This window comes from Bufo bufo, chromosome 11 (assembly GCF_905171765.1).
Source record: "Bufo bufo chromosome 11, aBufBuf1.1, whole genome shotgun sequence".
NCBI classification, from domain to species: Eukaryota; Metazoa; Chordata; class Amphibia; order Anura; family Bufonidae; genus Bufo; species Bufo bufo.
The window spans coordinates 12,568,409-12,674,673 of NC_053399.1; the positions used below are offsets into that span (position 1 = coordinate 12,568,409).

Consider the following 106,265-nt stretch of genomic DNA (forward strand, 5'->3'; position numbering starts at 1 on the left):
TGTTTGTGTACAAACCTTCTTTCCTCCAGACGCAGAGGATGTCCCCTCGTCGCAGTCCTGGGGATAAATAGATGATGGGAGTGATCTCTGTACTGACCCCTGATATATTTATACATAGTAATTAGATCTCCCCTCAGTCGTCTTTTTTCTAAAGTGAATAACCCTAATGTTGATAATCTTTCAGGGTACTGTAGTCCCCCCATTCCAGTTATTACTTTAGTTGCCCTCCTCTGGACCCTCTCCAGCTCTGCTATGTCTGCCTTGTTCACAGGAGCCCAGAACTGTACACAGTCCTCCATGTGTGGTCTGACTAGTGATGTGTAAAGTGGTAGGACTATGTTCTCTATGCCCCTTCTGATGCAACCCATTATCTTTATTGGCCTTGGCAGCAGCTGCCTGACACTGGTTTTTACAGCTTAGTTTGATGTGGAAGATCTTATTAACTGCTTAAAGGCTAAGGACACCTTTTGGGGCAAATTTTTTGTGATTTGCATTTTACTTATTTTGGGCTAAAATTCTTTTTTTTTTTTTAAGTTGGTCTTCATTAAAACTTCAAAATCTGTTTATTTGCAGACTGTCGCTCTTTAGTTCTGACAGCTCACGTGAAGCCTTATCTCTGATCTCCTGACCTCACAAACACTCATGTAAGCTATATTCTTATCAGTGTGAGTGCTTATGATTTCAGTAGATCAGAGATGAGGCTTCACATGAACAGTCAGCTATTGGGACTCAGGAGCGACAGTCTGCAAATGTACAGATTTTTAACCCCATAAAAACTGCTGAAAATTTTTAATGAAGATCAAATAAAATGTAAAATTTTTTTTTTTAGCTCTAATCCAATCATAAAATATTGCCCCTATGTCCATAGCCTTTAAAGGGATTGTCTGGGATTTGTGATACTGATAGCCATCAGTCACAGATCAGGCGGGGGTCCGACACCCAGCGCCCCACCTCTTGCCTTGCAGCCCCAGCTCCGAAACTGTGTAGTGGACAGAGCTGGTGACTGCATGTTTTGCTTGGTAATATCTGTTTCCGGGAAAGCTGGGAGACTTCTGCTGTCTCTGTAGGAGCGCAGTTATAATGTCTATACATGGGCAGTCGTTCCCCATGTGAAACCTGGGGGTAAAGGTAGTTATTGAATCTGGCAGTCACTGCTTTAGGGTGCTCATCCTCCTCAGACGATGATGATGATGTTGCTGCTGACTTCCATTAATTGTAGGTCCACCATATGGACGAAATTAGAAGCACATGTGGACACCACAGCCGTGCGCATTCCTCACATGACAGGCAGTTATGGTGTCCAAACCCTATTAATGTGCTGAGCTACTGGATGCCACTAAAGTCCAAAATCCCAAAGGAAAACAAACCTCCGCAATGGATTTACAGTGTGAATTGGAGACCATAGATTACTATAGGCTGAGCTATCGCCATGCATGTCGGCAGAGAGATTAGCAAAATCGCTGAATGAGAGGTCATGTACAGAATATTACAAATGACGTGTGACCAAAAGCAAAACCCAGTGCAAAGGGATGATCATAGCATGTTGGGTGCTGAAAAATAATTCAGTGATTTATCATTAGCTGCATACACATGGAATTACCTTTTTTTTTTTTTTTTTAAAGGGGTTGTCCAACCCTTTCCTCAGCATAGGCCATCCCTATCTGATCTGTAGGGGTCTGACACCCGGGACCCCTGCGGGTCTACAGTGGCTCCGGTACAAGAACAACACGGCTCCATCTGTTGTGCAGTGGACAGAGCTGGGTACTACAACGCTGCTCCCATTCACTATGGGTCAAAAGTGGGCAACTAAAGTGTTAAATGGAGTGAGCGGACTACACTAACCAGAAAGGTTCCCAAAATTAGGGTTATTTCGTTTAGAAAAGACAATTGAGGGGAGATATAGAGGGGTTGTTTCATCTGGGACATAGATGGACTATCACAAAGATGTCAGCATTGTCAGATGGGTACGGGTTTCCACCTCTGGGATCCTCTCGTATCTCTGGAACAGATCCTTCGATCCTCTGTTCACCGCTGTAGGAGTTCCGAAAATAGCGGCGTGGCGGCTCAGCCATTTCCGACACTCTCACAGTGGTCAATAGAATGATGGTGGCACTTACGCGGTGCACTCACCATTCACCACTATGGGACTTTGGAAAACTGCTAAGAACGCTTGGCTCACCTATTTTCGGAACTCCCATAGCAACAATGAGGATGCCACGTTTGCTCCTTCACTTCAGGGGCTCCTGTCCTGGTGACTGGACGGGGACCCACAGATTGGCCAACCCCTTTAATAATTATGTATAAGCTATCGGTGGTCGGTACAGAAATCTCCCCCATCCTCCATTTATACCCAAGGCATTAACGATAATTAGGGGGTGTCTGCTCCCAACATAGATGGAACCATGCTACGACCTCCCTAAATGACCTGCCACCCAGTAATATCATCAGACCTCACCGGCTTATGTAATAGGTCATAGGCTGCATAACTAGTTATCACCAGAGCATTGAAGGCTGCTTGATGATGTCATCAGACTGCATCCACCAGGTGGCTTCTATCCCCAATGGAATGAGAAGAGATGAAGAGCAATAAGTAAAGCAAAGTATTTACAGACTTACTCAACTTCATAAGCAGATGTAACCCGTAAAATGTCCAGGAGCAGCAATGCTGTATACACGTAATGGTCAGTAATGCACCCTCAAACCTGCTATACCTGCAGAGAGTCTCCATACAAGCTCCGCTGCGGTGTTTACACATTGTACTATTAGTGGGAGACTTCGCTGGCAGCTTTTTCACCACGTTATAAACCTTTTAGCAGGTTTCTGCCCCCCCCGCCCTTCTCCACCACTCACACGCATACTGGTGAAAGTCTACCCTTCCACCCTATAGTGAAAGCTTTACTGTACCCACATGCATACCAGTAGTAAAGAATGCTTCTGCCGTTTACACAGCTGGTTTATATCTGCGCTACGAGTGCTGGAAACATGTCATCCATAGATCTGTGTGTCAAGTGCTGAAATAGCAGAAATATTTCTCTATTGTAGCCTTGATATTTCATGCTGCATAATATGGAGCCGTTCTGGCAGAGAAGTCAGTTATGACCTTGACCCCCCCCCCCCCCCCCCCCCCCCCCAGCAGAGAATTGGGTAACATTTTAGGTGTACAGAAAAGGGCGATTCCAGTCTGATAAAATACACCACCATATTCTTATACATAGGAGCAGTATTATAGTAGTTATATTCTTGTACATAGGAGGCAGTATTATAGTAGTTATATTCTTATACATAGGAGCAGTATTATAGTAGTTATATTCTTGTACATAGGAGGCAGTATTATAGTAGTTATATTCCTGTACATAGGAGCAGTATTATAGTAGTTATATTCTTGTACATAGGAGGCAGTATTATAGTAGTTATATTCTTGTATATAGGAGGCAGTATTATAGTAGTTATATTCTTGTACATAGGAGCAGTATTATAGTAGTTATATTCCTGTACATAGGAGGCAGTATTATAGTAGTTATATTCTTGTACATAGGAGCAGTATTATAGTAGTTATATTCCTGTACATAGGAGAAGTATTATAGTAGTTATATTCTTGTACATAGGAGCAGTATTATAGTAGTTATATTCTTGTACATAGGAGCAGTATTATAGTAGTTATATTCTTGTACATAGGAGCAGTATTATAGTAGTTATATTCCTGTACATAGGAGCAGTATTATAGTAGTTATATTCTTGTACATAGGAGGCAGTATTATAGTAGTTATATTCTTGTACATAGGAGCAGTATTATAGTAGTTATATTCTTGTACATAGGGGCAGTATTATAGTAGTTATATTCTTGTACATAGGAGGCAGTATTATAGTAGTTATATTCTTATACATAGGAGCAGTATTATAGTAGTTATATTCTTGTACATAGGAGGCAGTATTATAGTAGTTATATTCCTGTACATAGGAGCAGTATTATAGTAGTTATATTCTTGTACATAGGGGCAGTATTATAGTAGTTATATTCTTGTACATAGGAGGCAGTATTATAGTAGTTATATTCTTGTACATAGGAGCAGTATTATAGTAGTTATATCCTTGTACATAGAAGCAGTATTATAGTAGTTATATTCTTGTACATAGGAGCAGTATTATAGTAGTTATATTCTTGTACATAGGAGGCAGTATTATAGTAGTTATATTCTTGTACATAGGAGGCAGTATTATAGTAGTTATATTCTTGTACATAGGAGGCAGTATTATAGTAGTTATATTCTTGTATATAGGAGGCAGTATTATAGTAGTTATATTCTTGTACATAGGAGCAGTATTATAGTAGTTATATTCCTGTACATAGGAGGCAGTATTATAGTAGTTATATTCTTGTACATAGGAGCAGTATTATAGTAGGTATATTCTTGTACATAGGAGGCAGTATTAAAGTAGTTATATTCTTGTACATAGGAGGCAGTATTATAGTAGTTATATACTTGTACATAGAAATTAGTATTATAGTAGTTATATTCTTGTACATAGGAGCAGTATTATAGTAGTTATATTCCTGTACATAGGAGCAGTATTATAGTAGTTATATTCTTGTACATAGGAGCAGTATTATAGTAGTTATATTCTTGTACATAGGAGCAGTATTATAGTAGTTATATTCTTGTACATAGAAGACAGTATTATAGTAGTTATATCCCTGTATACAGGAGGCAGTATTATAGTAGTTATATTCTTGTACATAGGAGCAGTATTATAGTAGTTATATTCTTGTACATAGGAGGCAGTATTATAGTAGTTATATTCTTGTACATAGGAGCAGTATTATAGTAGTTATATTCTTGTACATAGGAGCAGTATTAAAGTAGATATATTCTTAATCAAATTTCTTTTTATTGAAGAAAACGCAAATAGTCATGTGACAAATCAATCACTTAAATACCAGGCGCAGCTGGACAAATGCTTATTCACTAAGCGCATCAATTCAAGTGTAGTGGCGACATGACTCAATAACACATTAACATGTGCATAAAAGTAATTAATACGGAAAAGTAAAGACAAGACATGGGAAGAGGGGAGGGGGAAAAGGAGGTAAGGGGGGGGGGGTAATAGATGTCTATCATATGCTTCGTGTGAATCTAGAAGTTACGATAAAGCTTCCAAGGGGACCATGTTTTGATAAACTTTGCTCTAGAGTGAGTCTCCCAGTGTGCAAGCTCCTCAAACCGGTAAAGCTGATCCACCTTCTCGGTCCACATCAAGAGGGATGGAGGAGAATCATTTCTCCATAACAATGGAATCAATAGGCGAGCTGCTGTTATAAGCATAGTCGGTAGATTTGACCTTGAGGGGGTCAGCGTGTCATTAGGACACCATAACATTAGGAGTTTTGCGTCTATTCTAACCTGGTTTTTACAGGTCTTATTTATAGTAGTTTCGATCTCTATCCAGAAAGGCCGGATCTTTTCACAATTCCACCATATATGAGAAAGAGAACCAACATCTCCTCCGCACCTCCAGCAACGGTCAGGGATATCAGGATTGATCTTATGTAGATATTCTGGTGTTTTATACCATCTCGTGAGCAATTTGTAGGAGTTAGCTTGTATCTTAATGCAACGGTTGAATCCGTGCGAGTGTGTGAGGATAAAAGCTTTCTCAGGTTCTGACAAAGTTATGGATAACTCCTTCTCCCAAGCTGAGAGAAACCATAGATCTGGAGGGGCGGAGGAAAGCAGCTCCTTGTATAGTGTGGAGAGAGGCTTCCGCGGGCGTTGGCCTACTGAAATCTTCCCCTCCATCCATGAGGGATCATTTGTGGGTCGTGGGACCTTTTCAATAAGCTTTAGGTCCTTTTTAAAGGCCATAACTGCCAAAAAGGAAGCCTTTTGGACCTTTGGAAGAGCGAAAACATCACTCCAATTTAAAGCACCAGACTCAGATATAATATCCTGAAGCTTGAGGCTAGATAGTAGGGCCCAAATTCCTGATGGTGCAGTGGTGGCGGGATGAATATGGGCCTGAAGCAGGTGCAGGGGGATATTCATACTAGGGAACTTAAGAACTGATGCCCGATATAGTTTGGACCACTCTAGCAGTAAGCCCTTCCACAAAGGCGAGGCATAAATGTTATTAGCAGTACTTTTCCGCAAACCCCATAAGACCAGTTTATCTTTATAGGTGAGCATATCACACTCCAATTGGGAGACAAGGTTAAGAGGGCGCCAGGAGAGGAGGCTTAGAGCTCTGCTTAGCATTGCCGCTTTATAGTAAAGGTATACATCTGGCAGGCCGAAACCTCCCAATCTTTTCTCCCGAGTGAGGGTGGTGTATGCTATTCTGGGGGACTTACCCGACCATACAAATGCTGAGAAGATTCTGCGGACCTCCACAAAGAAGGAATGGGGTAGCCAAATAGGTAGTGTTTGAATGAAGTAAAGTAGTCTAGGGACAATGAAGGCTTTAATATAATTCTTCCTTCCAATCCACGAAATGAACGGGAGTTTTAGGGATTGCAGGTGTGCTCTAATGGATCTAAGTAAAGGGGCTTGATTAAGCTCGTAAAGGTCCTCTGGATTCGCTGATATATGGGTGCCCAAAGACGGGATTGATAGTAGTTATATTCTTGTACATAGGGGCAGTATTATAGTAGTTATATTCTTGTACATAGGAGGCAGTATTATAGTAGTTATATTCTTGTACATAGGGGCAGTATTATAGTAGTTATATTCTTGTACATAGGAGGCAGTATTATAGTAGTTATATTCTTGTACATAGGAGGCAGTATTATAGTAGTTATATTCCTGTACATAGGAGACAGTATTATAGTAGATATATTCTTGTACATAGGAGCAGTATTATAGTAGTTATATTCTTGTATATAAGAGGCAGTATATTAGTGGTTAGATTCTGGTACAGGAGATGTTGGGGAGAGAGATGCATCTGGCGTGCATTTTAACGCCCGATCCTTTTGTTCTCCCAGGAGATAACCTACCGCCAGGAGTGTGTGGCAGCAACCTTCTCCTCTCTCCCCATTGAAAACTCATATATGCTTCTCTGAGCATGTATGTGAATAGGGAAGTTGAGAGACAGAAGTGCCATGGAGACGCATAGGAGCTGCAGACAGAAAATGGTAGATTTTGAATAAAAAAAAAACAGAAAACAAATTCTGAAACAAATAAATTACCATGTGACTACAGATACCACAAAGATAACATAGTTTTCTAACTGTGCAAGAAGTCAAAGACTGATGAAAGATAGGGAAGGATAGCATGACAGGACTGTATACTGGTTATCTACACTGATGTTATGTTCTCCATAGTTACAGCTGAGACCTCCGCCTCTTGTAAGCCATGATTAATCTTTCCTATGTGGTCAAGACAAGAAAGTGTTGCTGCGTAACATGACCAGTCATATGAATTTCTCCCGATCCTGATGTGCTGCGCAGTAATGCTGTGGGTGGCAGCCCTGATGCGAAAATAGACTGGGTTATGAGTCAGCTCCGTCTGAAGATTTAGGAACATTTATATACTGAAACTTTACGCTAGAAGTTTAACAAATTTGCATCGTTTTGATCTGTACGTTTCCAAGAAAGCTAAGCGGCAAAAAAATATGGACGTTAGTGGTACTCAGGAGTTTTCACAGAACTTTCCTAGAGTCCCGAATGGCAAATTTGTCTATTTAAATAATAATAATCTTTATTTCTATAGCGCCAACTTATTCCGCAGCGCTTTACAATTCAGGGGTTCATGTACAAACAGTGATAAATAGCATGGCAACAGACATGTCAATAATTACAACAAGAGCTTACAATCTATGACGAGATAGGGGTGACACAAAAGGTAAAAGTGCTTGTTTTGTACTAGACTCTAGTAGATATAAAGCTGCATGAGCATGTACATAGGAGCAGTATTATAGTAGTTATATAGCTGTACATAGGAGCAGTATTATAGTAGTTATATTCTTGTACATAGGAGCCGTTCTATAGTAGTTATATTCTTGTACATAGGAGCAGTATTATAGTAGTTATATTCTTGTACATAGGAGCAGTATTATAGTAGTTATATTCTTGTACATAGGAGCAGTATTATAGTAGTTATATTCTTGTACATAGGAGCAGTATTATAGTAGTTATATTCTTGTACATAGGAGGCAGTATTATAGTAGTTATATTCTTGTACATAGGAGCAGTATTATAGTAGTTATATTCTTGTACATAGGAGGCAGTATTATAGTAGTTATATTCTTGTACATAGGGGCAGTATTATAGTAGTTATATTCTTGTTCATAGGAAGCAGTATTATAGTAGTTATATTCTTGTACATAGGAGCAGCATTATAGTAGTTATATTCTTGTACATAGGGGCAGTATTATAGTAGTTATATTCTTGTACATAGGAGCAGTATTATAGTAGTTATATTCTTGTACATAGGAGCAGCATTATAGTAGTTATATACTTGTACATAGAAAGCAGTATTATAGTAGTTATATTCTTGTACATAGGAGCAGTATTATAGTAGTTATATTCTTGTACATAGGAGCAGTATTATAGTAGTTATATTTTTGTACATAGGAGCAGTATTATAGTAGTTATATTGTTGTACATAGGAGGCAGTATTATAGTAGTTATATTCTTATACATAAGAGGCAGTATTATAGTAGTTATAGTCTTGTACATAGGAGGCAGTATTATAGTAGTTATATTCTTGTACATAGGAGCAGTATTATAGTAGTTATATTCTTGTACATAGGAGGCAGTATTATAGTAGTTATATTCTTGTACATAGGAGCAGTATTATAGTAGTTATATTCTTGTACATAGGAGCAGTAATATAGTAGTTATATTCTTGTACATAGGAGCAGTATTATAGTAGTTATATTCTTGTACATAGGAGGCAGTATTAAAGTAGTTATATTCTTGTACATAGGAGGCAGTATTATAGTAGTTATATACTTGTACATAGAAAGCAGTATTATAGTAGTTATATTCTTGTACATAGGGGCAGTATTATAGTAGTTATATTCTTCATAGGAAGCAGTATTATAGTAGTTATATTCTTTGTCAAATTTCTTTTTATTTGAGAAAAAATACACAGTCATGTAGAGAGACAAACATCTTGTGTCCAGACGCAGCTGGATAAGTGCATAGTCGGCAAACACAATGCATTCAAGGTGATTGCATACACGACTTCAAATAATAAAGTGACACATGTAAACAAATATCTGACGAGGGGGGGGCTAACAAGACAAAGGAAGGTGGGTTGGGAGAGAGAGGGAAGGGGGAAAGTTGGATGTCAATCAAAATCTTAAGTCAAGACATATCTAAGCCTAGAATTTGCGGTATAGCTTCCAAGGAGACCATAGTTTAACAAAAACTGCTCTAGAGTGATTTTCCCAGTGGGCTAATTCTTCAAACCGATATAGTTGATCAACTTTTTCCGTCCACATCAAGAACGAGGGAGCTGATTCGTTTTTCCATAATAGAGGGATCAGCAGTCGAGCTGCTGTAATAAGCATGGTTTGTAGATTATGCTTTGAGGGGGTTAGCGTGCCATTTGGACACCAGAGCAGCAGGAGTTTTGCATCTAAGGTAATCTGACTATTGCATATCCTGTTAATAGCTGCTTCTACTTCAACCCAAAACGGTTTTATTTTCTCGCAGCTCCACCAAATATGAGATAGAGAACCAATGTCTCCTCCACACCTCCAGCAACTGTTTGGGATAGCGGGATTGAGCTTGTGAAGGAATTCCGGTGTCTTGTACCATCTTGTAAGTAATTTATAAGAGTTTGCCTGTATTCTAATACAACGGTTGAAACCATGTGAGTGTGTGAGGATGAAGGCTTTTTCAGGTTCTGACAGGGACAGGGACAGCTCCTTCTCCCAGGCTGCAAGGAACCACAGATCTGGAGGTGCGGAGGAGAGTAGCTCCTTGTAGAATGTGGAGAGAGGTTTCTTGGGGCGAAGGGCGTTAGAGATTTTCCCCTCCAACCAAGAGGGATCTACCGTAGGCCTGGGAAAAGATTCCAAAAGCGCCACATCCTTCTTAAAAGCCATAAGCGCTAGGAAGGAGGCTCCCTGAACCCTCGGGATTTCATATATTTTACTCCAATTTAAGGCACCTGATACAGTCATGATGTCTTTCAGTTTAAAGTTGGCTAGTATAGCCCAAATTCCTGTTGCATTAGAGGTGGTAGGGTGAACATATGCCTGCAGCAGATCTAAGGGGAGACTCAAACTTGGAAACCTAAGGGTCGAGGACCCATATAGTTTAGTCCATTCCAGTAACAGACCCTTCCATAAGGGCGAGGTAAACTTATTATTAGCAGTACATTTGCGTAAGCCCCATAGAACTAACTTGTCCCTATACGAAAGCAAATCACACTCTAGTCGGGAGACAAGGCCGAGAGGGCGCCAGGAGATGAGGCTCAAAGCTCTGTTCAGCATTGATGCTTTGTAATAAAGGTAGATGTCGGGTAGGCCGAAGCCTCCCAACCTCCTCTCCCGAGTGAGAGTGGCATAAGCCAACCTGGGGGACTTACCAGACCAGACAAAGGTTGAGATGACCCTGCGGACCCCCACAAAGAAGGAATAGGGTAGCCAGATAGGGAGTGTTTGGATGAGGTACAGCAGTCTGGGGACAATAAAAGCTTTAATGAAGTTTTTCCGCCCAATCCAAGAGATAAACGGAAGTTTTAGAGAGTGTAAGTGTGATCTAATGGATTTCAGTAAAGGGACATAATTTAACTCAAAAAGATCCTCTGGTTTTGCTGAGATATGGGTACCTAGAAAAGGGATTGACTTATTGGCCCACGAAAAAGCAGCGGAACCTTTAAGCGTGTCTACAGTAGCGGATGGGCAAGAAATATTCAGGGCCTGTGACTTAGTATAGTTGATCTTAAAATTTGAAACCGCTCCATATTCTTCAAAAAGGGCTTGAAGTCTGGGGAAAGAGGCTAGAGGGTTGGACGTTATGACCAAAAGGTCGTCTGCAAAAGCGGCCGTTAGGTGGGTATGCGACCCCAAGGTGATCCCCTTAATGTCCGGATCTTGCCTGATCCTGGCCAGCAGGGTCTCCATGACAATAACAAAGAGGGCAGGTGAGAGTGGGCACCCCTGCCTCGTCCCATTAGTAATGGGAAAAGCTGGAGAGAGTGTCCCATTAATCCGTATTCTGGCAGAGGGGAGCGAATAAAGTGAGAAAACGGATTGGATGAACTGGTCCGGAAGGCCAAACTTCGACAGTGCCCGAGACATGAATTGCCAGCTGATCCTGTCAAAGGCCTTCTCTGCATCTGTACTGAGAAGAGCTAAAGGTATTGAGTGCTGACGAGCATGCGTGATCAATTGTATGACACGGACCGTATTTTCACTCCCCTGCCTGCCAGAGACGAACCCCACCTGCTCCTCGTTGATAATGCCAGGGAGAACCGACTGAATCCGTTGAGCCAAAATTTTTGCCCACCACTTCACATCAGTATTTAGAAGCGAGATAGGGCGGTAACTCCCGCAATTTAGGGGGTCCTTATTTTCCTTGTGGATTACCGTGATATGGGCTGAAAGCGATTGGGGAGGGAGGGAGCCCCCTTGGAGTAAGTGGTTACATAAGGTATTAAAATGGGGAATTAGGGTCTGCTTAAAGGTTTTATAGTAAGAGATGGTAAAACCATCGGGGCCTGGACTTTTCCCTGAGGGTATAGAGGAGAGAACCTTACCAATTTCATCCTCTGTGATAGGAGATAAGAGCATGGCTGACTGAGCTGGGGTAATAGTAGGTAACTGGAGGGAGGAGAGAAACTTCTCAGATGCCTCACCTAATTGAGCTGGCGACATATTATCTGGTGTTTTAAGGTTGTATAGGTCCCTATAGAAAGCACAAAAGGTCTTTGCTATGTCTGGAGTTCCTTTATGAAGGACGCCTTTGTCGTCTTTAACTGCAGCAATAAAGGAGTCCGTTTTTTGTTTCTTCACTAAAGCGGACATTAGCCTATTCCCTTTGTCCCCGTGAGCATATGAGCGGAATTTGGCTCTAAGTAAAAGCTTAGCTGACGTGACATTTAGCAGGTTCTTAAGCTTAGTACGGGCTTCCGAGAGCTCCAAGGCACAGTTAAGGGCCTGGGAGGCTTTGTGCGTTAGCTCTAGGGCCTGGATCTGGGAGAGAAGTGTCGCCACAGCCTGATTCCGCTGTTTCTTAATATGTGCACCTAAGGCTATTAGTTCCCCTCTCAGGACCGCTTTATGGGTTTCCCAAATAATGGAAGGAGAGGGAGCGTCAGGGCCTGAAGTATTAGTTGTGAAGAAGTTAGTTATGATAGAGGATAATTTAGCAGCATGGGAGGGGTCTGAGATAATGGTCTCATTTATGCGCCAATTCCATTCCCTCTTTGGGAGGTCCAGCAGGGACACACTCAAAAATACCGGAGCGTGGTCAGACAAGGTGATGTTCCCTATGTGGGAATTGATAACTCTGTTAGTACAGGATTTGGATAAAAATAGATAGTCTAATCTATGGTAAGATAGTTTAGCAGCCGAATAAAAGGAAAAGTCCCTACCAGTGGGATTCGTGGTGCGCCAGACATCTAAAACCCCCAACCTCTGTAGGGCCAGTTTAAGGCGCCGCAAACGGGCATGTGTAATGGCAGACTTCCCACTTGAGGAATCTAGTGTAGGATCAAGGGTAGCATTAAAATCACCTCCTAAAATAACCATTCCCTCCTTAAAGGAGGATAGAAGGCCTAGGGTCTGAACGAGCCAAGCAACCTGCCCTCTGTTGGGAGCATATACAGTTGCCAGGGTAACAGGAGTGTCAGCGATAGTGCCCTTAACAAACAGGTAACGACCCTCAGGGTCTGCAGATACGGCAGAATGCTTAAAGGGGAGCTGCTTGTGGATCGCTATGCTGACACCCCTGCTAGCCGAACTATAGGTGCTGTGGAACCATTGGGAAAACCTTTTGGGGGGCAATTTGGGGATCTTACCCTCTCTGAAGTGGGTTTCCTGGAAGAATGCTATAGACACTTTATCCCTCTGTAAAAGGGCCAGGATTTGGGATCGTTTGCAAGGCTCGTTCATTCCCCGGGCGTTAAAGGAAGAAATCACAATAGACGACATTCTGAAATAGAAAGCATACAGTCAGCATCTGAAAATACAATATATGACATCTGATGGTGGGGGAGGGGGGGGGGAGACACAAGAGGGAAGGAGGGGAGACACACAGGTAAGACATTAAACAATAGTGCAAATACATTCTGCATAGAAAGCTCTACTGAGCACCTGACCATACGACCCTTTCTCTTCACGGCTACCAGCCGGGGTCTGTCAGGCGGGGGGTCCCGCAGAGCTATAGAGGGCCTTTTACTGGCCATCTCTCAAAGAAAAGGGGGTGACCCGAAGGTAAAACCGGGTTAACCCCTGCATATCAAGAAACGAGCAGGGAACAGGCAAGGTCCAGAACTGTAAATGGATCAGACCATAACTGCAGTCCAATACATTATTTCCGCAACAGGCGGACATGACTGGCCTGGGATCAGGCCTGAAGCCCTCAGGGAACAGAAAGGCTCCAGCTCACTGCACCTCCAGGCAATCAGTCCCAGGGACAGCACTTGGAACAGGAACAGAAAGGAAAACTCCTCAGGCATCTTCTATGCTCAGGTAGGAGGGTGATCAAACTTTTCAGCCCTAGCCCTGGGCGACCTTTTATTATAGACAGGGCGCCATTCAGCAGCATGAGGTGGCGGGAGAGGTGGATCCTCCATGTCGGCCGGCATCCATGATGGAATTTCGATTGGGCTTAACCCCAGCTGAGCCCAGCTGGCATGCAGGTCTTTCGGCGACCGAATGGAGATCTGGCGTCCGTTTCTGAGGACCGCAATCCCGAACGGGTATAGCCACCGGAACGGGGTAGCTGCAGCTCTAAGGGCATCTAGAAGCGGCTTGAGGATGCGCCGTTTAGCAAGCGTGGACGGGGCCAGATCCTGAAAAAACATGATCTGCGTACCTCCATACTGCAGCTGCTCCTTCTCTCTGCCGGCTCTCATGATCGCTGCGGTGTCGATGAAGCTGAGGAGGCCGCAGATGACATCCCGTGGGGGTTCTGTATTCTTTGGCTTAGGCCTCAGCGCCCGGTGAATCCTCTCAATAATTATTCTCTCCGCTCTCTCAGGGCCCAGCAGGTCGGCGAATATCTCCTGCGCCACTTTCTCCAGCGCTTCGCTGGCGAAGAATTCTGGGAGCCCGCGAATCCTGAGATTCCTCCTGCGGCTCCGATTCTCCTGGTCCTCGACCCTCAGGAGCGCTTCGTTGAGCAGGTCAGTGTGGGAGCTGATCGCTCTGTAAGATTTTTCTTCTCTCTGAAGAGCCGCCTCCTGCGCGCCCTCCAGGTCTGACACCCGGTGACCCATGCTCCGGAGATCTTCTTTAATCTCTGATAAATCACTCTTGATCGGAGCTAAGGCCGAGTTAAGCACCTCCAGGAGTGCCGCTTTTGTGAATAAGCCCCTCTGCCTCCTCGATTTACAAGTGGAAGCATCTGAGACACTCCCGCCATCTGTGTCTTCCTCCATGTCAGATGCCTGGGCTGGAGCGGGCGCCATCTTGGGGGTCTGAGCCGACCGAAGCTTTGCATGTCTTTGCAGGAATTGATCCATGTCGGGCTGTCTAGATTTCACAGGAATAGGATCCGCTTGATCCCTGGAACGATCTTTGCCCGTTTTGCCCATCAGAGCTGTGCTGTTAGCTTAATATAGGGGTTAATTCGCCGGTAAGGATGAGGAGCTCAGCAATCTGCAGCCATCCAGCTACACATCCAGGCTCCGCCCCCCTAGTAGTTATATTCTTGTACATAGGAGGGGTATTATAGTAGTTATATTCTTGTACATAGGAGGGGTATTATAGTAGTTATATTCTTGTACATAGGAGCAGTATTATAGTAGTTATATTCTTGTACATAGGAGCAGTATTATAGTAGTTATATTCTTGTACATAGGAGGCAGTATTATAGTAGTTATATTCTTGTACATAGGAGCAGTATTATAGTAGTTATATTCTTGTACATAGGGGCAGTATTATAGTAGTTATATTCTTGTACATAGGAGGCAGTATTAAAGTAGTTATATTCTTGTACACAGGAGGCAGTATTATAGTAGTTATATTCCTGTACATAGGAAGGCAGTATTATAGTAGTTATATTCTTGTACATAGGAGGCAGTATTATAGTAGTTATATACTTGTACATAGAAATTAGTATTATAGTAGTTATATTCTTGTACATAGGAGGCAGTATTATAGTAGTTATATTCTTGTACATAGGAGGCAGTATTATAGTAGTTATATTCTTGTACATAGGGGGCAGTATTATAGTAGTTATATTCTTGTACATAGGAAGCAGTATTATAGTAGTTATATTCTTGTACATAGGAGCAGTATTATAGTAGATATATTCTTGTACATAGGAGGCAGTATTATAGTAGTTATATTCTTGTACATAGGAGGCAGTATTATAGTAGTTATATTATTGTACATAGGAGGCAGTATTATAGTAGTTATATTCTTGTACATAGGAGGCAGTATTATAGTAGTTATATTCTTGTACATAGGAGCAGTATTATAGTAGTTATATACTTGTACATAGGAGCAGTATTATAGTAGGTATATTCTTGTACATAGGAGGCAGTATTAAAGTAGTTATATTCTTGTACATAGGAGGCAGTATTATAGTAGTTATATACTTGTACATAGAAATTAGTATTATAGTAGTTATATTCTTGTACATAGGGGCAGTATTATAGTAGTTATATTCTTGTACATAGGAAGCAGTATTAGAGTAGTTATATTCTTGTACATAGGAGCAGTATTATAGTAGTTATATTCTTGTACATAGGAGCAGTATTATAGTAGTTGTATTCTTGTACATAGGAGGCAGTATTATAGTAGTTATATTCTTGTACATAGGAGGCAGTATTATAGTAGTTATATTCTTGTACATAGGAGCAGTATTATAGTAGTTATATTCTTGTACATATGGGGCAGTATTATAGTAAAAAGGTAAAAGTGTTTGTTTTGTACAATGGTCCAGTAGATATAAAGCTGCATGATTCAGTCACCAGCTAATATCTGTAGTGCTTCTGGGTGCGGTGGAGGATCAGGTTCAGAAAATTATGACAACTGTGCTATATATGGAGAGGGGTTACATTAGGGGATGTGATAGGCCACCCAAAAAATGTGTTTTTAGGGAGCGCGTAAAACTCTGTATATTGTGATTTAACCTAATTTCCTGGGGTATAGCATTCTCAGAGAAATGGTGCAGCTCAGGCAAAGTCTTGATGCTGGTAGTGAGAAGTTCAGATTATGGTGGACGTCGGTCGTAAATAGTTTGCAGAGCGTAGGGCACGGGTAAGGTGGTAGACAGAGATGAGGGAAGAGATGCAGCACTGTGGAGAGCTTTGTGGATGAGAACGAGCGGTTTAAATTGGATTCTATGGTTCTAGATTATGCCACAAAAAGATCCCCTATCTAATGTATAAGTGATAAAAGTATCACTGCTGTGAGCCCCACCAAAACAAGGGTGCTGAGCCCCCCCATCCCACCTCACTGCATATTTTTCATGGCTGCATTTCTTCCTGAAACAGCTCCACTCATGGGCTGTGTTTGGTATTGCAGCACAGCCCCATGCAAAAGTCATTAAATGTAGCAAAAACTTTCAGGGGCTATGGCATAGGAGTAGGATGTTGTCACTGTGAGCTAGAGGGTCCAGGAAACCCTGCAAATCCAGTGAACGGAATAGGGGTCGACAGTTACAACTCTGCTTCCTGTGAAAAACATTTGGCTCCGATTGTAATTGTGGCAAGTGAGACCTTTTCAGGGGGTGAGAGATCAAGGTTAATGCTGCCAAAGGCTGACGTTTCGGATTTCATTTTGAGATGCTGTTTCATTTTCATTATCTAGAACCTCCAGAATCCCATTTTTTCATCAGTCCAAGTGTAGACAAAACCTGATGATGATTTTCCAAAATTATAATTTTTCATTATTATTGCTCTAATGGAAACCAGCTCAGCATATGCTTATAGACAATCTGAACAGGCAGAGCTGCAGTGTAAAGCATGGAGCACAGCGCTGGAGAAATTTCATACCACCTCAGTCTCCAGCAGACATTGTATTTAAAGGCCATCTGTCAGCAGATTTGTACTTATGACTCCGGCTGACCTGTTACATGTGCACTTGGCAGCTGAAGGAATCCGTGTTGGTCCCATGTTCATATGTGTCCGCATTGCTGAGAAAAATGAAGTTTTAATATATGCAAATTATGACAGCTTAAAAAAGAACAGGCAACACTGATGCCAATGAATAACAGACCAGCATGATACCTAAGGATTGTGGTATGGGCGTCCACTTCAGTGGGTACTGTAATGCTGCCTAATTTTTAGCCCAGTTTAAAAAATAAATAAAAATACCCCAAAATTTGAAGGGAACCTGTCACATTAAACATGGTGTTGGAGTTACAGGCGGCATATTATAGAGCAGTAAGAGCTGAGCGGATTGATATATAGTTTTATGGAAAAAGATTTTGTATCATTTGTAATTTATCCATTTAAATTCCTGCTCATTCTGGGCTTTGAAGTCCAGGAGGCGGTCCTATCAGTGATTGACAGCCTGCCTGCCCCCATGACTGTGTATACAGAGACAGCTGTCAATCACTGATAGGACCGCCTCCTGGACTTTAAAGCCCAGAATGAGCAGGAATTTAAATGGCTAAATTACAAATGATACAAAATCTTTTTCCTATAAAACTATATATCAGTCTGCTCAGCTCCTCCTGCTCTATAACATGCCGCCTGTGGATTACACTGCATTTACACGGTGACAGGCTCCCTTTAAGATAACGCATTTGTGCCCTGAAGGCTGTATACACCTCCCCGCTATGATGGGACAGGAAGGCTGCACGCTGCTAAACTGTAACCAGAAAGAAGACGTGGGGCTCTTTCCGTGTCTCAGGATTGCAGATTTATTGGACAATACAAGATGGAATCCGGGATTTCCAGGGACGGGATGTAATTATTTGAAGGCGGCGGGTCTTGCATCATACTCCGCAGCTGGAACTGTGCTCGGCTCCCAGTGTTTGCAGCTTATAACAGCCTGGGCCTTCTCCATCTGTGATATCCAAATAAGGACCCAAAGCTCAGGGGTTTGGATTCACGCGAAACATCACCTAGAGCAGAGGCATCATTAATTTCAGCGCAGAGGCTGATGTCAGGCGCACTCCCACTGACTGCCGGCTCTCGCCCGTCAGACTTTATATAGTATACTCAGCTAATTCCTGAGCTAAACGCCCAGAGGACAGAGCTATACTGGTAATACTGGCGGCAAATGAAACGTCTCTTTAGGGCGGCTCTACGGTATAGCTACACGTACCCCTACAGATTGTCACACGGCCTTCCAATGCATTCTTCCTGATCCCTGGCATGAACCAGGAAGGCCAGGATGAACAGGGTATGTTGAATCACTGGATGACGCAGGTGGAAATGTGATTGTGTATGATTAAAATATACCAGCGTAATAATCCACTGTGAGCTAAATGCAGGGACACACATCTCCTCCCGGAGGAAAGCTCTACCTATACTGACGTATTGCAGCAGACCTTCAGCTGTGCGAATGGCTTTAACGCAGTCTTTTAGCCTGTGAATGCAAACAAGAATATTTCCATTTCTTTACAGCAAGCAGAGCCCTTGAAAACAATGAGAAATTAAACCAGGGAAACTTATCTAAACTGGTGTAAAGTAAAACTGGCTTAGTTGCCGCTAGCGATCAGATTCCACCTTTTATTTTTCTGAGTTCCTTTGGAAAAATGAAAGGATCAATCTGATCGGTTGCAAAGGGGAAATGAAGGCAGTTTTCCTTTACACCAGTTTTGATAAGTCTCCCCCAAAGGTTTAAGTATGAGAAGGTTGTGGAGTGGTTCCTTATACCATGAAAGACTGGAGGAGCCTGTGGAGTACAACGTACACAGTGACTCCACCAGCAGAATAGTGAGTGCAGCTCTGGAGTACAATACAGGATGTAACTCAGGATCAGTACAGGATAAGTAATGTAATGTATGTACACAGTGACTGCACCAGCAGAATAGTGAGTGCAGCTCTGGAGTATAATACAGGATGTAACTCAGGATCAGTAATGTATGTACACAGGGACTCCACCAGCAGAATAGTGAGTGCAGCTCTGGAGTATAATACAGGATGTAACTCAGGATCAGTACAGGATAAGTAATGTATGTACACAGTGACTGCACCAGCAGAATAGTGAGTGCAGCTCTGGAGTATAATACAGGATGTAACTCAGGATCATTACAGGATAAGTAATGTATGTACACAGTGACTGCACCAGCAGAATAGTGAGTGCAGCTCTGGAGTATAATACAGGATGTAACCCAGGATCAGTACAGGATAAGTAATGTATGTATATAGTGACTCCACCAGCAGAATAGTGAGTGCAGCTCTGGAGTATAATACAATATGTAACTCAGGATCAGTACAGGATAAGTAATGTACAGTCGTGGCCAAAAGTTTTGAGAATGACACAAATATTAGTTTTCACAAAGTTTGCTGCTAAACTGCTTTTAGATCTTTGTTTCAGTTGTTTCTGTGATGTAGTGAAATATAAGTATACTGCTCCCCCGCTCCCCACTACACTTTACCATGGCTGCCAGGACTTTAGCGTCCCGGCAGCCATGGTAACCATTCAGAAAAAGCTAAACGTCGGATCCGGCAATGCGCCGAAACGACGTTTAGCTTAAGGCCGGATCCGGATCAATGCCTTTCAATGGGCATTAATTCCGGATCCGGCCTTGCGGCAAGTGTTCAGGATTTTTGGCCGGAGCAAAAAGCGCAGCATGCTGCGGTATTTTCTCCGGCCAAAAAACGTTCCGTTCCGGAACTGAAGACATCCTGATGCATCCTGTACGGATTTCTCTCCATTCAGAATGCATTAGGATAAAACTGATCAGGATTCTTCCGGCATAGAGCCCCGACGACGGAACTCTATGCCGGAAGAAAAGAACGCAGGTGTGAAAGAGCCCTAAGTTATCACTTTTGCCTTATGGCACGGTGCTCCATCGTGCTGGAGAATGCATTGTTCTTCACCAAACTGATGTTGGATTGTTGGAAGAAGTTGCTGTTGGAGGGTGTTTTGGTGCCATTCTTTATTCATGGCTGTGTTTTTGGGCAAAATTGTGAGTGAGCCCACTCCCTTGTATGAGAAGCAACCCCACACATGAATGGTCTCAGGATGCTTTACTGTTGGCATGACACAGGACTGATGGTAGCGCTCACCTTTTCTTCTCCGGACAAGCCTTTTTCCAGATGCCCCAAACAATCGGAAAGAGGCTTCATCGGAGAATATGACTTTGCCCCAGTCCTCAGCAGTCCATTCACCATACTTTCTGCAGAAGATCAATCTGTCCCTGATGTTTTTTTGGAGAGAAGTGGCTTCTTTGCTGCCCTTCTTGACACCAGGCCATCTTCCAAAAGTCTTGGCCTCACTGTGCGTGCAGATGCGCTCACACCTGCCTGCTGCCATTCCTGAGCAAGCTCTGCACTGGTGGCACTCCGATCCCGCAGCTGAATCCTCTTTAGGAGACGACCGTGGCGCTTGCTGGACTTTCTTGGACGCCCTGAAGCCTTCTTAACAAGAATTGAACCTCTTTCCTTGAAGTTCTTGATGATCCTATAAATTGTTGATTGAGGTGCAATCTTAGTAGCCACAATATCCTTGCCTGTGAAGCCATTTTTATGCAACGCAATGATGGCTGCACGCGTTTCTTTGCAGGTCACCATGGTTAACAATGGAAGAACAATGATTTCAAGCATCACCCTCATTTTAACATGTCAAGTCTGCCATTTTAACCCAATCAGCCTGACCTAATGATCTCCAGCCTTGTGCTCGTCAACATTCTCACCTGAGATAACAAGACGATTACTGAAATGATCTCAGCAGGTCCTTTAATGACAGCAATGAAATGCAGTGGAAAGGTTTTTTTGGGATTAAGTTAATTTTCATGGCAAAGAAGGACTATGCAATTCATCTGATCACTCTTCATAACATTCTGGAGTATATGCAAATTGCTATTATAAAAACTTAAGCAGCAACTTTTCCAATATTTATGTAATTCTCAAAACTTTTGTCCACGACTGTACACAGTGACTCCTCCAGCAGAATAGTGAGTGCAGCTCTGTAGTATAATACAGGATGTAACTCAGGATCAGTACAGGATAAGTAATGTATGTACACAGGGACTCCACCAGCAGAATAGTGAGTGCAGCTCTGGAGTATAATACAGGATGTAACTCAGGATCAGTACAGGATAAGTAATGTATGTACACAGTGACTCCTCCAGCAGAATAGTGAGTGCAGCTCTGGAGTATAATGCAGGATCTAACTCAGGATCAGTACAGGATAAGTAATGTATGTACACAGTGACTCCTCCAGCAGAATAGTGAGTGCAGCTCTGGAGTATAATGCAGGATCTAACTCAGGATCAGTACAGGATAAGTAATGTATTTACAAAGGGACTCAATATATAACTTAATTAAATAAATCAGACTAGTTAAAAATTTGTGGACATAACATTTAAGAATTTTGGAGGATGCTTTTTTAATCTGCCCGTGTTAAAGGGAGTCTGTTATCAACATTTCACCTTTGTAACCCTTCCCATAGGTTTCTAGCATCCTTACAGTTAATAAAAACGTTACCTTTAGGTTCAATCCTGGACTTATAAAACCGGCAAAAAACATCTTTGTAGCATATGCAAATGAGGGCTCGCAAGTGCCCAGGGGCGGCGTTACCCTCGTAGGTGCCCTGCTAGCTCAGCCTTTTCTTCGCTTCCCCCCGCCCGCCCATCCTTTCCCTCTGACCGCCTATCTACTAACTTGTTGTTTCGCCGAGATCCCGCGCCTGCGCACTCAGTCCGTCGGCCGGCGCATGCGCACTGCGATGCCCATTCCTTGTACGGCATCACAGTAACTATTGCGCATGCGCCGGCGCGAAAACACCACACAGGAGGCTGTCCATCGGCGCATGCGCATTAATTACTGTGATGCCGTACAAGGAATGGGCATCGCAGTGCGCATGCGCCGGCCGACGGACTGAGTGCGCAGGCGCGGGATCTCGGCGAAACAACAAGTTAGTAGATCAGAGGTCAGAGGGAAAGGATGGGCGGGCGGAGGGAAGGAAGGGGCGGGGGGAAGCGAAGAAAAGGCTGAGCTAGCAGGGCACCTACGAGGGTAACACCGCCCCTGGGCACTTGCGAGCCCTCATTTGCATATGCTACAAAGATGTTTTTTGCCGGTTTTATAAGTCCAGGATTGATGCTAAAGGTAAAGTTTTTATTAACTGTAAGGATGCTAGAAACCTATGGGAAGGGTTACAAAGGTGAAATGTTGATGACAGACTCCCTTTAAGGGCTTAGAAGGATAAGCATGCCTCTATGTCCTCCTGTTCCTAGACTAGTTTTGTCATTTATGACCCTGCACCCCTGTATAGTTTCCTACGGTTTGCAAAAAGTTGATTATTTTCTAGAACTGCCAATCATTTACCCGGCTCACTCCGTATGCAAATAATTACCTAGTGCTGATGTCCTAATGCAGGTCCAAGAATGAGATGGGAATCCAAGTGCTGATCTACTTTAGGATTTTCGGGTAATTTCATATTTTGCAGTATAAATACATTTAAGACTTTTCCAGTGATTGCTTTTACATTTCTTACAAGTCGCCACAAGGAAGCCTGAACGTGTTTCAAAATGTCCTTCTATGTATCCTTTTTTTAAAGGGGCAACTTGTAATTTACTCACCAAATTCTCTCCAGACATACCAAGTAAGGAGCCCTAAGTGCCCCATACCATTATGGAGCTGGCCAGGCTGCTTCTTCTAATGCTCCAAATGAAAGGATCACTGTCCATGTTAGAGATTTTTAGACAACAACAAGAACTTTTTAGGTTGTCCGTTGACTCTTGGGGTTTGCTCTGTTCAGGGCAGGAACGTACTGGGAACTTAAAGTGGCCCTGGAAAAAAAAATAGATAATAAAGTGTCCCCATGTTGGAGGGGGGTCCAAATTAACAGAAGGTGGGGCAACACAAGTAGGCGGGGTCAGCAATACCATAGAGCAAAACACCGTCCCAGCAGGACCATACACCACAGTGCAGCACAATATATTGCCCCCAAAGGGGGGCTTAGGAAGTGAGATGTGGGCCGCAGCAGTTGAATTCAGGCGGCATGTGCAGTTGCTGGCCAGGTACATGAGTCACTGAGTGCTCATCATGTACCCAGCCAGTGGCAGAGATAGGGGCTTGGGCATCGGCCCACCGGGAAATTTCCCTATAGGGTCTAAGGACAATCCGCCCTTTGTTCAGGGTCTAGCTTAGAATGGTTTCCATTATAAACAGGAGCAGGCTTTACCACCATGCAAATGCTTAGACACCAGAGATCAGGAGCCCCACTGCTGACCACCAAAGGGTGAACATATTGCCTGTTCAGATCCATAGGGGTCTGGGGTTGAGGGGCCCTTCCCAGCTGTAGAGCAGTAGCAGAAGCCCTCAGGTGGCCCTGCTAAGGTGAGCGTAGGCTTAGTTGGCCGATGGGGGCAGAGCTTAGTGGGCAGATGGGGTGAGCTTTAGCATTATGTGACAGGGGCCTCCAGACATAACTTTACTTGGATCCCCAGAAATGTCAAATCTGCCCATGGGAGTAAGTCAGGGAAAAGAGCAGATCAGCTGCAGGGAAATCATTTTCCATGGCCAAGATCACCGTGTAGCCCCAGCCTTAACCCAAGGATCCTGAAAAGAGATTATGGGCAAACAAGCATCAAGTCCTCCTGCCTCAGGTTGTTTAGGGGTGCGGTGGTGTTAAAGGGAACCTGTCACTAGCTTTGGGGTGACTGAACCACCAGCATGCTGGAACAGGGGGGACTTGGTGCTTGTTCGCCCATAATCTCTTTTTTTTAGGATCCTTGGGTTAAGGCTGGGGCTACACGGTGATCTTGGCCATGGCCAAAGATTGCTGCTGTGCAGTACTGTAGCTAGAGAACTAAAAAGGGTTGCATTGCAACTGGCAAGTTACATTGACCCCAAAATCACAAAAAATCCAACAGTGCTATACAGCGATCTTTGGTCGCATGATAGGTGTCGCAGACTAATTTCCCCAATTCCTTGTTTGTTAGGCCTCTTTCACATGAGCAAGTTTTCTATCCAGATGCGATGCATTTTGCAAATAGACAGCGTCCAGACTGAATCCTGACCCATTCATTTCAATGGGTCTGTGCACACGAGCATTGGTTATCACTCATCATTTCTGCGTTCAGGAAAAATCAAAGCATGTTCTATATTGTGCGCTCTTCATGCAGCCCTGGCCCTATAGAAATGAATGGGGCTTGTGTGAAAAAACGGAAGACATCTGGATGCAATGAGTTTTTCACTGATGGTTGCTAAAAGATGCTGAGTGTTAGGGTTTATTCACACGACCATGCAAAACACGGTTGCCGCCCGTGTGCCTTCTCCAATTTGCGGAATGCAACAGGAGGCCCATTATAGAAATGCCTATTCTTGTCCGCAAAACAGACAAGAATAGGACTTGCCTCATCATTTTTGCGGCACCACGGTACGGAGCAACGGATGCGGACAGCACACGGAGTGCTGTCTGCATCTTTTGCGGCCCCATTGAAGCGAATGGGTCCGCACCCGAGCCGCAAGAAATGCGGCTCGGATGCGGACCAAAACTGCTGTGGCAGCATTGTACAGTACCAGCAAAGTGGATGTGAATGTTTGAATTCTCATCCACACGCTGTATACAAAAAATGCAGCGGAAAAGGTGCGGCATTGTGGATTTGAAATCTGCGGCATTTTAATTTGTACAGTGGATTTCTCCTTCAGATTTCACCCTTTGCAATGGAGAGGGTGAAATCTGCTGAATTTTCCATGGGAAAAACGGCATGTAAGGCTACTTTCACACTAGCGTTGTTATTTTCCGTTATTGAGATCCATCATAGGATCTCAATACCGGAGAAAAGTGCTTCCGTTTTGTCCCCATTCATTGTCAAGGGGGAGAAAACATAACTGAACAGAACAGAGCGCTCCAAAATGCATTCTGTTCCATTTGGTTGCATTCCCATACCGGAGAGTAAGCTGCCGTTTTCTTTCCGTCCCGAGATGCGGAGCAAAACCGATCCGTCATGACCCACCACAATGCAAGTCAATGGGGACATTCTCTCTGACACTATAGAAAACGGATCCGTTATGACTATGTTAAAGATGATACAACCGGATCCGTTCATAACGGATGCAGATGGCTGTATTATCAGTGACGGAAGCGTTTTTGCTGATCCCTGCAGTGGATTTTTCTGCTGGATTTTCACTCACTTGTGAATTTCGGCCCTCTCTCCGGGGGGGCCCCATAGCATCTATGAGTACTTTTGGCACTGAAAACTGTGTAACGGATGAAACCTATTTCCAGAGATGGGGCATAAACAGACCCGTACGGCATGTACTGGTCCTTTAAGCCTGTGCAATTTGATTCTTGGCAGTCTGAATGTGCGCAGCCCATGACCGTGCTGAATACCGCCAATAGGGGTCTGCAATGTACAGGCACCGGGCCGCCATTTCTGGATGCGGACCCATTAACGTGAAGATTTAGTCCACACCGCAAAAAAAAAAAAAAATATATATAGAACATGTTCTATTTTTTTTGCGGTGCAGAGGCACTGACCGAAATCCAACTGAAGCGCTCCGTAGTGTTCCGTGCCTCTGCCCCGCTCCGTACCTTGCTGATTGCGGACCGCAGCACGGGCCGCGCATGAGCCCTTATTACTGTGTGTTAAAGTATCACCAAAGTTGTTATGTAAACCTTGGCCTCCCTTTAAATAAATAAATAAAATAATTAAAAAAATTAAAACTTTTCTATTATATTGGTGTCTCTGAGTATTTTTTATATATATATATATACTTATATTGTGATAAACCAATTAATATTACACAAGTCCAGTAAACTTTGAATGTGCATATTCATCATCTTTAGTACTGAGGAGCTCCATCCCAGGTGACTGACTCTTCTATAAGCAAAGAGGTCCTGCAGCAGCCTGTGATTTCCACATCCTCCAGCTGCTGGCAGTGGGGGGAGGGAGGTTCTTTAACATCTGGAGGCCAATGTTCTGCAGCTCCAGAGCTGTATAACGGGACAGCATCCCCTCCAGCCTTCTCTCCCACCCCCCCCTTCCACCCTGATTCCCGGATGTTGGATCCAATCCTGGAGTTTTATTCACTTCCATAAAAGGGCAGCAGCAGCAGCAGCAGCCTCCTCAAGACTTGCACTGAGTGTGCAGGATCCAAGCATCTGAACTCCTAAAAACTTTTCTCCCTGGCTGCTTCTGCTCCCCTCCTCCAGCTCTTCCTCCTCCTTCACTCAGTTGTGAGTCTGAGCAAAGAAAAAGGGGAATAGAGAGGGGAGTGACTGCAGCAGATTGAGCAGCAGTGACGTGAGCCCAGAGCCTTGCAGCCTGGGGGACTCCATTAGCAGAGCTCACACTGCCCTGCACAAGGGAAGCTGCCCTCCTGCTCCCTGTGGATCTTCCTGAGGAATCCCTGCCACATTGTCCAAGCCCAGGAGACCAGACTAGAGGTAAGTGTGCACTCCATGGATGCATCTTCTCTCTCTATCCCATCCCCTTCCCCCCCAGCCATGCTCCTGCCTAGTCCCCCCCTCCCCATGGAAAGTTAATATTCCTCCCAGGCTGGAAGCAGACAGACCGGTTGGATAAGTTGGAAAGGAACAGGTGAACAACGGTTTGCATAGAGCATAATGTGTGCAGACAGCTACATGGAGGATCTGCATGGCTACAAAGTAGCAGAGAGGAGCTAGTGAGGGATCCTGGATGGTAGGGGAGGAAGCCCTGAACTAGGAGGGGCTGCAGCTGCTGCTGGGGAAGCTGAGGCTCCACTTTGAAGACACACACACTGATTTTACTCTTAGGCCATATGGTATTTAGTAGGGGGGGATAGGACCATGAATGATAGCAGGGAATACTTGGACTTGTGGTCCAACAACAGCTGGGGTAGCCACTGGACCTCTGTTATATTGTCAGCTCTGATATTGAGGTGTAAATGCTGTCAGGGTGTGCTTGGACTTGCAGTACCACAGCGAATGGAGCCCTTCTGGCTACTTAAAGTGTAAGCTCTGGGGATCAGAGTTTTGTAGTATTTGTAGGAAAGGCATGCTTTGACTTTCAGTGGCTCATGCACACGAACGTAGTGTTTTATTTTTTTTTTTGTCCGTCCCCCTTTTTTTTTTTTTTTGGGCCTGTATGCGGAACCATTCATTTCAATGGGGCCACCAAAAAAACGGAAATGACACCGTGTGCATTCTGTGTCTGTATGTCCGCATGTCTCTTCCGCAAAAAAAAAATAGAAATGTCCGCTTTGCGGACAGGCATTGTTACTATGGATCCTCAAAAAAAAAAAACAGATGCAACACGGATGTCATCTGTTTTTTGTTTTTTTTTGCAGACTGCAAAATGCATAGTTATGTGCATGAACCCTAAGACTCATGCAAAGGACCGTATTTCCCATCTGTCTGCTATCCGCATTTTTGGGGGATTGCGTGTGAACCCATTCATTCCTATACTTCAGCAAAAAAATTTAAAAAAATTAAAAGGACAGCGTCCGCAAATTAAAGAGCAAGTTCTGTTCTTGTCCATATCTCAGGTGAGACTAGTCATTTCTACTGACAGGAGTGAGAAAAATGTGGACGGTATTTGTAGTTTGCGGATCTGGACTGTAATACGGACACGTGCACGAGGCCTTATGAGGGGCAACTGTTGTCGTTGCTGGCTGGGTGTGCTTGGACTTGGGTCATATGGTTTTTAGTGGGGAATAAGACCATGAATGACTGCATGGAATGCTTGGACTTGTGGTCCCACAACAGCTGGGATAGCCAACGTCCGTCCGTCTATTGTATTGAGGCGTGAATGTTGTCAGGGTGTTCTTGGACTTGCGGTGCCATAGCAAATAGAGCTCTTATGGCTGTTTAGAGCATAAGCTCTGGGGGGGAATCGGAGTCTATTATAAGTCTGTTTTGTAGTATTTGTAGGAAGGGCATGCTTTGATTTGTAGTTGATCAGCCGGTGAACCACTGAATAGATTGTATTCTTGTCCCTCTTGTGGTCCTGTTTGTTTTGGATTCTGTAATCAATATGTATCTTCTAATGTTTGTTGTTTTTGTATATTGATATTTAGTGTTTTATAAATAATAGGCTACTGTTAGAATTGTGCACCAGGCCATGTGCTTTATGTGTAATGTGGTGTTTATGGCAGCAGATTATGACTTACAGTAAATCTTTGTTCCCTTTTTCTTTATACATAACATCTTGTGGTTTTAATGCTCATCTTGAATAATTTCCTTTATATCGCTGGCTTCGGTGAGCTGTTGCTGCTTGTGTTAAAGCTCTGCAGTCCTGGGTGGGGATAGTGAAATAAAAAAATACTAATAATCTGCTGGGATTTCCCTGTCCTTTTTCATTGTGTCTTTTGCTGTTAAAGTTTCAGTATTGGATGTTATCAGATGCTTTGAGGGATGATCAGTATGTGTCCTGTGGTGGAGGATATGACTACTGTACAGTGCATGTATATATATGGCTCCTGGCTGATGGGATTGTCATTTCCTCTCCTCGCAGGAAGAGAACGATGGCTCTGGACGGTATACGGATGCCAGATGGCTGCTACGCTGATGGAACCTGGGAGCTGAATATCCATGTGACAGATCTGAACCGGGATGTTACTCTCAGAGTCACTGGAGATGTACATATTGGAGGGGTGATGCTTAAACTGGTGGAAAAACTTGGTAAGTTGCACATGGGGTAGGTGTGGCTGGCTCGCTGTACTCGGGTTGGATCGTTCCCATCCCCCTAAGCCAAAGCTTAGGAATAATGAATTCATTTTGCTGTTTTCACCCTTTTTCTGAATAACTTTTTTGTTCTGTATCCACCTTGTGCTTTGTGTTCGCCCTGCTTTCCAGGTCCCTAGTAATCGCTTGTAAAATCTTGTTACATTGTTGCCACGTGATATATTTTAAAAAAAAAGGGGGATAAATGAGGCGACAGTGTATCTATGCTTGGGTGTTGGGGAACTGCATACATAGCAATTCCCTGATATACAAAGATTTGAACGTATTCCCTATTCATGGCATATAGGGGATGTGTTTAATTGCTAGGGGTTCGTTCGCTGGGACCCACTGATCACGACAGGTATTGTGGAGTAGCTGTCGAGCAAGTGCAACGCCTCTCCGTTCATCTCTATGGGACTGCTGGAGATAGCTGGGTGCTGTACTCGGTTTTCTTTGAAGCCAAAGCCATGACTGTGTGTAATTTTAAAAAGAGAAGACTCAGCCTTCCCCGTATAAGAGTCCTTCTGAGAAGTAGCTATATACATCAGCAGTTGCGACACAAACCCAATTTGTTCCACTATATCAGTCCAGGCTTCTTGGCTCACAGAGAATTGCTCTGACTGGATACAACTGTAGCAAACTTTCAGATGTGAAAAAGTATTTGGGGGGGGGGGGGTCATTTATTAAGACCAGTGTCTTAGATGCCGGTCTTAAGCTTCCAGTGGATCCGCCGAAGTTATGAAGAGGCGCCGGCCTCTACAGAACTTCAACGTATCCAGTGCTTACTTGCTGGCTTACATTTTAGACAATTTTTTACGCCTAAAACAGATGAATAATTCCCCACCCATGCCATGGAGTGAGCGGGGTTAAAGTCGTAGAGTGTGAAGCAAATAACCTTTGCGCTGCAATGTGTGCCAGAAATATAGGCGTATTTCAGAATAGTAAATGACCCCCTTGGTGTTTCTATGTTTTGAACCCTGGACATAGGCAAACATGTTCCCATTCACTGATTGCAAGAACATGAGATTTTGAAAATGGGGATGAATTGAAACATAGTGTTGTTATTAGTGAAATATTATTATTATTATTATTATTATTATTGTGTTACGTCAGCAAATGGCATTTATAATGTAGAGGAAGTTAAAGGGTTTGCCTCATCATAGACAATGGGGGCATATCGCTAGGATATGCCCCCATTGTCTTATAGGTACGGGTCCCACCGCTGGGACCCATACCTATATAGAGAACGGAGCCCCGCAAGGTGGTGGCTGGAGGACTCCGGTCCGGCCACAACCAAGCCGGCTTCCCATAGAAGTGAATGGGAGCTTACCGCGCATGCACGGCCCCCGCTCCCATTCATTTCTATGGGGCCGACGGCCGGTCCCATGGAAAATGAATAACTGAATGGAGAGTGGCTGCGCATGCGCAGTGCGCCCTCCTTCACTTGCGAGGCTTTGCTCTCAATATAGGTGCGGGACCCGCACCTATAAGACAATGGGGGCATATCCTAGCGAAATACCCCCATTGTCCATGACGAAACAACCCCTTTAATACAAGGCACTTACTAATGTGTAGGGAGTGTCCATATTGCCTCCTTTGCTGGCTTGATGAATTTTTCCATCACATTATACACGCCTCGTTTTTCCTTGGTTACGACCACCCTGTAATCCAGCAGCGGTGGTCGTGCTTGCATACTATAGGAAAAAAAGCGATGGCTAGGACCATAGGAGCACACGTGGGCACGCATGCGCAGTAGCTCCCACCCCATCCACTTCGTATCTGTGCGGCAGCAGTGGTAATAACCCCTGTATAATGTGATTGAAAAAATGAATCCAGCCAGCAAAGGAAGCAATATGGAAAATCACAATACATTAGTAAGTTCCTTATATTAACTTCCTCTACATGATAAATGTCGTTTGCTGAAGGGGGACAGCCCCTTTAATGAAATTTTTGCTTTCCGAGAAGGATTTCTCCTCTACTCTGTGGCTGCAAAGGAGAAGCGTGTGTGTATGTATTCACTTCTCCTCCCCATAGATAAGTGTATGTAAATAATCCCAACATGTAGACGTGTCCTTTTTCCATTGCTGGGTGGTGCTGACCCAGTTTGTGGGGTCCCTATAGTTCTTTTTGAGATGACCCCTTTATATTGTCTGTGGCATCTGTGGCTTTGGTTATTGGATCTTATGGAAATCCTTTCACCTTTTTGATCCTTCAGCAGATGTGAGTCTCCCAGGGTTGTTGTGACCATTATGTGTAATGTGACCTTGTTCAATATGTATTAGCCGAGAGCCCATTAGCTGTTCTCTCATGTGACTGCGCTGTGTCCCTCGCCGCCATTTGTATAACGTTCTTGACAGTATGGAGCATGTTCTTTCTGGGAGACTCGCTCGGTTGTACGAGTGGCTGGATACATGATCTGTACTCTGCTAAAGTAAACATGTCAGATAACAGGCTGTCTGCTGTATGTACACACCGGCCAGCGCACACAATGGGGCGGCATGTGGAAATCCGCATCCTATCTACTGCGGCTTGATTGATGTGTACCGCAGACTTTTTCTGACTGATAGGTTTGCTGATATGACGGTGAGTCACCCAGTCTCGGCGAAATAGTTTCCAGTTAACGGTTTATTTTGCTGTTGCGTTTAGACTAGGTTTTATAGAAAGAAAGGCGTTATTCGGAACCATCAGAATTCAATAATTGTCCAGATTATTGTTCCCTATCATCTGGCCCCCTAAATGTGCCGCCGATCACCCAACGCTCAATCATCTGGGATCCTGTCGCTGGCGCAGTCGCTTCTGGGCAGCAGATTGTGTGGTCTAAACGGCGATCTGCTGCTCGGAAGCCATGATTCTGTACGAGGATGAGAGATCGCTACACCCCGTCCTCCATACTGTGGTGGAGATCGCTGCATGTAAATGCACAGAACGAGCAGCTGACTGTCGGGATGGAACGATTCCTCCGCGATAATCGCCGCTCGGTCGGCCCGTCTAAATCCACCTTAACACTGGCACACTGCTATGTTTTAGTTATTCTAGAAGTTTGTAACACTGGCACACTGCTATGTTTTAGTTATTCTAGAAGTTTGTAATTATTCTCAATCAGAAATGGCGTCACCAATAGCACTTTTTTTTTTGGCACGTTTTTAGCACTTTTGTCAGTTTTCTTAGTGTTCTGTGTTTTACACTAGCGTTATGCGTTTCCGGCAGGTTGTTCTGGCAAAGATTTTCGCTCCGTGCCTCCGCACTTAAAAAAAAAATAGAACATGTTCTATGTTTTTGCGATGCGAACTGACTCTTGTGGATTGTGGACTGCTATTTAGCCCGTATTTTGCTGACATATTCTATCTTTTTGCGGAACAGACATATAGATGTGGAAAGCACACGGATGATCCATGTCCTTTCTGCATCCGTATGTCTGTTCCCCAAAAAGACCGAAACATGTCTTATACTTGGACTCGGAAGTGGACCACGGACTCATTGAAGTCAATAGGTCTTCAAAAAATGCAGATGCAACACGGATGGTATCCGTTTTGTGCAGATCCCCGATTTTACAAACCGCAAAACAGGCCTTTTACCGCATTACTGTTGGCTAATGTGATCGGAGTGTGATCGGCTGTGCATGCATGTCTTCTTAGTGGAGAGAGGAGAATAAGCTAGGGTCAGACTCCTTCCGTGACGAACAGAATTGGTCATGCTGAATGGCCTGCTCTTCTTCATCTAACATCCCCCATTAAGGGCGAGTCATGGCACACAGAATATAGTCGGTGAGTCCTGCTGAAAATGCCAGGTTTGCCAACTTTTCTCGAATGTGTGACATAAAAACAGTATTACAGGAGAAGAGCTTTGGACGTAATCTGGTCAGGAAATAAAAGCTTTTAAGAACACAAGATGTTGGAAAAGCTTCAAACCTGGCTTGTTTGCTGTTCCGGCTGACGTGAGGTAGGATTTTTTTATCTTAAGATCAGTCTAGGTTAGGGCTCGTTCACACGACTGTTGAACCTCCGGACTGCAAATTGCGGTTCGCAATGTACGGGCACCAACCTTGGGCCAGCCGCATGCGGATTGCGGACCCATTCACTTGAATGGGTCTGCGATCCGTCCGTTCCGCAAAAAAGATAGAGCAAGTTCTATCTTTTTGCGATGCGGAGGCACGGAACAGAACCCCAGGAATCGCTCCGTAGTGCTTCCGTGGGGTTCCGTTCCACACCACATCTCTGAATTTGCGGACCCATTTCAAGTGAATGAGTCCGCATCCGTGATGCGGAATGCACACGGCAGGTGCCCTGTGTACTGTGGACCCGCTTTATGCTGGCCGCAATACGGCAACGGCCACGGCCACGTGAATAAGCCCTTTATAGGTAGATTTATCCAGACTTAAAGGGGTTGTCTGGGATTTTGATATTGACAGCCATTAGTATCGGATTGGCAGGGGTCCAACACCCTGAACCCCCACAAATCAGCTGTTACCTTGTAGCTCCTTTTATTGGGTAGTGGAAGGAGCTAGTTACCATTCACTTTACTGGGATTGGGGTCTCAGTTACCAACTTCATCCACTATACAATGGACAGTCCGAATCGGCTTGAAGTAGCTGGTGGGCCGGACTCCCCACCCCCGCCAATCAGATTTAGGTAATCCGTATCCAAGACCTGGACAACCCCTTTAAGGCTCTTATTGACAGTAGGAACGAAGCGGTCAAACTGAAGGCTCGCCAGTTTTAGGAGCGTCACTCCCAAGAACATAACCTATGTCCTCAGGAATGTGCTGAGAAGAAATGCTCCTAGGAGAACATCCACACAAAGGTTGATTTCCTCCCTATTATCAGCGGGCTGTTCCCTGTGAAAAGTGTAAAACCTCATGTCGCCAATGGTCTCTAGTCATTGCCGGAGCTCACCGTAGCAGCGGACGAGGGGCTATCCAACTTCTGTCACCTTTACAAAACAAGTTGGTCATTGGGCGCTCAAAAATACGGCTGGCGTTTCTGTAATATCCCTTGTATTAGAGCCGGAGCCTTCTAGGAGATGACTGGCACATTCAGCTATTCTTCCTGCCCTCCCAATACACACGCACACTTGGTTTGGCTGAGAGTGCATGTGTGTATCGGTTCGATCAAGCAGCTGGCACGTGTCTTATCTTTCATGTGACAGAGGATTGGGTATGTTAAAATTTGTATCCAACTCAATATCTGCCATTGGCAAAATATCTGCAGGTGGTTAGCCAGTCCTGCCAGAATCTGCAGGTTAGCTGACGTTGGTCTTAGGCCCCACGTACATGATCATATCCATTTTGCGGTCCGGCTGTGTGCATGCCGCCATTTAGTGTTTTTTTTATTATTATTTTACCCCGTGTATAAATGTCTTATCCTTGTCCGCACACAGTGTGTCGTCCGCATCTTTTGCTGCCCAATGAAATGAATGGATCTGCACCCAGTCCACAAAAAAACGTGGACCGACATTATGCCATGGGGCCTAATGTGCATGCCCAACTTATGCAGATGGCAGAGCCCTGTGCAAGGGGCTCTTATGGCTGCGTAGCGTCCTTGTGCCTCCATGCGCTGCCTGCCGTACAGAGAGATTCTCCCCTAGAAGCAATGCTTCCTTATACCTCCATGCGTATAGCATCTGATGACGCGTGCCACCATATGGCTCCCTGTGAAACCAGTAGAGGCAGTATGGCGGCCCCTCTTATAGTTTGAGGGGTGTATATTACATGTACGACAAGGTTTCCAGTGTGAGATATTGGTGGACGCAGTTGTTCCCTTGCAAGCGTGGGGCCACAGGATTTTCTGCTGGTTGTAAAGTCATCAAGTGGGCCCCATGCAGTGCATTTCTGTTTTGCGGTCCTTTTTATTTTTATGGAAACGACATAAGTATGCGGAAAGCACACACATGATCCGTATGTCCATTCTGCCAAAATATAGAACATGTTTCATACTTGTCCGCAGAATGGATATGGTCATATCCATAGGGCCTATGTACTATCCTACATGTGACAATATTCCTGTTCTTACATTTTGTAAATCTTTTCCATCCAATTGATTTCTTTAGTTTATGATCCATTTAGTGCATTGTTTTTTTTTTGGTTCTGATTATAAACTGATTAAGGTCGGGACTGTGCACAGAGGTTGCTGTTAATGGGCTCCATGGTTTCTGCAGCTTATAGGAAGCCGTCACATCCAGGACGTCAGCACTTGGCACCATAGTGACAATGAAATTTGCTCTCTTGCTCAGAGATAAAGATTTAGCCATTCTCTGCATCTGAGCTGCAGTGTCGTTACATTACCTCGCACGTTACCCTGTATATTCCCTTATCTGTTATCTTATTCATTGGAAAGCCATAAGCAGGACCTGAAAGGATAACCCGCTAGCCGTCGGCCCTCTGCATCAGTCGGCGCTAGCCGTCGGCCCTCTGCATCAGTCGGCGCTAGCCGTCGGCCCTCTGCATCAGTCGGCGCTAGCCGTCGGCCCTCTGCATCAGTCGGCGCTAGCCGTCGGCCCTCTGCATCAGTCGGCGCTAGCCGTCGGCCCTCTGCATCAGTTGGCGCTAGCCGTCGGCCCTCTGCATCAGTTGGCGCTAGCCGTCGGCCCTCTGCATCAGTTGGCGCTAGCCGTCGGCCCTCTGCATCAGTCGGCGCTAGCCGTCGGCCCTCTGCATCAGTCGGCGCTAGCCGTCGGCCCTCTGCATCAGTCGGTGCTGGCAGATGCTTAGTACACCGGTTATTAGATATTGTTGATTGATCCTGCTAATAATCCGATATCTATGGGGAGTCAACTGTCCCCCAACATCTCCCTTGAAGGCAAAACCGAGATCGGAGTGATAGATGTTGGCGGACCAAACGTTTCCCTTTACATGCCGAAACAAATCGGAATCCGTTAATAGCCTCTAATTATAGCCACTAAACGACACCTAAAACTGACAATTGGGGTGGGGTGCAACATGCCTTTTGTGGAGGCCCAAGAGGTGTCCGTTCCTGTGCTAAGTGGAGGAAGAAGTACTGAGACCTGATGCTGCACCTCATCTTTGTCATGACCGGCCCTCAATTACAGATTTGTCCCTATGACACTGGCTGACTTGTCCAGGAGTGATGATGTTTTCACTGCCTGGTCCTGTCACTGAAAGTGCAACAGAGCGAGCAGAGCCTCTAGGTGTAATGGTAACGCCCCCGTTGCTCCTAGAGGCTCATTTGCATATATTAAAATGTAATTTTTCTCAGCAGTGGGGGCACATATGAACATGGGACCAACACAGATGTCTTTAGCTGCCAAGTGCACATGTAACAGGTCAGCCAGTGTCATAGGGACAGAACTGCTGACAGATGCTGTTTAAGCATTGCAATTAGTTTAATCGTCAGGATGCGTCTAGGTAAAGGGGCATTAGTAATAAGCTGTCCTCAGGATAGACCAGTGTCAGATTGGTTGGAATCCGACTCTCGTCAACCTGCAGATCAGCTGTTTGCGGTGGCGTTCTTTTTGTGCGTGCTGCAACCTCTGTATTGTTTACCAGCAGGTGTCTGCCTTGCGCTGTGTCCTCATAGAAGCGGTGCAGAATATTGCACCGTCATTCTGATGAAGCTGCAATATCCTGCACCAAAGTGGATGCCATGGCAGTAGACCACCCCAGCAGTCACTCCAGTGCTGCAGTCTCTACAAGCAGCTGAGAGTCCGACCGCCGCCAATCTGATATGGATGACCTGTCCTAAGAACAGCCCATCAACGTCCTCCAATCGGACAACCCCTGTAAACTTAAAGGGATTTTACAGAATTTCAAAAACCACGCCGCTCTAGTTTGTTATTGGTATTGCGGCACAAAATGCACCAAATTTAATAAAGATGTGATTTTTCTTTCGTGTGGTTAGGCTCTCTAGCCAGTTGTGCCGAACATATGGCACCGTTTTTGCCGACACATAATGAATGCTTTCTTCAGAAGTGTCTTCATTCCAGCCAAAGATTTGTAATGTAAATGGCCCCAATTAAATATCCAAAAATGTTAAAAAAAAATATAACCTAAGGGCGAAAAAGGTTTATCCTGTCTTCTTCCCCCGGGCCATGCGATAGACCACCCATCGTCTCCAGGAGTACAACCCCCTCCTAGTGCTCTGAGGTGACTCATGTTATATTAGATAAAGTGGGGACTACGCGGCTTAAATCTGCAAACTCCGTAAGCCATGAAAAGGAAAGAAGAAATCTTTTTGCGAGCGTCTGTCCTGCACCCCCCCGGAGGAACGCTGGGTGTCTGCACAGTGCCAGCTATTTTTACGCCATGGTTGGTCAAGGTGACTTCTGCAGGGCTATTAAACGCTCAGAATGAAGCAATTAGTCTGCAGAAATAGCAGAAAGTAACAGCGGGGCCCTAAGCATCTGACTTATTGATTTTAATTTTTTTTTCTTTTATTTTTTTTCATTTCCTTTGCCCCTTTTTGGAGCTGCTTACTGGCTTCATTTGCTGTTACGGCGTGGTGATAATGAATGGACTTTCTGTCTGGCCACTGTTTTTCCTGCAATTCATGTGATGGGTGTGGAATTTGAAAAATCCACATGTTCTTGGGGATCTGCATTAAAGACTGGCAACGTTCTGCTATAAAAATCCACATTGTGACTCAAGTCTTTGCATTTCACTGAAGCACCCAATGCAAAACCTGTAACGAATCCCTCTGACTATTATGCACCATTTATAATACTGGTATTTGCCACAAGGGGCACTATAGAGCCCAGGCACCACTCCTAGATCCGGTCCCCTATAACTATGTTCTTGTCTGTGATACTTTGATGCCCCCCCTTCTCCCTGAAATGTAATGGCCACAAGGATGAAAAGTGACAGAGTGGTTGTCCATTTCCGTCTTCCACATAAAAGTAAAAGGGGCCAAGGCAACGAAACCCACTTAAGTTCCATATTGGCTCCTTCCCTCTTTTGACACGTCTATTATAGCAGCTACTTGCACCCCCCCATGTAATAACACTTCTGGCCAATCTATTCTTATGACTTTATGATGTCATTCCTCTTATTATTCCTACTGGAAGTTACGAATGAATTACTAACACTTTGCAATAAAGGGCCAGCGGGGCTTTCCCAGTTGGGGGTTGTCCCTGCAAGGCAGTGCTGAATGGGTAGCGTCAGACTGTGCAGGGACACCCCACCACCACCAAACATGCAGCTGAACTTTCAGTTCAGACTGCTAATAATTTATTCATAAAACTTATGGTGGGAATAATAGAGGAATAGCACAAGGGGACTTGTGAGAATAGAGGCTCCATAACTGTTATTACATGGCGGGAATGCAAGTATTTACTAAAACAGTCATGTCAGGAGAGGTGACGGGTACTCTTTAAAGAATCTAGCTCCTGCCCTTGGGGGTGGTTTACATAAGCCAAATTAAGGGGTTCTAGGGTTACTGTGGGTGGGAACCCTCCTCTTTTAGCCGCCACTGTCTGGAGTAGCGGACCCGTCCTGCATTACACAGCCCGTTTGTTTTTAAAGGTGACAGTGTAATGCTGCAAGTCTACTGAGGTGGCGCTAGTCTTCTCCACGAGATAAGCAATGTAGGGGTTGTCTGGCAGCTGCTTGTCTCTCCATTATACGTGGCAGGCCGTATACTGTGGGGCCAGAAGGCTGCTAAGTGATCACACCGACGAGCACTGTGACCAAACAGAATGCTATTTTTTTAGGAGGGAGATAAGCGGCTATGAGATCCATCTGATGCCACTTATCTGGGTGTGACTTAAAAAAATCTGACCTTGGAGACAGTCTGGTTGTTTGCAGAGACATTGGATATTATTAATGGAAGATGATAACCGGCGCCCAAACCGCTTATCGGCCAGCAGTGATTTCTCCTCTCTCTGATGATGCATTAACCTGCAGCTTGCACTAAGCTGAGATAATTGGGCTTTTTGGAAGAAGCAGGGTTTTACGTTTTGACTGATGAGGAAAATCGCTTCTATTGTGTCACTGTAAATGGTTCCTAGAATCGGCAGGAGCGGCAGACCTTAGTGATACCGGGAAGTGGCTTTATGGTATGTGAGTGGAAACTGCACCAGATAATGGTGTGACCATAGGATCATAATGGATCGGTCGCTGCTGATCCGCAGTGCGGACAGTAATGGTCTCACCTTCAGCTGGATGGGGCGACGACTGCTCCAGGATTATTTCTGCCTTTGAAACTGTCGTTATTTCCTACCAATCGGCCACAACCTTGCCAGCCAGGGGTGTAGACAAATCTCACAGGGCCCCATAGCGACATCTCAAATTTGTGACTTATTAATTTATTTTTTATCAGTAAGTGTAAAAGATTGTAAGAAAAAGTTACACTTCGACCACTTTTTATAAATTCACTGATAACCCCCCCCCCCTATACACTTCTGCTTTCCTTCACATAGTAGATCATAAAACTGTCTGCCTTCAGCCACCACTAGAGGGAGATGTTTGCATAGAACGTTATACTGTTACCATTGAACTCAATGGAATCTGTGCATTTTGCATAGACTGTCTCCATAGGACCCGTTTGTATGCCCTTCTTTTTTTTTTTTTTAGGACTCTCTCTCTCCTAGTGACCGACCCTTTTTGTTATGTATATCTAAATGGTGGCAATGTAATACTATATTTTGCTGGGGTCTCGGGAGCTAGACCCGTAGTGAGCAGCATTTTGCTGCAGTGGCTTTCTGATTAAAGGGTTCTTCTGTGATGAGATGCTGCCATTAAAGGGGTTGTTCTATCTGGGAAATCGATAGCATATCGCTAGGATCTACCAATGTAAAACATGGCTGCTTTCTACCAGAAACCTCTCCACTTCCATCCATGGGTTGTGTCTGGTATCGGCAGTACCCCGCCCAACCTGTGGACCGGAGTGGATCTGTTTTGGGAAGAAATCCTGTACAACCTCTATAATGGTCTGCAGAGCTTCATATTGTTTGGAATCTCATCTTTCTTATTTCCATTAGTGATACATTGTTTCAATTGTGGATCTTGCAACAACTTCCAGGTCAAGTGGATGTCAACCAATGTTCTCCTGAATGTCCCTTTCCTGCTCGTTGATATATGCGTAGTTTAAAGGGATAACTATAACAAAAAGCAGATATCCAAACTATTGGCATGCTCACAGCAGCACAGTGTATTTTATAAGTAGGATATGCCACCAATGTCAGGTAGGTAGAAGTCCCACCTCTGGGACCTGCATCTATCTCTACAAAGGGGCCCCCAAATAGAACGAGGACCACCCTCCACTTCTAGGGTAGTGCTGAAGTGGCACTCCAGCGCTGGCGCTCAGCTATTTCCAGAACTCCCATGGGGTTAAATGGCATGCACTCTCCATTCACTTCTATGGGATTTCCGTAAATTCCCGAGTGGGCTTGCTTAGCTCTTTTTTTCGGAACCCCCCCGGAGAAGTGTATGGATCACATGCGCAGTGCTCTCGCCTTTTGCTTTGGGGGCCCCAGTCTAGAGATAGGTGCAGGTCCCAGAGGTGGGATCCCACCTATCTGATGTAGCGATATGCCACAAACATGTGACATGGGCCAACCCCTTTAAGAGCATATTAGAGGGATACTGTTCCTTGCTTACTTAAAGGGGTTGTATCAATACAGAAACACACGGCACCGCTCTTGTCCACGTCTATACTTGCACGGTGGCTCAGTGTTTAGCACTGGGGCCTTGCAGCGCTGGGGTGCTAGGTTCGAATCCGACCAAGGGCAACCTCTGCATGGAGTTTGTATGTTCTCCCCGTGTTTGCGTGGGTTTTCTCCGGGTTCTCCGGTTTCCTCCCACACTCCAAAGACAGACTGATCGGGACCTTAGATTGTGAGCCCCATTGGGGACAGTTGGATGCGAATGTCTGTAAAGCGCTGCGGAATATAGTAGCGCTATATAAGTGCATAAAATAAATAAATACTTGATTGCGGTTTAGTTTTAATATCAGACACAGGCAATGAACAAGACTGTCGCTGTTTCGGGAAGAAAGAAGCTACTTATTTCTAGGCTATAAATACTGATACCTTCACAAGATAGGGAGTTTTTTTTTTTTTTTTTTTTTCCAACAGTGTCTCTTTAAATGTAGCACATGACTCTGTCCTCGATGTCTTCTACACATGACCTCTGGGAATATCGTCCTCGGTATTACACCCTCCACCAGTAATCTCACTAATGGCTTATCCCATAGTCTATGAATAAAACACACAACTTGATTGATTTCTTGCCTGCATGAAAGGCTGGGAGCGTCAGGGCAGTGTGTCGTCTTGACCGGGCTTTGTGGGATGAACAATGACTTGGCAGGTCACAGGACAACGATCGGCGTCTTTCTCTTAAAACGTTTGACACTTTAGATGTCAAGTGCGATCCTTCAGGAGGCGATGAGTTACTTTCTAGATCACATTGCTATGTAGTAATGCACCTGATCTGATATTGAGGACCTCGTCTGGGGCCATTTTCCTGTGAGGAACCACATGGTGATGTCTGAAGGTATCTAAATCTTTCTGCCCAGGCTAGTAACTGGAGGGAGGGCTGACGTTGCACTTGAGCCCTATTGTTTGAAGGGAACCTTAAAGTCCCAATATGAAATGACCAGCACGTTTAAAGGGTTGTCACTTGGAGACCAGCCCTGTCCATACACCCTAGTAGCGCACATGGACGTCCTAAAATAAGGTCCTGTTCTACTAAAAGCAGCTTTAGTCTGGTGGTCTTGTCTGTTAATTTCGTGGACAGCCACTTATATGAATGTTTGCCATGGTTTAATACATTTGCACTGGGCCTGGCAAGACTTCGGATGTTTGATTGGAGCCGGACACTTGATGCTCAGCTATAAGCAGCCATGACTGCATTCTGAAAAGGGTTGTCTATCTTCACAATCAAAATTATATTGCTCCAAGGCATCTAAAATAAAGCCACTTTACAAATGGTCTTTGTTAAATATGGTGCACACAGCTCTTGTGAAGACCTATGTGTCTCCATAGTAACAGACTACAACCAAACATTGTATGTAGTCTGATTCTCCTTCCTGTCCCCTACTTCTTGGTAATATACCAGATTTCATGTTAGACTTAAAGGGGTCATCCAAGTATTGATAATTATGACCTATCCTCAGGATGGGGGCCCCCTTGAGTCCCAGCACCCTGCCGATCTGCTGTTACAGGGTGCTGCTGCGGGCTCCTGCAGTTTTCCAAGCACAGCGCCATACATTGTATTGTGGCTGTGCCTGGTATTGTAGCTCAGGCCCATTCACTTCGAGGGGGCTGAGCGGCAACTGGGCCATGTGACCGATTTATATACGGTGACGTCACTGGCCTAGGAAGAGGCCATGGCACTCAAGGAGCACCAGCCTTTTCTAACAGCTGATTGCCGGGGTCCTGAGTTTTGGACCCCCGCCAATCTGATATTGATCACCATCCTGAACATATATTACCGGATAACCCTTTTAGAGCTTGTGCACACGAACGCATTTTCTTTCCGTGTCCGTTCAGTTTTTTTTTTAGTTTTTTTTTCGGGTCGTATACCAAACCATTCATTTCAATGATTCCGCAAAAAAAAAAACGGTTACTTTGTGTGCATTCCGTTTCCGTATGTCGGTTCCGCAAACAAATAGAACATGCCCTATTATTGTGCGCATTACGGACAACGATAGTAGTGTTCTATTAGGGGCCGGCTGTTCCATTCCACAAAATATGGAATACACACGGACGTCATCCGTATTTTTTGCAGATCCGTTTTTTGTGGACCGTAAAATACATATGGTAGTGTGCATGAGCCCTTAAGAAGAGGCAAAGAAGCCTTGATCAGATTTCTTTTTCTCTGATTTGAGTTGTGAACTTTTACTAGGACGGGGGGTTTATATGGTTTATATTTATGCATTTTATGGTGTTTATAGATGACTTAGACCAGACAGGAATTTTTGTCATCTACAAAGGTCTGCAAAATGCACTCGTCTTCCTGAGGAGGAGTCCCACGCCTCGGCCTGTTCTGGTGTAACGTGACGCTTCCCATGTAGTGTTCAGTATGGCCTAACCTAAAGAGCAGATCTGTATGGTTTGTGAGCACATTCCAGGTTGATGCAGTGATTGCCTTTGTGCTGTGCCAGAATCTTGCGGCGAGCTGCAGGGGATGTTTGTGAGTCTACAAAACAACGCAACCTGAACTGACCTCTTATAACTTGTGACTCCAGAGAGGCAGATGACTGCTCCAGAGCTGCATGTTTTCTCTGTCTTGAGATAGTATAGGGCAGTGATGGCGAACCTATGGCACGGGTGCCAGAGGCGGCACTCAGAGTTCTCTATGTGGGCACCCGCACCCTGGAAAAAATCTATAATGTACCAATATACTCTGGACTTTACCAGCCATTCATCAGCGCTGGGCGCACTATGAACAGCACGGACAGCACATTGAATGTAGGCAGGTCATTATACATAAATGATAAAGTACATGGAAAATATACTATACTGGACTGGAGTATTCCGGTTACATTGCCGTGTTGGCACTTTGCGATAAATTAGTGGGTTTTGGGCTGCAGTTTGAGCACCCGGTCTCTAACCGGTTCGCCATCACTGGTATAGGGGGTTGGAAGGCCCATCATGAATTTGCCAGAGAAGGCATTGCCTACGAAGAGTCTCTGTCTCTCTTGGTCGGTCGGTCGGTCTGTCTGTCTCTTGGTCGGTCTGTCTGTCTCTTGGTCGGTCTGTCTGTCTCTTGGTCGGTCTGTCTGTCTCTTGGTCGGTCTGTCTGTCTCTTGGTCGGTCTGTCTGTCTCTTGGTCGGTCTGTCTGTCTCTTGGTCGGTCTGTCTGTCTCTTGGTCGGTCTGTCTGTCTCTTGGTCGGTCTGTCTGTCTCTTGGTCGGTCTGTCTGTCTCTTGGTCGGTCTGTCTGTCTCTTGGTCGGTCTGTCTGTCTCTTGGTCGGTCTGTCTGTCTCTTGGTCGGTCTGTCTGTCTCTTGGTCGGTCTGTCTGTCTCTTGGTCGGTCTGTCTCTCTACCTTTTTAGGTTCCTCTACAGATTTCTACTGATGGTTGGTGTTCAGAGCAGCAGGACACCATAAGATCAGCTTATTTTTGGGTGACCTTAGAAAAATAAAAATGTGGGATGGCTTGTTCTAAGAGGACACGCCTTTTTTTTTTTTTTTTTTTTAAAGGGCTATGATCATATACCCTATCCACAGGAAAGGGCAGGGATTGGCAACCTTCTGCACTCCAGGTGCTGTGAAACTACAACTCCCAACATGCAAACATGCTTGGCTCTTACTCTATCTCCCATAGAAGTGAATGAAGCATTCTGGGAGTTGTAGTTTCTGAACAGCTGGAGCGCCGTAGGTTGCTGATCGCTGGGGTAGGGTATAAGTATCTGATCGGTGGGGTCTGATTGCTGGAACCTTTACTGATCATGAGAAGGGGAATCTCTTGCCCCCTTATGGATGGATTGGCAGGTCACACATGCACATTGCCGTTCATTCTCTGAGACTGCTGGAAATGGCTGAACGCTTACAGCTGCTACTGTCATACCAGTGATGGGGACCCCCATTATCTTGATTGGCATGGTGTCCCAGCAGTCGGACCTCCCCATGATCAGATATCCACAAGATAGAGGGTTAGTTCATCACTCAGGACAATCCCTTTAAGAACCATTTATTGGATATGTCCCTTGACATATAAAATTACCTAGAAATAGAAGATAATTTGCTACAAATGTAACAGTTTCAAATCGAAACAAAAACTTTGTCACGATGGACGCCCCCTCGCAGTGTTTGCTTGATGCGCTGGTTCCAAGATGAATCAATGTACAGCTGATAGAACTTGTGAGGTCCTGGGACAGAAAATCCCCGCTGTGGTTCCTTTTGTCATGTTTTAGATAATTCAGTTTCAGAATTGTCTTAGAAAAATCAGAAGTGGCGTCTCTGTGGATTTCGTTTTCACACGGCTCAGAAACGAAGCCAAGAAACACACGTTGCGGTGCGAGGAGGAAGTGAAGTCTTTGGCTTTCCATGAAATGTAATAATGGTCAGCGCTTGGTCACATAACCCTGTCAGGAAGGGGGAGGGGCGCGGCCCCGTAACATACAGGGGAAATGCCTGAGGGTGACACCGTCTCTAATATTAGCAGGCCACAAGCCATGGACTGCAAGGGTCGTCCAGTTTAGAAAGCTTAGGCTACATGCACACGACCGTATGTGTTTTGCGGTCCGCAAAAAAAAAGGATGACGTTCCGTATGGCATCCGTTGTTTTTGCGGATCTGTTTTTTTTTGTGGATCCATTGTAATAATGCCTATCCTTGTCCGCAAACTAGAAAAAAATAGGACATGCACTATTTTTTTGGCGGAGCAACGGAACGGACATACTGATGCGGACAGCACACTGTTCTGTCCGCGTTTTTTGCGGACCCATTGAAATCAATGGGTCTGCATCCTATCCGCAAAAAAAAAACTGATCGGACACGGAAACAAAATATGGTCGTGTGCATGAGGCCTTATCTTCATACACCCTACTGGGGAATCTATTGACCATAGTGGAGAATTGTTACAAAGAGCGTCTTTCTATCTGGAGGACTTGTCCTGACCGGTATTACAATGATGTGAATGGACACCATGTAATGCTTCATTTCCCCTGTGGTGGCGCTGCAGGGAAACTGAACATCTGCCAGGTTTCCACATAGATTACAGATGATCATTGGGGCTCCCACCTAGGAATGATGGGAGTTGTAGTTTTGCAACAGCTGGGTTGTGAGGAGTTAGAGAGCTCTGCTCTAAGGATGGCCATACACCTTCAATGGTTGTTTACAGCCTATCCCCTGGGAGAACAAAAGGATCCGACACTGACATTCGATTTGGGAACTCCTCATACACATTAAGGGTCCATTCACACGTCCGTCCGGATCCGCAAAACACGGACACTGGCAATGTGTGTTCCGCAATTTCACGGACCGCACATCGCCCGCACTCATAGAAAATGCATTTTCTTGTCCGCAATTACTTTTATTGGTCACCATCAACATCGCAATGTGAGCAGGTGTCATTACAAGCCGCCCCATTCACTTGTTCCTATACACTTGAATAGGAATGAGCCGTCACATTGAAGCAAATCAGCCAGCTGATCGGCGGGGGTACCGGGTGTCGGACCCCCGCCGATCTGATATTGATGATCTATCCTGTGGATAGGTCATCAATATTAAAATCCCAGAAAACCCCTTTAAATAATTGGATGGTCCCAAGGCTTCATGGCAGTTTTGTGCATACCACCCATATTTTGAAGGGGACTGAGATTTTTATGTTTATGGCCTATCAGATCTGTGGGGGCGTCACACTCGAGCCCCAGCTGTTTGAAGAGACCACGGTGCACGGTCCTCCCCTGAGCTGCATTACCACACACAGCTGCTATTCAATGGGTGGCACTTTACCTGGTAAGCCACGAGGAGGCCATGGACCCCTCTGGACTACCACGGCCTTATTGAACACTTGATTGGTGGGGGGCTGAGAGGCACCCCGAAAACCTAATCCACATTGGTGCCAGTATTGCCGATTATCTCCGGAGATGTAAAAGCTGGGTTGTGCCAGGTCTCTTTGGACCAAGTCTGCTCCAATGTAAAAGTTATTAGATTGCAAGCTTGGACGATCAGTCTTGAACTAAATCTCACCATAAAGAACAATTTCATAAGTTGCCAATAAATGAGGTTTATTCTTGGAGAGCTGAGTTTGCAGGTGCCTTGTATTCTCGCACTTGCTCTGAGTTTTTCGGCCATACGTAGTTTCTGAGCTATGTAACCGAGCTGATGAGGCGTTCCTGCTACTCAACTGATCTTCCTCCATGACACGCATTCGTCCGCCATTAATGGCAATGTAGCAGCATTACTTTGACTTGTGAGCGACTTCAGTGTAAAGTAAATGTTGCAAGAGACACTTCAACATTGTTGCAACGTCAACCTCCAACTGGAACTTGCCTTTGAGTGACCGCTGTGCATTTGACATGTAGAAGTCCTTAGCCGTCGCCTTGCAGACATGTTTGGCCAATCATTAATGTCTGCGAGCGGACATCCCCTTTAAGGCCAGGTCTGCACCCTGTCATGGCATCACTGTCAAATAGCGGAATCTTTATCATACAGGCAAACCACCCCGTCACCTCTCCTGACATGTCTGTTTTAGTAAATAATTGTATTCTACATGAAATGACAATGCTAGAGCATCTTTTTGTATTAGAGCTCATGCACACGACCGTATGTACAGATTCACAAAAAATACGAATGGCGTCCGTGTGCATTCTGTATTTTGCGGAACGGAACAGCTGGGCTTGTCCGTTATGCGGACAATAATAGGACATGTTCTATTTTTTTTTTTTGAGGAACAGAAATTAAATGCACACGGAGTAACTTTTTTTTTTTTTTTTTTCGGACACGTAGAAATTAATGGTTCCGCATACGGTCTGCAAAAAATGAAAAACGGAACGGAAGTTTATGAATAAAGGTCTTGGTGAAGGTTGCCAGTTTGGGCGCTGTCCCTGTACAGTCTAATTACACTATCCAATCCATGCTAAACTTCTAGTGGGCATAACTGAGGAACGCCACATCCCAGAGTTTTAAGAATAGATGTTCCAAACTTTGTGTGGGGAATGTAAGTAGTTACTAAAACGGAGAGGTTGTTTTCACTGCTGCTCTAGTCTAATGGTGCACTATAGCTCGCTACAACTGACCACTTTATTTATTTAATCTCTCGTCCCTCTTTGTTGAAATTTTACCCCTTTTTTTTGGGGGGGGGGGGGGTGGATTTCCACACGTCAGACTTGAGAATAGAACAGAATGAGAATAGAAATCCATGTGCTCGCCGCCAAAACAAGCAAACGGAACCGATTCGGTTGCAGAAATTCCTGCCGTGTGCGAACACCCCCGTAGGGAGTGCTGACTGTGCCTGCATTCACTATTTTGCTGCGCTGTACTCCGCCTCGGACCTCTGCTTTATTTTGTGACTGTTTCTTTCTGTTTGCATTCGTTCCTGTATTCCGCTGACTCTTGGTGGTAAATATCATCACAAAACTCGTACAGAAGTGGATCTTCAGCTCAACGAACCAGAAGTTTCCCTCTGAGTTTCTGTGGTTCTGGATGGGGAGTCGTGTGACAGATCACGCTGCTCCTGAGTGATGAGGATGAGGGCGAGGATGAGGATGAGGGCGAGGATGAGGATGAGGGCGAGGATGAGGATGAGGGCGAGGATGAGGATGAGGGCGAGGATGAGGATGAGGGCGAGGATGAGGATGAGGGCCCAGGAACAAATACACAGCCTCTTCTCTGTTTAACCCATTTACTGATTAAGTAGGTCAGGCGTGGATTGGCCATAGACCTTACAGGGAAATTTCCCGGTGGGCCGATGCTCAGGGGGTCACGCAAGCCGTCCTCTGCCGCTGGCCGGATAAATAATGAGCTGGTAATTAAGGCCTCTTGCACATGAACGTGTGTTTTTATTTTATTTTTTATTTTTTTTGCGTTCTGTATACGGGCCATTCATTTCAATGGATCCTCTAAAGAAAACGGAAGGTATTCCATATGCCTTCCGTTTCCGTATTTTAATTTTTCCTGTTCAAAGATAGAACTTGTCCAATTATTGTCCATAGAACAGTACTATCCTTGTCAGTTATATCAGGGGCCAGCTGTTCCGTTCCGCAAAAAATGGAAGGCACATGGACGCCATCTGTATTTTTTTGCGGATCCGTTTTTTGCGGACCGTAAATGACTGAAAAAGCCATATGGTCGTGTGCAAGAGGCCTAACTCTGAGAATCGGATACTCGTATACACGGCCAGTGACATGCCCTCCTGAATGCCCCCCCTGCTCCATATGTTAATCAGAGACAACTGGGGAAGAAGGACAGAAAATGGCATCTATTGATGGCCACCACAGATTTTGGGCAGAGGGACAGCTTTTGGGGTGGTGTATTATGCTGCTCTGCGGTATATGGTTTTGCTGGGATGGTATATTGCGCTATGGTATTGCTGATCCTGCCTACTTCTGTTGCTCTCCTACAACATGGGGCCACTTTTGTTAGGGGGCCCCGTAATGAACAGAGCAGAAGATCACCGCCACTCCATTCATCTCCATGGGAGTTTTCCTCCGCAACTCCTGTAGAAATGAATGGAACGATGGTGCACATGTCTGATCTGACACTTCATTTTGAAGGGGGTACAGGGTGTCCGTGGTAGGACCCCAACCGATCTAATAGTTATCCCCTATCCGTTTTGTAACAACTGGAATACAACTTTAAGGTGAAAGGTCAGACCACTGTCCAATAATTTTTTTTTTTTTGAGAAGTGATAACAGTTTACTTTAATCCCATCCCTCTTCCCCAAGCCAAACAGCCAGCACCACAGCGCCACTCTTGTCCTCGGGTTGTATCTGGTATTGCAGCGTTGCTCCATTCACTTTAATATCGGACACGGGCCATGGACAAGCACAATGGGACAGGAGGAGATCCGCTTTATACTGGGGGTGAGTTTTGTGTGTAGGATCTGTATTTGCCTGTTACATATCTTATGCATTTACACAGAATACGTCATTTCAGCGCTGTGGCTTTTGTCTGATTTCACCTGTTCCCCCTTCTTAATCCTAAATCCACATTTTTTGCTCGACCTGCAGATTGGTGGCAGCTGCTCTTTGATGACTATTGCCCTTTTTTCTTTCTGAGAGACCCTCTTAAGCCAGTCGCTGGGTGACAACTGGGGTCAGATCTGCCCACCCACCCACTGTCAGATCCTGTCATGACCTGCTTAAGTGGCCTTCAAGGAGATGCACCTGTTGGCTCGTATGTGTATGTGTATATATATATATATATATATATATATATATATATATATAATTTTCCATTTCAAGATTCCTTCTGACCTCGAGTCGTCCTCTTCTGTCACCTTGTATAAAACCTAGCTAATATTATCTTCTGTAAAAGTTCTGTGACAACCGTAGAGGTGGTCATCCAGCTTTTACAGTCTGCTACAGATATTTCTGTATAAGAGAAGAGTCCCCTGGCCTATTATCAACTGTAAATCTGTGCCACGACCTGCAACAAGTGTGCAATTTTTCTGCAGAGCCCCCACAGGTGACATGAAGAATTACACCGTTCTCATTTGAAATCCAAGCGTAACGTGTGGCCATGCTGGGTCCTCCAGAGTGGGAGATTCTCTCCTTGCACCTTATTCTTATATTCTGCCTGACTTTGAGAAAGAAGCGGTGATTGGAGTCTAATAAAAACCTTTCATGAATACATTGGATGGGTCTGCTGGCAGGCATCACCGGCGCTGCCTATCGCAACGTTGGCCAAGCGTGCGTTGTGATAACGTGCAGGTTTTATCATCTCCATAGCACTGGAAAGAATTTCTACAACCAGACATCAGTTGGAACACACTGATGTATAGAAGATCTCAGCCAAGTAATTCTTTGAGGGGGTCTTTATGGCCGAGACTGAATATGCACACGCGTTTCTTCCAAAATCCCGGAGATTACGTGTTGGCGTGTTGCCAGGTCTCCTGCTTTTCCGATAATTCTGATGGATTCCATGAACAAGAGGCCAAATCTATTGTTCTTTCCAGCTCTGCAGCCCCTCTACAAGTTGTAATTAAAAAAAAATAATATATATAAAAATTCTTTTAGAGTTTTTAAAATGAGTGAAATTTGGAGAGTTAGACCCGGATTGGCCATAGATCTTACAGGGAGCCGCCGCAAGTGTAAGAAAATTAGTATCATCAGCAGCGGAAGTAGCAATAATTAAAGGTGTAAATAATACAATATATCAGAAAACCCACATTATAGCAAAACGCCTCCATATTGTTATTCCTCACAAAAAGTTATATTGTTCTTGCACCTGATTGGGCACAATAGTAAGTGCTATGGCTATAGTTACGCCCATGGTCCATATAGGCGACTCCTATTATAACGTGCAGCCCCTAGGTCATTTTAATTTAGTTCAGCAGTAGAGGCCTCGGCTCTATTTGATGATGACTCCTTGTGCATCTGGTTTTGTCTTATCATCTTGCTTTGTGGTTTAATTGTCTGAAGTGCCTGAGATGTGAGGTCTTCTTCACTATCAGCTGTAAAGTGGATGACAGGAGATCAATACCCTCTTTGTACAGAGATTTGTAGATTGGATGCTCTGATTAGTCCTGGTGAAGTTCCCAAAATGTATAACTGTCTTCAAGGGAAAGAGTGAGAGTGCTCTTCTGATAAGAGACGTCCTGACCACAAATGGACTCTCTCTGTAGTCACTGAGGGTAGACCTCGTGACCTTGGATGGAAGACTTCTGGAGATGAGAGAAACAAGTTGGACCAATCCCAGGATAAACAAGTCTATAATGGCTACAGAATAACATAATCCGTGGTGGATCTGGTTTCTGGCACTCATTGACTTGCGTTGGTATTTTGATGCCCCTTGTTGGTTTTTGTTTTTTTTAATTTTATGCATTTTATATAGAGGTGTAGAACAATGCATTCAGAATCTAATGTCTGTGCATCATGCAAGCATATCGAAAGAACCCATCAGTAGTTTAGGGAGAAGAATCCAGAGGAAATAATATGCTATGAAGACTCCAGGAAGATGTGGTGGTTTGGTCAACTGAAAGGGCCTTTACCAAGCACCGTGCTGCCCATTGCATAGCCGTGCTCAGTATTGCAGCTAAGCTGTGCCTAGGTCGTGTGGCCAATGAATGTGACGTCACTAGCCTAGGAAGAGGCGGCGGTGCTTCAGTCACTTCTAACAGCTGTTCGGCAGTGGTGTTGGGAGTCAGACCCCCCACCGATCGGATACTTATGACCTATCCTAAGGAGAACCCCTTTAAGCTGGCCGTACACTTGGCACAGCTGTCACGCGATGTCTGTCATACCCTTAGCCAAGCATGCCTGTGTTCCCAGTAGGAATTGGGTGAGGAATCTGTTTATCTTCCCAAGAATAAAAGGATCAGGACTAATCCTTACCCCACCTTCATCTGCCGAAAGGGGAACGCCTTAGACATTAAATAGTTGGCAAGTCCTCAGTTGGTGGTATTTGGTTGGCATACATCTAATATGTAGCTTCAGAACCAGGATCCCAATTCTTCAGGGGGAACTGTATGAATGTCTGAGCCACCCAACACCATCCAATAATATTTTAGTGCTTGAGATGTAGTGCGTTCGGTTTCTCAATGCTAGGAGTTATAGTTTCACCGCTAGAGAACTGAAAGACGCTCAGACCAGTCCATGTTCTTGTGTGAAGGCATCCTAACTGTCTCGTGCAATGTCAATGTCCCACGGGTGAAGGTTATTCCCCTCTCCCTCCCTCGACAGGAGACGTGACTGTGGTACCAGGCGATATCGGCCTCAGTGCCCTGACCTAAGACAATGCAAATTTGAAATGTTGTTAACTCTGCTTTATTGGCTTCTGCCAACCTGATTTTTGTCCTGGATGACTTGGCCAATAGTCCTTGACCGTCAACGATCTGCATCCTAAAGACCATAAGTGATGCATTTCTATAGCTCAGATGTTAATATGACCACTTTAGCAGCAGCTCCTGTGACCGTCCCCAGCAACCTGCATAAGCTTCAAAAGTAATCATGGAAGAATCAAGTTGGAAAAGTTTCCCATTGTTATGGACTGTCCAGGAATTTTCGCACGCTTGTTCTTCACCCAGGTGACCAGCACTTCCTCAAGGACTGTATTGAAGGCACCATGTGATGTATGAACGATCTTCATATCTGGGTGTGAACCAAGTGATGGTTGATAAGATAAAGGATGTCTTATGTTGTTGGTTACATGACCATAGTTAGAATCAGTAATTCAGGAGATTTTAAAGGGAACCTGTTACCGGGATTTTGTGTATAGAGCTGAGGACACGGGTTGCTAGATGGCCGCTAGCACATCCGCAATACCCAGTCCCCATAGCTCTGTGTGCTTTTATTGTGTAAAAAAACCAATTTGATACATATGCAAATTAACCTGAGATGAGTCAGGGGCAGGACTCCTCTCACATACAGGACTCCTCTCACGTTAATTTGCATATGTATCAAATTGGGTTTTTTTACACAATAAAAGCACACAGAGCTATGGGGACTGGGTATTGCGGATGTGCTAGCGGCCATCTATCAACCCATGTCCTCAGCTCTATACACAAAATCCTGGTGACAGGTTCCCTTTAAGTTTCCAGAAGGGGAAGGAGGCTGATTCTGCCCAGAGACAGTCTTCAGCAGCACCAAAATGGGACACATGAAGTCCAAAAAATGATGAAATCTATTTTTTATGTGTATAGAGACGTTTCTGAATCCCTGCCCTCAGGTCACCATTTCAATACACCTGTAGGAAGATAAAATGGTTTAATATTCAGTATTTACGCCAACAAGAGATCTTGCACTCAACTCTCAATGTATGTATTTTGCTTCTTATCTTTTGTTTGCTGACAGACTTCAGATCTGCGTTCAGGAGGTTGTATGGCCCTGATGGATTTCCTGTAGCCTCCCTCTTCATTAGCCGCTTTATCTAATGACCTTCTCCATTGTGCTGAGAGCAGGACTTCTCAGTAAAACTTGAAAGGGTCTGCGCGTTCTTTGACGTTGCAGAGCAGACTAGATGTGGGTGTTGCACCAATCTGATGCAATCATCTCAAGATTGGACCGTATCCCCCCCTAACCGCAGGAATACAGCACTCGTCTATATTCGGCAGCTCCCTCCAGATGAATGGAGCGGCAGGGTGCATGCTCAACCACTGCCTCAGGACCTTGCTTCTCATGATCGTTGAGGTCAGATCCCCCCACAATCGGACATTTAAAGCCAGTATTACACTGGCAAGATCATTGTAGGAACGCTCATTAGCGATCTGGCAGTGTAATACTGCCGCCAATTACCTGATGAATGAGTAAACGCTCGTCCATCGGGCAATGCATAATGATCTCCCCCATACTGTGGAGGAGATTGCTGCATGTAATAGCAGCGGTCTCCTCCACTAATGAGCAGGCAATTACCGGGAAGGAACGCTTCCCTCCCGGCAGTCATCTGCTCCATTGATGTATGTAATACAACCCTTACCCCCCCACCTTTGGATGGGGATATGTTGAAATCCTGGGACCTACCTTTTAATAAAACCTATTTAGACTGGTCAGAATCTAGGAAACCTGAAGATAGTTCCTTGATATAAACTATAGAGAGAGAGAGATTGGTTTAGGACAGGGATGCTCAACCTGCAGCTGTTGTAAAACTACGACTCCCACCATGCCCTTCTGTAGGCTGTCCGGGAATCATGGGAGTTGTAGTTTTCCAACAGCTGGAGGGCCGCAGGTTGAGCATGCCTGGTTTAGGAATCGGAGAATTCAAAATAAGTGTGGGTCCCTGCTATAAAGAGTGTCTCTCATTTTGGAGGACCCAGCATAGGCTACTTTCACACTCTCGTTTTGGGCGGATCCGTCATGGATCTGCAAAAATGGATCCGTTACAATAATACATCCGTCATGAACGGATCCATTTGTATTATCTGTAACATAAGCAAGACAGATCCGTCATGAACTCCATTGAAAGTTGATGGGAGACGGATCCGTTTTCTATTGTGTCAGAGAAAACGGATGCATCCCCATTGACTTGCATAGTGTGCCAGGACGGATCCGTTTTCTATTGTGTCAGAAAACGGATCCGTCCCCATTGACTTACATTGTGTGCCAGGACGGATCCGTTTTCTATTGTGTCAGAAAACGGATCCGTCCCCATTGACTTACATTGTGTGCCAGGACGGATCCGTTTGGCTCAGTTTCGTCAAGCGGACACCAAAACGCTGCAGGCAGCGCCTCCAGAGCGGAATGGAGACGGATCGGAGGCAAACTGATGCATTCTGAGCGGATCCTTTTCCATTCAGAATGCATTAGGGCAAAACTGATCCGTTTTGGATCGCTTGTGAGAGCCCATGACGGATCTCGCAAACGGAAAGCCAAAACGCGAGTGTGAATGTAGCCATAACTGCCCATTCATGTCATTTCCCCTGTGGTGGCGCCGCAGGGAATTGTAGAACGCTTGCTTCCAGGCTCCCACATAGATCACGGATGATCGCTGGGAGCTCCAGCAGTGGAAACCATGTTAAAGAACCCTTCTAGCAATAAAAAAGGCGATTATCCTAAAAGGATAAAAAATAATTTTTTTATGGTGGCTGTAAACCAGAACTTGGTCTTTTACAGTCTGATTTGTGCATTTCAGTAACTTGGTAGCTGAACCCATGGACCGAAATGTCAATGGATCGCTTTGTGCGCGATCAAGTCCAGGGAAATGACTTTGCACCTACTGGTAGAGGTAGATTTACATGCTTGAGTACGTCGGTGGTGCTGTAGCGAAGCATTGTGGACCTTGGCTTCTTCTGCCAATTTTCAAGTGGCGTATTGCCAGCGTTAAAGAACTGCAAATGGAGGAGGACAATAAGCGTCCTATTAAATGCTGGAGAGCGTCTTGAAAGGAACTAGTTTGAGAAATTTGCATTTCTAGATGGCTGATCAAGTGCTGGTGGAGAGACTGAGAATTAGGTCAGTGGCCCTGACACTGTCAGGGAGAGGGTTCTGAAAGTATATATAATATTTACTACAATGGGGACCATTGTCTCCTTCTTTATGGGTACATTCTGTGCATTATAGGCCTTGACATGTCACATAGTTGAGGTTGCGCTGCTTTCCTCCCACGTGTCCCTATATTTCCCTGCAGCAGAATTTTGGTTCCATGGTTTCTGGAGAACAATTAATAGAAGACCACCCATGTATACAAGCTGCCCTGTGATATAGACTGTATGTAGTTGGTGATCATCGATTTGATAGATGGCTACTTTCACACTGTTGTTAATTCCGGTATTTAGATCTGACAGAGGATCTCCATACCGGAATTAAATCCATGTTGATTTTCCACATCCGGATGCACCCGTTCCGTTAAGATGCGGTTGTGTGAAATAAAAACCGAAAAAAAACTATCAGTCACTAAATATATTGAGTCAATGGGCGACAGATCTGTTTTTTTGCAGCGGTTTTGTGTCCGGTCACAAAACGGAATGCTGTCGAACCAAAGACATCCTGAACGGAACTTTTTTTTTTTTTTTTTTCTGGTATTGAGATCCTCTGCCGGATCTCAATAACGGAAAACAACAACGCAAGTGTGAAAGTAGCCTTGGCGGTAACAGGAGCAGTTGACAACCTAATGGCTATACAGTCTCATAGCTAAGGATATATAAGGATCAGGTGGCCAGACGCCCTTTTAATGACTCCATGCATGTATGGCCATCTGTAGTCTCCATCATAACTTATTGGTGAAGATCAAGGTATCTGGAGTGAATCGCATGCCACAATGACGACAAATGCACGTATGGAATCTGTATCTGGATGGATAGGAAATGTTCAAATTGGATTTGGATTTCTGTTGCAATTCAGAAAAAATTGTCTATGAGCCTTGTGATGGGAAGTTCATGTCCTTGGCTTGTTTCCCTTTTTATACAATACAGCTTTGATACATTTGTGGAAACAATGATAACTGTTACAATGTATATTTATTTATTTTTATTATTTGCAACATTGTTTACAAACCTCCTGCTCATGAATCTCCTCATTCAGAGGGGCATTTGTTTTAATGTATCTGTTTTTCGTCGTGTTTCCCGTTCTCCGATGCGGCGGCGGCGTCCTTGGATTGGTATTGATGTAATCAGTCTACGACCTGAATTACAATCGCCGCATTTAGCCTGTAAATTCAGGTTGGCATCCTCTTTGCCGTCATGTCCCAAGACGTGAAAACTGGATAAATCCCCCTTTACCGAGTCTCGTCCTAAATGAGTTATTAGCCCTAATTGAAATGCTTCATGGATGAGCATGGCTCAGAATGAAATGAAGGTCTGCTCTGCAGCCCGAGCTTCTGGAGGTCTCTAAGGAAACCTAAATCTCATAAGAAACTTGGGCCTGGACAAGTGACTAGAATATAAACAGGTCAACTAATGTGACAGCTGAGGAGTTGGGTTTCCTGCAAGTTATGTGGATATTATTGGGGTACAGACAACCCATTTTGAAGAGGACTAAATACTTGCATTCCCTGAGTAATAACCATTCTTATAACTTTATGTTGTGCCATTCTTTTATTTTAATGAATGAATTACTAGCAGTTTGCAGTGAAAGTTGGCCGTGTCCCTTCACAGCCTGACCCTATCCAATGTCGGACTGTGCAGGGGACTTCCATCTGGATCCAATTGCAAACTGCTAGTAATGTATTTGTAACTTCTAGCAGGAATAATAGAGGAAGGGTACATCATACTCCTAAGAATTGATGCTCCAGACTTATTACAAGAGGGGTGCAAGTATTTGCTAAAACAGACATGTCGGGAGAGATTACAGGTCCTCATTAACTATGGCAGCTCTCTGACCTGGGTTATAAAGTACTGGAGCATTGCCAGAGTCCATTCACATCAGTCAGTGGGCATTGGTTTCAGTCGCTGTTTTTGGAATGCAAAGTGCATCTCCTGGAAGTGACCCCCTAATCCTGTGGTATCCAACCAGAGGAACTCCATTTATTAGGACCAGCCCTCAAACTACCCTTTATGCATATTCTACTGAAAATTCTGTATATGCAGCAGATGATAACCTGTCATCCAAGCAGGTTTTGGCCCACAATTGGTGGTCGCTAGAAGAAGGATGCAAGGATCAAGATGAGCTGTGTTGAAGGGCTCTTCTGATTTTGCCATGTGGTGGAGGTCCTGAAGTGAACTTCAGATGGTTCTCTATGGTAGAAGTTCACTTTTAATCTGCACTATTGTAGGGATGTGTTCATTGATCCAGATCTCCCAATTATTCCGTTTTTTTTTTTCCTTTCCGGTGAAATAGACCCAAAGGTGGCCGAGCATGCATGTGTTTTCAAGCCACTGCTAGACTCCTCTAGAGGAGGCCTATCGCCCACAGGCTCACAAGATGAGAACATGATGAAATCCAGCATCTTCCACCCAACGTCTGCCATTGGGCGAGGGTCTGGAGACCTTCGTTCACATTAGCTGTCTTGTGTATGACCACGTTCAGACATTCGGTTCCTCCTATAAAGCAAGAATAGGACACTGATCACATTTCTTATTTTTGTTACCTTTCAGATGTAAAGAAGGACTGGTCGGATCACGCCCTGTGGTGGGAGAAGAAGAAAACATGGCTCTTGAAGACTCATTGGACCTTAGACAAATATGGCATCCAGGCCGACGCCAGACTGCAGTTCTCCCCTCAGCACAAACTTCTGCGACTGCAGCTTCCAAACATGAAATACGTCAAGGTGAAGGTCAACTTCTCAGACCGGGTCTTTAAAGCCGTCTCCGACATTTGCAAGACTTTCAGTAAGTTAAAAAAATTAAATCGGGCCGCCAGCTGTTTAAATGGGAAGACGTTAGATTAGCGAGGCGCTGTTTACAGCACGCTTCATGTCAACAGGGGGTAAGAGACCAGGTATCAAGGCGCTGTCGAATGTCTCACATCAGTGTGCCCAGATTGTCACTTCGTGACCTGAAAGTGCTGTAATGTGTGAGGCCTCTTTCACACGAGCGTGACGGATTAGGTCCGGATGCGTTCAGTGAAACTCGCACTATTTTGCAAGCAAGTTCAGTCAGTTTTGTCTGCGATTGCGTTCAGTTTTTTCCGTGCGGGTGCAATGCGTTTTGATGCGTTTTTTTTTTCACGCGCGTGAAAAACGCAAGGTTTACAAACAACATCTCTTAGCAACCATCAGTGAAAAATGCATCGCACCCGCACTTGCTTGCGGATGCAATGCGTTTTTCACGCAGCCCCATTCACTTCTATGGAGCAGAATATAGAACATGCTGCGATTTTTCACGCAACGCAGAACTGATGCGTGAAAAACAACGCTCATGTACACAGACCCATTGAAATGAATGGATCAGGATTCAGTGGGGGGTGCTATGCGTTCACGTCAAGGGGCCTTAGGCTGAGTTCACACGGGCGAGATTTTTGCGCGGGTGCAATGCGTGATGTGAACGCACAGCACCCGCACTGAATCCGCACCCATACATTTCTATGGGGCTGTGCACATGAGCGGTGATTTTTCACGCATCACTTGTGCGTTGCGTGAAAATCACAGCATGCTCAATATTGTGCGTTTATCACGCAACGCAGGCCCCATAGAAGTGAATGGGGCTGAGTGAAAATCGCAAGCAAGTGCGGATGCGGTGCGATTTTCACGTATGGTTGCTAAGATGACAGTCTATTCACCGTATTATTTTCCCTTCTAACATGGTTATAAGGGAAAAGAATAGCATTCTTTAATACAGAATGCTTAGTAGAAGGTCAATTTAGGGTTAAAAACGAAAAAATAATTAACTCTCCTCCTCCTCTTGATCGCGTAGTTGCCGATCTCCTTACTACTTTAATCATGAGCTGCCGGCTAAAGGACCTGTGCTGACGTCCAATCACATGGTCCATCACCACGGTGATGGACCATGTGATTGGACCATGTGATGTGACGTCACCACAGGTCCTACATCAGTAAGGATCAACAATAGCAAATTTGATAATTTTTTTTTTTTTTTTTTTTTAACCCTTTGCTTGTCTTTAATTACAGCTGAATGAACACCTTAAGCACCAGTTTGTTGTCTAAATTGGTCCAAAATTCTACTTTTGTTTATTCTCAATGTCTTTACATCAGTCAAGCTGATACAGGGCTCCAAATTCCCTGCACGGTTATAGAGCTAAAGGGGTTGTCAGAGTTAAAAATTGTTTTGTAAATGGAATGGAATCAACTAAAATAATTTAAAAAAGCTATACGCTATGTTCTAATCCCCCCCCCCTCCACTCATTGGGGGGGGGACTGCTATGATGCCCAGATTTTGGCTGCATCGATGACATCCCTTATGCCACCCGTGACCGCTCTGGCCTCACTGGTATACAGCATGAGACCGCTGAAGCCAGTGATTGGCTGCACTGGTCATCTGCGGTATGCAGGCATGTTACTGCTGCAGTCATAAAAACAGAGCCCGATGGGAAAGACCAAGCGGCAGTGCTGTAATGGATGGGGTTTGGAACAGGGAGTATAATGGTTTCCTTTCAATTTCCCCCCAAAAAATAAAAAAATTAAAAGTAACTACGAATCTCTTGCTTCTTACAGCCACCACTGGGGGGCGCTTACTGCATACTTCTGCTATATTGCAATCAATAAGTAAATAATATGCATCAAGCTCCCTCTAGTGGTGACTGCAAGCAGAATGAATTTAGTATTTTAGCTTTATGGCTTTGCAGGAAATTTGGAACTTTTGTATCAGAAAATCTGGGATAGAACTACTATGAGATATGAAGTTATTAGAGAATATTGGACTTAAAAATGAAGTGAGGGGAAGAGGCTCCTGTCCAGAGTAGGCAGCTGTAGGTTTAGGAATGTTTGGCGCATTCTTTCCCTTGATTTGCAACATTATTGCTTCTGTAATACATAATAAAGTTGCATTAAGTCTCAATGTTGCAGCTTTTGCCATTTTTATTCCCTATGGCAGGCATGGGCAACCTGCGGCTCTCCAGCTGTTGCAAAACTACAACTCCCACCGTGCCCTGCTGCAGGCTGATAGCTGTAGGCAGTCTGAGCATGCTGGGAGTTGTAGTTGCCTGCCCTATTGTATCCAAACTGTTCTTTTTTTTTTTTCTATGATTTAAAGGTAACATTTTACTGAATTATAACCTACGATGAAAGTCTACGGTTACTCAGCAAATTATCCTGCCTTCGCCTTGACATCTTGTCCTGTAAAATCCTGATGCTGCAGTAAATCTTCGTGCTGTTCCTCTGTATCGATAAAAAGACAGGATTGTAATTTCATTAGCAAAAAAAAAAAATGTACATCTTGTCGCCTCCCCCCCCCCCACCCCCCAATGCTCCGTGACTTCATTATAAAACATGGCTCGCATTGATTGATGTCTGCTGAATGATCTGTTTTAATGAGCCGGTTTCAATGCAGCTAATTGTGCGGATGATGGGAGGCATAGTGGTCACTTTGTGCGATGGGACGAGCCCCCTCTTGGGGAGGGCTGTAAGTCCTTAAATCCCTTACAGACTGTGATTGTTATAGGGACAGGGAAAGGTCAGCCAATAGAGAGGAGATTGTTCCTTGCAGGCACCAAAGGGACACGTTGATCGGCCATACATTCCACAGCGCAGGGAGTCGCCGCACTCATCTCAAGTGTGTTTGTTTTCGGGGAGGTGGGGGGGGGGGGGGGGCATCTACTTATTGCCGCTACAAATATGATAAAAATGCAGAACTGGAGCAAGGAGAATCTTCATAGTCAAGTCAACAATCGCGGATCAACGTCATTGGCATTCTCCAACAAGAATATAGTCTAGCGCCTTGCAGCCACTTTGCTGTTATGTCCCCATGACAAAGCTTCCTGTCCTGGCTGCTCACCCTGGTCATATGCACGGTATGCACCATTACTACATGCATCCATATCAACATATGAACTACTGTTATTTACGTGGTAGACGCGACCCGACCGCTACATTAGAAGTGTTGCTGGGGACAAAAAGGAGATGCAGGTATTGGCCCATATGAGATATCAAAATTATCTTTCCCCATATCTTCACATTTAGGGCTCATGCACGCGAACGTATTTTCTTTCCACTTCTGTTCCGTTTTATTTGCGGACCGTATGCGGAACCAAAATACAGAAGTTACTCCGTGTGCATTTCGTTTCCGTTTGTGCGCATGGCCGTTCCGCAAAAAAGTAGCTCATGTCCTATTATTGTCTGCAAATCACAGTCCGAGGCCCCATTCAAGTCAATGTGTCCGCAAAAAATACGGAACGCACACTGGATGCATCCATTTTTTTGCGGATCCATACTGTAGAAATGCTAAGCCCAGCCCATATTGCTCAGTGTTTGGTGATTTAATGAGTTACTGTTTCTGTATACGATCCGCAAAAAAAACGTACGTATATGTTTTGTGCAATAACAGAACGGAAGAGGACTTAAGTGGGAGAAGAAAAAAAACTCAGATACAGAACAATGGATCCGTGAAAAACGGACCGCAAAACAACGGTCCTGTACATGAGCCCTTAAAGCGAGACCTCATGCCGTGGCCGAGGTGTGCAGATTTATTTTTCCCTGCCTTGTTTTTATTTTATTTTTTTTCTGCAAAAGAAAAAAAAAAGTGGCCAAGAAGTCCACGTGAATTGGGGAAGGCGCAGGCGGCTGTGGCTTTTGGCTTCACCCTTTCACCCGCAAGCTTTCACAATTTTTGTTCTTTGTTGGTCACACCCCAGGAGCTTAAGCTTCAAGCCGACCTTCTTAGTAAATCCGTCTTTAGTTCTTGATGGCATGTAAGGTGTTAAAGTAAAGGGGACCCGTCATCTCTCCTGACATCACTGTTTTAGTAGCTACTTGCATCCTCCATGTAATAGCGATTCTGACTCTGTGTTGTTCTGTTCCTCTGTTATAACTAATAGAAGTTTATGAATGAATTGCAAGCAGGCTGCAATAAGGCAAAGGGCTACACGGCGACACTGGTCGCTGTGTAGCGGTGATCCCATAGAAATGAATGGGATCGCCGCTGCAGTCGTGTTGGATTTCATGCGACTGCCGCAGCAATCCCATTCATTACTATGCAGCGATCCTGGCCGTGACCAGTTTCACTGTGTAGCCCTTAGGCTACTTTCACGCTCGCGTTTGGTGCGGATCCGTCATGGATCTGCACAGACTGATCCGTTCAGATAATACAACCGTCTGCATCCGTTCAGAACGGATCCGTTTGTATTAACTTTAACATAGCCAAGACGGATCCGTCATGAACTCCATTGAAAGTCATTGGAGGACGGATCGGTTTTTCTATTGTGTCAGAGAAAACGGATCCGTCCCCATTGACTTATATTGTGTGTCAGGACGGATCTGTTTGGTCAGACGGACACACAAACGCTGCAGGCGGCCTCCAGAGCGGAATGGCGACTGATCAGAGGCTACTGATGCGTTCTGAGCGGATACTTTTTCATTCAGAATGCATTAGGGCAAAACTGATCCGTTTTGGACGCTTGTCAGAGCCCTGAACGGATCTCACAAATGGAAAGCCAAAACACCAGTGTGACAGTAGCCTTATACCTAAAGGCCCCGCTAGGTTTTATCAGTTGGGGGTATTCCCCTGCACAGTGATATTGGCAGCATTGATTGGATAGGGTCAGAATGTGCAGGGACACACCCCAAACTGGCAACACCCAGCTGGACCTTCATGACAGATGGCTGGCAGTTCATTCATAGACTTCTAGTAGGAATAATAGAGAAATAACAAAACCTAGAGGCATGGATGCTCCAGAATAGTTTTTTACATGGGGGGATGCAAGAAGTTACTGCTTAGCGGGAGAGGTGTCGGGTCTTGTCAAGTGCCCTTTTGCGCTACAGTTTCCTAAACTTCACGACTGGAAGAAGGGTGTGAAGGACGAGGTGCACGGAAACGCTGAGCTCTTTGGCGCATGATGGAGTCCTGGGGACGCTCCCGGGTTCTTCTGTTACTTGCCGTAAAGGCTGGATGATGCTGCTGCGGCTGCTTGTGCCATTACATCTGTTTAGATTCAAGACTGTTTCCAGACAGAGAGATCCCGGTGGAATATCTTCCTAGTAAATCTAATTAGCAGGCAGCAAACAACCTCAAACCCCGGCCAAGGTGATCTCGCTTTAATTGATGCATCCAGTGAGAGCCTTGGCCTATGAGCTCACACTCTAAGGGCTCATGCAAACAAACTTATTTTTCTTCTGTTTTCATTCCATTTTTTACAGGTCCATATGTGGAACCATTCACTTGAATTGGGCTGCAAAAAAACCCGGAAATGACTCTGTGTTTATTCTGTTTCCGTATGTCAGTTCCGCGAAAAAAATAAATTAAATAGAACATGTCCTATCAGGGGCCGGCTGTTCCGTTATGCAAAATACAGAATGCACACGGACGTCATCTGTATTTTTTGTGGATCCGTTTTTTTTTGCAGACCGCAAAATACATACGGTCGTGTGCATGAACCCTAGGAGGAAGGGGGAGCACTGATCGCACTAGGAGAGGGAAGTAAAGTGGTTGGGTTATTATCACAGTCCACCATCTTCTTACAAATTCAATGAATTATCCGCTCCTAGGAAAGCTGGGTGAGCAATATGACTGTAATGAAGACGGGCCCTGTCCATATGCCCTTAAAGGGGTTTAATATTGATGGTCTGTCCTCAGGATAGAAATCACAGAAAAAATGCACCAAACGGATTTGCCACTGACTATACTGGGAAGTCATAAATGCAGATACTAAAAGCTGAGACTTTCGCCAATATATTCCTGTCAGGAAAATATCGGAGCCCATCATTGCACCACGTCACGGTCACTCAGCATGGCAAAGGGTCCTACCACTACGCTACCTATGGTGTGAACACGGTCTGAAGGTGATGTAATCCAGCTCGCAGCCAGGCTTCAGACTGTGTTCACACCTTCACCTTCAGACCGTGTTCACACCATAGGTAGCGTAGTGGTAGGACCCTTTGCCATGCTGAGTGACCGTGACGTGGTGCAATGATGGGCTCCGATATTTTCCTGACAGGAATATATTGGCGAAAGTCTCAGCTTTTAATATCTGCTTGTATGACCAGCTAGTATAGTCAGTGGCATATCCGTTTGGTGCATTTTTTCTGTGATTTATATGATTGTATTTACATCCGCACAATGCTCCGTTTTGTGTAGGATGCCCTTGTGGTGCATGTGGACCGCGCCGACATCCTCCATCGTATGCATTTTTTGCTGGGGATAGTAGTTTGCTGCGGTCCACATGCGGTGGGGCTGCTCCCCCAATGTAAAACACGCTACAGTGTTAGGGGTTGAGCCGCTCCTCCAGTATTGCCACTATATTTCTGTCTTTCTGTCCTCAGGGTAGGTCATCAATATAAAACTCCTGCACCACCCCTTTAAAGGGGTGTATGCCATACGTCCCTTTAAGTGCACATTGACACAGTAGTCCTTATTAGGGTTCTGCTTCCGTTCCGTTTATTTATTTATTTTTGTGCGGCCCGTATGCAGAACCATTCACTTCAATGGGGCTGTAGAAAATACAGAAGTTACTCCGTGTGCATTCCGTTTCCGTTTGTCCGCATGGTCGTTCTGCAAAAAAGTAGCGCATGTCCTATTAGGCTAGGTCTACATGACAACATTTGTCGCGCAACATTTTGTTGCACCAATGTCGCGCGACAATTTTTATAATGGCAGTCTATGGTGTCGCACTGCAACATGCGACATGCTGCGACGCGACAGTCGCAGAAAATCCATTTGAAATTGATTTTTCTGCGACTGTCGCGTCAGTCGCAGCATGTCGCATGTTGCAGTGCGACACCATAGACTGCCATTATAAAAATTGTCGACATTTAGACCTAGCCTTATTGTCCGGAAATCACGGTCTGAGGCCCCATTCAAGTCAATGGGTCCGCCAAAAAATACGGAACACATCGGTATTTTGTGGATCCATACTGTAGAAATGCTATGCCCAGCCCATATTGCTCATGTGTTTGGTGATTAATAAGTTACTGTTTCCGTTTACGATCCGCAAAAAAAAAACGGATCAAATACGGAAACCATACGGATATGTTTTGTGCAATAACTAAACGGAAGAGGACTTAAATCAGAGAAAAAATAAACTCTGATGCGGAAAAACAGACCGCAAAACAACAACTGTTGTGTGCATGAGCCCTTAAGGTGGAATTTCCTATAGGGTGTTATGTATGTCGGGCCTTGCCTCGACTTGTAGCTCTGACCCCACTCCTGGCTATAGGGGTCCTATCAGTGAGCAGTAATCGCATGCCACCGCGCTGGTTAATCAGGGCACATCACTAGTATGGCAGACATAACACCGGGGCCCTGCGTCACTGCCCCGGCCACAGAGATCGGGTATCTATCCAGGGGGTGAGGGTGCAGTCTTTGAACCTCTCGCACAACAGATTTAGCAGCTTCGCCCCCTCCTCAGCTGCCAGAGACTTCAAAGCTTGTAACCGGATATAGGCCTGGCTTATAGAAGGGACTACTGCATGATAGGAAGTGCCCACACACCGTGCCAGGCGCAGGATCCCGGCTTTATCCTGTTTATTCTTTCCTCCTTGTATATATCGTGCGGTTTATCCGCTTGTCCACATCCAGCAGGGAACTCTTAGGGTGCGTTCACAGAACAGCCGGACCCTAATAGAATATTCCTATCCTTGTCCATGACGCGGACAATAATGGGACATGTTCTATCCTTTTCGGAACGGACATACGGAAACAGAACGCACATGCAGTTACTTCCGTGTTTTTATACGGAACCGTTTATTTCAATGGGTCTGCAAAAAAACGGAAGTTACTCCATGTCCGTTCCGAAAAAAATAGAACATGTCCCATTATTAGGACTTTTTTTATTTATTTTTTTAACCCCTCCAGCACTATTGTACTATGCATTCTGTATTCAGAATGTATTATTTTCCCTTATAACATGGTTATAAGGGAAAATAATACAATGTACAGAACACCGATCCCAAGCCCGAACTTCTGTGAAGAAGTTTGGGTACCAAACATGCCGATTTTTCTCACGCGCGTGCAAAACGCATTACAATGTTTTGCACTCGTGCGGAAAAATCGCGCATGTTCCCGCAACGCACCCGCACCTTTTCCCGCAACGCCCGTGTGAAAGAGGCCTTAAAGACGCAGCGCCTGCAGGCATAACATGGCCCCATTATCCTCTATGGTTGCACAGGAAATAAAGTTCCATTCAGACAGGTCTTTGGTAAAGGGGGACACTTCAGGGTTACACTCGGTTTAGCATAACCGCCCCCACCCCCTATTGTATCATTTTGCAACAATGTTTTTTTTTTTGCTCCAACACAATCTCCTGCTTTGTAAATACAGCTCCTGTGCAGTCTGCAGGAAAGGTCCAGCTGGGTGTTGCCAGTTTGGAGTGGTAGGGGGAAGGGGGTGTCCCTGCACAGTCTGACGCTATCCCATCAGTGCTGCCAGTGTCAGACTCTGCAGGGACACCTGAACTGGTAACACCCAGCTGGACCTTCATTGCAAACTGCTAGCAATTCATTCTAGTAGGAATAATATATATTCATAACAATAGATCCTCCAGAATTATTACATAGGGGCTGCAAGTAGTTACTAAAGCAGACCTGTCAGGAGAGGCGACGGCTCCTCTTCACTGGGCTTGTGGTGACTTGTGCCGCAGGTTTGCCCCGATTATCACATGAAGCAGAACGGAGCGGTGCCTACTCTGAGTGCCCGGGTGCCATTTGACGTACATGAGCTGTGATTGGCATTGGGATTGTTAAGCAGATGTGTCACATTCTTTCACGATCACACAAACCAGGGCACAGACTAAGCCGGGGGGGGCGCTGCGGACGTGGTTGGGTCAGGGCTCCCCCATCCCCCGGTCTCTGTCGCTTTGTCCTTTCCGCTGTCAGATATTGCATAATTGCAAGCAAATCTGCTTTCCCCTTAAAAGGCTGTTTGTCTGCTCGTCTTTTCAAGGCCAGGCAAAAAATTCCTTTCGCTGCCAGTTCAAATACATCATTTATTTATTAATTTATTTATTTTTTAAAGTCTTCGTCTTCATGGCCATTGACCCGGCTTTCAAAATGTGATTTCTCAATCGGTGCCGAGTTGCAGAATACTTGTTTGGTTCAGCATCTTCACTAAGGCTATCCTGGCCGGCGAGGCGTTTGACCTCAAAAAATCCCCTGGAAACCCACGCCCTTCAGTCTGTGACCGTCTGCTCTGCTAAATACTTGGATTCCCTAAAAAAAAAAAAAACACTATTCTTCTAGAGCATAATTTCTGATTTTATACTGGTCCTCAGTTACTCCTCCTGAAAGTCTATGAAGTAATTGACAACGGGGTGCCACCATTCTTCATGTCAGTGAAGCATTTCCTACAAAGTCTAATTGGTGCCACAGTGTGTAGTTACAGTACATAATGTGAAGGGGAACGCCCTAATGTGAAGGGGAACGCCCAGTCAAACGTTTCCAGGAGGCGTTTCTGAGGAATGGCAAAATGCAGAGCTCTTAGAAAACGTTCTTCAGAATTCATGTTATTCATGCACAGGACTGTATGTGTTTTGCAGTCTGCAAAACGTGGATCCGCATAATACGGATGACGTCAGTGTTGTATCCATTTTTCTTTTTTTTTGGGTGGACCCATTGATTTTCAATGGGTCCGTGGTCCACATATTGCGGCCAAGAATAGGACATGTTCTATATTTTAGTTGAAGAAAATTGTGGTCTGCGCTCTTGGTTTGTAGGTGCCTGCGAAAGACTTGTCAGCCTCGAAATGAATGAAGAACTATCGCTCCACTCTATAGTGATGCTTAAATATTATTATTTAATGGTGAATAAAGATATTCTGTTTCCAGAACAAAGCACTTGGGTTTATAGAATACGGATACACCGCGTAATGCACTAAATCCCGGACATTTCGGTCCAGCAGGACCTTCCTTGGCGGAGAGGCGGTGGAGCGTGTTGAGGTGTGGACGTGGGCTCTGTATTTTGAGGAGTGGACATACGGATCGGCCACGTGCTCTGTATGTCCGTTCCGCAAAAAAGATAGACCATGGCCGCAAAATACAGATCTCGGACCCATTAAAAAGAATGGGTCTGCACGGACTGCAAAATGGGTACAGTCGGGTGAATGAAACCTTGGGAAGTGTGACGGGTCCTCGTTGAGTTTAGTCTTTTAGTTTTCCGTTTCTGGGAAAGCTGTGTGACAGGGGTCGTCACCCGGGGTGCAGTGCCAGTGACCTGTGCGTCGCTTAGTCCGGCATCCAGTGACACAGGAAATCAGAATGCTGAGGATCTATCCACTTGTATTTTGCATTTTTAGTGTGTTTTCTCCTCCTGCAGATATCCGACATCCAGAGGAACTTTCACTTCTGCGGAAACCGAGAGATCCAACAAAGAAAAAAAAGAAAAAGATTGAAGATAATCAAACTGAAGAGAACATTCTGGAACTTGATGGACCTTTGACTCCTGGGACTGGTCAGTATGGAGTCGGGAACCAGTAACCTGCTGTCAACCATGTCTACCTGTATCATCTCTTACATCTGTTGTACCCCGACGTTCTATCCTACACCCACAGGATGACCTATGCTCATGTTATATCCTTATACCTCTATTATGTCCCATACCAAAGCTGCAATATAACAGCCCCATCCTGCTCTCTCCCTGACTGCAGTCTCTGGAGGTCCCCATGCACCTTAGATGATCAGTCGGTCTCCAAAGGGTCTGGTTCAGACTGAGTATAGACCCGCCACCTCCTGTGCCTTGCAGCGTATAGACCCGCCACCTCCTGTGCCTTGCAGCGTATAGACCCGCCACCTCCTGTGCCTTGCAGCGTATAGACCCGCCACCTCCTGTGCCTTGCAGCGTATAGACCCGCCACCTCCTGTGCCTTGCAGCGTATAGACCCGCCACCTCCTGTGCCTTACAGCGTATAGACCCCCCACCTCCTGTGCCTTACAGCGTATAGACCCCTCACCTCCTGTGCCCTGGCCTACAGCGTATAGACCCCCCCCACCTCCTGTGCCTTACAGCGTATAGACCCCCCACCTCCTGTGCCTTACAGCGTATAGACCCCTCACCTCCTGTGCCCTGGCCTACAGCGTATAGACCCCCCCACCTCCTGTGCCTTACAGCGTATAGACCCCCACCTCCTGTGCCTTACAGCGTATAGACCCCTCACCTCCTGTGCCCTGGCCTACAGCGTATAGACCCCCCCACCTCCTGTGCCTTACAGCGTATAGACCCGCCACCTCCTGTGCCTTACAGCGTATAGACCCCCCCACCTCCTGTGTCTTGCAGCGTATAGACACCCCCCCCACCTCCTGTGCCTTGCAGCGTATAGACCCCCCCCACCTCCTGTGCCTTGCAGCGTATAGACCCCCGCCACATCCTGTGCCTTGCAGCGTATAGACCCGCCACCTCCTGTGCCTTGCAGCGTATAGACCCGCCGCCACCTCCTGTGCCTTGCAGCGTATAGACCCCCGCCACCTCCTGTGCCTTGCAGCGTATAGACCCCCGCCACCTCCTGTGCCTTGCAGCGTATAGACCCCCGCCACCTCCTGTGCCTTGCAGCGTATAGACCCCTCACCTCCTGTGCCTTGCAGCGTATAGACCCGCCACCTCCTGTGCCTTGCAGCGTATAGACCCGACACCTCCTGTGCCTTGCAGCGTATAGACCCGCCACCTCCTGTGCCTTGCAGCGTATAGACCCGCCACCTCCTGTGCCTTCAGAATATACAAATTAAAAGCTTATAAATCGGGATGTAACAGTCTGAGGGGTTATTCTCACGTATGTTCTGCTGACCGGACGCCGTCTCTCTGTTCTTCGCTGTCTCTGGCGATCTCATTTCCTTTCTTTCTTTTTTTTTTTTTTTTCTCCTTTTCCTCTCCCTTCTATAGGAAATGATGTTCTTTACATTGGGCCTGTGAAAGGTGAGTCTCCTTTGTGTCTCTGCTCCTGTCTTCACCCCTCTGCCTTTCCTTTGTCTATTAGCTGCTGGCCCGTGTAGCATGCAGAACATGACTTGTGACGTGACTTTTTTTAAAATGTTTTTACAAAAATTTGGGATTTTTTTTGTTTGTTTACATTTATTTATTTATTTCTCCTGCACATCTCTTTAGGAAGTATATACTCCAGTCCCGGCTTGTATAGTAAGACCATGACCCCGACCTACGACTCTCGCGATGGCAGTCCTCTCTCACCCACTTCTGCGTGGTTTGGTGATAGCGCCTTGTCAGAGGGCAACCCCGGCATACTGGCCGTCAGCCAACCCATCACGTCTCCAGATATCCTCGCCAAACTGTACAAGCCCCAAACCCTGCTTGACAAAGCCAAAATAAATCAGGGGTAAGAATTCTTACAGAAATCTTTTTTTCTTTTTTCTTTTTTTGCAAAGTTTTTTTTATATATATATATATATATATAATATACACTTTCCCTCCTTTTTCTTGTAGCTGGTTGGACTCCTCCCGATCTCTTATGGAACAAGACGTGAAAGAAAATGAAGCTTTACTTCTTCGATTCAAGTATTACAGCTTCTTTGATTTGAATCCTAAGGTAATTCGGGGACAGACCAGTAGTGGGTGAATGGTTATAGAGTAAAATTGTCCCCATCTTGTCTAACCCCCAGAATAAACTGAACTGTTTGAGAAGACAAAAGTTGTCTGCTATATAATGTGTGTGTGTGTGTGTGTGTGTATATATATATATATAAAAAAATAATACAAAAAGTGTCAGTTTTTAGTTATATTTCTTACCCCTAATTTATGTTGGCTTTGTCAAGCAGGGTTTGGGGCTTGTACAGTTTGGCGAGGATATCTGGAGATGTGATGGGTTGGCTGACGGCCAGTATTCTGGGGTTGCCCTCTGACAAGGTGCTAACCCACCTCCTTGGACTTGCCCCTGAAGTGCCCGGAGAGCAGCTGCGTATGTGCGGCTATGTTCGCCCCCTATGGGAGTTGTGAAAATAGCCAAGCGCATTTGCTCTGCTATTTTCTCAGCTGGCAATGGAATGCACGCTGCGCATGCGCAGTATGTCCTCCTTCACGAGACCCTGTTCTGACTAGCGATATGCCATAAATGTCTGAGATGGGAATACCCATAGAGATAGAGTGCCCAGGGGCTATGGGGTCCTGTGGCCGGGAAATGACTATGGCCGATGAGAGTGTCGACTACCTGCATCCTGCAGTGCACACATTCACTTCTATTCCATCCCTGACTGCTGACACAGCAGATGTGTACAAAATGAGACATTTAAAGGGACACTGAAAAAAATAAATCACTAGTACATTCAGCAAATGTCAGGTGGACCATGATGACATATGACTGGGTCTGTCAAATTTCGGTTTTAAAGGGGTGGTCCAGAATTTAAACAAATTGCTGCTTCTAAAAACGACACACTCCAGATTTGTATGTGATATTGCAGCACTGCTTCATCCACTTCTATGGAGCAGAGTTGCAATATCAGACACAACCTCTTGTGCAATCCCTTTAAAAGTCCAGCTTTAAAGGGGTTATGCACTCATTTTCAGACCTCTCTCAGACTGTGATAAATATGTGAAGACTTCTTCTATGCGTCCCATGAGAATTGCCCTCTTGCTTCCTATTAACCTCCCTCTGGCTGTAAGGCATCTTGATGCAGCAGGAGCTCTCCCTCATGGCTCTGCGCTCATTTGGAAGCCTGGACCCTAGGTCCTGCCCTCTTAGCTTTCTGCCAGACAAAACTAGTCGAGATCAGAAGGAAGTGAACATCTGTGAGATGTAGGATGCGTTCTGTTTTTGAGACCTAGCAGTTGTTATTCCTAGGAGGGGGCTTTTTTTTTTTTTTTTTTACTTATGTTTTTGTCTTTGTGTGTTGTAGTATGACGCCATCCGCATCAACCAGCTCTTTGAACAAGCGAAATGGTCCATTCTGCTGGAGGAGATTGAGTGCACGGAGGAAGAGATGATGATGTTCGCCGCCCTGCAGGTGGGTCGGACCACGGCGTTCTTGGCTCTGACTTGCTTTGCATGTCTGGCGCCCCCCGCTGTCTGCAGAGCCTCTGACCTCCTGTATTTTAGTTCTCACAAACATTATCTTGTCCAGTAAATTATCTGTGCACACGGGGCCTCTGATCCGCGCCTGGCAGGGAGTATACAGCACTTCCGAAGGCTAGTCTTGGGATAGATACGCTTCCTGCAACTTTGCTGAGCTTTGCCAATCTTAAAAACTGTACATTTTACAAAAACCTCTTTTTGTTTTTGTACTTCCTGAACTTTCCCTTTTTGTCTACTTGGTTCTATTTTTATTTTTTATTTATTTATTTATTTTTTTTACACAATAAAAGCACACAGAGCTATGGGGACTGGGTATTGCGGATGTGCTAGCGGCCATCTAGCAACCCATGTCCTCAGCACAAAATCCGGGTGACAGGTTCCCTTTAAGCTCCTTTCTGCAGCCACTAGAGGACAGTCTGTATGGTGACGCATAAGGCTATGTTCACATATGTGTTGTGAAATCCGGTTGTCTGTGCCGGCAGCGGAACAAACTACCAGAGTTCACCATATCTAGCCTCGCACCGTCGGATCAGTGTAGACTATAATGGTGTCCGACGGGAATCCAGACGGTTTCCAGCATGAATGCCAGCTTTTGGCCAGACGAAAAGTACTGCATGCAGCAGGTTGTCCGTCAATGACATATCTCTTTTGTAAATTAGCATATCTGTAGCAGGTTTGATGATGTCACTGATTAGGACAAGGCTAGTGATGTCACACTGCAATTGATTTAAGGGCATCTGTCAGCAGATTTGTCCCTATGACACCGGCTGACCTGTTACATGTGCGCTTGGCAGCTGAAGGCATCTGTGTTGGTCCCATGTTCATATGTGTCCGCATTGCTGAGAAAAATGCTGTTTAAATATATGCAAATGAGCCTCTAGGAGCAACGTGGGCGTTACCATTACACCTAGAGGCTGCGCTCTGAAATTGCTCCGCCCTCTGGACTTTGAACAGGACCAGGCAGAAAAAAAACGTTTTCACTGCCTGGGCCTCTCATTCAAAGTGGAGGGACTCCCTCTATTATCCAGATCAGAGAGTCCCTAACAAAAATAGGTTTCACTCTGGACCCAGCCCATCCATGTGTCACTTATAATTTGCATGTAATACTACATTTCACCAGCAGTGGCCGCTGCAGTGGGAGATGTGCACCTGGGAGCTGCTTCCTCCTCGGCGATCACAGGTGATCGCCAGGGATTTCTGAAATTTAGAATGTACAAAAGTGATTCAGTGATGAGATTATAGGGTCGTATACAGAAGACGTCATGTGTGTGTATATATACTTCTTGGAATGACCGGTGGGACGACTGCAGGGGTTAGCCCATCCACCCTGTGAGCTGAAGACTGCTCTTCTTGCTAAAAATACAGTTTGTGAAAACCGAGTTTCGAACGCTGGTGTCAGCGGAGACGTCGCTGCGGCTCAGACATCTGATCTGGGAACGTGGTTGCGTTGTTTCCTGTTGTCGTCTTCTGGAGACGTGAAATGGGATCTGTTTTTCCTTGCTCAGCTGCTGGAGCTGTCAGGGCGCCCTCGCTATTTATAAGTGGGATGGGAGGGTGGGGTCGTTTCCTTACATCTCTCCACCTTAATTCCATGAAATTGGCCGTCCGCAGCGGACGTCCAATAAGGACTCGTTAATGTCCCAACCCTTGCATGTTACGAAGCTGAGTAATTCCGAGGGTTGATGCGAGTCTGGGGTATTCTCCTCTGAACTATGATTCAGACTTGTAAAGCTCGGATATCAGTATTTCTAAGTTACCCGCAGCGTCTGGGAATGTAATCCAGCTAGGCCGTGCAATGCTATATGCTCTTGACGTAGTCGGCCATACTGCTGATTCACAAGGTTTCATTAATGGTCTCTGACATCTGATATTATGAATCACGCACTGCGAGGGTATAATCATCCAGGCGTGTAGTATGGCCCCCAGATGCTGGCGACTGAAAATTTAGGGGGTGGGGGTACGTTAACTTGAAAGAGTTTTGTATTAATAAGCCAGGCATTTCTGGTATACTCTATACATAGAGCACCACAACTCCCAAAATGACAGATCATAATGCAGTTATTCAACACTGAAGCCCCCAACGTGACCCAACCACGGGACATGACCACAATACAAATCTATTATACTGTATACATAGAACACTACAACCCCCAGTGTGGTGTCTCTCCCCCTGCTTCTGTTAGGCTTTGTCCTTCTAGGTCCTCTATTCTGTTTATATAGTGCACTACAACCCCCAGCATGGTATCTTTCCCCCTGCTTTTGTTAGGCTTTATCCTCCTAGGTCTTCTATTCTGTATACATAGTGCACTACAACCCCCAGCGTGGTGTCTTTCTCCCTGCTTCTGTTGGGCTCCGTTCTCCTAGGTCTTCTATTTTGTATACATAGACACCACGCTGGGGGTTGTAGTGCACTATGTATACAAAATAGAAGACCTAGGAGAACGGAGCCCAACAGAAGCAGGGAGAAAGACACCACGCTGGGGGTTGTAGTGCACTTTCTCCCTGCTTCTGTAAGGCTTTATCCTCCTAGGTCTTCTATTCTGTATACATAGTGCACTACAACCCCCAGCATGGCGTCTTTCCCCTGGCTTCTGTTGGGTTCTGGTCTCCTAGGTCTTCTATTCTGTATACGTAGTGCACTACAACCCCCAGCGTGGTGTCTTTTCTCCCTGCTTCTGTAAGGCTTTATCCTCCTAGGTCTTCTATATTGTATACATAGTGCACTACAACCCCCAGCATGGCGTCTTTTCCCCTGCTTCTGTTGGGCTCTGGTCTCCATATGTAGTGCACTACAACCCCCAGCGTGGCGTCTTTCCCCCTGCTTCTGTTGGGTTCTGGTCTCCTAGGTCTTCTATTCTGTATACGTAGTGCACTACAACCCCCAGCGTGGTGTCTTGCTCCGTTCTCCTAGGTCTTCTATTCTGTATACATAGTACACTACAACCCCCAGCGTGGCGTCTTTCCCCCTGCTTCTGTTGGGTTCTGGTCTCCTAGGTCTTCTATTCTGTATACGTAGTGCACTACAACCCCCAGCGTGGTGTCTTGCTCCGTTCTCCTAGGTCTTCTATTCTGTATACATAGTGCACTACAACCCCCAGCGTGGCGTCTTTCCCCCTGCTTCTGTTGGGTTCTGGTCTCCTAGGTCTTCTATTCTGTATACGTAGTGCACTACAACCCCCAGCGTGGTGTCTTGCTCCGTTCTCCTAGGTCTTCTATTCTGTATACATAGTGTACTACAACCCCCAGCGTGGCGTCTTTCCCCCTGCTTCTGTTGGGTTCTGGTCTCCTAGGTCTTCTATTCTGTATACGTAGTGCACTACAACCCCCAGCGTGGTGTCTTGCTCCGTTCTCCTAGGTCTTCTATTCTGTATACATAGTGCACTACAACCCCCAGCGTGGCGTCTTTCCCCCTGCTTCTGTTGGGTTCTGGTCTCCTAGGTCTTCTATTCTGTATACGTAGTGCACTACAACCCCCAGCGTGGTGTCTTGCTCCGTTCTCCTAGGTCTTCTATTCTGTATACATAGTGCACTACAACCCCCAGCGTGGCGTCTTTCCCCCTGCTTCTGTTGGGTTCTGGTCTCCTAGGTCTTCTATTCTGTATACGTAGTGCACTACAACCCCCAGCGTGGTGTCTTGCTCCGTTCTCCTAGGTCTTCTATTCTGTATACATAGTGCACTACAACCCCCAGCGTGGCGTCTTTCCCCCTGCTTCTGTTGGGTTCTGGTCTCCTAGGTCTTCTATTCTGTATACGTAGTGCACTACAACCCCCAGCGTGGTGTCTTGCTCCGTTCTCCTAGGTCTTCTATTCTGTATACATAGTGCACTACAACCCCCAGCGTGGCGTCTTTCCCCCTGCTTCTGTTGGGTTCTGGTCTCCTAGGTCTTCTATTCTGTATACGTAGTGCACTACAACCCCCAGCGTGGTGTCTTGCTCCGTTCTCCTAGGTCTTCTATTCTGTATACATAGTGCACTACAACCCCCAGCGTGGCGTCTTTCCCCCTGCTTCTGTTGGGTTCTGGTCTCCTAGGTCTTCTATTCTGTATACGTAGTGCACTACAACCCCCAGCGTGGTGTCTTGCTCCGTTCTCCTAGGTCTTCTATTCTGTATACATAGTGCACTACAACCCCCAGCGTGGCGTCTTTCCCCCTGCTTCTGTTGGGTTCTGGTCTCCTAGGTCTTCTATTCTGTATACGTAGTGCACTACAACCCCCAGCGTGGTGTCTTGCTCCGTTCTCCTAGGTCTTCTATTCTGTATACATAGTGCACTACAACCCCCAGCGTGGCGTCTTTCCCCCTGCTTCTGTTGGGTTCTGGTCTCCTAGGTCTTCTATTCTGTATACGTAGTGCACTACAACCCCCAGCGTGGTGTCTTGCTCCGTTCTCCTAGGTCTTCTATTCTGTATACATAGTGCACTACAACCCCCAGCGTGGCGTCTTTCCCCCTGCTTCTGTTGGGTTCTGGTCTCCTAGGTCTTCTATTCTGTATACGTAGTGCACTACAACCCCCAGCGTGGTGTCTTGCTCCGTTCTCCTAGGTCTTCTATTCTGTATACATAGTGCACTACAACCCCCAGCGTGGTGTCTTTCCCCCTGCTTCTGTTGGGCTCTGGTCTCCATACGTAGTGCACTACAACCCCCAGCATGGTGTCTTTCCCCCTGCTTTTGTTAGGCTTTATCCTCCTAGGTCTTCTATTCTGTATACATAGTGCACTACAACCCCCAGCGTGGTGTCTTTCCCCCTGCTTCTGTTGGGCTCTGTTCTCCCAGGTCTTTTTCGTGTGGTTTTCTTGGATTGCAGCGTCTTCCTCGCGCCTGTCTTCTTCCTCCTTATTCTGGGGATCTCGCGGGAATGTCTTCAGGGTAGATGGGAGATGATTCCTGGGGATTCTCTAATATCCTTCAGCCGCCAGGAGGTCCGCGCTCGTGACAACATCTGTAACTGGTTTCTTTCTATTAGGAAAAGAGCTGCAATCACCGTGGAAAAGTGATCATGTTACTGGTGTGGGGGTTAACCCCTTTAAAGTCCTGTAGCTGAGGGGGGGTGATGTTCTTCACCCTTCCCCCCCCATAGATATTACCAACCTCAAGGAGCCCACTGTTGCTGTAGGGGGTTCTTTCCACACTCTTTGCATTCAAGCATCCCCCATCAAATGACATCACTGAGGCCGATGACATCACCACGAGTGCCGGCCAGTCATGCTTCTCCCCTGTATTTATATACTACCATAGTGGAACACAACCAAGAACATAAAATGATCAAATGTAGCAGAGCTGAAATTGTGCATGTCCTGCAGTAAAGACATTTAAATTGTCGGTAGAAGCTATGGACCTTTTTTAATTTAAATTTTTTTTATTTTTTGCAGTATCATATAAACAAGCTGTCGATGATGTCATCGGAGAATCATTATAACAACAGCGACAAAGAAATTGATGAGGTCGATGCTGCTCTGTCAGATCTGGAGATCACTCTGGAGGGAGGAAAGACATCAACCATTCTGGTAAGATTTTTATGCAGTCGGCTTCTTCTGTAGCTAGAATACGCCATCACTTCCGGATTGGCGGGGATCGGACTGCCAGGACCCCCCCCCCCCCCCACCAACCCTAAAGAAAGAGCGTTCGTAAAAGAGGTGGCATAAGAAAACATGGCTGCTGTCTTCCAAATGCCTGTCCATGGTTTGTGTCTGGTATTGCAGTGAGTTAACTGCAGCAATACAACATACAACCTGTGGACAGGGGTGGCGCTGTTTTTTTGAAAAAAATAAAATAAAAAAATTTGACTTTATTTATTTTTTTAGTTTAGTTTTAAATGTTGTAGACCCCCTTACCTCAGCACTCTGGGCCCCCAAACTGTGCAGGGCACAGAAGCGGTTCTGAATTGTATGGGGGCCGTGCTAGGGGGAGGGAAGGCTTAAGAGACCACTGTCCACACGTTCGCTGCATCTGTGGGGGTCCCAAACATTGGACATAAGACATAATATTCTAAGGTATAAATATCCCCTAAAACTGGGGGTAACATAGGATCCCATTCGCAGACTTCTTCTGTATGCTGAGGAATTGCTAATTGAGCCATTTCTGCAGGACCCCAGGGCGATTGGCTTTTCTCCTGCCTGCGTCTGATGACGTGTCTGCTGTAGCTGGCACCTTCCTTGGCACTCGCTCCGCTTTGACGCCAGTCCCTTATTCGGACGATTCCTCGCAGAGCTGGAATCCTGCGCTCTACAGCTCAGTGTCAGGAGGCTGCTGGCAGGGTTGTCTTTTTAAACAATAAGCTAATGAATGCTAAAGGTCACGTTCTTATAGAGTCGGAGTGTTCTGCCAGATCAGGCCCGTTCCCGAAACACCCCCCCCCCCCTCCCCTCCTGTGCTGCAAACACCGCAGTACCGCAGGGCTAAGACGACCATCATTTTATTTTACTCTTCCCATTAGTATTGCTCAGACCTCTTTCCCACCTGCGGCTCCATAGATGTTGCAAAACTACTACACCCAGCATGCTCTGTCAAACCGGGCATTTAAGAGGTTGTAGTTTTGCAGCAGGTTAGAGACTGGTGCTCAGTTCATGTTCCAGATCTTGTATGGGTTTAAATTGACATCTTCTCCAATCATATCTAAAGCTGATTTCTGCTGTTTCTAGGAGAGCAGTGGACGGTCAGATCTAAGCTGTCAGGTCACATCTGACCACTGGGTGGCGCTAGACCAGTGTCTGTTTCCAGGGGCGACCAGCAGAATTTTAACACTGTGTATGAATGGAGAAAACAGCTGTGAATTATTACATGGTGGTCATCCAGTTGACTGGCCGTCTATTATAATATGGACAGACCTGCTCCACTAAAGCAAGAGGTACTTTTTGTTAGCAGGTAGACGCCAAAGAATCCTGAAGGCCCTTTCCCCCCGGTTTATAATTTGGTCCACTGGGTTTTGTAATTTTGGAGACCCTGCAGACAACCCCTTTAAGTTTGCAGCCGCGGGTCCTCGTCCTGGCGTATTGGAGACTTTTTCAAGAGAAACAGCGGCCACTGCAGGAGAAGTGTGGTATTGCATGGTGGCTGTTCACATATCTCTCTGCTCTACCATATAGAGGGGGGGGGGGTCCTCAGTGGTGGACCCCCCTCAACAACATCCATTTAAAGGGTTAGTAAAGGCGTATCATGTAATTCTACTTCTTGGTATACAGTTTGGGGAAATTATGAGCATGGGGCGTCCGGGATTACCACGCTCTTAACAGATCCTGTCCATGTCTTTCCTTTTAGGGCGACATCACCTCCATTCCAGAACTTACAGACAACTTAAAAATCTTCAAGTAAGTGAATTTTTCTCCTAATTTCGGGTGTCGCCCCCCCCCCCCCTCCTCCACAACACAGGCTTCTCTGTATGATGTGCTTTAAGTAAATGTCCAGCTTTTAACAACATATTGTGGATAAGTTCAATATTTTGTGCTGATTTGTTTCTTAATATCTCTTCATAATAGTGGGAAGTGTGTGTTCTGATACAGAGTTCCAAATCCCCAGCATAGACAGGTAAATGATTCAATACAAACTACCTACAGCTACCACTAGAGGGAGCTTCAGACATCGGTTTCCTCCTCCCCTCCAGTATGCAGTAAGCACTCCCCCTAGTGGTGACTGCAGATAGATAAAATGTAATCCTTTAATTGTCTGTGCAGGGGATATGGAGTTTCAACCGTTATACAAATGTGAGCTGTTCACTTCTGCGTCGTGGTTTCCAGCTCAGGGTATGGTAAAACAAAAGGCCCCTGACTAACCCCATTGACCTAAAATGAGGGTCTGTGCCATTTTGATGGGGGGGGGGTGCAGTGTGCTGCGCTGTTCTTTCGGTCAGAAACTGTGACAGAGCCTCCAAAGCAGATGTGAACATGGCCTTAAAGGGTCATGGCTGAGATTGGAATAACCCTTGTATACGGCGGCAGGGTTATGGAAACAGTCAAGTGGGCTGTGCTCTGAGAAACCGCGTAGCACAGATTGACCATTTCCATATCTTTGCCCACCCCGGCCATTAAAGGGCTGAATTTTGAATCCATTTAGATTTTTATGAATCCCCCGGATAGAAGTCTTTTAAAGTTTATGCAAAATACAAAGGTAGACTAGCAACTCCAAACAATATGTAATAAAGTACTGGTTCACCCTACCGCACCTGCAATGCAAAAGCAAACAAACTCCATATGCAGCAGCACCCAGGACACATACAAACACTGGAAACCTGGATAAATCTGACTTGCATTACTGCTACACTTACTATATGAAAATTAGAAGCTCTTTAGGCACATTTTTGATCAAAATTGTGTCAAGCCCGTCTACCAGCGACAAGGTAACCTCTAAAGGTGGATTTACACTGGCAGATGAGCAGCAGACTGTCGGGAAGGGAGCGTTCCTTTTTGACAGTCGGAGGAGGTGAAGCTCTGTATTTACACGCAGCGATCACCTCCACAGGATGAGGACGCAATTGCTCGTCCTCGTACATCTGCATTGTTCTAGAAACAATTTATGTGCCAGAATGGACAATCATTTCACCCGATGAACGAGTGTATCGCTTGTTTTTCGGTTGATCAGCTGCCCATTAAGACTGGTAGTTTGTTGAGCATTTGCAGGAACGGATCTGCAACTTGCAGGCCGGACCACAGGCTACGGTGGTGTGCATGAGCCCAAAGCCTACAAAATCCAGGGCAAGAATCCAGCTATAGTATAGACTAAAAGCCCTGGGCAGATGGGCGCTTATAAGGTTTATGGTCTACATGGGAAGGAGCTGGCGATGCCTGCAGCGGCCATATCCCTGTAGAAGACTCGAAATTGGTCCCCTGCCCGTGTCTTGTTTGTGCTAGAAGGAGAACCAGTTCTGCGGGCTGTTGGCACATCACAAGTGGCGCGGTTTCCGTGAACCCTCCGAGTGCGATTTTTGTGTTCCCGGCACCAGACGTTCCTAAAGTTGAGGGCTCTGGAGACCCCCGGGGCACAGGAACAATAGCAGAGCTGTCAGAATTTGGGGTGGCGGTAACCCAATCTGCAACTCCCGAAATGTCAAGCCCTTCCAAAAGCTGCATGGAGCGGCTCTATTTATAGGACGTCGTTCATTAACTCCCAATCTCTCGCTCTGCTTATCCAATTCAAGCCTGGAAAGAGTCCAAAGCTGCCTGGGCGGAACGCGAACAAAGGCCTCAATGGCGAACACATGGCCGCCGAGGCCGAGGGATGATCTCCCTTTAATTAGTTGCAGAAACACAAACAAATCTGGAGAGAACACAAAATCCACTTTGTTTTCCCCCCAAAAATTATCAGATTCTGACAAAAAACATTCAACTGAGGATCCAGTTTCGGTGCGGTGGACGGCGCAGGAACGATATTCTGCAGCTACTTTATCTTCTTAAAGGGGTTACATCTGTTAAAATTCTGCCCTATTACCCATTGGGGGGTTAAATTATTGCAAATGATATGTAAGGAAAAAAATTGAATCCTGGAATGCCCCTTTAAGAATGTGTGCACACTACTCGGCTGCCCCCCAAGGATGTATGAAGAATAAATTATCTATGACCCAGATCTTTCCCTTTTAAATGTGGAACAGATTTGTCACAGGGGTTCTGCAGGATATAGAAAAACATGGCCGCTTTTTCAGTGACAGCGCCACACCTGTGTACTGGTTGTTTGTGGTATCTCCGCTCCATCCACATGAATTGAGCGGAGCTGCACAGGTGCGGCCTTCTTTCTAGAAGAAAGCAGCCACGATTTTTAAAACCTTGGACAAGCCCTTTAAAGAGGTTGTTTTTTTTTGTTTTTTTTGGGGATTTTCATATTGATTGCCTAATCCTTAGTAATCCTCCGCCAACTAACTGTTTGAAGAAGCTGCGGCATTCCCTGGAGCTCTGCTGAGTGCTGCGGCTTACCAAGCACAGCGCAGTCCATTGGATAGTGGCCATGCTTGGTATTGCAGCTCAGCCCTATTCCCTTGAATGGGACTGAGCTGCTCCTAGGTCATGTGACCAATGGACGTGACGTCAAGAGGCCTAAACGCTCACAGTGGCTGATCGGCGAGGGTGCAGGGAGTGAGACCCCATCTGGTCTGATATTAATGACCTATCCTGGGGATAGGCCATCAATATCATGGTCCTGGGGAACCCCTTTAAGTACGGCAGCTGTATATAGACTACCGGTGCTCTTTATGGCAGCCTGTACAATGTGAATGGAAGGGTAAGGGCCAATGTATGGGCACAGCCAGTGTTCTGCTGCCTACTGACATCCTTTAGTAACAAAGTGACATCATTTTCTTATGTAAATTATGTATCCATTCCTCATCATTTTCAAGATCTCTGCTTGCAGTCACCTTCATTGTGTCCTTCCTGGTCTTGTTGTGATCACACACGTGCGTGCCTCTTCACAGCAGAGCTCTGGCCGGATGCATGTATTATTTCTATGTAGCGAAGGTCACATTAAAGGTGCAGAACTGATTGTCTGAATGTTAACTGTTCTGCATGGTGCCTCAAAGGTCACATGATCCACCCCTGTCACAGGAGGCCACGCCCCACGTATGATGAATACGGGGTACTTTTGGAAAATTGGACCTTGAGAAATAGGGGGCCACTGTTTGAGCTATCTGTTACTGACTGCATGCTCGGGACACAGCCAAAGGTCAAGAGGTTACACAGAAAGTAAAATGTTCCTTCTGTCTTTCCTTGATGAAACAGACCCAAGAAACTGACTCTCAAAGGCTACAAGCAGTATTGGTGTACGTTCAAAGACACTTCCATATCCTGCTACAAGAGCAAAGAGGAAGCGAATGGAACCCCTGCCCACCAAATGAACCTGAGGGGTAAGGACAAAAATGAAACGGGGGGATGCTATAGGGTCATAGTAGTTATATTCTTGTACATAGGAGGCAGTATTATAGTAGTTATATTCTTGTACATAGGAGCAGTATTATAGTAGTTATATTCTTGTACATAGGAGGCAGTATTATAGTAGTTATATTCTTGTACATAGGAGGCAGTATTATAGTAGTTATATTCTTGTACACAGGAGACAGTATTATAGTAGTTATATTCTTGTACACAGGAGGCAGTATTATAGTAGTTATATTCTTGTACATAGGAGCGGTATTATAGTAGTTATATTCTTGTACATAGGAGCGGTATTATAGTAGTTATATTCTTGTACATAGGAGCAGTATTATAGTAGTTATATTCTTGTACATAGGAGCAGTATTATAGTAGTTATATTCTTGTACATAGGAGCAGTATTATAGTAGTTATATTCTTGTACATAGGAGGCAGTATTATAGTAGTTATATTCTTGTACATAGGAGCAGTATTATAGTAGTTATATTCTTGTACATAGGGGCAGTATTATAGTAGTTATATTCTTGTACATAGGAGGCAGTATTATAGTAGTTATATTCCTGTACATAGTAGGCAGTATTATAGTAGTTATATTCCTGTACATAGGAGGCAGTATTATAGTAGTTATATTCCTGTACATAGGAGGCAGTATTATAGTAGATATATTCTTGTACATAGGAGCGGTATTATAGTAGTTATATTCTTGTACATAGGAGCGGTATTATAGTAGTTATATTCCTGTACATAGCAGTATTATAGTAGTTATATTCTTGTACATAGGAGGCAGTATTATAGTAGTTATATTCCTGTACATAGGAGGCAGTATTATAGTAGTTATATTCCTGTACATAGGAGGCAGTATTATAGTAGTTATATTCTTGTACATAGGAGCGGTATTATAGTAGTTATATTCTTGTACATAGGAGGTAGTATTATAGTAGTTATATTCCTGTACATAGGAGGCAGTATTATAGTAGTTATATTCTTGTACATAGGAGCAGTATTATAGTAGTTATATTCTTGTATATAGGAGGCAGTATTATAGTAGTTATATTCCTGTACATAGGAGACAGTATTATAATCCAGCATGCTTTATAATGTGATTTAGTTTCTGTGCATTGTTTTCTCTTCAGCTATAGCCTTGTACTATTTAGCGAGGTGTTAAGTGTAAGTTAAGTTGTGCAGTCACCTGTTCCCCATTTAGCTGTGCAGTAAACACACTGGCTGCCAAATGATGTCAGGCCACAGTCATGACACTTGGCGCCAGAAATACCTTTTTGGGTACACTGACCTGCTCTAAAAGCTGATGACTGAGCTCCATGGAATGCTGCTTCTCGGTGCTGTAATTGGAGCACAGCTCTGTCTGTCTGGAGATGTGGCGGGATCTTAGTAAACTTTTGACATATTTGGGTCTTTGGTGGCCTTCTCTGCTTTATGTAAAGACCAGTAACGAGCAAGACTTTGAAGAATCGTCCAGGATTTGATCTCTGTCTTTCATTCTTTCTTGACTAGATTTGTTTCACAATCATTTGAACTTTTAAGTATTAAAATATTTGATTTGAGGTGGAAACCATCGTGGTTACATTTGGTCGCCAAGTGAAGGACCGCTCTTAATATGTTGCTGATCGCGGTAGTCAGCCTGGTGTAATTATGCATGTTGTCAGGGAGCAAGCAGAGAGTATTAAAGGGGTTGTCCAGGGTTATAAAAACTCTGCTGCTTCCTTCCCAAAACAGTGCCACGTCTGTGCATGGGTTGTGTCTGCTCTTGTAGCTCGCTTCTTAGTGAATGGGGCCGAGGTGCAGTACCAGATAAAACCTGTGGACAGGTGCGGCACTGTTTTTGGACTAAATCCTGGACTGCCCCTCCCCCGTGCAATAACCACCAATATCCTACAACCCCATCATCCACTTAACCAAATTTATGGCCAAGCAGGACCTTCCATCGCTCAGCCCTTGGTTTGACTTTCATGATGGGACGACTATTTGTCTGTCTAGTCTAGGCAGGGAACTACTTTATATAGGATGTAGGAACCTTTTTAGGATTTCCCTTGGATGAGATTGTTGGGTAAAACTGGCGCCTTGAGCGTTTAAGGGCAGCAGATGTCCGCATTGGGCAGTGCCCCAGACTACGCGTTCCGATTTTCCTACGGTGGATTTTCCTACAGCGGTCCTTTCCCGTCCATGCTCTTCTGAACACTATGGAGAATATGGAGCCACGGCTAAGCTATCCTCCAGATGCATATAATTACGGCATTTGTGATGTTCCAGTCCTGAGTTATATTTTAATATAAATGTTCTGTGTGAGAACTCGGGGCAATAAAATGTACCATTTCTTCCTGTTTTCCAGGCTGCGAAGTAACTCCAGATGTTAACATTTCTGGCCAGAAGTTTATTATTAAGCTCCTCATACCAGTCGCTGAAGGAATGAATGAGATCTGGCTCCGGTGTGAAAATGTAAGAAACAGAATCTGATCTCTCGTCCTGATTTTGGATGTAACCCTTCGCTTTGGCTTCTGATACCCCATCATGTAGCACACTATGTACAGTGACCTACAGCTCCCACTCAGAAGGTCCATACAATAATAACATATACGTTGCCAACAGTACAGTACATTCCCTATGTAGCAGTGCCCCATAGTGCCGCCATATAGTGCTCTGCTTATACAAATGTATACAGTGACCAAATAAACACTCCATATGTAAAGTAAACTAACGGCACCATCAATAATACTGCTATAGATGAATCAGGTCTTTGATGGTTGAAAGCTTCAGCAGCCAGGCCATCGGTGAAGCCCCCTTTACTGGTAGCAGCCGCCATCCCACACAGGACCCACACCCCAAGGGTCAGCCTTGATTGTTTTTGTGTTGTTTGATCTCCGGAGTGGTGGTGTATGCCATACTGGCCCTCAAAATAGTATTGTATAGCATAGTGAGGAGCCTAAGCTCTTCCCCAGCCCTGTCGTCTAGGGTAAGGATTGGGGTCACCATGCTGGTGGACTTGATTACTGACGATGCCACCAAGCCTAACCTCTTGCGGTAAGTTGGGTATACTCCTTGACCCCCTTGGTCATGTAGAGGTTTGGTTCATCAGCTGAGATGCCACCAAATTTGTCCGGCTTGTCATTTGCCTTGGTAATAAGTTCTATATGTATACAGTGGCCCTCTAGTGGCCAAAGGAAACTGCCCCCCCCCCCCCCCCCCCCCCCTATTAGTGGCATCCTAGAATTAGAGCAGGGACATTAACCATCTCTACTCTTGCAGGAGAAGCAGTATGCTCACTGGATGGCAGCTTGTAGATTGGCGTCCAAGGGCAAGACCATGGCGGACAGTTCTTACAACCTAGAAGTGCAGAACATCTTGTCTTTCCTGAAAATGCAGCATTTGAACCCCGACCCACAGTTCATTCCAGACCAGGTCAACTCCGACATCAACCCAGAATGTGTGGTTTCACCCCGGTATTTAAAGAAGTACAAGAACAAGCAGGTAAAGGAGACCTCTTTGGCGCGATTTGGTCACTGCTGTCTCGCCTTGCTTTGGGCACGAGGCTCTGGGCGTTCATGCATTGCTTACAGGATCCAGCAGCTACAAGCAGCTGTTAGACAAGTGGCAGCACAAAGGGTTAATGACATGGTTCTTACATCCAGGAAGTGGCTTTCGTGGTCCCAGAGGTCAGATGGGGAGGTTTCTGTCCCACAGAATCTCATGACATCGGGCTGCAGTATAAAGCAGGATGTGCTGTGCCAGGGGAATGCGTGGAATGCAGATGCACATGTCAGCTGGCTGCTCCCGCAATGAGAGACTTAGGACATTAGTTAATAATAATCTTAAAATTTTATTAAAATGAAATGTTTCACTGTGTAAATTCATGTAGAAATTGAGTTGCATTTACCTTTCTGATTGGCAAAAAGTCAGTCATCCCACTAATTTTGTGAATGCTGCATTATTGGAGATTTCAAGACCAGTGCGGTACATTTTTGTTACATTTTTGTTACATTCCTTTGTATACCTGGATATGGGGCTGTGAAGTTACAGCATAAAGACATTCTCCTATTGAACAGAATGGTTGTGCCCACGTCCTCCACCATTGTAGCACAACCTGCTCGTCCATGTATAACCCTCAGCTCTTACTTTGCTTGCATTCACTTTGCTTTTGCCTTGTGTCAATTTGAACCTGCCTATAACATAGGGACATTTTTATTTTTTTTAGGTTTTTTTCAGGGCCACTTATCTGCGGTGGACTGGGAATGTAAATGTGGGAGCAGCAGATTCTGTGTTTTGTCTTTTTTATTATGTGTATTACCCTTTAGAAGTGTGTTCGTTCTCCTCATGAATGTAATGGTTGTGCCCGCATCCTCCACCATGGCAGCACAATCCCCTCTTCCATGTGTGACCCTCGGCTCTCACTTTGCTTGCATTCACTTTGCTTTTCGTTTCGGCTTTATTTTTATGCTCTTTTATTTTGCTTAAATCTATATTTACTCTTTTTGTTTATTTCCATCTTCCTCCTTTATCCTATTTTCTTCCATTTCTTGGCATTGCCACCTACAGCCAGGCCATGTAAGAGACTTGGTAAGTTTCAAAGGAGTCTTGTGTTCATGTCATGCTGATTTCTCCCCCCCCCCCCCCTTCTTTTTAAGATGCATCTTTTAACCAAACATTGCTAAAATCATATTTTCTGCTGCAATTTTAATTTGACTATTATGCTTTAGAAATTGCCATTTGATAAAAAGTGACCTAATGAGGCAAAATTCATTTCCATTTCTGAATTAGCCAAGAAATTCAATTCGGGTGCAAATCAATTCTACCTGAATCAAAAGTACTTTACTTTAAATGTCAGTCTACCTGTCTCTATCTATCTATCTATCTATCTATCTATCTATCTATCTATCTATGCATCTTTTTTATCTTGCACTCTCTGTCTGTCTCTCTGTCTGTCTCTCTGTCTGTCTCTCTGTCTGTCTCTCTGTCTGTCTCTCTGTCTGTCTCTTTACCCTCATCATACATAGATACATACAGACAGACTACGCACACATGTAGACATACCTTGCAACTTTTTGGACGGTCAAAGAGGGACACTTTTGGTTCATTGTGCGAAAGATCCATTTTTCCTGCATATTTATACAGTTCAATCGTTTTTTCTCTTATGACATGGCGCAAAAGTAATCTGAATATAGAAATTTCTAAAATCCCAACTGCATTCAATGATTTAATAAGACGGCTCAAATATACAGACATACACTTTCTGGGTCAATATTGTGAATGTAATAATGAAAATCTGTACCTCAGATCAAAAAGAGGGACTTGGGCCCAAAGGAGGGACCCTTGGGAGGTCTGTCTGTAGATACAGCCGGTTACTTTCGTGGCTGGCATTTCATTTCATGGTGAGACTTTTTTTTTTAGCTCCTTTTTGAGAATGTGGGTTCACTATGGAACTTTTTAGATATGCATATACAACCAAACATAATGTTAGTGGGATATCTGGGGTTTCCATAAGATGTGCAGGGTCCTGATAATTACCTATGATTACCTTTCAGTAGAATGCATATTGAATGCGTTTATACTCTCTATATACATTTGACAACCCATAGGGATTTTCAGTGCCGTGCTCTATTTCCAGACACGCACAGCTATTCTGATAACGCCCTTCTGTTAGGAAATTGCTAGTTGTGTAATTGTCGTAAGTTTGCACTTTTCTATGAACTAATGCATCGTAACTAATTGTATCAAGACATGGACTTGGTGATGCTATTTTATAACATGTCACTAAGGGCAGAGCATATAGTAGTAATTGCAGCATGCCCATTGCTATTCCAGAGTCCTAAGCTTGACTTGATGGTCAGTTTGTTCTCCAGCGAGCCGCACGTTGCTGGAACGCTTATCGTCTGTAAAAGGCAGGATGTAATGATCCATTTATGTGTTTGGAATGTGCTTATTAGTCATCCGTATGCACAAATCTTTTACAACCGCGGTCAGGAGCATCGTAAAATAATGAGAAAACACAAAATAGGCAATAACTCAAGCAGCCTGTGGAATGGTGGGAGTTGTAGTTGCTCCCCATGACCTAATAACTTCGAAGTATCCTAGTGCGTAGAACTACGGTGCCCACCATGGAGGTCACTTTTCATTCATACAGGACTGAAGGGGAAATGCAGGACTTTTAAGATCTTCCTCAGGGGCTCAGCTCTTGGGGGTACAGAAGTAGCAGTTTTTTCCAGACCCTGCAGCCGCAGCCTGAAGGGTCCGAGCTTAAGAAGAGATTAGTATTATAAATCGCCCCCTTAGAGAGTTTGCATTGGCGCCCAGGAGCTTCTGATCTACTGTGTTGTGAAACTACAGGTCCCAGCAAACTATGAGCATCTGCAGATTTTACAGACTGCTGGGACTTGTAGCCCTACAGCAGGAGGGCCACAGGTTGCAAAGCACTTATTTATAATAGGGCTCCAGGATTAATGGTCATGCTAATTAAGTCATTGATGCAATGTATGTACCCGGGGGGGGGGGGGGGGGGGGATTCGTTAGTGTCCCACGTCAGCCCCTCTAGGCATCCTGTATAGAAGATGAATCAGCAATGAGATTGCAAGAATTGATTTTTGTGCATCAATGCAGTTTTCTTTTCCCTGTTATTCTGCTTACGAAGCTTCTCTCCTGATGGAGATGATTATCTACATGGCTCCCAGTTATTATCCTCAACTAATTTACTGAATGAGTCCCTTTTCCCTGGATAATCGAAAAAAAAAAATAAAACCTGAGAATCCAGCACTTATTCCTAATACAAAACTATAATCAGGGGCAGACTGGCCTTAGACCCTACTGGGAAATTTGCAGGTGGGCCGATGACCAGGGGGTCGCATGAGCCCTCCTCACTGCCGCTGGCCGAGTACTTAAAGAGGACCTTTCATCTGGCAAAACATTGAACTAAGTGTCATGATCTGTACAGCGGCGCCCAGGGATCTCACTGCACTTACTATTATCCCTGGGCGCCGCTCCGTTCTCCTGCTACGCCCTCCGGTATGTTCGGTCACTTGGTTATAGTAGGAGGAGACTGCCCTTGTTCTCCTGGGCGTGTCCTTCTCCCAGGCTGTAGCGCTGGCCAATCACAGCGCAGAGCTCACAGCCTGGGAGGTTTGGCCAGCACTACAGCCTGGGAGAAGGACACACCCAGGAGAACAAGGGAAGTCTCCGCGTACTATAACCAAGTGACCGAACATACCGGAGGACATAGCGGGAGAACGGAGCGGCGCCCAGGGATTATAGTAAGTGCAGTGAGATCCCCGGGCGCCGCTGTACAGATCATGACCCTTAGTTCACAATGTTTTGCCTCCTTAATGATCTGATGTTTTTGGTGTTAATAAACACTTCAGGCATTTATGCACTTGGCCAGCGGCCGGAGGTGGCCTCCAGAATTCAATTGTCTAACTGTCCTCAGGATGGGGATACAGTTGAACACTGTGGTGGGGCTCATGGCTCCCTACTCTGCGGTAGGTATATGAGGCACTTTACCAATGGTGCAGGGACACAGGAGGCAGCGACTTGGAACGCCACTCAAGTATTTTATTTTCCTATTCCTTCCTTGGCCACTTGGGGGCACTATAGGGGTCCAGGCAGCATGCTGAAGGTAGGGCTGGCTTGGTGCTGTGGCTCGCATCTCCTCCTAAGCTCCCTGCTCAATATCTTAGAGACAATTGGTGGAGGAGGAGGACAGAACATGGCAGCTATTGATGGGCCACCACAGAGGGGCCGCTTCTGGGGAGGTGTTTTGTGCTGCACTCTGGTATTTGGTTCTGCTGGGATGGCGTTGCGTGCTGGACTATGGTACTGTTGTCCCCACTTCATGTCAATTTTTGACACCACTACAACATAGGGCCACTTTTAGTTTTTTGTTTTTTTTCCAGGGCCACTTTATGTTCCCAGACAACCCCTGACTATACAATGTGGAAGCAGCAGATTATGTGGTGTCTTTTTATTTTGTGTATTACTCTTACAAGTGTGTTCTATGTACTACACTTTAACCATCTGATAATCCAGAAAATGTGATAGTCTGGTACCTATCATGTCCCATGGAAATACAGTGATACCTCGGTTCACGAACTTAATTCGTGAACTGACTCTGGTCGCGAACCGAATTGGTTGTGAACCGAGGCACATTTTCCCATAGGGTTCAATGTAAATCCGGTTAATCCGTGCTGACCTTTTTTGGGGGTTTTTTGAAGCACAAAAATATGAAACAAATTACAATACACATTAGTACAGTATAGTATAGCTCAATGGTTATTTTCTTCACAACCTTGCTGTCACCTTTACTACTGCTCTGCACTTTCTTTTTGCCACCATGCTTGCGCTGCACATTCTTGTCACTTGCATTTCCACTTTGCACATTGTCACCTGCATTGCTGTTCTTGTCACCTTCATTGCTGCTCCGCACTTTCTTCTTTCCACTATGCTTCTTGGGAGCCATATTGGGTGTCCAGTGAACTGTACAGTACTGTATGTGCTAAAAAGCACACCAAAAATCAAAAAATCACTTAAAATGTTTGCAGAGTACTCACAGTACTTCTTTCTGTGTCTCTTCTTCTCTCCACGGTCTTCCTACAGGAAGTCACGACCATGTGACAGCCTGGAAATAGCATTAAAAAGGCTGCGGCTCCTGTTCGTGAACCGGAGCATATTTTTATGAACTTTTCTGTTCGTGAACCGAGTTGTTCGTGAACAGAAGCGTTCGTGAACCGAGGTATCACTGTATATAATCAAATCCAAGTTTCAGTTCCTCCCCATTTTTAAGATATCGGTTTGCTGCCAGTGAATGAGAACACCCTGGATTCCATTCAGAGGCAGTAACCCTGTCGTCATTGGAGAAGTGGATACAATTGTATCCAGTGTAGACAATGCTGTGAACTAAACAACCCGAACACCAGGCTGATACATTGTAACACGCAGAGAGATTTCTGCTCTTCTCACAGATCATTGTCTGGACTGGATACAATTGTAACCACTTCTCAACTGAGGACAGGACGCTACCGTTCTCATTCACCAACAGCAAGCAAAGAAACTGAAACACAAAGTCTGTTGGAAAGCTTTAGACCTTTTTTTTTCATTATGCAGTGATACATGTATTATATCCATCTCTTGATGCTGGATCATGAGCTTTGGATGGAGAGGCTCTTTTGACGTCATGGACCTTTTTTATTTTCTTCAGATTACAGCCCGTATCCTGGAGGCGCACCAGAACGTTGCTCAGATGAGTCTAATAGAAGCCAAGATGAGGTTCATTCAGGCATGGCAGTCATTACCAGAATTTGGCATTACCCATTTCCTTGCCAGGTAGGTGTAGGTGATGTTGTATTGTATTGCAAGACTAGGGAATCCCTCCCTTCATTATAGCCCCTGACTGTACTGACTGCAAATTTTTGTCTTGAGCAGGTTTCAAGGAGGGAAGAAGGAGGAGCTGATTGGCATTACCTATAATAGGCTCATCAGGATGGACGCCAACACTGGAGACGCCATTAAAACATGGAGGTTTAGTAACATGAAGCAGTGGAACGTCAACTGGGAAATCAAGATGGTGAGCCAGTTGTAACCCTTATGGGGGGGATTAAGGCTGGGCTTTATGAGGGGCATGGTGGGCAATCCAGGACTATGTCCGATTGCTGGGTTTCTCACTACCAGCGCCCCTCTGATTTAACTAAATGAAGGGGCTTGTGTTGATCCATCAAATGGTTTACCCAGGCATGGCGCCATTCATGTGGTTATGGGGGTGAAATCTTGAAAGGGGCTGCTTGGCTGTGAACTGCAGTACCAGATGTGGCCACAATCAAATGAACGGCACTGTGGCTGGATAAACTGATCAGTGGTGGTGCCGGGAATCGGACCCCCGCCAATGAGATATTGATGGCCATGGAGTGCCATCTTAGGAACATTGTGTAGATCCAAATCAATGTGAACTACCAACATTTAGGCTGGGGAGCAGAGTTATTTTGATATGGGTGTTGATGTGGTTCCATGTAAATTCTGTTAATAATTAGTTAGAGGAAGTGTTGTCATGGGGACACTGAAGTGGAGAAGATGAAGCCCTGGTGTCTTGCCCAAGAGAACTTAAACAACACTTGGGACCATATAGAGGAACTGGGTGCCGTGGGTGGCATCCGCATGGTCTGGGTAGGAGGTTTCTTCCCTTTTTGACATTGATTTTGGAAACAGTCAGTAATGGAAACCTATTGTTTCCCCCCTTAGGTAACCGTGGAGTTTGCAGACGAGATGAGGCTGTCCTTCATATGCACAGAAGTGGATTGCAAAGTAGTTCACGAATTTATCGGGGGATACATTTTCCTTTCCACACGGGCCAAGGACCAGAACGAAAGTCTCGATGAAGAGATGTTCTTCAAACTCACAAGCGGATGGGTGTGAGACCTTCACGTCCCCGTCCCCCACCGCGCTCCTCCCAGATCACCAGAGCTTTTTTTTTTTTTCCTCAATTTTAATTTCTATATATATTTTTTTTTTTCTTAAGTATGCTGCTTACGAAAAACCCATGAATTAAACATAAGCTTGAAATGTATCCATCCCACGAAAGTTCTGTATTTAACAAGCTGTGGGCACTAACCAAAGCACTTCCATACTCCAGTATGTAGCAAGTCCCGCCTGCTGCCTGAAAAAAATAAATGGAGAATTTTTTTCTTTTTTCTTTTTTCACCACTCTCCTTTCCGCCGGTGGTTTGAGGGGCCTAATGGCGAACGTAGGATGGAGAATAATGCAAGAACCTAAAGCCATTACCGACTATCAAGGGCTTAGACTTTGACACAATAATCAGGTCTACTGCATGTTTTTTTTTTTTTTTTATATATATAAATATATATATATTTTTGGTTCCTAAAAAAGTTCACTTGTGGGAATTTTCAGATGAACCTTGTTTTTTTATTTAATTTTTTTGTAGCTTATAGGTCGATTCAGATTTTTTTTTATTTTTTATTTTTTTCCTTCAAAGAACACTGTGGCCTTTTAAAGAAAATGGGGTCATCCGGAGCATCCCCGAGAGAGGCGAGCTAGGAGTTTGCAAAAGTTTGTTAATCCAGTGAGGTCATTGGACAGATGGACGCCCACAGGTCGCCTCAAAATAGCTTTTTTTTTTTTTGTGATGTTATATATTGGGTTATTGGCTGCCTCCGCTCTGTATGGGCCGCTGGTACATGTAGTACAGTCACATTTTCCCTGTCTGTTACCTTTTTAGCGCTCTCTTACGGTCTACACCATATAGTATTAAACAAAAAAATGTTGTGTTCACCAGCGTTCGCGCCACAGATATATAAAATTTCATGACTAGATGAAGGAAAGGTCGAATGAAGTATGTTATTTTTTTTTTGGGTTTGTTTATTTTTGTGTAACTTATGTAAAAACACAAATTTTATAAAATTGTACAGTGTTTATTTTTTGTTAACAGCTCACCTATTTTTTTTGTTTTCTTTGTTATTTTATTTTATATATATTATTATTTTTTGCTTTAGTTATAGTAATCTGCATTTAATAATGTATTCCTTATTGTTATTTTAGTATTAAATATATTTCACTGCAACCTAATGTTCTTGCTTATCACTGAAGTATGGAGGATCCCAGTAAAATCAAAGGGGAGGAGGGTAAAAGGGTCAAGAACGTTGATTATTATTATTTTTTTTTTTAATTGCCACGTGGTAATTGGAAGATATTACAAAAAAAATGTAAAATAAAATTCTATGCAAAGTTTTTGTTATACATGAAGCTATAATTCATTAACTGCTTTGGTGCTAATGTTTTTGTACTCCTCCGATAGAAATGTTTTTTTTTTTTTGTTTTTTCTGCAGAATTTCCCTTTGTTCATAAAGGGAAGCACACAAAAAATAACACTAACCCTATATATGTTTGTCAACATTTAACCGCATGACTACCTGGGAACGCCCACTTTTGGGTGGAGTTTGCATTTGGTGGTCCAATTTGAGAGATTGGCAAAATTGGGACTGTTGGGAAGCGGAGACAGAAGTGCAGGCCTTATTGTCCATAGCAACTAGTTGGAAGCATTTCTGGTTGCTATGGGCGACTATGCCAATTCTGTCCGTTTTTTTTTTTGTTTTTTTTCCGTTTTTTTTCTTTTTATAAATTATAGGTTTGCACATCACACAAGTCTATGGAGTGATAGTATACAATATCCCGTAATCTATATAATAGTGGTGAATGTAGATAGTATTTGTAGATGTTTGTTCCAAAAAAAAAAAAAAAAGTGGCTACTTTCCTAAAAAAAAACAAAAAAAAAAAAACAGCACTACCCCTGCCCACAGACTGTATGTGGTGTATTGCAGCTCGGCTTCATGTAGCCCCGAGCTGTGGACAGGTGCTGTTTATGGATGAAGGCGGCCATGTGTTTCTAACCTTGCAAAATGCATTTAAAATTCCATATATTTTATGAAGCTCCAGAAATCTGACCTCTGGGCACCTCCGCTTTTTGTTTTTGGAATTTTTTTTTTGCAGTTTAGTGTTGGGCTACATGCATTTGAACGTTGTTTGTTTCCGTGTCCGTTCTGGTTCTTTATTTTTTTTTTGCGGATAGGATGCGGACCCATTTATTTCAATGGGTCCGCAAAAAATGCGGACAGCACACTGTGTGCTTATCCGCATCCGTATGTCTGTTCCGTAGCCCCGGGAAAAAAAAAAAATAGAGCATGTCCTATTCTTGTCCGTTTGAGGCTTTGTTACAATGGATCTGCAAAAACAAAATGATGGCATACGGATGTAATCCATGTTTTTTTTAAAATTTTTTTTTTTTTTTTTGCGGACCGCAAAACACATACTGTCGTGTGCGTGTAGCCTTATTTTGTCATTGTTCATTGCAAAATGCTGCATGAGACACCTCAAAGATACTACATGGTAAAGTATTGCGTTCAGACATGCTACATTATGATCTAAATGATGTAAAAAATGCTTTTTATTTTAAATAAAAGATAACATTTTATTCAATGTCCGGTGTGTTATTTTTCTTCATTTAAAGGGGGTTTTATGAGATTAGAAAAAAAACCATGGCTGCTTTCTTCCAGAAACAGTGTCCTTCAGAGTTGTGCTGCAGTACCAAACACAGCCCATCGGCCAGGGTAGAAAGCAGCCATTTTTATTTTTTATCTGATACAGCCCCTTTTAATTTTTTAATTAAATTTTTTTTTTTTACCCTTGTCTCCCTATTACCATGGCCCCCATGATTGTTTTGACAGAACAAAGAAAGCTTTGGATCTTTTTTTTTAAAAAAATTTTTTTTATGGGCATCTGTCAGCAGTTTTGTCTCTGACACCGGCTGACCTGTTACATGTGCACTTGGCAGCTGAAGGCGTCCGTGTTGGTGCCATGTTCATATGTGCCCGCACTGCTGAGAAAAATGTTTTAATATATGCAAATGAGCCTCTAGGAGCAATGGGGGCGTTACCATTACACCTAGAGGCTCTGCAACTGGTGCACTTTGACAGGACCAAGGAGTGAAAACGTCATCACACCTAGATCTGTCAAAGTGCAGAGGGAGCAGCAGTCGCAGAGAGAGCAGAGCCTCTAGGTGTAATGGCAACGCCCCCGTTGCTCCTAGAGGCTCATTTGCATATAATAAAACATAATTATTCTCAGCAATGCGGACACATATGAACATCGGACCGACACGGATGTCTTCAGCTGCCAAGCGCCCAACTCTGCTGTTACAATGTTCTTACGTGTGTTGGTGTCGCGTATGAAGGAATATTTTTTTTTTTTTTTACTCAAAATAATCCTCCAAAATAATTTCTAAATGTCACTTTGGCAGAACTATATGGCCGCTGCCCGCTAATTACACGTTTCTGACTAAAATAAACACCGCCAAAAAATCCAGCGCTGAGTGAGTCATGAAATTACACGGTTCTTTTGGCTTAGAAAGACTTTCCATTTTAGAGGCAGAATTCCTTTCATTCTTTTTAGATTTATTTTATTTTTATTTTTTTTTCCAGACATTTTGCAGTGTCTATAACCCTTTTACAGATCACAGACCCCCCCCCCCCCTTCTACCAATTTTAATTGCACGGGGTCTTGTGGACAGGGGTTGACTGTTTCCTACCCCCACCCTCCTACGCGCTCACCTATCCAAAGTGCCCTGGGAGGTGCATGCTGATTTTAATACTCGCCTCTCCCAATTTCCTGGGGTGTAAAGAGGGGGAAAGGTTGAGGATGGCCCCGTAGGTCATTGGCCATACACATTTTACATAAATATCCAAATAACTTGACTTCGGATAGACCACCCACCTCACCCAATGGCAAATGAAGAGTCTAACACATGCATGCTCGGCTGATGAATATTTCATGTGTATGGATTGAGGAAGCAGAGGAGATAGTTGTGGCAAGAGTTGAAGGGTTTTTCCAAGATTTTCTTACTGATGAACTATCCTCGTTATAGGTCATCAGTATCTAATCGGTGGGGATCCGACACCCGGGAACCCCGCCGATGAGCTGTTTGAGGAGGCACCAGCTCTTCTGTGAGCACCGCGGCCTTCTCTACATTTTTACCTAGGCCAGTGATGACGCCTTCATCGGTCTCACATGCCTAGGCGCAGCTCAGTCCTATTCATGTGAATGGTGCGAAGTGCAATACCAAGTGCAACCAGTATAAAAGCTGCGATAGGGCAGTGGTGCTTACAGGAGCGCCAGTGCCTTCTCAAACAGCTGATCGGTGGGGGTCCTGGGGGTCGGACCCCCAATGATCAGATACTGATGACCTATCCTGAGGATATAGGGGGGGTGGGGAGTAAAGATGGAACTGAAGCAGTGATTATCTGATGAGCCTGGACTGGGGTTTATTTGTTTGGGTGGTTTGTATTTAATGGTCGGGTCTAGGGTCTGTATTGCTTCAGGGGTCTGGTGCATGGTCTGTGCATATTTAGGGGGTCGGGTATGGTGCCTGTATTAAGGGGGGCCGTTTTTTTTTTTTGTTTTTTTTTTAAGGATGTTTCTGATCTGTTTCTTAATGGGACCTGTATTAATTTAGGCAGTCTGGGGTCTGCATTACTCTAGTGCAGTGGTGGCGAACCTATGGCACGGGTGCCAGAGGCGGCACTTGGAGCCCTCTCTGTGGGCACCCACACCCTGGAAAAAGTCTGGGTGTACCAATATGCCTTAGACCTCGCCTGCCATTCATCAGCGCAGGACGCACCATGAACAGGCAGCGCACTGAATGTAGACAGGCTATTATACCTACTACATGATAAAGTACATGGAAGATATACTATATTGGACTGTAGGATTCAGGTTAACTTGCCACGTTGGCACTTTGCGATAAATAAGGGGGTTTTGGGGTTGCGGTATGGGCACTCGGTCTCTAAAAGGTTCGCCATCACTGCTCTAGTGGGTCTGTTCTGAGATCTGCATTTGTTTAGGGGGTCTGGTGTTTGTTCTCCATTCCTCTAAGGCAGGGATGCCCAACCTGCGGCTCTCCAGCTGTTGCAAAACTACAACTCCCAGCATGCCTGCACAGCCTAAAGCTATCTGCCTACAGCAGGGCATGGTGGGAGTTGTAGTTTTACAACAGTTGGAGGGCCGCAGGTTGAGCATCCCTGACCTAAGGAGTCTGGTGTGAGATCTGTTTATTTAGGGGGTTTGTCTGGGGTCTGTTTTATTTTGGGGTTTCATGAGGAAAGTCATATCCACTACTTGTAATTCCAATACCTTAGGTTGGTGGGGGGTGTACCCTATAGAAGTGGGAGTGCTTAAAAAAATATATAAAAAAAATGCACAGACCACCTGATAAGTCACTTCTTGGAACCTCCTTGATGTGGCCTCTCAAAAGTAGAAATAGGCAAGGATGTATAATCTGATGTATGTGGGGGAAGTATATAGGGTGTGTGTGTGTATATGTGTGTGTGTGTATATATATATATATATTATATTATATTATATTATATTATTTTTTTGTTTTTTAAACTCTATTCTTTTTCATTTAATTATAAAACTGACCACCCTGCACTGCGATGTGGATATGTCGGGGATGGGTGACCCATGATCTCGCTGACCCCTATTTTCCGTGATGCTCCGCCAGCTGCACTGCTGGAGGTGGCCCATCCTTAATGCCTGGTATTCATATTAATTGAACGGCTAAAAGTCAATTTCTTCCAGCGTCCATTGGATATGTTTAGGCTGTTTTTTGTTTTTTCTGTTTTGTTTTTTTTATAGTTAGAGCCTGCAGGCTGATGGAAGCAGTATTTCTTTATGGGGCCTGGTCTGAGGTCTGTGTAACTTCATTGGGTCTGGTCCAGTCTCCATATAGGGGGTCTGTTTTCTGTATTTTTAGGGGTGTAGTCTGAGATCTGTATTAATATAGGGGGTCTGATCTCATGTCTGTATCCCTTTTAGAGGTCTGGTCCAGTCTCCATATAGGGGGTCTGGTTTGGGGTCTGTTTTCTGTATTTTTTTTAGGGATTTGATCTCATGTCTGTATCCCTTTTAGTTTGGTCAGAGGTCTGTGTAACTTCATTGTGTCTGGTCCAGTAGGGGGTCTGGTTTGGGGTCTTGTCTGAGATCTGTATTGCTATATGGGGTCTGATCTCATGTCTGTATCCCGTTTGGGGTCTGTGTTAACTTCATTGGGTCTGGTCTAGTCTCCATATAGGGGGTCTGGTTTGGGGTCTGATTTCTGTATTTTTTTAGGGGTCTGGTTTCTCTCCAGGGGTCTGGAGATCTGTATTGATTAAGGGGTCTGATCACATGTCTGTATCCCATTTGAGGTTTGATCTAGGGTCTGTATTCATTTTGGGGTTTGATGAAGAGGGTAATGCGCACAGCTTGTAAGACTGCTTCCCAGCATCTTTGCAGGTATTTAGTCCATCTCTAATAATTTGGAGGAAGGGTAGCCATATGACACCTCAGAAAGCAAATAGACAGACAGGTGTACCCCTGCGGACACAGAGTCCCTATGGTTCCATACCACTGATGTGTAGGGACCGCAGTGCTTCTAGGGGAGACTATGTCCATAATCCAGCATAGGATGCAACTGGACAGGATTTTCTGTATGAAATCGGAGGGACATGACCCCATGGATTTGTACAGGTGCACTATTATGGATCCATAGTACTGCTGTGAGCATGAGCAGGGTGAAGCAGGGTTAAGCAGGAGCTAAGAGGTTAACTACGCGTTTCAAGTCATTGTACGGCTGCCGGCCTCCGCTCTCATCCCTGCTCTCTTCTATTTGCGAAGTAATCTGCAGCTTCCTGCAGACACTGCATTAGGCTAAATGGTGACGGTCGGCGTGATGGATGCACTCTGGAAAATGGATACGAGGAAGGAACATCCTGAACGCCCATTACCTCCAGACCGACTCTGCAATTATGCTGAGGACGAAACGCATACGACAGAGATGGCTCCAGCTGGCAGACGTGTGTCATATTATAGGCGTAAAGGGGTTGGAAGGGATTAGAAAAACATGGCTGCTTTATTTTGGAAACTGCGCCACATGTGTCCACAGGTTGTGTCTGGTATTGCAGCTTTGTTAAAATGACAGCGGGGATCCGATTGGTCACCGTGGGTCATGGCGACAGTTTTTGGTAAGAAATTGAAAAGCAAATGGAGAGAACTGTCATTCTCAGTATCTCTGCTTGCGGTTCCAAAAACTCTTAGATCATGTCTAACATGGGTGCATGGCTTGTCAGAACAGTGCCTTGATGTAATGGGGGCTAATGGTTCATGTCATTACGGTGGAATGTAAGTAGGAGTTGATTGGGACAGGTTTTCAGCAACATAATATGAAGGAAAAAAGGTTTCCATTCATTGACCACAAGCAGAGATATTGACAGAGGATTTATTATACAATGACTGAGCTTTAGGCTACATGCACACAACCATGGTGTGTTTTGCGGTCCGTGGATCCGCAAAACACTGATGGCGTTATATTAAAGGCACAGACAGTCTTTAATATAATTGCCTATTCTTATCCGCAAAGCGTGGACAAGAATAGGACATGTTATATATTTTTTGCGAGGCCACGGAACGGAGCAACAGATGTGGACAGTGCACGGAGCGCTGTCCGCATCTTTTGCGGCCCCATTGAAGTGAACGGGTCCGCATCTGAGCCGCCAAAACTGCGGCTCGGATGCGGACCAAATCAATGGCCGTGTGAATGTAGCCTTATAGTTATATAATGGCATAACTATAGCCATAGTACTTGCTATGAGGCAGAGAGGTTTTATTTTTATTTATTTTGGGGGGGGGGAGAGACTGTCAGGTGCAAAAACATTTTACCTTTTTGCGGGGAATAACAATATGGCGGCTTTTTGGTACAATGTGGTTTTCTGATATATGGTGCTGTTATACATATCTTTCATCTTTGCTATTTAAGCTGCTGTTTTAATTTTCCTACACCATGTGGCCTCCTCCTATTTTGCTATGGGGCCCTATGAATCATTGCTGTGCCCCTGGGTGATATGTGGTGTGGTATCTGATCGTGGCCCTGCAGGGGTGGGTGCATGACAGCGATGAATAAAACCCCAAAGATACAAGTCGGGCCCTGCACAGTGTTTAATACAGTGGTGTGGCCCTTTAAATCCAGGAAACTTGGGGACCCTGACCCTGCGCAGACGAGACATAATGTACTGAAAAATTAGATCAGGTTTTTCTTATAAATTTTCTTTATTTTGGGAAAGTGTATGAAACATACAGGCATCAGAGTTAAGATCAGGTTTTTCTAATGTAAAGAATTCTGGAAGACGCTCGGCACTTTGAGACGCTGTGAGAGGTGTCGATGGGGGAGTGTTTGTTAGTTCCCAGTGTTGGGCATTTCTATCTTTTGATCTATAAACTGTTTTAATTGGCAAAAGAAAAGCCGGAGAGAACGGAGAAACTTGGAGTTACCAGTTGACGGCCAGATGTACTATTTAATGGCGGAAAGGGTAACTGTAGCGCTGTGGTGAGTGAATGGTAGATACGCTTCTTCTGAGTTAAAGGAGCTGGAATGTAAGGAGCGAGGGAAATACAATGGGATAAGGGGCTTTTATGATGCACGGTACTATTGTTTATGTATGATGGAAACCAATCATACATTTATTGTTAATCTGTTTTTCTTTTTTTTTTTCTGTCTTTGTAAACTAAAAATAAAGACAAAAACAAAAAGACGCTCAGAACTTACTGGACATTTTGTTATTTTCAGGATCGCAGGGCAGCGACCATGACACTTCTCCTATCGCATTGCCCTCTAAGGGTTCAGAAACATTGAGCGTAAGTATCTGGTACAGACCCTTCTTTACAGTCTCCCGGCTGTGGATGAACAGATGGGGGCGCCCTCCTCCTGCGCTGCACACCCCTTACTGCCTAACTGCAACAGTCCCACAGCCCCCCCCCACCAGGGATGATTGTGTTAACCCTTTCACTTCCATAGACCAGACGGGATGTTAGTCTTAACACTACCACTACCATCAGGGATTTATTAACTCCTTCCCTACACTAGACCAACCAGGGATGTTGGCATTAACCCTTCCACTACCCTACAACATAAGGGATGTTAACTTTTACCACTTTCACTACCCAAGACCACCAGGAGGTTGATATTAAGGCCTCTTTCACACAACCGTATGGCTTTTTCAGTGTTTTACGGTCCATTTTTTCACGGATCTGTTCCTTTTTTTTGTTTCCATTGTGTTTCCATTCTGTTTTTCTGTATGGCATATACAGTAATTACATAGAAAAAATTGGGCCGGGCATAACATTTTCAATAGATGGTTCTGCAAAAACGGAACGGATACGGAAGACATATGGATGCATTTCCGTATGTGTTCCGTGTTTTTTGTTTTTTTTGCGGACCCATTCACTTGAATGGAGCCACGGAACATGATTTGCGGGCAATAATAGGACATGTTCCATCTTTTAACGGAAATACGGAAATGGAATGCATACGGAGTACATTTTTTTGGGCGGAACCATTGAAATGAATGGTTCCATATATACGGTCATGTGAAAGAGGCCTAACTCTTTCACTATCCTAGACCACCAGGAATGTTAGTGTTAACGCTTTTACTAACCTAGACCATCATAGATGTTAGCATTAATGCTTTCACTACTCTAGATCACCAGGGATGTTAATATAAACCTTTTCATTACCCTAGATCAAGCATTGCCAACCTGCGGCTCTCCAGCTGTTGTAAAACTACAACTCTCACCATGCCCCGCTGATAGCTGTAGACTGTCTGGGCATGATGGAAGTTGTAGTTTTGCAACAGCTGGAGAGCCTCAGGTTGGCCATCCCTGCCCATGCCTTTCCACTTTCTATCCCGTGCACATCCTCAGTATGTCTGCTGGACGTGTAGGATGCCTGAGGGGGCCCAAAGGCTTCTCTGCCGTATGAGCAGGTACCAGTATTATAAATGGCGCGTTGTAGGTGGAAGCCTTGCGGCTTATATTGTATTAGGGCCCTGCTCAGCAGCGTCCTCTGTGGTACACATGCCTTGGTTAGTACATTGTAGGATACTGAACAGTGGACAGAATATCCCCCATAGACCATATAAAAGTAGACAATCCCTAGTTTAAATGATACTCTGCCCACATTACAAGCCCATTATCTGGCTGGCGGTCTTTCCGGTGTCTAGAGCTTTACAAATGTCATATGTTATTTTTATAGAACACGTCAGTGACGTGTTCTCATACTGATCCTGGGATCTCAGCGGTGACATCTTGTCTGGTTTGCGGTCTTTCCTCAGACCGATGACTAAATAGAACAGAAAGAATACGCATCCGACAGAAAACGTAATGTAAGTGACATGAGGCGGACGTCAATCGCCTGCAGCGCCAGATATCCGTCCTCTCCTAACATCATTTCTTATGGCGATGTCTCCATGCTGTGTGTATAGCATATAGCGAGGACTGATCCGTATCCTTCGTGCGTGTACCACACTGTGGCCCACAATGAGACCGAGCCCAGCTAAGGCCACGTTCCCCTTGTCTATGGGTTTAATATATGAGGGACAACCGTGGGTCCATGCCACCCAACTCTCCCATGAGATGTGGCACCAACCTTCTGTGCGGAGTGATAGAATGCGCTCTATTTTGACTCTGCCCATTATAATACAACTTCACATCAGGTGGTTTTATGCTGTTGGATCCCGACAACCTATATCTTATGTGTGTGGTCGTCTAATGCCCCTTCCAACTGACTAATTTATTTTGCGTTAGGCACATTTCTTAAAAATATTGGGAGTAAATTACTTTTGCATTTCCATTTTTTTCAGTCCCAGCTTTTATAACTGTAGGCTAGAGAGGTTCCTGTAACACGGGGCCTCATTTCCAGTTGCCCCCTTCAGGACCTCAGATGGGCCAATTTTGCCTGCTGCAGGCGGTCCCATCCTATTCTTACCCCTTGGGCTGGGGTGGGGTTCACATCCATACATCATAGGTAGTAACTTTGGGGCCCAGGAAGGAGGTTATGACCCGGAGGTCGCTGGATTTTCTTCAATTGAAATTGTACGACGTCTTGCTAAGATTTTTGCCAGTATACAGAGGCTTAACTGAGCCCCACTGCAAGATCTGTTATTGTCCCCCACCTACCATGTGCAATTTTTAATACTGGGGTCGTCTTATGTGGCTGAGGTTCCCAGGAGTGGACTGGAAAGAAAAAGCCGTAAAAGAGGCCCCATGTTGTAAGTGGGTCTGAATTGATAGACTAGGCAGCACAGGTAGGCGGGGCCAACACAAGTAGGCGGGGCCTGCACTACTATACTGCTACTCAAAATACCGCCCCTGCAGAACCAAATACCACAGTGCAGCACAAAATGCTGCTTCAGAAGGACCAAATACCCTCACCACGTATTTAACTGGTTATCCATCCTGAGGATGGCGATACAGTTCAGGAGGGCACCTGCAGCTCGTACATTAATTAATGCCGAGAGCCTCAGATCATTGTATGGCCGGCGGCCATGAGCAGGGCTTGGATAGCCCCATGGGCACCTGCCCACCGGGAAATATCCCTGTAGGGTCTATGGATAGTCCACCACTGGAGGTCCCCATCTGGTATCGGGGGGGGTGTCCCAGTCTGACACTATCCAATCTGTCAGACCGTGCAGGGACACATCCCCAACTGGTAACACCCAACTAGGCCTTCACTGCAAACGCCTAGTAGTAATAACTGAGGAATGGCACAGCATAGATTCATAAGGATAGATGCTCCAGAATTGTTGTTAAAGCAGACCTGTCAGGAGAGGGGAGAAGGTCCTCTTTCCATGGACCCGACCGCTACCGCAGGGACGACTTCTACGGTGCGCACTTGCTAGACAAATTTAATGGCGCTTATCTCTGGAAGAACAAAGATCACAGAGGTTAAAATCAAACCTATATGATCCATTTTTACCCTGTGAGAGAATAATTGAGTAGGTTCCATAGAATTAATGTTGTCCCTCCAGTTACTCCTCCTGTCATTCATCTGGTCTGTCGGACCCCGGATGGTACTTGTGTAAATAAGCGTTTTGCGTCCTCCGAGTGCTCTCCTCCATGCACTGGCATAGGGAAGCCACCCAGAGTGTAAGCCTTACAACGTCATTCAGCTGGGACGGGTAAAAAATATTAAGATTTTTTTCCACTTTGGCCGCAAGCCCTGAACATTCCCCACCCAGCGAACGCTCTGCAGATAAGGCTACATGCACACGACCGTATGTGTTTTGCGGTCTGCAAAAAAAAAAAAAACTTATGACATCCGTTTTTTTTTTTTTGCGGATCTATTGTAACAATGCCTAAAACGGACAAGAATAGGACATGTTATATTTTTCCGCATCCTATCCGCAAAAAAATGGAACGGACACGTAAACAAAATACGTTCGTGTGCATGAGGCCTAATGTGAAGTAAGAAGTGACAAGACGACTGCCACATTCTAGAAAATGTCTGTACGGACAGCTGGGAATTCTCATGGCTGCATCCTGGTGATACAACATAGCGAGGCAGCTGCAGCACATATTTCATAGTTTGGGGGGGGGGGGGACACTCGCCTGCATTATACTACAACCAGAGACGCCCAGTGGTCTGGACGGCGATATCGTAGGGGTCAGTTGGGGTTTGCGGC

The 106,265-nt window shown here is 44.9% G+C and overlaps 1 protein-coding gene across 4 annotated transcripts; it reads left to right on the top strand.

Moving 5' to 3' along the window:
• Positions 1–26,097: 26,097 nt before the first annotated feature.
• FERMT2 (FERM domain containing kindlin 2) lies at positions 26,098–95,863 on the top strand. Of its 4 annotated transcripts, XM_040411995.1 has the most exons (17): positions 26,098–26,643; positions 28,694–28,860; positions 57,927–58,160; positions 68,684–68,818; positions 70,241–70,273; positions 70,463–70,688; positions 70,796–70,898; positions 72,202–72,309; positions 77,745–77,879; positions 79,630–79,679; positions 83,070–83,194; positions 85,567–85,673; positions 86,481–86,702; positions 87,768–87,788; positions 92,413–92,537; positions 92,637–92,778; positions 93,447–95,863. In XM_040411995.1, the coding sequence occupies exons 2-17, from the start codon at positions 28,704–28,706 to the stop codon at positions 93,618–93,620; spliced, it is 2,097 nt and encodes a 698-aa protein (XP_040267929.1). In that variant the 5' UTR covers positions 26,098–26,643; positions 28,694–28,703; the 3' UTR covers positions 93,621–95,863. The 4 variants fall into 4 exon arrangements, with proteins under 4 accessions (XP_040267929.1, XP_040267931.1, XP_040267932.1 ...); XM_040411997.1 differs by lacking the exon at positions 87,768–87,788 and having other exon boundaries at positions 26,099–26,643; XM_040411998.1 differs by lacking the exon at positions 70,241–70,273 and having other exon boundaries at positions 26,099–26,643.
• Positions 95,864–106,265: the final 10,402 nt, after the last annotated feature.

Excerpts from the sequence above, each read along its gene's own strand:
- FERMT2 (XM_040411995.1), top strand. The coding sequence starts at position 28,704 with ATGGCTCTGGACGGTATACGGATGCCAGATGGCTGCTACGCTGATGGA. Across the intron at positions 85,674-86,480 it reads TCTGGCTCCGGTGTGAAAAT|GAGAAGCAGTATGCTCACTG; the intron begins GTAAGAAACAGA and ends CTACTCTTGCAG. Across the intron at positions 86,703-87,767 it reads AGAAGTACAAGAACAAGCAG|CCAGGCCATGTAAGAGACTT; the intron begins GTAAAGGAGACC and ends TGCCACCTACAG.